Below are 144,179 nucleotides of genomic sequence, written 5' to 3'. Positions count from 1 at the left end.
TAATATATTGCCCACATGTTATATTTAAAAATGTTTAGAACAATCTCAGCTCTCTCATTAAGAGAGGCCCATGTGACCTAGAGAATTTTAAGAAGAGATATTCTGTCTCTAACCCTGAAAAACGTAAATCTGATTTTCTTTATATTTCTTATGGAAACATCCCTTTACTCGTGTGGATGAATTGTTTTGGTGATTGTAATAGTTTTATCGGAGTCTTAAAAACAAGCAAATCCACCAGTTAGACACGGCGACTGTCTCAAGCTTATTCATAGGCTCGTAACTCGGGATGTACAGTATCGCATACAGCCTTGCAATAACATGCATTCAAAAGAGCAGTTTCTGCACATTCAGAGAGTGTTTGAACTGTATTTCTGCACTGTGCTATCGCTAAGATATTAATAGAAACATCACGAATAGTCGTATTGATGCGCTGGCACGTTCTTCGACCCCAGAGGGTTAATGTTAATGTTAGTCAATTTGATTTGCTGAGATACATTCCAGGAATGCCAATAATACATGATGATGGCACTCTGACCGAAGCTCTTCAGGTATCACTCCGCAGAATACAAGTAACTTAGCAATGACGCCAGCGTTTACAAGACATCAATATGCCTGGACTTTTTCACCTAACGAGGAACTGGATAATTTTCCATTTGCGCACTTTATTTTGAATAGAGTAAAGGGTTATGCTACAGTGGACCGTTATCTGCTTTCTGATTAGTAAACAAAAAAAAAAAAGTTAAAATAAAATAAAATTTTAAAAATTGCTACGTCTATGTGGTTTCTGCGATTGTGTTTAACTCATGCATCTTTTTCTTCGCTGTTCTCATTCACCAGCTCAGCAGCAAGGCTCTGGAGTGATACTCCAAAATACTCACTTCTAACTTAAACAGAGGGAACTCGGCATTGTTTGTATGATATATAACATATCATCATATATACATCTTAGCATACTGTATTTCAGGACGTTTTTTTAGCGTTTGTTATGTACTATGAACCCACAAGTATGTAATTGTGTGGTGAAAAAATGCTACAGGTGATACTTTCACAAAGTTGATGAGTTGATGAATAAAAAAAAGCTCTTGTTGAACGTGAACTTTGAAGAAACCTTGCAACTGAATGTGATGTGACACGACAAAATAGACAGGCGTTTATCAAGTTAGCAAAAAATGTATTTATTTGTACTTATGTTTCGTTATTTACTGAATAAATAGTGTTTCTTACTGAAATACTAGTCTTAAGTTAATACTTGAATACTTTGTACTGTGTTTACGAAATTCAGTTCTTCTGTTATTTATGAGTCATTGCACAGATCTTTTTTTAATAATGGTGGTGGTATATATTTATTATTAAATTATTTATTATTTATTATATATTCACCTCAACTCACCACCAATGTGCAGCAACTGTGTAGAAGTTGCAACACTAGCCAATCAGTGGCATTACTCTGACCACACATCAGCTGCTTTGTTTAGATAATAGGAGATGGAATGTTTAAGCCAATTGTTCTCTATCCTGGACCTTGGTTGAATTGGATGAGATGGATTGAGGAGACAACTACAACAATCAGGGCAGTGGCTCACCAGGACCAGGACTGAGACCTGCCTGATAAAAACGGTTTATTTATTAAACAAGTACATTTATAACTCCTGAACCCATATTAAAAGCTAATAGCCTTTAATATTTTTGTCTACTTATTCTGAAAATTAATAGACCAATAATCCAAATCATCTAATTTAATTATGTATTAGAAATATTATGCAGCCAGAACATTTAAAATTGCTAAATTGCTTTCATCATATCAATGATGTGTTCATTTGCTATGAAAAGTTGCTTTGATGTGGCTACAAGATTATGGGCTTTTAAATTAAAACTAAATTGGTGAAATCACCCTGCTTTTGACTTGAAAGTAAAAAAAAAAGTTTACTTTTGGCAGATAATAGATCAGTAAAGCCTGTGCTTTCACTGTGACCCAGACTAGGCAAGATCCATGGCTATTTAAAGAGCAAGAGTGTCTTTAATGGGAGGTAAGCTTTTAAGCCCTGGATCAGTGGCTTTGTCTGTTGCCAAGGTGACCTCACATAGACAGAAAGGTTGCAAATGCACAGAAAGATAACTGAGTTGCCCTTTTTTTTTAATCTTTATGTTCTATTATTTGTGGAGTCCATCCTCATGCTTCTGCACTAAAGAGTACTTTTCTGAGGCAGAGAAGTACCCCAAAACTATTTGCTTTATTTTTCCAAGAATGTGAAGTATTTAAATGAGTGATTTTTTTTCTCATACTGTCTGCTCTGATGTTCCCACATAAAGGTATGATGCATATCCTCCGTACGGGAGCCGCAGGAGGTTGATTTCACCCATGTACGATGAATATGGAGAGGCTATCATGGAGGATGATGGCTACTACTACAGTCCCTATGGCCCAGAGGTAATACTGCACATTTTTATTACTGCCAGATCAAAGAGGTAAGATAATGGGGCTCATGCGAAATGAGCTCTCAGTAAACATTAGTTTTATGAAATGATTTTTTATAATGTGTATTAGACAAAGTGTGGGTCTGGTGCTGAAGTTGCCAGAGGAGTATTAGGCTAGACCTTATTACATTACAGTTGTGTTGCTCTGTAAATGGCACAGTTATAGTTTTGACACCTAAAGGAAAGCTTTGCTGGTGCAGGAACAGAACTTAGTACAAATTGATATTCAAGTTTGCATATAATTTAAACATGAATCAATCTATTACACCCATACGGATATTGCCAAAGGTAAATAAATATTAAATAAACACAAATAAACATTAATGTGGACACATACATCAGGGGAAATTGGGCCACTGCATTTTCCAGCATGCAAGTAAATGTAGCTGTTAGTAGCTTTTTAAATAGAATTATCTCACTACAGGGTCGGGGCAGAGGGAGAGGTGGGCGAGGACGTGGGCGCGGTAAACGTGTGGGATTCAGAGACTTCCCTCCAGAGGATGAGATTGAAGCAGAAGAGCCAGAAGCTCCTGCTGAAATTGAGGCAGAGGCAGAACCAGAGGAGTCCAAGGCAGCAAGGAAACTGAAATCTGTCATGAAACTCAGTAAGCTGCTTGCTGCAGGGAAAAAAGCCGAGCCTCCTCACACCTCACCTTGGAAGAAGGCCAGGATCTTCCCGATGATGTTCAGGAAGGGCGGGAAGGACAAAGACTATGCCAAGCTGACATCTGCACGCCGCATTGGCAGCCAGGAGAGCCTGACAGGGGGAGTGAGCCCCACTGGCTCTGTTGATGGTACAGTGTCCTCAGCTAGGGCTCGACTAGGGAAAGTACTGAAACGGATCAACATAGGCAGGAAACTGCAAATCAGACGCAAGTCCCAGAGCAGCATCAGCCGAAGCTCTGCCAGCGAGAAGGATGAGTCTGCGGCTGAATCCGAAGAGGGAAAGTCCAAGGTGTCCATCAGTGTCAGTGAGCCTGAAGCTAGCGGGAGCGGATCCGAAGCCGAGAGCAGGGCCAAAGGTTCGGATGAAGACGAGTTGTCAGAAAGGAGTAGTGTTGCAGCCTCCACTGGAGATAAAGATTACCTAAAAGTAGATCTGGACAGAGATGATGCTAATGAAAGCACGGTCGACTCTGAGTCGGAGCCGGAAGAACCCGAAGAATCTGATGAGGAAAGCAAATCAAAGTCAGGAACAGAGAAATCTGGAACCGAGAAAGAATCTGATTCAGAGAAAGCTTCAGGGACTGAGAAAGAGTCGGGCTCAGAGGAGGAGTCAGGCTCAGAGGAGGAGTCAGAGTCAGAAAAGGCTTCTGGAACCGAAAAGGAATCTGGAACCGAAAAGTCAGGAACTGAGGAAGAGTCCAGTGCGGAGAAGAGCTCTGCAACTGAAAAAGACTCAGAGGAAGAATCTGAAGAAGACGAAGACAAAAGTACAGAATCTAAAGGGTCTGAAGCGTCCGAGTCCGGCTCGGGGAGGTCTTCTGCTCGCTCGTCCATGAAGTCCTCACGCACTGAAGCCAGTAAGGGATCTTCAGAGAGGTCGAGTGCACGGAGTAGTGTTAGTGGCAGTGCTTCTGGTTCTGTTCGATCCAGCGCCTCAGGGAGTGGCAGTGGCTCTGGTGGCAGTTCTAGGGGTTCCCAAGCATCATCAGCTCGGTCTTCAATGAGGTCCTCACAGAAGTCCATGTCTGGAAGCAGAGCCAGCAGTGAGATGGAATCAGGAGGATCTGAGGAAGTGTCCGGCTCGGAGGATGCCAGATCAGATGCCGTCTCAGTGAGCGGCAGTGAGAGAAGCTCCACCAGCTCCAGATCGGCAGGAGGAAGTCATCGCTCTCGCAAATCCATCATCACACGTTCCTCGCAAGATACAATAGATGAGGGGAGTGAGGAGGAGCAAGGTGAATCAGAGGAGGAAGAAGAAGACGATGAAGAAGAGGAGGCAACAGAAGAGAGCAAAGAGTCTTCAGGTGAGCTGAGTGATGGAGCAGTTTCACAAAGGACAAGTGCTTCAGCTTCTGGAAGTGGAGGAGCTCCAAGCCCATATGGGGGATCCCCTTACGGCATAGATGGCAGCATGACCGAGAGCTCAGATGAGGCATTTGGAGGTCTCTCCCCAATTACAGAGGTCGATGAGGATGCCTTAACATCTGGCAGTGGCTCAGCATCTGGGGCTGTGGCGAATTCAGATGCTGAATCAGAATCTGGAAGTTCAACTGCCTTCTAAACAAGGAGAGAACATGCAGGAAGTAAGACTGAAGTGAATCAGTTTCAGCTCTGGTGTGCAGTGCTTTCCTTTCTACTGTTACAGTTCCCCAGTTCCTCTTTTGAGTGGTCTTTTACAACAGCTGCATGGGTGTGAGGACAATGATGACACTTTCATCTCTGTCCACTTCTGCTGTGTATTTATGGCCTTTCTCTGTTTCAGAAGAGAAATCCTTTATCTCCACTTGCTTTTGTAAAAAAAAAGGACAACTGATACTACGACTTTTTTTCTCCTTGAACATGTCTTATATTTCTGCTCTTAAACTCAGTGTTAATTATGATAAAAACCAAGGTAACAGTTTACTGGAGAACACATACATGAGCTGGTCCTGACATCTGACATGAGCCTACAGCAGGGTGCCCCATGACACTTTCTGATGTAATGACATAGGAAATTAATTTATTCATTCATGGCCTGAAACCGCTTATCCAGTTCAGGGTCTCTGTGGGTCCGGAGCCTACCTGGAATCATTGGGCGCAAGGCGGGAACACCATTCCTTCACAGTGCAACACACACTCACACCTGTGAACACTTTTGAGTCGCCAATCCACCTACCAACATGCATTTTGGGCTGTCTGAGGAAACCGGAGCACCCAGAGAAAACCCACGCAGACACGGGGAGAACACACCAAACTCCTCACAGACAGTCACCCAGAGCGGGAATCGAACCCACAACCTCCAGGCCCCTGGAGCTATGTGACAGTGACACTACCTGCTGCGCCACGGTGCTGCCCACATATAAAATTACAACTGCTAATTAGATGATGTTATTAATCATAATATAAACCCCAGTTTGAGGGCAGCATGGTGATGCAACAGGTAGTTTTTCTGTCACACAGCTCCAGGGTCATGGGGCTGTGAGTTCGAGCCCAACCTTGAGTCTCTTGTTCTCCCTGTGTCTACGTGGGTCTCCCATTTCCTCCCACAGTCCAAAAATGCATGTTGATAGGTGGATTGGCCATGCAAATGTGTCCATATGTGTGAGTGAAGAACTGGCACCACATCCAGGGTGTGTTTCTGCCCTGTGCTTAGTGAATAAGTGGTTACAGACAATGAATGCATGAATGAATGAATTAATGAATGTTAACTGCCCTGACTTGATAAGCTGCTACATTAAAATATTTATATCAGAGACATACACTGAGCTTTAAAATTCATTCAAAATCTCCCCAGAAAGTGTCATGACTCAGTGTGTGATCATACACAGATGTTATATCATCTGACATTGGCAAACAAGTATTGGTAAATGTGGATGCAGATCTGTCAGTTGTTTTGAAGGCCAGATGTGATGTAACCTTGTAAGTGTAGCTTTCCAGTAAAGTGTTACTTACACATCACTGTCTGTGGTTTGAATTGTTTCTTTATAGTGTGTTTCTCCCTTCTCTCTCTGATTCTCAGGCTGGCAGGAAGAAACGAATCAAATTAGTCGTGGAGGGGGAGGGCGAGGGCGGGTCGTCAACTACGGGAGAAGACAGTGGTCCGGACATCCAGCGGACACGCCTACCTAACGTCAGCAGTCACAGCAACATCAATGGCTCAGTATATCTGGCGCAAAATGGAACGATCATAAGAACCCGCCGGCCACCTTATCTTAACAACTTAAAACTGGGCTCACCTGTCCGACTGGGCAAACAGTTTAAGAAACTGGAAAAGCTGGGAGTTACTCATGAGGAGCATTTACCTTTAAACAGCACCTCGGATAATGGGCCGGTAGGATCGACTGCCATGCTTTCATCTGTGGCTGACAGCAACCACAACACCAGGTCCTCCAGTGTGTCCTTGGGCTCCAGTATATCAGTCCCAGACAGAATAGGGCTAAAGTCAAACATTGTTAAGGCCCAGTTGGACCAAGACCAGGGCCGCTGTGGGCAGGAGCTGGAGTCATCTGTGGACAAAGAGGAGATCAAAGAGACTTTTGAGTCTCCGAGTGACCACACACTGTCAGACGAGGAGGAGCTGTGGATGGGCCCCTGGAACAACCTTCATATACCAATGACAAAGCTCTGATGTCTTATGTGATTTTAATCTTTGCTTGTGCTCCCACTGGGATTTTTCATTTTTAGGGTTTTTTTTGTTGTTGTTGTTGTTTATTTTAATTTTAATTTTGTTTCCGGTATCGTGCAAAAAATATATATATTATTATCATAATTTCCTGTTTCCTATTTATATGCACCAGTCACCAACCAAGGCTGACCAAGAATTGTGACCGTACTTCACATTTTTGAAATTTTTTTGGTTAATTTTTTAAATTTATTCGTTTGTTTTTCAAAGGACATGATTGTATTGAATTACACTTGACATTTTAGAGTCAGGCATATTGTTGTGGGTGACAGGGCTGTTACTTCTTTTGGAACCATTACCATTGCATTGGTTTAGAACATTGTTAGCAACAGAAGACGGCATGAATAATTTGCATTATGTTTTCAAGAGATTCCTTTTCTGTTGTTTCCTTTTTTTAAAGCGACAAACGCTGAGAACATGTAGCTCACAAAACAGTTTTTAAGCCGTGTTTTTTAACGCCTGTGTCTGAAGAGTTTGTATACAATTTGATTCCCTCCTGTTGGATAATTTTGGACCTTTTTAAAATTCTGTATATGAACAGCGCAACACTGGCATCCTCACAATATAATTGTTCCTGGTGTGCTTTGGATGGATGTGTTTTTTACGCCCAAAATATAAATGGCTGATATTTTCAACAACAACAAAAAAAGAACATAGATATATATATACAATATAAACTTGTATTTTCATAACTTCAATTGCATATGTTGCATACAGAGCATTTTTGATTCTTTATTGATCAAAGTAATTTATCTTGTATACTCATGTATCATGTTTTCTCTGAAGTGATCCAAGAATTTGGAGTCGATTTTATTAGTATTATTAGGACTGTACCTATGTAATGGATACATATTTGTTAATAAATTGGAAATATGCTCAGTTTTTGGTTAAGATTTATAATTGTGTGTATCCTGTCCTTGACAGGGTGCATTATAGAAAGTGTGTTTGTTGTGTGCGAGTTCGTATGTTGTGAGAGATGGGTTAAAGTGGACGGAGGCTGCTCTTTTTCTAGGAACTCCGCACTTGCAGATGACTCACTCCGGCAGCGTATGATTATCCTTCTGCACATTCTCCATCTGTCCATCAAAAGCTGATTGCTCTTTCAGATATGAATGTTTGTCCATCCCGAATGTGACGGCTGCCCTGGGAAAATGGAGATGCGTGCGGTGGGGGGTGGGGTGACGTTAAACTGTTCCTGATGAAGACGGAGAGAGATTTTCACAGGAACAACTCATCACCAGAATTGCTACATTGACTTCTCCATTACTATTTATGGCCTTCAAAAACACAGATGCTAACATTGCTCATTGATGCCACCTCCGCTCCTGACCCTGGGGGGGAGAAGCTGCTTGTGATGCACAGGGATCTTTTGTCATCTTCATTACAATCCTAGTCCAGACTGTACAGAATGTCTTACTATTCTGCTCTTTTAAGATCAGATTTTCCAGTCAGTTAAATATGGAATGGAGCGGTTATTTTAACTGACTATGTGGAATGTCACTTTGCATTTATTTGGTTTTTTTACAGTCAACCAAACATCTGCCACTAGGTGGCATTCTTTGCTTTAGGACGACCAGGAGGTCTCTCTTTTTCACTTGTGTGTGTGTGTGTGTGTGTGTGCAGTCTGCCATGATCATGTGCTCTTCCGTTTGTTTCTACACATTGACCGGCTGAAAGCCAACATATAGAACATGTCCAAATGTTTGTGGACACGCAACACTTTTTTTCCCTAAAATCAAAGCTGTTGATTGGTAATTTGTCTCCTGTAGTAACAGGGTCAGCCCTTTTGAGAACACTTTAGCCTAGATGTTGGAACATTTACTGTGAGAATTTAATGGCATTAAGCCACATGAGCATTAGTGAGAACAGTGACTGCTGTTGGATGATTAGTTATTTCTAAATAATTGGATGTAGCTTCATTAATTCAGAGAATACAGTTACACTGCTCAGCGTTTGAGCGGTTTTACAGCCCTCTAGCCCACGCTTGGCAGTGGGCATGATGAGAGTGCCCTATTTTATTTCATGCTTTTCTATGATAACTATGAAATATGCTACGGCTGTCTGCAGCGGGAGAACATTAAAGTAGCCAAATTCACTGGTTATAAGAAGATTCTATAAACCAAGTCATACACACTCAAGGTGTATTGGTTCAGTTTGTGAATTGTGTAGAGTAGCAGTGCAAAGCTTTGCAAATGACCCAAAATCTGATAGAAAGAAGAGAAACAAAGCTAGCCAGAGAATCCGACACTGCTTTGCTATAATTTAAACAGATAACCACAAACCATAAAAGAGTTACATCAGATTATTAGCCCAAAATAAGTTAATTTGATTAATGTTATTAGTGGCTGGACCTTGGGCATGTGTATTTCATGTACTTTATGACATACCTAATAATGGGAGAGGGCGGCACAGTGGTGCAGCAGGTAGTGTCGCAGTCACACAGCTCCAGGGGCCTGGAGGTTGTGGGTTCGATTCCCGCTCCGTGTGACTGTCTGTGAGGAGTTCTGTGAGGTGTGTTCTCCCTGTGTCCGTGTGGGTTTCCTCCGGGTGCTCCGGTTTCCTCCCACAGTCCAAAAACACACGTTGGTAGGTAGATTGGTGACTCAAAAGTGTCCGTAGGTGTGTGTGTGTGTCTGTGTTGCCCTTTGAAAGACTGGCGCCCCCTCCAGGGTATATTCCCGCCTTGCGCCCAATGATTCCTGGTAGGTTCTGAACCCACCGCAACCCTGAACTGGATAAGCGCTTACAGATAATGAATGAATGAATAATAATGGGAGAATGGCATTTTCCAGGATAGTGAGTGTCATTATCTTGTGGCCTTAAAATTGGTTATAAACTGTTTATAAATAGTTTACTATCAGAACAGCAGTTAAATAATTGCATTTACAAATAATGTTATTTTGTAAGTCATGGAAATGAAATTGCCAGGCCATTGCCTGCTGGACACCAGGCCTGTTTAGCACCAGCACTTTTGATCTGATAACTCGAATGTCATTACATTTGGCCCTTACTTGTCAACATGTTCCTCACTGGCAGTGTTCTTCTGAGCTGTTCGGTGTCAGTTCTATACGAACTAGTGCTGGTCGTGAATGATCCCCCTTAGCTGTTGCTCAACATTTTGTCTCAGCTCTTGTTAACTGTTTGTGTGTAAACAGGTAGATTGTGTATGTGTGTGTGAGTGAATACCTGGGTGTGTTTTCATGCGTGTTTACATTTGTGTTGATGACTGTGTCTCGAGTGGTTGCAACATCACATTCCAGGAGGCTCAGTGGTTCCAACTCCTCTTCCTCCTTCTCGCTCTCTGTACAGTGTGCAGGACTGTATGGTGTCCCATTTATTGTCCCCCTCCTGTGAGCACTTAATGAGCCCTAATGAGTGTGCATCAGACCATACTTTGGTGAACGCTATTACCCACAATCCATTGCAGTCCTGTGTTGTTACACACATAAACCAAAGAGAAAAACAGTTAAGAATCCAAACTGTGAAATTGGAATCTTATTTTATCTTGTTCAAGATTGCAGAGAAGGGGCTGCATGGTGGCGCAACAGATAGTGTCACTGTCACACAGCACCTGGGTCCTGGGCTCACTGTGAGAAGTTTGTGTGTTCTCCCTGTGCCTGTGTGGGTTTCCTCTGGGTGCTTTTCTCCCACAGTACCAAAAAAATTGGCTATTCAAAAAGTGTCCATAGATGTGAATATGTGATGGACTGGCACCTCATCCAGGGTGTGTTCCTGTCTTGTAGGCTCTGGACCCACTGTGACCCTGAACTGGATAAGCGGATACAGACAATGAACAGATGAATGAAGATTGTGCAGGAGTGTGGACACTATACATTCAACCGTAATGATCTTAGCTGATGCAGTTAAAGCTAGCATGGACTGAATGTGCCCCTTTTATGTTTCCAAGCTTTTGACGCCTTGGATGCTTATGCCCCTGTGGTTCACCCAAAGTGTGCACTTCACAGAGGGCCTTAGGGCTTATTGGAACAGGTTCTCCCTCCTGCTCATGCAGAGAAGATATGGGGCAAAGTGTCAATTAAGAGGTGTGTCTCCCTTTAAGGGAACATTTCCCCAGGTACCATTAAGGTATGAATGCGCACACATGCCAGCAAAGTAATGAAAGTTGCTGGGAGAAGGTGATCATGACTAATTTATTTTCAGACTGGTACTGAGCATCACTCACAGGCCTCCATCAGAGGGGCTGATGATAAAGTGTATGGCGGAAGCGCCTGTTTTACATGCTCAGACTGTGTGTGGTTTTGCGCTTTGCTGTAATGCACTCCTGGAGCGATGAGGTTCATAGCTGAAGCCTTTTGATCAGGCCTAGATGAGCCTTGACTGAGTGGTCTCAAGTGTAGACAATGTCTTAAACAGCAGCTTGCAGAACTACCATTACTGCTGAATGAGATGACTTATTATTATAATTACCCAAGATTATATGATTAGCCTCCAAGTGTCAAAGTGTTGGCTCTAAGGACACACTCAGGTGTGTGTGCGTGTGAGCATTTTTTTTTTTTTTTTTTGGGGTGGGGGGTGGCAGAAGTGTGAACGTGTTTATGCCGTGTGTGTGCTCTTGTGTGTTGGTGGTGCGTGGATGGGTGTGGAGGTATCGTCGTGTCTAAATGATATCCTTTGCTAAGGCCCCATGACAGACAGACAGACATAAATGCAGCTTGTGAGGTGGTGAGGGATAATTGTGTGGTTAAAATGTTGAAAACTAATTTTCTCACTGTGGGACAACGAAGCTGAGAGGAGAAAAAAGGCAGGTTTAGTTTCAGACACACGTTCTCTCTCGCCTCAGGAAAGACAGGAGCTGTCAGCCGCTTTCTCACATGTCCTATTTGTTTTCATCTGTCAGGCAGCCTTCCCCCACCAGCCAGCCAGGGATATGTGTGCTGCACAGAGTTTGAGAGAGAGAGAGAGAGAGAGAGAGAGAGAGAGAGAGAGAGAGAGAGAGAGATCAGTCTGCTGCAGATGTGTAGGGATGTAAACTCAAAAACTTTTTTGAGCATTAGTTTACAGTTTGCATGTATTAAGCAGCAGATTACAGCTGCACTTTAACCAAGACAAAGCAAAGATTAAGTGTTCCATAAGCAAATAAGTTCCTTTCAGCAAATAAGTGTTTGCAATAGTTTAAAAACTTTAAAATTCATTGTCTCACTCCTGTTTATGTGGATTCTTTACAAAAAGCTGCAAAACGTTCCACATTTAATTAATTGGATTTGTCAAAAAAACAATTGCTTTATATACATTCACCCCTCTCCCTGCAGCAGTTTAGCAGCATGTCCACGTTGAAGTTATAAGGATGGTTTCAGCCCAAAGTATCTTTGATTTTGCCACAATTCAGGTCACTCATACATTACATTCCAAAATGTATTTAAAGGGAAACTATGTCATATTTATACCTTAAAATCCCAGCTTAAAAATCCTTGGGATGCTTTGCTGAGCTGTAACAGGGAGAATAGAGCCTCTGTCATTGCTACTCTGGGACGAGCAATGCAGAAACTGCACTATGTACCTTCTGGAGGAGGGTAGGAAACTACCCCCCTGCCTTTCGCTCCCCACTGATTTCAATACAGTGCTGAAAAATTCTTTAAAGTTCATGTAATGTTCCTTTAAGTTCTAAATATGCAAAGTGAACACAGCTGATCCAACCAATCAGTGGCTTACCAAATGCTTACTGATCTGAAATCAGCAGGAATAAAAAATGTGCAGAACTAGTGGTACTCCAGGACTTTGCGGACCCATGCATTACAGGAGTTTTGTGAATCCCTGGTGTGATTTTCTTCTTCTCAGCTGATGCTTCTCATGGTCTGTTGTTTACTGTTTCTCAGAGTCCTAAAGTTGATTATATTCCAGTGGAGAAGGGTTGTTTCTGCTCTAAGAAGGGTTTAGGTGAGGCTTTGGCCTTGGCCCTGGGTACAGAGCAGGTCATTTAACAAAAAAAACTTCAGGTAAAGCCAGGCTTATAAACCAGGCTTAAGGGTGAGATTACATCTGTAGAGTGTGTTAACACTCATCTACTGCCCTCTACTGCCCCCTAGACACATCTCCCGTAAATGTACAAACATTTTCCTTGTGACTTTATATCAGAGGCTGATATTACAAAGCATTTAGACCTCTTTTCACGTCAAGCTCCTTGTTCCTTTTGTGTGGCTTGTTTTGAGTTTTTTGCCTTGTTTTGATTAATGGCACTTCTGAATGGCTGTCGGTCTGTGGTTTGAGGCACTAGATGCCTGTAATGGTCATTGCCTCTTAGCGAGGGCACCAGGTCAGGTTAGCAATTTGAGAAAGATGTTTTTGTTTTGACGTTTGTGCACCTCCACCATCCACTGTGATTATTTTTAGTGCTTCATTTGATGTTTTTTTTATTTTTCGAGGCAATTTTAAAAACCCATTTCTGGCTGCGTAAAATATACATTGTTGGTTTTGAGCACTTATAATTTCTGACCTGCACATGGTTATTTTTGAAATGTACTTGTGCCCAAATTACGTTTTAACTGACAGGCAGACAAGCACGCACGCTCACACACACACACACACACACACACACACACACACACACACACACAATAATCCAGAGTAGCTATTCAGAGAGTCATCCCACCCGAAGGGTTTTATTATTTCTGAACTGCTGGGTGTGTTGAAAAATAGATAGTTCACAGTCTGGCCTGTTTAATGAGTGGGTGTTCAGTTTCATGGTTTTGTATTTTCATATGTATTTATGTACAAACATCATACTGCTCTAGTTCTGTACTACATATGAATAAGAAAAGTGTAGTGATGTGATTTTCTGTGCTGTAAAGGATAAGTTCAAAGCTCAGCTCTATTTCTCTGTAGGTTTTAAGTGGAGATGAGTCACGATGTTGAGTCATTCTACAAATCTCAATTCCAAAACAACTGGGACAGTATGTGAAATGCTCATGAAAACAGAAAACACTGATTCATAACTTCTCTTGACTTGAATTACAATGGAAGAAGAAACACAGGTACCACTGGTTTTATACTTTCTTTAGTTTAAATGACACATAATAGTTTGTGGACACAAGACAAAATTGTTCTAGGTTAGTTATTGTATTCTGTGCTTATAAAGTGCTCCCTGTAAACATGGATATTTCTGAGAAATATAGGGGCACAGTGGTGCAACAAGTAGTGTCACTGCTGCACAGATCTAAAGCCGCAGGGACCTGGGTTCCAATCTCATCTGAGCTCACCGTCTAGTAGAGTTTGGAGAGCCCGCCCACATCCACTACCCAGCCAGTTGGGGATGTGCTCCTGTTGCAGGCCCCTAGCCCAGGTGAATTCTGAGGGTTGCATCAGGTGGGATGTATTCTGGGTTTTTTTTTTTTAATGCAGTGCCATCTGAGGGTTCAAACTTTAGGCATTCAGTTCCTCTCTTAATTTCATGAATCTTTTTTTATGATTCGCAACTTACAGAAAGAATATTGTTCTTAAAATTCACGTTTTGAACGAGTGGCAAGCTTTGACACATGTTTGCTCATGAAGGACTAGGCTTTTTCTGGAGGCTCCTTTTATACCCAAAAATTATTTCATTACCATCCATTCATTATCTGTAACCGCTTATCCAATTCAGGGTCACGCTGGGTCCAGAGCCTACCTGGAATCATTGGGAATACACCCTGGAGGGGGTGCCAGTCCTTCACAGTGTAACACACACACTCACACACACCTACAGTCACTTTTGAGTCGCCAATCAACCTACCAACATGTGTTTTTGGACTGTGGGAGGAAACCCACGTGGACACGGGGAGAACACACCAACTCCTGACAGTCACCCGGAGCGGGAATTGAACCCACAACCTCCAGGTCCCTGGAGCTGTGTGAATGCGACACTACCTGCTGCACCACTGTGCCGCCCTATTTCATTACCACTTTAAGGTATTTTTTAACCATTTACAATATTTAAAGTATATTGCAATAGGACCATTTCATTTTGTATTAGTTATAGTTTTATAATTTACAGATCACATCTTCTTGGGCTTTGTATTTTACTTACATTCCATATGCCAAAATGTAGAGATCAGTGCACAAACATCTCAGTAACTTCAGCAAAGTCTCTCAGTCTATGCCAAGAATCTATGTCTGCACTATAAGGCAACTCTATATGTGTGTTACATGTGTGGGTGGGTGCAGTCCGGCAGAGGCTGGCGTCTGTGGCCAGGTCCAGGATGATGTGTGTGAGTGCTATTCCAGGCCTTCTGTGTCTGGCTGCCATAAAGCCTCAATGCTCCGAGCTCTCTCTCACACACACACACACGCACACACACACACACACACACAAACACACGCACACACAGGATCCTCTCTGCACTTTACACACTGAGTGTGAATGAACACTTCACCACCACACTGCTCTGATGTGGTCCAGTGCCTGTGTGGTCCCAGGAGGAGAAAAGAAGAGGGAGGGAAAAAGAGAGAGGGAGAGGGAGAGGGAGGTTCAGGCTTAGTGCTTCTGTTTAAATTATTAAAAAATTGGTGTGAGGAATGAAAGATTTTAAAAGGAAAATTGACTGACATTATGCTACTGTTCCATGAACTTATTGTTAGAGCTTTTTTCAGTGCTCCTATACTGCAGAGAGACAGAGGGGAGGGGGGTAAGTCTGCAGCCTCTGAGTCAGATGAGAGGTTTCATCTTTTTTCCAGCTTAATAGGCGTAGAGACTTCTCCCAGGGACCACCAGGCCCCACCAGCTATCAACGAATAGTTTCATTTATTCTTCTCCAAGAGCTAAGAAGCCCCAGAAACCTATTATTATGGAATCAAACGTGATGTGCAGTTTATCAGTAAATATGCATATTCTGTGTAACGGTTTCTTCCAATATGTGTCATAAACAGCACCAGTGCAGTGCCTTAGTTTTGTTTAACCATACATGTATCTATATATCCATGATTTAAATCAGTCTATTTAAGGTCACCCTACAGAACTGCTAGAGCAGAATCAATATCACTCTAAGACCAGTGATGTGTTTGCTGACAGAGAGCATGGCAAACGGTGTAACTGTTTTCCTGGGAACATTACGAAAGCTCTAGGTCTGGGTATTCAAATGTAGCTGAAGGTCCAGAGAGGTCAAACAAGTGAGACAAATTAATGCATATTTTTCAGTCCATTTGTCCTTAAATATGTGGTTTTCTTTTTATTTTACCAAGCAATTCTAGCCATGCCAGTGTAGTTATTTTTAACATGGCATATGCATATTTTTCTCTCTTTTTAATTTGCTAATTTATGACAACTGACTAACTGCCTGCTGAGTGGTTTTCTTTGTATTCATGCAAATTTTCATGGAAGTTGTCAACTATGATTGGACAGCAAGAAAAAAGAAGATTGTCCAAAAAGTAGACAGACTGCAAAGAGAGTTCATTTTTTCTGTGTTTTGACGTATTCTTGATGATTTTTAATTAACTGCATTGTGGTCAGGATCTAGACGGGAGTTTGCCTATTGAGTACCATTGTTTTAGATCAAAAGCCTCTACTGAGTCCTTGCTACTTACAAACATGTTTATTTGTTTGTTTGTTTTGTAAACATAGAGCAAAATGTCTTGCTCATTGATTGCTCTGTTATGGCTCATGAGACATAATGGAGATTCTCCTAAAATTCCTTAGGAGAAAAAAAAAGAGACAAAAAGGAGATATGAGACAGGAGAGAGAGAAAGAGGTATATAATAAACAAAATAGAGAGTAGGGTTTAGTTCATCTGGTAATTCTGAGCTCAGTTTGTGAGATCTCCTGAGATATCCACTAAAACTCAAGAGGTCTTTATCTCAAGAGACACATTGGAGCAGCAGGAGACGTGTTAAATTCGCCCTTATTTTTCCATCTTATCTCACTTTTGTCTCGGATTAACTTTGGAGACTTTAAGAAGCTCTTGTTTTTTATTTTTATCTACTCTGGGAATGCCTCTTAAGTATAAATGATGGTGGAATATTAAAAGAACTATTTAAAATAAAGTTGTGACTCAAGTGTTTCTTCTATAAGCTATATTTTTCAATTTAAATATATGCTCACACTGAAAAACTGGTGATCTCCACGGCTAAGACAGGTCAAGCAAGCAGGACGAGAGTGCCAAGAAAAAGACCCTCAGAATAAAAGGAAGAACCCTTGACAGATAGTTGAATGCAATCAATTATATCAATAAAAACTGTCATAATATCATTGTTACTAAAATGAGAAGGAATAATGGAGTTGGTTTCTTTATTGCTACCAGTTAGTTTAGACAAAGTGATAAAAAGCACTCTTGTTGTTTTCTATTAGGGATGAAACCTACAATGATTTTGCTTTAAAAAAGGCATGTTTATAGTCAGCTAGGTTGTGCAATTCAGAAATATTTTAAATGTGTGTGTTGCCATTTAGATTCATGGTTACGACTAATTTTCAGGATGGAGCTAGCTGTCTCTCTCTAAATCGTTTCCTCTAGAATGGCAGCCAACAGTTTTGAAGAGAGCACAGTTTGGAGATTGTTTGCTATGTACACAAGATCTTTCAGGTGAGCTGGAAAAGAGATGGTGTTGAGGTCTGGAAGCTTGTCAGTAAAAGCATTAGTTGTTCAGGCAGTTATAGTACACTTTCTAATATAGTGGGGCAGCTGATGGATGTCAATGTTCACCACCACTTCATACATTATGCAGCAAGAGGTTGGACAGATTCTCTATCACAATACCCAGCTATGATTCTAGGTTCAGGTTGGTTGCATCTGTGTGTGTGTCCTATAACCCCAATGCATTCAAAATTAAACTGCTGAAAAGCCCTTTTAAGGGCATCAACAGACATTTTCAACATTATCAACATAATCTTTGAATTTCCTCACTGTGGGATCAATAAAGAATGATCTTATGTTATCTTTAACAATTATTATTATTATTATTATTATTATATTAAACTTTAGAGACTACACCTGAAAAAGTCAGCAAATTTTCTAAGAAATAGTACTGCCTTTTTGAAGAAGAAGCTTTAAAACAGAGCAAAATAAAGGCTTTAGCTCCGGTTTTCTCCCACGGTCCAAAAACACACGTTGGTAGGTGGGTACCCAGATAACAAGCATATATCCGTCCACTAGCATAAAAAAGGCTAGTAGACCACTGCTGGTCCACCATCGGACCACTCAGAATACTGTCCTGTACAGGATATAACTAATTTTTTACATTTTGATGGTATGGTGTGATATATGGCGTGCAAATATAATGGGGCCATTCTTCATCAATGGAAACATCAAGGCCACTGGATATGCAAAATTGCTGCATGATGATGTGTTTTCCTCTTTATGCACTGAAGCTTGCACGTTCCCTGAGTTTTTCCAGCAAGATGGTGCACCACCACATTATGGGTGTCAGGTCTGAGCATTCCTAGATGAACAGTTTCCTGGAATGTAGATTGGTCGTCGTGGGCCAGTTGAATGGCCCCCAAGGTCTCCCGATCTGACCCCCTTAGACTTTTATCTTTGGGGTCATCTGAAGGCAATTGTCTATGCTGTGAAAATACGAGATGTGCAGCACCTGAAACTACGGATACTGGAAGCCTGTCCTAGCATTTCTCCTGCGGTGTTGCTATCAGTGTGTTAAGAGTGGGAGAAGAAGCTTGCACTGACAATCCAACACCATGGGCAGCACTTTGAGCACATTTTATAAGTGGTCAGAAACCAAGCACACTATTGTTTTTCTTGTGAAATTCCCAATAAGTTTGATGTGTCACATGACCCTCTTCTCATTGAAAAAACAAAAGTTGTATCCAAAATGACCGCCGTGGTCACCACCCATCTTGAAAAGTTTCCCCCCTCCCATATATTAATGTGCTACAAACAGGAAGTTAATATCACCAACCATTCCCATTTTATTAAGGTGTATCCCATTAAATGGTCCACCTTGTACTCATTCATTACACACAGAATGATATGTCAAGTGTTTATTTCTTTTAATTTGATTATAACTAACAACTAATGAAGGTGGCACTGTGGCGCAGCAGGTAGTGTCGCAGTCACACAGCTCCAGGGGCCTGGAGGTTGTGGGTTCGATTCCTGCTCCGGGTGACTTTCTGTGAGGAGTTTGGTGTGTTCCCCTCGTGTCTGCGTGGGTTTCCTCCAGGTGCTCCGGTTTCCTCCCACAGTCCAAAAACACACGTTGGTAGGTGGATTGGTGACTCAAAAGTGTCCATAGGTGTGAGTGAATGTGTGTGTGTCTGTGTTGCCCTGTGAAGGACTGGCGCCCCCTCCAGGGTGTATTCCTGCCTTGCGCCCAATGATTCCAGGTAGGCTCTGGACTCACCGCGACCCTGAATTGGATAAGCGGTTACAGAGAATGAATGAATGAATAACAACTAATGAAAAGCCCAAATACAGTATCTCAGAAAATCTAAATATTACTTAAGACCAATACAAAAAAAGGATTTTTAGAAATTCTGGCCAACTGAAAAGTATGAACATGTACAGCACTCAATACTTTGTTGAGGATCCTTTTGCCTGAATTACTGCAGCAATGCGGCGTGGCATGGAGTCGATCAGTCTGTGGCACTGCTCAGGTGTTATGAGAGCCCAGGCTTTGATAGTGGCCTTCAGCTCTTCTGCATTGTTGGGACCGGCGTATTGCATCTTCCTCTTCACAATACTCCATAGATTTTCTATGGGGTTAAGGTCAGGTGAGTTTGCTGGCCAATTAAGAACAGGGAGACCATGGTCCTTAAACCAGGTACTGGTAGCTTTGGCACTGTGTGCAGGTGCCATGTCCTGTTAGAAAATGAAATCTGCATCTCCATAAAGTTGGTCAGCAATAGGGAGCAGGATGTTCTCTAAAACTTCCTGGTAGATGGCTGCGTTGACCTTGGACCTCAGAAACACAGTGGACAAACACCAGCAGATGACATGGCACCCCAAGCCACCACTGACTGTGGAAACTTAACACTGGACCTCAAGCAATGTGGATTCTGTGCCTCTCCTTTCTTTCTCCAAATGCTGGGAACTTGATTTCCAAACGAAATGCAAAATTTGCTTTCATCAGAGAACATAACTTTGGACTACTCAGCAGCAGTCCAGTCCTTTTTGTCTTTAGCTCAGGCCAGCCTCTTTAGCAATGACCTTTTGTGTCGTGCCCTGCTTGTGTAAGGTGTCAGTGGTTGTCTTTTTGATAACTGTCAAGTCAGCAGTCTTCCCTATGATTGTGTAGCCTACAGAACTAGACTGAGAGACCATTTAAAGGCCTTTGCAGGTGTTTTGAGTTAATTGGCTGATTAAAGTGTGGCACCAGGTGTCTTCAACATTGAACCTTCTCATAATATTCAAATTTTCTGAAATACTGAATTTGGAGTTTTCATTAGTTGTCAGTTGTAATCATCAAATTAAAAGAAATAAACACTTGAAATATATCAGCCGGTGTGTAATGAATGAGTTTAATATACAATAGCACTGAGGTCAATGGCAGGGTTTTTTGGGGGTCCACACCCAGATGTGTCCGGCCTCTTTTATCAGCATGAGGGGAACCTATAAAATATTATGCAAGTGGTTTTAATGATATGGATGTTACTTCAAGAGCCTGTTCAAATACTTATTCTGGCACTCCCTGCCTAAAGACCTAAACCACATACTGTCCCACAAGATCAACAGATGATGCAATTTCACATGTTTTTTCAAAGTTTTTGCATTATTTGGAAAGGGTCCTAGGAAACTGTGTAAGGAATTTATTGATTTTTTATTATAGCCAGGGCATGTTGGTGCAGCAGGTAGTGTCACAGTCACACAGCTCCAGGGACCTGGAGGTTGTGGGTTCAAGTCCTGCTTTGGGTGACTGTCTGTGAGGAGTTGGTGTGTTCTCTCTGTGTCTGCATGGCTTTCCTCCGGGTGCTCCGGTTTCCTCCCACGGTCCAAAAACATACATCGGTAGGTGGACTGGCGACTCCATAGGGTGAGTGTGTGTCTCCCTGTGAAGTGCTGGCACCCCCTCCAGGGTGTGTTCTTGCATTCTGTGTAGGTTCCGGACCCACCACGACCCTGAACTTGATAAGCGTTTACAGACAATGAATGAATTAATCAATTATTATAGCGTGATTGGATTGGACAGACACCCCATTCAGAGTGTGTTCAATTTTTGAGCCGAATGATTGCATACAGGCCGCACCCACCTCTTTTCTCAAAAAGTCATTAAAATCTGCATATTTTCAACTCTGCATTCTACAAACTGTAGTAGTGAATTGCAAGCAATAATTATGATTATGAGAACAGAATTCTAATCAGAAGTGTTAGTGTGTGATGCTCTGTGATGGATCGTTCAGGGTGTGCTCCTGCCTTGTGCCCAATGATTCTGGGTAGGCTCTGGGCCCTCCATGACCCTGAACTGAATAAAGCCATTACAGAAAAAGAGAGAATGAATTAACTGAGTTAATAAAGTACAGGGGTGTGTCCACAGGTGGGCAGAGGAATCACCTTCCCAATCAGACTCTTTTGCCCCCATAATCCCTTCTAAATATTAAACTTGTGGCCCCATCTCCATGGTTCTTTACATTAAAGTACTCCCATGATTATATAACCTATTTTAGAAAAAGGAACATTGTTGTTGTTGCCCACCAAATAATCCAAATACTCACTCATAGAGGACATCCTAGTAATGCTTTTGATCAATAATCCTGCTGCTACTTTAACATAAGCTCACATGTTACTGGAGTTCTGATGAGTCAGTCTTTCTGCAGCCTAAGCTCACTCTTCCTCCAGGAAAAGCAGGGTAATGTGTAAAGTTTGTGTTCCACACGAGGTCTACTGCACTTGTTTAGTTATTAGGTTTCCACTGTCTTTTTGAGTTAGTGCCTGAGCACTTGCCTGAGAGTGGCTGGGTCATTTGTGCTGTATTTGCCATGTTGAGCAATAAAGCTGGTGTGAGGCTGTGAGGCCCACACAGAGAGGCATGCTCCTGCTAATGGTGTGTTTACCCAGACCTGTTCTTATCACCCAGTGCTTGATTGCTCTCATATTGCACATCATTTACTTAATGCCTTCTCACCTCTACTATTATGCAACCACAGGGATTCAAGAAGAAGAGTTAACTCATTGTATCCAAAAACTAAACAGAGACACTGTGCATGTCCGTGCACACGTCTTATATTTAACTAAATTTCTGCATTTGCTATAATTTTTGTTTAAAGTAACTTCAGATGTGTAATAATCAATAGCAAAATTCTACAAGTCTCTCTCTGTATCTATAAACAGCTTCATTATTAACCCTATTTACTCACTTTAAAGTGAAGGGGCCAAACAATGTTTGTTTAAAGCAATGTCATGAAAAATTTGCTAAAGACGTTTTCAGGATTGTTATTTAAAAAAAACATTTTTGTAAATGAGATGTGTGTGTCAAGATATATTTTCACTGCAAAATGTAAAGGCTCTAGCATTTAATGGATATTTTAAAACTGAATGCAAAGTAAAGAAACATTTTGTATACAGCATTTGACTGGGAATAAGAATGAACACACAAACAGAAGCAAACCCCTTGCCATGTTCAACTTTCTCATCTGATCTCCCTTTCGCCAACTTCTCTAGTGATGTAGTTTGATTCAGACACTTTAACAGCTTAGTGCTCTCAAGTCAAAGCAATGGCACTGAACTCTGCAACAAGGGCCTCCGTTTTTAAAAGTAGTTCTTACTTTCTTTATGCCCATTTCCAGTTGCCTGACTTTTTCAGACAATGAATGGCAGGTTTCCATGAACTAGAAAGAATTCTACTGGTTTTCAAAGTAGTCTCAAAGCACATCATTTTGTTTAGTTTATGAAAAATCATCTTTTTTTGAGAGACTGACCTCGACTTTAGAAGTGTGTCTTATCTTCAGATTGTTATTTATTTTTTTAATATCTCCCGATACATAGCCCAACTCATGTTTACTGCCTCACCAGTCTTCTTTGGTTTGACCTGATCAGAGTAAATAATTCCAACAGAATACTGATTCTTTTCAAGCAGAGGGAGGTTTCTGAGTGGGATGTAAAGGGGAATAATTGTGGTGCATTTCATTACTTATTCATTTTTGTAACTGTTGCCCCCACTGCTTTGAGATCTTCATGCAACTCGTTTTAGAATCTGCATGCTTCTTTATTCCATTCTTATCATTGATCTTATAACAAACTGTGAAATCTTGCATGGCGAATTTATCCTGGGATGATTAGTGGTTCTTACACGAACTGACCACTGGCATGTTGTTAAAGTAGATGTGCTCTTTAAGCTATTTACAATGGTTGTGTTGTTTTGGGGTTTTTCCTTCTGTCTATTCTAATTAAATTTAGGAAAGTCCTTCACCTGCATAATTTGCATGACAAAGTTTCTAATTTTATGGTGGCATCTGGTGCAATTATCATCAGACTAAACATTTTAATATCTTCAATCTATAATAATGGGAAAAAGTTGCTTCTATTCAGTGAGCTCTAGTTTGCACCCGGGATGCACCAAATATTTTGGGCCGATAACAAAACCAGGTTTGTTTTGGAGAGTGGCAGAAAGCGGCGCCAAGTGAGAGAAGGAAAGTGTATGTCTGATGTGTTTGTAATCATTTATCAGCGTGTTTGAGTAATACATTTAGATGTTGAATGATTCTATATCTATTTTCATGTGTTTTATATGAGAAGGGCTCCTGCGCTGTGGTGGTTTAAAGTATCTAACAGAAACTGTTCCCTGCTGAAAAAGTTGGCAAAATGGTTGTGTATTTACAGGTGTCAGTGAATATGTGCAAGCACACAGTTATCATTTGTAATATCGGATAAAATTTGAATATCGGACCGATAACAATACCTAAAAAATGTCCATGTATCGGCAAATAATATATCGGCCGCTGATATATCGTGCATCACTAGTGTGCACTCAACATTGATTGTGTATTCACATTTTGTCTATTTAATAGCTAAAATAATAATAATAATAATCCCAGTGTCATCTGCTCCTGCTCAAATGCATGGAAAGTGCATCCCCAGACTAACTGGGTGCATTAAAATTATTAATATAACTACAGTTTTACACTTGAAACCACCTACTTACAAAAGCTTGTCAAACTGGTCTCAAGGCGTATGTCTGTGTGCATATGTACTTGTTTGTGTGTATGGAAAAGTATTTTTTGTGCACTGAGTATTGCACTTGAATGAATAATGAAACTGCTTCTTCACCTAGCATTGTTTACAGACGCTTGAGTCACTTGTTAACATGTTTAATTAGTCTCAAGTGGATGATGATGACTGGGCAAACAGTAGCACGCCATGCTAAATATAATAAACAGGAGAGAACACTCATTAGCTCAATGAACAGAAGTAGCCAGCTGTTCACTGTTTTCTCGTTGCTCTTAAATTGCACAAAATGACGGCAGAATTCTGTTAGCCTTAATTACTTAAGACCATGCTTGTCCCTTGGTACTTTGGGGCTCCTAAAAGACAGTGAGTGTAGAAACAAGGAGCTGTTCAAAATTATGGAGGGCTTGTTAGCCATTGTGTGAATTGTTTTGATTGCACTGAAGGCTTTGAAAGCACTGTCAATTAACTTTGAACATGTCATTTTTAGTAGAGGAAAAAAAGTAGAAATATTTTAAAATGGATCTGTAGAACAACGCCTTACCATTTCTGTCACTTGTTGATGCCATTTCCAACCAGAAGAAACCTACTATTAATAAAACAATCACCAGCATGTTATGCTTTTTAATGTAGTTATTACATATATATATATATATATTCTTTTTATAGTGTGTCCTTTACAATAAATTAAATTCTAAAAACCCTTGGAGTTTCCTGTGAATAAATCTGAAACCTCAGATGTGACCTCAGGGGTACAGGTTAAGTAAGTGAATCAGCACAACTTTCCTTTTCCAATTACCCAAATATTGGGCTGAACAGCTCTCTTCAGTTTATTGACATTAAGTGCTTTGCTGAAAAAGAGTCATAAAGTATATAGCACTGGGCTGGATTCTGGACGGAGAGCACATTTTTTACATAAAATTGCCTTAAATTTGTTCAAATGGGAAATCTCACTTTATGTATATTTTGAAAGTGCTTACAGTTGGGAAAACATACGCTCTAAAGACTGCCCCCCTGAGCATCATGAGACTTTTTTGTACTTTTCTATTCGACCACTAGAGGGAGAAGGGGGTCTTCCAAGAGGGAAGTTTTGAAGGTTGTAGGTTTTGCGTGTGTGGGTATTTCTTTTTTTTTTTTTTTTTTTTTTTTTTTTTTTTTTTTTTCACTGGAATGGTAATGTAACAATCACTGGAGATGGGTTCATGTGGCATTAACAAAGTCTCATCCAAGACTGTTCTAAAACCACAGCAGGACTGTTAGGCTGATTTATAGAAATGTCAGATACACGCACAGCAATGTGTAATTATACACCACGCTACTGCTTTACATGTCTGAGTGAATTTCAAGGACAATACTTATGTAACAGACTTGGGGCAGGATAAATGAAAAAATTAAACTGGTTTGGAGTGCAGAGTTACTGTATCATGTGCGCTGCAGGGGAGAACCCCCATACTGCTTTTTTGATAAATAATATTGCAAGTATTTGGGAATGTTTCATTTTACCTAATATTTGAAGACTTCAGCAGAAAGAGATAGAAGTACAATCATTAAATCCAGTTATTTTAATTAAAAACAGGTGCTAAAAATTCAAATTAATGAAAGCACACTCCACCTTTGTTAAAACCAAAAATGTTTAACTTATTGCAGTGTCTGTCTGTTTTACATTTTAATGAACATATGGACTACAATTATGGGCATAATACTGACAATTCTTATTGTTTACTTTAGGAAACATGGTTATAACATTGCATTACATCTTACCTCACCAAGAGAAGGTGTGCTTCAGCCAGGCGTGCTCACTATGAGTTGATTATATGCTTCTACAAGGTGCTATATTATGGCCTCCAAGAGGGTGATTAAGCAATATGTGTGAACTCTTTGACTTCTACACCCAGCTCAGTAATCAAAATCACTCATAATGGACATGGCTATAATGACCCTAAAGAAATATCTCTACAATTGTTTGTTGTAGATATGGGAATACAAGGTGATCAAAGCATGCACAATAACGAAATATTATTTCTATGTCCCATTTTCCCTCATCTTGCTCTATGCCCTTCTCTCCCTTACATGGAGAGACAGATGTCAGCAGTGTGCATCTCCAGCTGTGGGCCTTGGCGGCCGTGCTTGTCTTTGCTGCAGTGATGTGACTCTTTAGGTAAATCTGTACACTTCAGCATGCTTCTGGACCGCTAACCACAGACATTATGTCTTCTCTTCTCAAACAATGAGGAGTACTTTTTTCTTGCTCGTGGCTTGTTTCACTCTTCTCCACACTTTTGGCCTTGTGTGCTATGTGTGGTTTGGAAACAGATATGATTGGCAGGGTATAAATCCTAAGTTTATTTATTTATTTTTTTAAATATAATCTGAATATTTTCTTGGTCAGTTTGCAGTTTAATGTATTAAAGACCCTCTGGGTTTGTGTGGAAAAAATAGTACATGTGTTTTGACTAAATATAAAACCGCACTACTTTAGGAATAAGACATTGCTCTATACATCTGGCGTCCTGTGAACTATGTCATATATTTTTAAAGTCAACTTGAAATCAAAAACTGTTTTTTGTTGATCTTTTGTCCCGGGTTAAACGGACAAAGTATGTTAAATGATAGCTGGAGACAAATAATATTAAGCAAATTCACCTCTACTTCCCACCTCCTCCTTTTTTGCGCTGGAGTTTTAAAACATTGTGTCCACTGTAATAAACACATTCCTTGTAGAGATAGAAGTTAGAGACAACAGCTCACCTTTGTGTTTGTCATCCTCTAACCCTCCAACAGTGGTCCCTGGGAACTGCCTTCAGGACACTGTCGGCTGAATATTGTTGGATGGTGGAGTACTCACGGTCCAGCAATAACACGGAGGGTTTTAAAACTCAAGCAGCACTGCTGTGTCTGATCCACTCATTCTAAAACAACACACACTAACAAAACCACCACCACCATATCACTGACTTTGGCGGTCCTGTGTGGGTCCTGACCATTGAAGAACAGGGTGAAAGGGGGAAAACAATGTATGCAGATAAACCTTTGTATGTGTGCTCCATTATTTGCTTTCATATATTGAAAATGTTCTTGACTTCAGATTAAAAAGCTCTATATGATGTATTTGCCCTGTGCTGATATCTGTGCATGTTAAACTCCGAACTGAATCAGGTGCCCCAGTCTCAGGCAGGTATTCCCATGCTGAATATTGCACTGCTGTGGCTCATCTTAAAGCTGCTCTGTAAGAAGTATGAGTTGTTGTTGACTATAATGTATATTTAATGAAGGAACTACTACAATCATCTGTAGGATGGGAATAAGCTGCAGCTGGGCTCCACATGACAAAAGACTCCTCTTTTTATGTCTGAACTGCCTTTCCTCAGCTCATCACAGTCACCTCCCACACGTTCTCCATTCACGCTCTTTCTAATAATAGTTCATGACACAGGGAATCTGTTCTGTATAGTGGCACTCAAGCCTGGATGGTGTGGCAATGATATCTGATATCAACAATGACTCATGTGTCTCAAAGACAATTTGCTGATTGAGATTGTAGGGTTTTTGTACAAAAAAGATTGTATCAGTCATTTACATGTTTTTTTCTTGTCACATTTTGTTAATTTTTTTAATCGGGTAGTTTGCTCTATATCATGCTGAGCTTTACGGCCTGCAGTGTGGTCAAATCGGACTTGTCACACAGCAAGAAATTTCATCAGATGTCATAATGTAAACATGGTGTAAAAAGTGAATAGGGGTACAAAGACTGCCCGAATAAAGACTGGGATAAAAGTAAAAAATCAGAGTGTTAAAATCCCGATACAGAAAAAAAAAACTTAATAAAATGGGAAAGTAATGAACAGAGCTGGAGGAAATGCAAATGTAAGAACTACTGTTGGATAAAATGCTAATAATGATAGCTAAAAATAAATACGTAATGACCACTAGATATAGATAATAAAATATTGCAATATTAAAAAAAAATCAGGAATAAATTTGGGGAAACTTGTGAGTAATAGCCTAAAAGAAAAGCTGAAATACAATGGACAAACAACATGAATAGCAAAAAAACTGCAGAGAAAAGAAATAAAAATAATAATACAAAATAAATAATCCATTAGGGTCTGTGAGGAGTTTGGTGTGTTCTCCCTGTGTCCAAGTGGGTTTCCTTCAGGTGTTCCGGTTTCCTCCCACAGTCCAAAATCACATGGTGGGTGGATTGGCTACTCAAATGTGTCCAGTAGGTGTGAGTGTGTCTCGCCCTGCAAAGGACCGGCGCCCCCTCCAGGGTGCCCAATGATTTCGAGTAGGCTACAGACCCACCACGACCCTGAGCTGGATAAGTGGTTGCAGATAATGAATGAATAATCCGTTAGGCTAACTGTGTTCAGATGTGGATAAAATATGGCTAAAAGTGAAAGGCAAAAAATGGAATAGTGTTTGGGGGAAAAACAACAAAATCATAAAGTGGGTGCGGGGTAAAAAAAAAAAAAAAAACACAGTGGATAAATCAGAAAAAAGTGGTGGGTTATTGTACAAAGGTGGGCAAAAACATGAATAATGCTTGGATTAACAAAAAAAGTAATAGTAGTGGTACTGTTGATTATGGTCTTTTATATTCATTTATACAATAAAGATTGTGATGTGATTTTGATATATCACCCAGCCCTAGTGGCGTCTGTCTCTAGCTGTCAGCCTGTCTGTCTCCCACCCCCGTGTGTGTGTGTGTGTGTGTGCGATGTCCTGTGTGTCGCTTAACTGAGTGTTGGGAAGAATGTGGAGAGAATATGGTGGTGATTGCTGGAGTAGATTGATGAACGTTTGTATGTGTTCACTTTGTGCCTGTGTGCTGACAGGCTAACAATCGCTGTAGACTCCATCTCTCTTTCTGAAATGGTGAAGTGGCTCCCTCAGAAAATCAATCACAGCTTTCTTTCAGCTAGTATCCTTCTGGAAGGAGTGTATGCAGTGTATCCACCATTTGAACTTTGAAACAGTTTCTTTTGGAAAAGCATTGTAGCCGTTTGGCTAAATTTAGGTACCTTGCTAGCATTGCATCAGCGTGGTACAAATAATTATGGCTCAGTGACAGCACAGTGGGAAAGTGGTCTAATAATTTGTGAGTCATTAAGCTCATTGTGAGACTAATTTGTTCGACAATCTGAGCTGTTCTACAATGTAAAAATGAAAAATGGAAAACCTGCGCATTAAATCTTAAACCACTAATTAACTGCCTCATCATTAAATTATTTCTTGTTTATAGCTTTGTGACCAAGGACATTTTCCACTGTCACAGTTTCCAGATTTTACTTTCTTTCACTCTATCTTTATCCCTCTCTACAAAGAGAGAGCGAGAGAGATCTGTTTTTGATTATTTTAACGGAGCCGCTAAATCATGACGCAGTGTGAGGCCAATTTGTGGTGGGTGAAAAGTGGAGCCTTTTTTATAGAGTCATAGACTCGACAGGTCCTATTATCACATAGAGTCATAGAGAGAGAAATAAAGCTTTACATTCACCCTTACTAGAACCTTCTGTTGTAATGTTGAAGGATTTAGATTCTTTAAAATCTTATTCACCTTTGCTTTTATTATAGGAGGGTAATTTCATGCCATTTTTATTTATTCACTATCAAAATTAATGGCATGTGTGTATTTTATCTTTGGTCTGGGCTGTTGTACATTTGATATATGATTATGAAATATCAGCTTTCCTTATCTTTCCAAGTCTATCCCGTCTATTATTCCTCTAAGCTGGAGAGCCAGTGTTTCAAATAGCCAGAGACTGTGAGAAACCTACACACACACACACACACACACACACACAAACACACACAAACACAAACTGTTCCCTGTGAGTCAACAACAGCAAACACATCAGCCTCTCAAGAGTAGTCTAGAGAAAGAAAGAAAAAAGTGAGAATGAGAGAATGAAAAAGAGCAGAGAGACAGTGAGGTATGAGTAGAGAGAGAATGATAAAAGAGAAAAAAAGGTGTGTGTGTGTGTGTGTGTACTGTTTAGTTTGCAACAACTTGAAATGTGGCGTAGACAACCAATTTGCAGAAGAGATTAATAAAAATTATGCATGATTCTCTTAGGTGGAATGTAAATCGTGTAACTACTCAACTGCATTTTTTCTGTACTTTATTATCTTGGCACCACCATGAGTGGTTAAACTGTTACTCAACCCAGTGCCCCCTGGTGAACCCCTGACCCCTGTATGACCCATGGCCAGACAGTAGACAACCCTTGACCTGTCAAGTGGAGTGTTTTCTTTGAGCTACACTTACAGCTCTAGGAACATGCCTAATTATGTGGAGATTATGAAATTAAGGCACAATCTAATAATACATGTTTATGTTCATGTAAATGAGTAAAATTAGATGACATTGACTAGAAGCTTATAAGTATATAGCAATATTTTAAGCATCCTTTTTACATATTTATATGTTCTTTTAAATGATACCAATGAGATGTTATTGTACAAGGTTACCTAATATATTGCTATACACACACATGCTTCTGGGCCATGATTTGAATTTTAGTGAAAATATGCACACATTCTTCACAGAGATCTGTTTGTTTTAATACATAAGTGCAGTGTGTTTTGTTCATTTAACATGCTGAAAAAAGTAATTACTTAATCATGCTATAGTTATGCCCATTTTATGTCTTGTTATTTCAATGTCATAAACTAACCAAATAAAATAGAGGCTGCACTAAAGGTAAACGGAAAATGCCATGTTTAATGATTAATTTACATTAGTTCCCTGTGAAGGCTGTGTAAAGTGACATTTTTCTTATATATTTAGAAGTTTAAGCTTGGCTTTTTGTGCCATGCAGCCCCTGTATCAGTGACAGAGCAGTGTGTTGTTCTGTAGCAGTGAGTTGGTGTGTGTTTTTGTGCTGGTAGGAGCTGTGTCTGAAGCTGTGGCCACACTGTGGCGTCACTCGCAATGAGGCTGTAATTTCAGAGGCTTTGAAGTTCTGTGTGTGGCGTTACCTGTAGACTTGTGTCTCTCTTTCGCTCTCTTTCTGTTTTAATTTGTCCGTCTCATCCCTTCTTCCTCTCATTCTTTCCATATCTTACTCTTTCTTTTTCTGACCCCCGAGGCTTTGAAGTGCTTTGTGGCCTGACCTACTGACTATAGTAACCTCTCAATCTATCAGTCTTTCTCTCTGTCTCTCTGAGTACCTGCTTTTAGCACAGCTTTGATGTTGTGTATGGCGTTACCTGCACTTGTCTCTCATTCTCTCATTCATGTCCATTTCTCTGTCTATCTCCCCCGCTCTTTGCTTAAAGCAGTTGATTGTGTGTAATTACTCTATTTTGCAGTAGGTTGTCGTGGTGCCTGTGAGGAGTGGTGGGAGAGAGAGCGGGGGGAGAGAGAGTGGGGCTGACGCCACAGTGGAGAGACAAGGAGACGAAAGAAAGAGAAAAACAGACAGACCTGCTCATTAACCCCCCTCGCGCGCACACATACACACACATACACTCGCAGCTAGGAAACCTCAGGAGAGCCACTTAGTTGCCCAATAATATACCACAATCCTCTGCTCCAAACTCCTCTTAACTGGTACCAAAGCCAACTCTGTCCCACTTGATTGCTCCCCATATCCACTACGTACCTGCCCCAACCACTTCTCCGCTCTAGTACAGGACTGTGTTTGTAATCACGGACCCCCACCACGCCTAATACACTCCACCCAAACAGACCCTCTTATTACTTCTAACCTGTTTCTTTCTCACACATGAACAAAGAGAGACCAAAAAAAAGAGACCTGAACATGAAAGAAGACTGTATGACTGCCACACAACCATACAGACACTTGCAAGTAATGTAATACATAAAATAGTAATGAATATTTAGGACTACAATATATATGATTCTTAATATAGTCATTGAACAGACTTGACTTTATTTTATGTTTATTAAATATTCATTTTCTGTAACAACAATCTTAGGGTGGCAGTGAGTCCAGAGCCTACACAGAATTATTGGGTGCAATGCAGGAGACACCATGAACAGGGAACTCATCAATCATAAGGCATTGTTGGTTTTCTTAAATCATTTTGAATCATTTAAATTTGAATCATGTAAAAATGGCTCTTTATGACTGAAACAACTTATTTCACCCATATATGGAAGCCCCCTTATGAACACACAGATATGCTCACCCACTGGCACTGGCGTGCGCTCACACAAACACACACGCTGTCATAGATCCTTCATTTCTGAGCCTGTAATTTCAGTGTGATGAATTAAGCTACTTCAGTGTGATTGAATGCTTCTCTGTACGGTTCAGCAGGAACACATGGGTCATCTTTTCCAAAAATGAGCCTCCACACTGGTCATACACTCACACACACACACACACCAATGAACCACAATGTTATTACCATGTCCTTTTCGTGTCCACCCACTCTCTGTCCTCTCAGCACCACTGACCATACAGGAGCACACTGTAGTGCTACACTTACAGACTGTAGTCCGTCTATTGCTCTGCACATTTTTCCCCCTTTCACCATGTTCTTCAAAGGTCAGGACCCCCACAGTGGCTCGTACTTTTTCGTGTATTAGTGTGTTTTGGGCTGGCACAAGTGGATCAGATACAGCTGTGCTGCCGGAGGTTATAAACCACTTGGTGTGTTTGCTGGACAGAGAAAAGTCCACCAACTCCAAAGGCAAGGCAGGAACACACACTGGAGGGGGCGCCAGTCCTTCACAGGGCAACACACACACACTCACACCTACGGACACTTTTGAGTCACCAATCCACCTACCAACGTGTGTTTTTGGACCGTGGGAGAGGAAACCGGAGCACCCGGAGGAAACCCACACGGACACAGAGAGAACACACCAAACTCCTCACAGCACTGTCCTTTCAGGTCATCCCAAATGTACTGGATGGTGCTCTATCACTTCATATGACATAGTTCCACTGCTCCACAGCCACAGCTTTATGCCCTGCTAGCAAATGCTTGCTGTTGACTGTGGGGAATCTTAGGCTCATATATAGCTTCTTTGGTGTCCCCTTTTGTTCCATGGAGATGAAAGAAGATGTGTGCACAACTGAATGTCCATGTCTTTATTCTGAATTCAGGAACTAAATCAAAAAAGGTTTCCAAGGTGTAGGGGTCAAAGTTCCCTCAGTCATATTCCTTCACTCTGTGCCTTCAGCAGATTACCAATCTTTCTGGTTGTCATTTTCCCAGATTTGTTTCTCTTCACCCCTCTTTTCCGCTCTGCTTCCTTCCCTTGGTGCTGATGGTGCCGGTGGGTCTGTGTGGGCTTCTTTTAACACCACACACACATACCCAATAGTGTCGAGTTTCGGCTCCTTCACTCCAGTCTCATCAGTCCCCCAGTGCTGAGTCTGCACTATAACTGCCACCAGCCCAACCATTTACTACCCTGCTGAGGATCCACTAAATCATTCCTCAGTCTGTAAAAATAGCTTTATGAAGACGTCTGGAGAAGGGCTTGGGCTCCCTGTTCGTGTGTTTGTGTACAAATGTGTAGGAGTTTTGCTTCCATTCTTGTCAATAATACACTGTCCTTACTACTTCTGTTCAGATAAAGAGCCATTAATCTTTTTTTTGTTTACATGCATGATTTAACCACAGTGAATTAAAAACAGTTCAGTGGATTAATGCCATATACAGAGTGCACAGACTGAGAAGTGAATTTAACAATATCATTTTACTGTATATTTGTTTGTTTGTAGTTTTTTATGTTTTGTAACATAAAATATTTCTGCCAGTTTCGATTTTATACCATTCTTATGTTTTGTTGATCATTATCCTCTCTCTACAAAACCCTGTATGTGTTGAGCAAATCCAGCAAATCCAGACTAGTGTGTTAAGTCTATCATTTGAGTAATTCCTTTTCTCCAAGGTAACAACGATATGAAGACTTAGTCGTAACTTATTCGTATTGCTATTAAATTGTATTTAGCTTAAACACTGCATTCTTTCCTTTCACAACAGCCAATCAGAACATTCAAACCTTCATTCCACCATCGATATGCATCACCTGGGTTTTCCTAGCCTTTAAACTCTTCCTTCCAATGTTTACACGTGTTGATTTTTGCTGGCCAGAAAGTTATTTGTAACATACCACAAAATAATGCTGGATTTGTGTTTTGTTCTTGGTATTGTTCGATATTCCAGTTTTATTTAAATACTGTATAGCGTGTCTAAAGCTGTGTGTTTATCTTTATGGGACCCGTGTGTGGCACAAGCAGACGGTTTTCGTCCATGAGGAGTGTTCTGAGAATGAGTGAGAGACTAAAAATAGCCGTGATGTACACATCAAATGTGCACCAGAGACAAACCATGGTCAGATCACACACATCGACAGCTCTGATTCCCATAAGCCCCTTCTCATGTGGTTACCAGGGAGACAACCCCCAACCTCCACACAGTTTCCATATAAAACCAATCAGCCCCAAAGATGAGCTAGCAGGGTGGAACCAAACTTCTCCTCGATGCACTCCATGCTCCCTCACCTCCTTTTTTTTTTACTCCTCTGTAGGCCGTGTTGGAGAAAAACCTGCACATGGCATTGAATTGCAGGATGATTTTTAAAAGTGATGGAGTAAAATTTAATGCATAGCTTGGCTGAAGTGTGCCATTTAAACAGTGAGAGAGAACTCAGTCACAGAAATTAAAGGTGGGTATTTATATTTACTCTGGTACATGTACTTAAGTAAATCATTAATGTGTTTAGAAAAAGCAGGTTTGGTCTATGATCTATGATTCTATCCCCTGGACCCACAGAAAAAAATAAAGGCAGGGGGATTGTAGGAAGAGAGCTCTAAGGAGGCACTAAGGAGGCTGCCCACTGCTCTGAGTATGTGTGTGTTTACTGTCCCTAGTGTGTGTGTGTGTATGCATGTATGAATGTATGCGCACACACACGCACACTGACTGGGTTATATGCGGTTTCAGTTCCCCTCAGGGGATTAATAAATGTATTTCTCCCTTTTGTAATAATTTTATTTCTACTCTAGTACATTAAAAGCCTACGTTTGGCTCTTTCATAATTTAGCTGTTTTAGATTTAGTTACAAAGCCTCTTTCTGTGGTTTTGAGTTTTTAGCATATTGTATTAGATCAAAAATATTCAAAGAGAACAGGGAAAGTATTGTGTAAAACACATATAGAGATTTTAGAAAAGTGCACAATTTGTACTCTGCAAATATGTTGCCTGTATTTATGGAGGTTGTGCTCCTGCCAGATTGGGCACTATTAGTAAAAAAAAAAAAAGTGTGGCACTGAGAGCCAATGTGTTCCCTCACTTTGCGGTATCACAACTATTCAGTGTTTTAGGGTATGTTTCTTTAAAGGAGAGTATGAGTGAGGGTTTTAAGGTTGGGAGCAATGGAGTGAGAGTGGTGGAATGCACCAGAGGCTATTTTGGAAGGTCTGCTCTGTGCTAATTGTAAATGATAGTGGCAGGCAGATTGCCAATAGTAGTGATGATTCTGGCTGATTAGACAGATGTTCTCAGGCTTCAGGCGGGTTCTGCTCTGTTCTGATAAGGGAACTACAACCAGGTCACAAACTCCATTACCCAGCATTCTCCTAGCTGCTGATAATTTATAACTAGTTTGTCTGTGGTCAAGCCTCTCTGTGGAAGAGAGAAAGAGAAAGGGAAAGAGACATGTGCTGTACATTATCATTAACTTTCTGTGGTTTGCCATGTGAAGAGACTGCTTGCACACTCTTCCATTATCAGTCAGCTGAAGTGTCTTTTAACTGTACCAGATTGCTCTCTCTCATTTTTTGTGAGGATTCACGTTTCCTTTTCCTCTTATTTTGCTGAACTGCAGAGTGTGCATTCTTGCAGGGGTTTACTCGCAATGCTATTGTCACTGCCTTGACAAAAGTTATGTTTTTTAAAGCAAATTCTCAAGAAAAGACTTTAAAGCCAAAGTGTGATCAAACAGTTTCATATATGTGTCTCCATCCTCAAAGAGTTCTGGCCAGGCAAAGATTCAGGCAATTTCAAACCATCTCCAAAAACCTCTGAGCGTCAAATTCCCCTGCCTCTGTACTCCACCACTTCTGTAAAACCTGTAGTAGCCCAGCGTGCACTGACTCAGATCATATGGAACCCATATACTGTTGTCAGCACAATAAAAGAGAGAGATGGTCTAAGTGGCTGTAATAGATTTTATTTTAAATGTCCAAAGCAGAAAGTCATCAGAGTTCATGCCAATTTGAGTTAGTTGGACAAGGAGCAGGTTTTATGGTTAGCAGTGGAACGGACCACCAGGGAGAGACTGTAAATGGCAAAAGCACTTTACACACACACACACACACACACACACACTCGCACACACACACACACAAAACAATGGAAAAAGTGTTAAATGTGTGAGAAAATGAAGACCAGCTCATTAGACTCTGAGAGAAGGAGTGTTAAGTAAGTGGATTATTAATGCTGAGTTGAGAAACCCTGCAGTTGCCACTGGGGACAGGTTTGGTACAATAAATTTTCCACTGAGATAATAAAATCTTGTCCTAAGGGAGCACTATCTATTTAAATTAAAACAAAGTCTAGTTAAGTTTCTCTGGCATAACAAACGTAAAGTGCAGGGAGATTTTCCCCGTGTGTAGTGGGGTAATAAATCACTGTTTTATAGTAAAATAATGCAGTTTATTGTTCATGCCACCTCAGCGTAATGAGGCATATTTAGACCCTCCTACAAGTGCTAATGTCGTTTTTAATTATGTGTTAATAAGTACATAAAACACAATAGTGTTGTTTGTGGTTGGGTGAACTTGATTAAAATGCAAACCACACTAATGATTATGTGGTAAGGAGCATTTAAAAGACAGATTCATAAAACATGAGCTTTTTCTGCACCTCACTAATTTTTCTGCCTTCTTAATTTTTAAAGAACCTTTATCATAGGAGAATTTGAAGAAGTTTGCAAACCCCTGTAATTGTTTAAGAAGACCAACTTGGAATCTATTGTATTTGTGAAGAAATGAATGTAGGAGCAGTGTCACACAGCTCCACAAACCTGGAGGTTGTGTTTGAGCCCCAATCCGGGTGACTGTCTGTGAGGGGTTTGGTGTGTTTTCCCCATGTCTGCATGGGTTTCCTCCGGGTTCTCCAGTTTCCTAAAATGTTCCAAAACACACATTGGTAGGTGGGTTGGCTACTCAATAGTGTCCATAGGTGTGAGTATGTGAATGAATATGTGAGAGTGTGTTGCACTGCGAAGGACTGGTGCCCCCTCCAGGGTGTGTTCCCACGTGTGATTCCAGGTAGGCTCTGGATCCACTACGACCCTGAACTGCATAATCAGTTATAGAAAACTAATCAATGAAAGATAATAAGGTTTTTTTTTTATCTTAAATTTACTCATGTATTCATCGCATCTTGTTTGAACAATTTAATCTCTCTCTGAGACTCACCAGTTCCACTCAGCAAACTGGGACTGTTCCACCTGAGGAGTTGGGCAGCTACTGTATTGAATTACAGCAAATATAGACTTGTTTGTAGCATTTATAGTGTGTTTGAGTCTGTTTTTAAATGTGTGGTGTAATATAGTATTAACATATTTATGACCCACCCAAAACAGTGCTAGACAAAGGAACCCCCCCCCCTCCCCCCAGAGTCCACTCTGTATTCATATGTTATGCAACTGCAGATTCATCTAACCACAGATGTATATATATATATATATATATATATATATATATATATATATATATATATATATATATATATATATAGAGAGAGAGAGAGAGAGAGAGAGAGAGAGAGAGAGAGAGAGAGAGAGAGAGAGATCATTTAAAGTATATGGGAAGATGTGCAAAGGTTTATGTGCAAAAGCTACACCATTTTACATAAGGGTGTACATAGCTGAAATAAGGAGTGTTTCAGCTCTGAAGGCTTTTTTGGTTTGTTAGGCAGCCAATCATGACAGAGCTCTTTTGCTTACATCTTTCATTTACTATAGTAAAGGAAAAAGAATAATAATATGAAAAAATCATGAATATAAATTATATAAATGTAAAATATTATTAAAAAGTGATGTTTTGCATTTATCTTTTAATCTCTACATTCTGGAGGCTTAATTGAGGCAGTTTTGGCTTTGAGGCTGTAATCTCTCACTCTAATGGAATCAGCCTTGTTAACTGATGAAGCAGGAAGTGGGGGCAGGACAGGAAGCTTAAGCCTGTGGCCTCACTCGGAGTGACCGTCTCCATGTCGCCATGCCGACATACTGCTCCACAGGACCGGGCACTGATTGGAGCATGTGTCACCTCGCTGGGTCAAAAGGGCAAGATCTAAATGAAAACTTTAAATAGCCTCTGTCATTACAGCGTATTTACTGGCCCTGTGCTAGCGGGGCCTGAGCCACTGTAATAACTACATCTCATATGAGGATGTGCTACTGCTGCACAGGAGACAGCACAGGCCTTTAATACACACACTTTAATTATACTGCATCAAGAGCCGGAGAGCATGCTAACAATCACATCCACCAAAGACTAGAGCAGCCATCACATCGTGTGTGTGCGGAGGGAGATGGAATTTAAAACTGGAGATTTTGCTCTTTACCTCCTCTTAAATTATGAAACTTTTCTCAGGATGTCTAACATGCTTACCAAAATGTGATAATACCTGTATTTATTATAACACCTGTTATTAAACTAATTTCTCTCTTTCCCTTTTTTCCTTTCTCTCATTCTCCCTCCCTCCTTATCTTTCTCCCTCTGCTCTCTCTCGTTTTTTCTTGCTGAAACTCTAACCAGTGTTTCTCTCTTTCTCCATCCCCTCCTCCCTTTATGGATTCATTGGTTTGTGTACATAGAGAGGTTTAATCGCACTGTGGTAGCTCATGGAGCGAACCATGCAAATTTTTAATCACTCCGCAGTAACTCGCAGAGCCCTGTGGCAGCTTTGACAACATATCCAACATGTTTTTTTTTTAATTGCCCTGTGGTAGCCTGCTGAGCTTTCTTTAATTGCACTGATGTAGAACTTGGAGAAGGCCAAGTATGTTGCTTGTGTATCGCTTCACAAGTCCACCCACTCTGATTTTGTCTGATTTTTTTTTATTTTTATAAATAGTATGATCAATAGAACATTTTGAAGCTGGCATTTTATAAACTGATCATTAATGTTTCTTTCATTAATACAATGGTTCCCAAACTTTTCCTGCAGAACCTATTCTACATTTTCAGGTCAATCAAATTTATTTCTATAGTGATGGTGTCATAAAGCCCTGCGAAGGACTGGCGCCCCCTCCAGTGTGTGTTCCTGCCTTGTGCCCAGTGATTCCAGGTAGGCTCTGGACCCCCCGCGACCCTAAATTGGATAAGCGGTTACAGATAATGGATGGATGAATGGATGGTTTCAGACAATGAATGAATGAATGAATGAATGGTGTCATAAAGCAATTTTACAGACATTCAGAGTTAAAACAACGAGCAAAACAAAGAAATATATATAAGCAGTTTTTGTTTTAAAGTAACACTGCCTGCATGTGCAGTCTTAGCATTGGAGATAAACTGTTTTTCCTTCAAGTTTTAATGGAAAAAAAAGCCTAATAACAGAAGAAAATGACTGCTTTATTTTATACGTTACGTTTGGACACACGCCTTTAGAGAGTGTTTCCTTTGTTTTAAGCCTTTTCCACATATTTTGAACATACAGTACCAGTCAAGATTCTCATCTTCTCATTCAATAGTTATCATTGTTTTTTTTTTATAATTTTCTACATTATTATATGAATATGGAAGACATTAAAACTATGAAGGAATTATGTAGTTAACAAGAAGGTGTTAAATAAACCAGAATGTGTTTTATACTTCAGATTCTTCAAAGCAGCCACCTTTTGCTTTAATGACAGCTTTGCACACTCTTGGTTTCTCTCAATCAGCTTCATGAGGTCGTCACCTGGATTGGCTTTTCAGTGAACATCTGTGGCCTTGTTAATTGTAGAACTGCTCAGTGCTTTAATTTGTTTGAGACCATAACTTGGGTTGGGCAGTTCTATACAGTGAATAGCCCTATTCCACCAATGACTAATGAGAAGATGTGTCCAAACGTTTGACTGGCACTGTATACAGGACATTAAACACGGTCAGTGTACAAAAATTATAAACTATTCACATAGATGGTTCTTTTTTGCATAGGCTTATTTCCCACAGCTGTGTCAGGGTTCAGTGACTATGTAGTGTGAGAGCTGGATGAAGTTTTCCCGTTGGAATGCAGCAGAAAAACTGAAACTGAACATCTGTCTCATCCACAGTGATATTCATCACCACTCAAAGCAAACTGCCTGCCACTATCTTTCACAATTAGTACAGTGCTTTCTAAAACAGCCTCCAGAACATTCTTCACCCCATCCCAACTCTCTCTCACTCACATTTAAACTGGAATGAACTGAGCCATTCAAACACCCAGTGACCACTTACCTATATTTTCATTCATCTCTCTCTCTCTCTCTCTCTCTCTCTCTCTCTCTCTCTCTCTCTCTCAATGGACAGTGGTGTGGTTTGTTGATAGGGCAACCACAGGTCACATTCAGTGCCCGTTGAAGGAAACTATTTGGCTAAATAGCTGCCATTCAGCATTGCTTCATATCCTCTGTGATAAGGAAGAGCACAAAAGCTTCTTTTTCCCTGACTGGAGGCTTCAAACAGCTACCATCCAGCTTCCAGCATCCTCTCCATGATAAAAGAGACTGTAATGCCAGGAAGTGAACACATTCCTCAGGCCCAATTCACAGAGCAAGAGGCAAAAGTGTGTGTGCGGAGCAGGTTTAACACACAGAGCAGGGACCAAAATCTGTTTACACTTGTGTTACTCAAGCTAGTCTCCACAGCGTAAATCATAACATTAAGATGAAAGCAAGTTTTAAGGTTAGTAATGGCACCTCATTCCATTATGACAAAGTGCAAGAGAGTGCAAGAGTGAGACTTATAGGAAACCCTGAGGAGAAATGTTTAACATATAATGTTTGGACTAATAAATAGACCTGAAGTCCAGGTCTGAGCTGAAATGTAATTTTGTCTTTGGAAAAAGTCAATGGTGCTCTAGAATATTGCGGTCATTCCCTGTGATAACTTAGAATAATTATATTTCAGCTGATGTAGACTTTGTTACAGACTAGGTACTCAAATATTATTGCATCTATTCATATGAATGTTATATCAGGTTTCTTTATTTATTTATTTATTTTTGTTGTGTTATGTCACCCACTGTTGCCACCACACTGGATGAATCTTGATTGTTTGGTTTGGAAATTTACTAAACATATAAGTCCACATCTCAACATTGCAACAAAAAAAAATGTGAAAGGACAAAATAGATCAGAGAGAGTGAGAGAAATATAAAAGGAGACATTCTGAAGGGCAAACCGATGAAGGAAATGCTAAAACAGAATTACTTTACATGCTTAGAGAGAATTCAATAACACATGCACATTCCCTTCATTCCCTTCATCCTTCCACAGCACTAAGCTGGGGAGGCAACCTTAATTTGATTTTTGGCCAAACATCAATGAAATCCCTGATGATCCAAAACAACAACATTAGACTCAGTGCTTTATGTTAGAATATGGATGAGAAGCAGATTTTTTTTTTAATCTAATACAGTAATGTTTAGCAGTAAGCATGTTTACGTAAATGCACAGATATCGTTTACTGAAAAGGACAAAAGAGACTAGTATATTAGCATCTTAAAGCTGTGTATGGCACTTAGACATAACTCTTCATTCATTAACATTTCATTCATCTTTTGTAAGTGCTTCATCCTGGGCACAAGGCAGGAGCACACCTTGGACAGTGTGCAAGTGTTATTGCACTTCATGTCGCATTTAATATTTACATAAATATGACATAAATTTCATCACTGGTATTTACAACACAATATCTTCATTAATATGGCATTTAATCTTCTTCTTTTATAGTTCCAGTCGGTCACAGCGAGACATGTTCCTGTGGAGCTGTAAATGAGCCCCAGAACAAGGTTCTGAGAAAAGATGCGAGTCAGCCCTGTGTCAGCATGCTCTAAACGACCTACACACTTACTAATTGGTGTGTGAAAGTGAATGAGTAGAGAGAGAGTGAAAGAGAGAGAGAAGGTCATATTTTGAATTTTTTTTTCCAAAAAAGCTGATTCTCAGCCCAGACCAAAACATTGACTTAGCAGTTCTTAAAACGCGAGTTTTCACAACACACATTGTGGGAGAGCTGAGCAGCGAATTTTACGTGCTGTAACTAGATCGTAAATCACATGCAGACTGAGACAAAGCTGAAGTGTTCGTCTTAGTGACTGTTTCAGAAACCACTTTGTGGCTTTCTTGGATAACTAACAACTAAGTGCTCAATAAAAAAAATAAATTCTGCTGTGCTATTCAAGCCCAGACGACCAAGTGAGGCAGCTGGAGCGTGCCGGAGAGAACCCAGTCAGGAGAACGGCAAGAATGCTCTCGCTTTTCTGTGTAAACATGTTTGTGTAGATGGCTAACACCTGTAGTCCAACCGGCAGCTAGAGATGCTATCACGAATTACCAATGAACGTAGTGTCTCACTCAGATTTCTGTGTGCTACGTGTGTTTATGTGGAGTTACAGTAATCCCTTTAATTGCTATTTTTGGATTACGCTGCTGGACTTCCTGGGCCTCAGTTACGAAATATATTTACATAGATTTGTCATTTACTTACTATGATATACAACACCAGCAATTATGTCTCTCTTTTCATAAATCCATTATTTCCAGTGATTACACTGAGGTCTGTTTGTGAGGGAAATTAAGATGTCTGCCTGACAATGCAGAAAGCTTTTGTCCATAAACTGAGGAAAATTGAGCATAACATGCTTTATATTTATGGTTCGCATTAAAATGGTAGGGATGCTTGTGGCCTACGAGTAAGTAGCAGAAAAACCACTTGGCTAAAAAAAAAATGTATACCCAGACATCCAGCCGAGGTACCAGCAGTGGCATAGTAGTAATTACCCTCTAACTAAATGGCCATTGTCGGCTGACCACACGTCAGCATTTCAGTGTTTCTGGCCCCGTAAGGTTAAAAGTAATTGTGTCTCAATAGTTTAAGTGTAATAGCTTGTTTTAGAGCTTGCTTATTGGTTTGCGTATTTAAGGCCTGATTTCAAATGAACCTAGTATTATACTCCCATCGCGGCTGGTATTCTGCTGGCACTCGAACAGCTTCACCTCACTCTCTTTATTCTGACCTTGCTCTTATTCGCTCACGAAGGGAGTGATGAGTGCTGATGCTCAAGGGAAGAGCAAAGAACAGAACCAATCTTTCTGACGAGTGTTTCCATATGGACACTAGGAGGGGGCACATTCCAGTGGAAATGAAGGCAGCTTCTTTCATCTCAGAGACATAATCGATAAATGATAAGGATGCCAGGACAAGTACAAAGCAAAAGCCTGGAGATGGAGCACAGAAAGATCCAAACAGAAGAACTACGAACATGTGAGCAGATGTACGGCACGAGAGAGAGATGGGTTCCAGAGATTTTTGGGCAAAGGACTGAGGGGGAAAAAAAAGCAGTGACGGAAGGGGAGGAGAGAATATAGTGGTGTAAAGAAGGGGACACATGTGAATTAAAACATTATGCCAGAAGCTTCTCTTTAATCAGAGGGTGCCATCAGCCCCTGAGGTCACTTCCTTTGAGGCTAGCCTCATGCTGTGTGCTGATCACTGCTTTATCAGGAAGGAATGCAAATTACAGCAAAGATCTCCACTTGCTCTCACAATGCATCTGCTGTGGCATGATAATCATGGACAGCAGAACGCTGTGAATACACTTCCTCAGGGGCACCACTTCAATGAGGAACAGCTGAATTAATGCTACTCTCTCCAACTCTGCTTAAAAGGAGGATAAATTTCCATTGATTTGTATAAAGCTCAGCACACTACAGTATCTGCTTAAACCTATAAGAACATTGAGGGCTTTGACACATTTGCATCCAGTCATATCATATATGACATTACCATTTGTAACTCCTTATGATCCTTTGGAAATAAACAGGTTGTTTTTGATGTCTGTAAATAGCGCTGTTCAAACTGGCTTTTCTGCATTGTGCCTAGTTCAAAACAACAGTCTTTCTATGAAGTGTGTGGACAAACGTTTTTTAGATTTTCCAACATGATTTGGTAGTTTACTTCCTTTAGTCTTCTGGAAAAGCTTTGCAGTAAATGTTACATTTCTGTGAGTTGCCATGAGAGCCTTAGTGAGGTCAGGTACTGATGTTGGGTGATTAGTTCAGGATCACAAAAGCCGCTCATTTCAGTGGAAGTGGAGGAAGCTGTGTCATCCCAGAAAAGCTGTTCTACTGCTTCATAAGCCAGTGCTGGGAGGCCTTGTACCCCTCTAATTGATGTTTGGTATTGGTAATGGTGATTAAGTGCAGCTGCTCCACAGCATCTCTTTTCATGCTTTTCTATGGGGAACATACAAGATGTACTTGAACTATTGACTGGCCGTATCTGCACTGGGTGCAACTTAAAGTAGCTGAATTCACAGGGTGTTCACAAACATATACTTATATAGTCTAACATGAGCATGAATGGGCAAGACTAACTGCTGTGAAGGAGAGTATGACAGGGATTTCCTGACGTCTGAAAAAACAATGGTTTACTTTCATTCATTCATTGTCTGTAACCACTTAGGAAACCGGGAGTGGGAGGAAACCAGGAGTGGGAGGAAACCCACGTGGACACAGGGAGAACACACCAACTCCTCACAGACAGTCACCCGGAGCGGGACTTGAACCCACAACCCCCAGGTCCCTGGAGCTGTGTGATAGCAACAGTTTTTTACAGCTTTTTTACTTATTTTACCACTTAGCTTAAATGTATGAATGGTGTTAGCTGAGAGGTAAAAGATTTTGATACATTAAAAGTAGGGTATAATCAGTTTTCCATGATGTGGGCCCTTTAAGAATCTTGAACTAATTAGAGCAGGATTCAGAAAATAATCTTAGGTGGAGAAATGTTTGTCATAGCCAGTAATTCATGAAGCAGTGGGCTGTGGGCTTGGCTGTGGTCACTGGTATATTAGGAGATCTTTTACCTGTCCCTGCAGAGCAGTACTCATACCATTCCTGGACTAATTTATGTATTGGAGCACATATCAAAAGTTCTACCTCCTTTAAGCTAGCATATATGTGATGTCCTTGAGAACATATACTGTTAAAAAAGCTACTCCTCCTGCTTTAGGTGAGCCTAAGGGAACCCAGCCAGAAACTGCATTGCATGCTAAATGTTAGCAAGCTCTGATTTGTGTCACTAACCCAATATGATATATGCCTTAAAATGTGACGATTTATCCCACCCACACAGATAGACCACACAGGCCACACACACGCCTAAAACCTCAACACGAGAGGACGTGCAGACCCCCAGCCTCAGACTAACAAGACCTCCTAGTGGTTTTAAATTCTCAGCCAATCATTTTGAAGTATGCGAATGGTTTTTGGTGGTTTTCAGATTTTAATTTGGTCTTGATGAGTTTGTGGGTCATCTACACTTTTAGACATAATGGTTCCTAACAGTCTTGGAATGGGTGTAAATTTGCAACAAAACACTTTCATCGTTACAGTATGAAACAAATTATATCTTGGCAAGTTTAAAAAAATAAATAAATGTAGTAAACCTAATTCAGCCCTATTTATAGACACTACTTACTTTTCCATCTAGTAAATTTAGATTCATCCACTGGCAGATCATTTGGTTTGATCTTGACACACGAATGTCTTGTTTATAGCTGTTTCAGATAAACATCCACTGAAAAGTCCTTTAACAAAATTTATTCTTCCAAGGCATCTATGTGCAAAGAACTTCTTTTGGTGCTTTTTTCTTTCTTTTGATGCTTATGATAAAGTAAGCTAGACATGAAGATAAGCCCCTCTTTCATTAGAAGAGCTGTGTTGGCATTTAATCCTGTTATTCATGTATTTTTGGGCCTACAACACCCTTTAACCTATTTCATGTTTTATGTCCATGTATATAGAGACTTGCTGGAGAGTACTCCTTTTCCTTTGATTGATTGCCTGAGCCTCGTGCTCTTTATCTGTCCCAAACCTAATCACTTCAAGCTGAGAAATGACATCTGTTGACAGAAGGGCAAGTCTACAGTGGATTGTTTTCTTTTTGTTAATTGCTTTCTTAGGAACTCAGTGAGAGTGTTTTTTGGGAAGGTTTTATCAGTTCCACTTTGTCTTTGGACTTGAAGGTAAGACTTTGTTGGGCTTAATTGCCTGTGACAGTAGCTGCTAGCACTTTAGCTGTGCCCTGTAGGAGCAGGTGAGTATGAGCAAATGTTGTATCAGTTTGATTGGGTCTGTGATGGCCTCTCTGTAGATTAACGGCTTTGATTTAACCCCACACCTTAACCCAGCAGGGGAGAGTGAAAGAAAGAGAGACAAATGCCATCAGCTCCTTGCTGAGATCAAAGCCTCCCCTTCTTTGATTTCTCCCTGCTGCTGCTGTTGCTGCTTGAATCAGACAGTGTATCACTCATCTTCCTCTGGATGACCTGAGAATGCTGGTCAAGCAAGCCAGGCTGAAAGGCTGTCATAAATGAATGAGCTATTAAAGAGATAAAAAGATAAAACGTCAGGAAGTCAAGTCTTATTAAACCTCAAGTGATTACATATTTGAGTAGCCAAAGGTCTTTAGAAAAGAAAAGAACACATTGAATATGGCTATGTCACATAATTACTGTTTAAATGCAATGAAAAATGCACAAAAAAAAAAACGGAATAGCCAAATCCAAAACTTCTAGAGGTTAAACTTAAAAGGACATCATAAGGCCATTTCAGGGGACTCCTCTGTACAAAGTGGTCATCACTTAAACTACTTTAAGCGATTATCAAATACAGTTTGCTGGACAAATTAGTAAAATTCATTCATTCCCTTTATGCAACCACTCAATTCAGGAAAACACGGAGAAGATACCAAACTCCTAACAGACAGTGACCCAAGGTGGGTCTTGAACCCACAACTCCAGGACCTTGGAGCTGTGTGATTGTGACACTCCCTGTTGTGCCAGCATGCCACTCCTGAGTAAAATTCAGCTAAAAGGTTTGTGGATCTAGCATGGCAGAGAACTAACACTCAGACTCGTCCATGGTTTCTTACACCTAATATACAGCAAAGGCCATGAAACTCTGGCCTCTACACCCAAACAGTGCACTAAAGATTAGATATGGATTAATACACAGTGCACAGTGGTTTGATAGAAATTAGCTTCAAACTTGAAATTATTGATTGTTTTAGCCACGTTTTGCACGCTACATAATTACTACATAATTCCTTATGTGGTCCTTCATAGTTTTATTGTCTTGAATATTCATTTACAATGTAGAAAATAATTTTTTAAAAAGAAAAAACATTGAATGAGAAGATGTGTCCAAACTTTTAACTGGTACATTCACAGCATGTGGAAAAAGGCCCAAAACAAAGGGAACCCTCCCTGAGTGGGCGTGTCCAAAACTTTGACGGGTACTGTATACACTTTTAACCGTATAATCCAATAAAGATTAGGTAGACAGCATTTAAGCACAGCTCTAACATTTTGGAAAGAAGGAATACACACTAAACTTCCATAGCTCTTAATTGTCTAGCCAAGCTGTTTTAAGCACTTACTATAACAGTTTCCTCTATTTTTCCATTCCTGATAACAGTTGTGGTTCCTTCGGCAATAAATGATGGCAAGTAGAGGAAGATAAAATAAGCTCAACAGATAGGGGCTGAACATCTCCCTGACAGGATGGCAGATACAAGCGCTGCTGAATTTGAATTAGTGTTGGGTGTCATTGACTGAACTTTGGAGCAGTAAAATGTGAGTAGTGCAGTGCAGAGTTTAGGACAGCCTCATACATAATACAAAACAGTGCTTTTGTATTCACATGTACAATAGCAGAGTGATGCTGTTATTTAATTTTTTAAATTCTTTTTGAGATATTCTCCAGTCAACATTTACTCACTAAAAGAGACAAATAGAAATCTGGTTTGACCATCACCAAGTCATATTGTATATTCATATATATTGATATGTCAACACATCATTTGATGAATCACCTGCATAAGTCTGTGTAGTGTCAATATTTCAGTACCAGTAGATTAGTAAGTAATCAATTCTATTTATATGTATTTAGTTGGGCCTATATCTATTAATCTATTTATCAAACATTAATATGCAATAGCTCAATGAATCCAGATATTAATATTTCAGAATAAATCATTTTTCAGTAGGGGACTTTTGGCATCTGCCTTTGCCCATAAATGCCCTAGAGCTTATGTAAACATAACAGAAAGAGGAAAGCATCAATCCCTGACTGTAAGAAATATGTGTCTCCTGTAAAGAGCACTGACATGCCTGCCATAATCTGCTGTCTGGCTTTCTTTAATACAGAAAATGAAAAGGAAAGGTCTTATGAAATCTGGTGAATGAACTAGAATCTCCCCTCAACTCAGTCAGGCTTTTTTTTTGTTTTCTGTCTTGTGCCTCCTGCCTGCTAAACATGCATTGCTGGATTTATTTCTAAAATTCACCCACCTTTATTCACTAATTCAGGTTTAAGACTGCTGTTCACTTGACTTCAAATAATCCTCAACATGCTCCATGTCATTGCTCCAAAGATTGAACATTTTTGACACTTATTTTTAAGACTGTACACTTCTATGTAATCTACAGGACATATGTGAAAGTGTAGAGAATAAGAATGACTCTCCTAATACAGTCCATTACAGTGCACTTGCCTGTGACGTTTTGTCGGTTGTATAGGATGAGTGAAAAGTATATGATGCCTGTCTTACTGCAGTCACCTCTGGGACACACCAGGCATCTTTATTTTTAAGACTGTACATGTAAAGCATTGTTATAGCTCCCAGTATCCTTTAGGTCAGGGGTACCTGGCCTTTATACAACCACAGAATGGACCGAGAACCTCTAATAATTTGATAGATGGTGGTGAGGTGGGGGGAGTGCATATGTGGAGTGTAATTATTTTTTTCTCTTGCAACAGTAAACAATATGGTGCATTTCAGCTACAGCATACAAGATGTTAACTCACTATTAATTCTGTGTCTATATTAATAGCTGGGTCACACAGCTCCATGGACCTGGGACTGTGAATTCAAGACCAAGTCCAGGTGACTGTCTGTGAGGAGTGTAGTGTGTTCTCCCAGTGTCCCAGGTGTAAATGTGCGAGTGTGTGTCACCCTGCAAAGGACTGGCGACAGCTGAAAGCTGAAACCCCAGCCTCACACAAATGTGTACTGAAAAGGCAACAGTCTTTATGACCATTGTGGCAGGTTCAGAGTATTCTCAGACAGACTGTGGTATAAATAAGTTTGTCTTGTTCCATTGGGTGAACAAGAAATTATTATAAAAAAAAAATGTTGCTGTCCAATTAAAAATCTCCAATTTATTTGACTTAATGATGAATGAACCAATAGAAATGTTCCACAATGACTTGGAAATAAATATTTTATGTATTGACTTCCACTGAAATTTAAGATTTTTTTTTTCCCTTCAACTGTAAAGTAAACTATTCTGGGCGATAGAAGATACATATTCTTCACTGAAAAGTGACAAAAGGTGCCATGTATCAATTCACACTCAAAGATTGTTGTACGGTGATGTCACACAGTTGATTAATATATTAGTAATCACATAAACATGCTTTGACATGTTTAATTTCAGTAATGTGGGCTGCACTGTGGCACTGATTCCGAGTAGTCTCCGGACCCACCGTGACCCAGAACTGGATAAGCGGTTACAGACAATGAATGGATGAATGAATTAAATATCTATTAAACAGTGAATTTGAATCAATAAATGTCAAATCAATGAACGTTAAATAAATAAATAAATACATACATAAATGCACTACCTGGTTGTTGGGCAATTCTGCTCTAGGTGTATGATCTGGATCAAGTTTTCTGCATTTTTCAGCTGTTGCCATTACACATTAAGAAAGCATGTGAACATTGCAGTAATTGCCCTATTCCTGTAAACAATCTGGACACAGATGAGGTTGAACTATAACTGGAATATTGTGGTCATCGAGAATTAAGGTTTTTTATATATAATAGCAAACCCTTTATTAATCATATACACTCACACTTACTCCCATATGTGTTTATTCCAACACACACACACACACACACACACACACACACACACACACACACACACACGAAGAACGTGATACGTGTTTAAAATTGTACTGCATTCTGTGGCTTCTTAAGTGGCAGGGAGCTGTTTAACACTAACTGCTGTTGCGGTTCTTAGCTCAGCCAAAACAAATGAGAACCTAGGCTAATGCAGAGCAGGCCCTCTCTTTCTCTTTCTGGCTTGCCAGGACCCCCTGCCCCCCAGGGCTGTTTATTTGTTCTGTTTAGTCTGGCAGCAGATCCAGACACAGCATATTGTGTTGTTATTTGGGTAAACAATGGGCAGATTGTTGAAGGGATTGAAAGTGCCCAGCTGTGCATTAGGTAGTGAAGCAAACACAGTCCGAAAGCCAGGCAGCATGGAGTCACCTGAGGAGAGCAGGTGGGAAAGCACTGGACACAGATATTCAGGCAGGGGCACACTGTGCCAGTGGGCTAGGCTGTTAAACCATAAATTAAAGGGTAAAACCACTCTAGGTTGGGACTACTTATGGTGTTTAATGCGCTCTTCATAGGTCAAAACAGACAACTCAGAAGTCACATAAGAGTTTGTATGTAGTGTGATTAGCCATAACATTATAAATACCTCCTTGTTTTCTACATTCACTCTCAATTTTCCACTGACCATACTGGAGCATTTTTTAGTTCTACAATTAAAGATTTTTTTTGTCCAGCTGCTGCTCTGCATACCTTCTTCGCCCTATTGTTTGACCCTATTGTTCAATGGTCAGGACCCCTACAGAGCAGGTATGGTTTAGGTGGTGGATTATTCTCAGCGCTGCAGTGACACTGACGTGTTGAGGGTGTGTTAGTGTGTGTTGGGCTGGTCTGAGTGGATCAGACACAGTAGTGCTGCTGGAGTTTTAAAACTCCTCAGTGTCACTGCTGGACTGTGGGTAATGTCCTGTGACCACCACTGGAGGACTAGTGGATAAGCTACGAGAAGAGACAGTGAATGTATTAAAAAAGGGGGTGGTCATGATGTTACGGCTGAACTGTGTACAGTATATACCCCAGTGGAACTGTTATATTACAGAAGTCTTGAGAGGTTGGGCACACTTTATAGAATGCAGAAATATTGGAGTGATTAAGGTCACATTTTGTCCAGAATCTACCCAGAATCCCTGGGTGCAAGGCAGGAACACATCTTAGACAGGGATCCAGTTCATCATAAGGCAACCCAGGCAGTTTGTATATTTCAGGTAGTATGTTTTGTGAAAGACTGAAATTTTAAATACTTTTGATAGAAATATCTGATATATATTTGATAGCAACTCTGATAAGTTGCTTTATTTATAGTCATCTACAGTGTAAAAATAAATTGAAATGAATTAATAATGCACCCTGAAAACTCAGTATTTGTTATTTGACAGAAACAGTCTAGACCAGCTTTGCAACAGTAGCTACTAAGGAATGTATTTGTAGGTGAAGCATGTTTAAATCCACTTTGAGGAATCTCATGTCACCAACTGAAAACGACCAAGTCATTACATGACCAAGAATGGTTTTGTTGTTTCTCAGGGCCACATTCCTTCAGTGATGGTGTATAAGGCTAAGAATGCTGGCCTCCGTATGCAAGCGTCAGACAGTGGGAAACCCAAATGAATACGTCAGACTGTCAGGACACCAGCAGGGATCAAAAGCGGTGGTCCCTGGGGAAAGGCCTGAGCAGCAGCTCATGGTGCTAGGACAGAAGGAGCCAGCGAGCATCCTGCTCGTCTGATGGATGACTGACTGCCTCCTGGCTGCCACATGAGACGCCCAACATCACAGAGGCCCTCAGACACCCACATACCACCATGACGACAGCCCAGCGTTGTGGGGCGGCAGGGATGGGAAGGGGTGGGTTGGTGGTTAATAACCACTTACGATAACCAGGCACTTCAAAGCCATCCCTTCCAGTTCACTCATAAAGATGTGGCTTTCTATTGGCCTGAAGGTCCTGGGTTCAGGAGATGTTTACAGTGAAGTGCTGAACACAGCCTTTGAGCCGGTTGTTTTGAACGTTAAGGAGCAGCGCGGTGTGGTATTAAAGCCTGAATTATTTAATTACGGATTCTTCTCACCTGTTTGCGCAACTATCTGTTTTACTTGCCTACCTCTGATTGTCATGGAGATAGCGATACAAAGATGAATGGAGCACATTGTGTTAAGTAAGCCATGCCAGGGCTGCCTGAGTGACACCCTTCCTGGGTGCTGTATTTGGATAAGCAGCATAGGGCTGATAGGACACTGGGTGCCAAATGAGATCTCTTTGAAGTGAAGAATACTTAACTCCCACTGAGAACAAGATCTCATTTCTTCTCTGAAAATAGGGAGTGTGCTTTTGGTTTGTTTGTGTGTTAAGACCAATCAGAACTGCAGGGTTATGCAGCCAGACAAGCTGAACAACTAATGCATTGTTTAAAGGTCTAATAACTTTTTTGTTGTTATGTTATTTTGCAGCGTGGATAATTAATGTATGTATTGTACAGCTTCGACATGGATATATCAGAAACAAAACAGCTGAAAATAAAGCATTCTTTGGAGTGATGCCATGTAAAGAGCAGTTTGCCACTTTTTTTTGCAACACTTCTGCCGTGAGCAGAGAGACGGAAGAAAGCCTAGTATACCGGACCAGTTTATTTACTCATTTACTGACACCGGGCCTTCATAAACACATTAGACATATTAATAATAATAATAATAATATTGTCCATGGTGATTATTTGCACGTTATAAACATATTATTTTAAAGAACCATTCTTAAAGCAACCTAATAAAAATTGTGGACCTTTATTTTGAAAAGTAAAATCCAATTGTGACTTTGGTGGAAGCATCATAAAAATAAATTTAGTTTGTCAAAATATTCTGTATAATTCAAATAATCAAGACGTACCACTCCGATGTCTGTACAGTGGTGGTGATAGGACCTAGGTGTAACAAGGTCTATAAATAATTGTAGCCATTTAACTAACTATATAAATTCACCATTAAACCTACATGTGTGATATGAATTCGCATTTATAAGATTGATACTATTTTTGTATGTATGTCTCGGTTATGAATAGATGTCAAAAATTCAAAAACTATGATAAAACCATGCCTGGCATATCAGGCAGCATCCATTTAACATTTTCATGAAGCATTCAGTGGTGTTCTGCCTTTTAGGCTCCTGGTTCTGGACACACAACTGTGAACAGTGTTTTACAACACTGTGAGCAATAAAAATTTTCCTTGAACCGAGCATTAAACATCAAACCATGCTCAATGACTTTATCATCTTAACGTTTTAATTCTGTAAAACATTTGAAAAAATGGTGTAATTCCCCTTTAATGAGAATTTGCCTGTGGTTCTCCATGTTCACATCAGATTTTCAGAGCAGTTTTGAGTCAAGCTGTTGTATTCGAGAACAAATCCCAAAACCAAACCCCCTCCTCGCTGTCACCACAAACACACTTACACACATACACACATGCCTGTGGCCAGCAGAGGTCTGTGGTCAGGCCAGTAACGAGCAGTTCAGCGTAAACACAGTTTCCAGACTGTCCCAAACCCCAAAGCCCTCTGCCACTAGCCTCTCACTGCTGCCGCTGTTACATCAGTCACAATATTCTGTTTGTCACTATGTGTGTGTGTGTGTGTGTGTGTGTGTGTGAGCAGTACCACACGGTATTATGGGCTTAAAGTTTTACTCGAATGGAAATTTTAATATGATAATAATATATGCAATTTTGACAAAAACAGATTACAGGAGAGTGCCAGCTCTGCTAACATACAGCATTAAAATACATTATGTTAATATATGTGGATCGTAAAGCAGAATGAAAGGCTTTAGTGTTCTCTAAGACAGCCTGACGGGTCTCATTGGTGATCTGGTGTGTGTCTCCATTCATTTGGCTCATCACTTCTGCCATGTGTGTTTACTTAGCTGCTTCTCTGAGCACCTACTCTCTGCCCACACGTTCAATGCAAATGCATCATGCACAGCTGTTTGCTGCGTGTTACCCTCTCAGTTTCGGGCAGCTTAGTGTCCACATCTGTCCAAACTAATTAACGTCTGCCATTTATACCTGTGCAGCAGCCAAGCAAGTTAAAAGGGCACACACCGCATCTAGTGCTGCATTTCTGTGCCATAATGTGCCTTACTGTGCCAGGGGGTCTGTAACATATATATGGATTATACATGCACACACACACACACACACACAAAACTTCATATTGTTTGAAACATCTGTATCAGGAATCATGTGTATTTCCCATATCTCTTTTCAATATGTAGCTATCAACATTTCAATATTATGTAATTACACTATAACTATGTATATGTTGTACACCAGTTACTGAGCACTTTTTTTCAGTGTAGGGGGTGGTACATTTTTGGTTTATTTTTTTATTTTTATTTTTTTTTAATTGGCTTACACTTATTGATTGCTACAAAATCACCTATTCCACAGGAAAACAAATTGCACTATTTTACTTAAGATGTAGTCAGTAAGCCCAAAGAGAAGAGACTGATAGTATGGAGATGAGGCTAGAGGTTAGAACTGGAGCTATGAGGCTAACACCATCCAAGGCCGGGAGTTAGTGTTTCAATGCACCAGAATGGCACAGACCTATTAGCATTGGCCCTCTTACCTGGAGATCACAGGTTCTAATCCCAGAGATACATCTGCCATCCAAGATCAGAAGTTTTGTGGTGAGGTAGGAAGGACCACTCTCCACAGTGCTAGTGATGTTACAGCTCTGGACAGTTTATATTTGCTCTGATGCTCAAAACTGTTCTTTGCATCAAACAGTTTTAAAAACAAGCTTATCTTTATGAGCTGGCCTCACATCCCAAATGACTAACAATAAACATATATATATATGTTTATTGTTAGTCATATATATACTACATTATATAAACTAATATATATATTAGTTTGGAGGCTGGGAGTCCATCTGGCTTTGCTCTCTGGTTGGGTGGGTGGGATGGGAATATATCTGCCCTCACCAAATAAGCACAGTACTTTCCAGTGCAGTCATCTGTCACGTGTCATGTGCAGACTGTCTGATGTAGTTTAGAACACAGTAAAACTTACTGTCAACATTAAAAATTAATAAAACATCACAGTGTATCTGAACTTAGGGGGCAGCCATTTTAGACAACAGGGTGCACATTCACAAACCAAAGATAAACAATGCTGATCTACGCCACATGTTTTTGACCGTGACAGTCATACCGTGACAGGACTCTATCCAAGGTCAGTCCTCAAACACCAGCGATGATGTCGCCCTGAATGGATGCACATACAATGAAATTTACAGTAATACCGTGTCCTACAATTTAACTTGTTTGTGCAGTCGTAATGAAGATCTACTATTGGTTTGAGTTGGCTGAGAGATATTTTGGAGATGTATTTTCCACAAAGCATTTGGGTGACATCTGAGGTCTAGGGTTCAAGGGTAGCTGCAGTTATAAACAAGAGAAAAGCAGTTTGAACATCAAAGATGAATTTGTTGAATAATTATGTCTAGGGAAAGTGGATAATCTTACACTTGAAAAAAAAAACATTGAAAAAAAGTAAAATGAGTCAAATTGCACTTTCCAAAGTTACATTATTACATAAGACATGATTTCTGTCCTGTTTGCTAAGTTCCATCTAAGTCTTATCTTCCCAGTTCTTTTCTGATATTTTTGTCTTGAAAATATATGAAAACAAGCACATGCACTCACACCGAGTTGGCCAGCTCTGGTGAAATGAAAGAGAATGCTTTTCATTGGTTTTGTTTGGACACGTCTCTGAGTACTTTGCTGGTTTGGCTGTGATCTGAGGTGTGTAGTTGTGCTTCATGAGAAAGTCTACGGGGAAATGTGCTCAGAAGCACAGGCCCCATACAAACACTGAAAGTGGACGTCTGATCATAATTTGCGCGCGCGTGTGTGTGTGTGTGTGTCGCTTAGACGCTTGTCTCCTCCACTAGTCTCTGCACACACAGTTAAAATAGTCAATTTCAGCGAGCCCTCGAATCTGTGACGCCCGACATCATTAAACACAGATCTGCGTGTCTGTAATTTTAAGCCACAGTCTGTCACCAGACATGTAGAGTGAGAGAGAGAGAGAGAGAGAGAGAGAGAGAGAGAGAGAGAGAGAGAGCTAGTATGAGTATATGGAAAACTTCATAGTGACTTTTTTTCAACCTCTTTTGTCCCTTGCCCAACAAAACATCTTGGCTTGGCATTTTACTGAGATGCAGTTGTGCAGTACAGTAATGATGAGCTTTTCAAAGTCCTCTTCTTTTGGATATGCGATTTGCAGACTGATATCCGTAGCGCCTTCAGAAGCATTTGGCAGCTGACTGCGACATGAGCATTCGCTGATAAGATTGATAGGCTACACAGAATCAGATGTGGTTGCTCATTGCACTGAATATTTACTACAAACTCAGTTCCTGTTCCAAGGCTAAAATAAGAACGCTTCCAATATCACGACAACAAGGAAATGCAGACATTTTGGTTCCTATGTTTCCCCTGCATTAAATTATATGTACTAAGGCAATAATTAGGTAATTATTCTTCTGATCCTAGCCCTGTTGCATACACTCATCGCTGGGACTGTTATTTGGCTTTCCGGCTCAAAACGTAACGTAAACTCCTTAAGCACCTCTCCTGAACATGCTACCTGCGTGTCAGCAACAAGGTATGATAAAGTAATTAGAGGATAAGATATCTCTATGATTAACCTGCAATCCAGGCCTGGCTGCAGGACTAATTAGAAGTTAGCCGGATACACCAAAGGCTGAGGAAGAGAAGGCCTTTGCAGCTGAAACCCTGCCACTTCCTCTGGACTCTTTTTATTTGCTATCCTCCTGTTAGCTTTGTAGTTTCCTGCTGTTTTGTCCTGTTTGGGCTTTCATGTGGTTGTGTTTTCTTCATGGGGACAAGGCTGAATGGAGAATTACACATCCCCATCAGAACACTCAACCTGTTTATCTGCCATGATAACTTCCTGCATGGGTCAAAAGGCATGCGGCTCCCAGGGTAATAACTGCGTGGGAACAAGTGATTAGCAGTTTGAGGTATTTAGTGTATTTGAGTGCTGAAATCTGTGTATTTTGAGCCAATTACACACCGGCCCACGCAAACTCACTACTTGGTTTTGCAGTCTTGTATTTATAGTTACTTTATTCAATATGATAGGATCTAACAGGCAAAGTTCTTTATACCTACATAAGGAGCACCAGTTACAGTTGTTGAGGTATTGTATAGACACTAACCAGCTTTGATTTCTTACTCTATTAGTTATATAAAGATGCCTATGGTTACATTGTAAATATACTCATATTATTTGTTGTCCATCAGGACCGGTGAGAACACACTCCATGCATACAGGTTTGGACATGTTTGAAAACCAAATCAATAGCTTTTGGTGAGGAGGTTTTAGAGACATTAAATTCCTCAGATGTCTGGCTCCTGTCAGCACCAACATTCTTAGTCTTTCTCCGGAGCATCACATTTCACTTCAAACCACTCTGTATGACTTACATCTTAACCAGATGAGTGCATACAGAATATGAAGTGTGGAAAGCTGTGTATTAAGGTATTAAGGGCTATATGTTCATTAGTGGTGATCTATTGTTCTTAAAAGCTTGTCCTCCTCGCCTGCTCTAAACGAACGTTTGTGCTAGTTCAGGTGTAACGAGAGCTGAGGAAAGAACCACTATACATTTCAGTGAAAAGTGTACTTTGGAGGGATGCCATAGTAGAACTTTTCACTGGGTACTTCTTCAAAGAAATGTTGTGTAAGTCAGATCTAGAGGTGGCAAAAGTATAAAAAAAATCTTCTGCAGCATTTCATTTCAACTCTAGTTCCAAGCAAAATCCACTGATGTACGTTTATTTAGAAGTAAGTGATATGAGTGCTGAAACATGTTTGCCTAACTCCAACTAGTGAACTCAAAACACAAGTCTGGCATCTTACTTCAGTAGGTTTTAAAATTCTTCTGGCATTCAAGATGAAGGCTTTCATTTTTTCCTCATTATGAACTTATTTTGCCTTTCAGCCTCAGTGACAGTAAAATGAGCATATGTAGTAAACAGACATGGGAGTCCAGCCCAGTGTGGCTTCTCCCTGTGGAGTTTCTCATGGAGAAGATAGGTTTGTGAGAATAGATGGACAATGTCATCTTGGGTCAAACTATAATATTTTAATTAAAGAAATATTTTAACAATTTAGTTTGAAATAAAAATAGAATATTTGTGTCACGTTGTAAATAACAATATAAATCATATCATTTGCACATTTACAGTATTAGCATAGAGTCATGCAGCACCTGATCTTACAACACTACTTTTACAGAATCAATAAGCTCAGTTAAGTGCCACTTTCAAATAAGTATTTACAATACAGTAATTTACTGCAAGAAGAGTTTACAGTTCCCTTATAAAGGGAAACAACACTCTGCCTTGTTGATGACCCTGAAGAAGGAACAAAATTATATTCTGTCTTCAGTGGCAAAGTCTCCAATTTAAACTTCCACAAGGTGTGCCTTTTCTGCATCCGTCCGGGAAATATGATCAATCCTTTTAATGGAGCATCCTTCCGGGGAGTCCGATTTCCAATATCCCTTCAATGTGTGGGTGAGTCCATGCATGCACATGCGTAATGCATCGTATGTGTATGTGTGTGAGCGTTAGTGTGTGTGTAAGTGTAAAGTGAGTTGTCCTCAGCAGGTTATGCTGGCTCAGCGTGGTTGGCATGTGTGAAGGTTTCTCGCCACTCTGTTAGTGTTGCTGCGCTGCTGCTGTTGCTGTTGGCCTTGCTCTGCTCCTGCTGCTCTGTCTCTCTGCGCTCGGCACACCAAGCCCTGGCCACAGTCGCAGCGTTGGAAGATCTCCAGGCCGTGTGTGCCTTTGCGCCGGTGCCGGGTGCACACCTGACCCTCGGTCAGCACCGGCTTACAGATCCGAGACCAGAAGTGCCGAGCACAGCACAAGCCCTCCCCACAGTCTGATGACCTCAAGCACGACTCCCCTTCACCACCTGCGAGAGAGAGAGAGAACTGTAATGATAATCATGTCTGAGTGACAAACTGTGTCTGTTATAAAGGATTTTAGCACATTGTTTCCCACAGTCTGTGGCTCTTGTTGGTCAAAGAAAAGTGGTCTAGAAAAGAAGCACAAAGAAAATGAAGAACAAGAAATCTTTAGAGAAGAGGAGCTCTGGAAGATGAGACTGAAAAGTGATGCCAGAGAGGAAGACAAGTGAACTGTAATACATTCACCAAAAAAAAAAAGAATTATGTTTGCACTTGCACTAGAGGAATGGAGAAAGGGTGAGTGCTAGAAGAAAAGATTGAGGTTTGACCAAGAAGTAAGTGAAGCAGAAAGAGAAGAGGACAGTGGACAGCAAGAAGGGAAGAGTTCTAGAAGTGGAACAGAGAAAAAGATAAGAAAATAGTGGTGATATAGAGAGTGTTAAGTGTTAAAACCAGAAAATATCCAGAGGAGAAGTAGAAACCTAGAAGACTTTCAGAGAGAGAAAAATGAGGAAGATATAGATAAGAATTATTCATTAAAAGCAGTGTGGTGTATTATGTACATACCTTTCAGTATTTGTTGTGGTTTTGAGTTCATGATGTTTCTTCTGGGCTGTTCTGGCAGCAGTGTGAGGTCTTGATGTTGTGCTGTGGTCACAGGTACAGTCTGGACCTCAGTGTTACTGACCTGCGGTGGCAAATCAGCAGTACTGACCAGCACAGTGGAGTTCACTTCAGCTGCCTGACATACACCTGCAAGAGAACAAACACAGACTGTCAGAGAGCAGGTCCTTAATAAAAATAAAACACACAAACCGGACCCACTGTTTATTCATTGAAATTTTAGGTCAGCTGGGTCCAGTACAAGAGAATAGAGAAGAAGGAGAATCTGAAAGTGATATCCACAAAGGAGAGGATAGAGGAGGAGAGCTGAAGAAGGATCTGAATGAGATCCAGCATAAAGTAATTGGATCTAGACGAGGAGAGAGATATGAACGGATGTAGATGAGACAGAGGAGAACAGGAAATAAATGTTGCATATCAAACACTGAGGTGAAAAGGTGTGCAGAAAACAGAGTGAATAGCAGAAGGAAGAGGAGATAAGAGGCTGAATCAAAGAGAAGTGTTTGTGTGTGTATAGTTCTCACCGTTCACACACAAGCTGTTGCTGCAGCACATGGCGTGGCGTGCACAGCGCTTCCTCCGTTTGCGACAAGGCATACATACACTGCGTGCAGCATTACAGAACTCAGCTGAGCCACACTCAGTGTCCATGGTGCACATCAGCTGCTGGAGGAGACGAAACAACACAGACCATTAGCCCCACTATTCTCACATTCTGCAGAATTCAGGTGTTAGAACCAGGTCCTAAACAGTGCTCTGCATAGTTTAGTCATCTTCCTAAATACCTGATCTAAATAATCCAGGCCCACTTCCCCAAAGATATTTTAACTAGAGAGAGAGAGAGATAATGTGATGCTCTCTCTACCATTTAATGATGATCTTAATACTATGAATCCTTTGGGAGACGCAGCCCAGCTCAAATCCCTTACTTAGACAATATGGGTGTGTTAGAGTGAGGAGAGCACTAACTTGTCTGAACTTAGAGCCTCCATTGGGAAACACTGAACGTGAGACAATATTTCATTGACCATTTAATTCTAAGCCCAGCCTTTGCACTCAATGAACTTTGTCCGTTATTCTTAGAATTTTTATTAAGCAATTCCTTCATATTTAGCAAAAAGCAACAGTTGAATCAAACCAGCTTCCAAAAATGAGCAGAGACAACAATAACACCGGAAGTCAGTCAGCGGGAAAAGCCACAGAGCTCTGTTGTTTTGTTGTGGTCTGTTACCTGCGTGACGTCAGTGTCGCCCTCCCGCGCGCCGCCGCCGCTGGGTCTCGCGCTCACGGTGTGCGTGTGAGTGTGTGGGGGAGCGGAAGCGCCACTCGTCGGGTGTTTGATGGAATTTCGCGCCGCTGCTGCAACGGGAGCCGTTCTGCCAGGCGAGCCGCACACTGCCACACACAGAGCGGCCAACAGAGCCACGGAGAACCGCCACAGCATCATAACAAGCAGAGGAGAGCAGGGTCTTCAGAGGCAGGGGTCAGGGTCGATAGTCTCCCGAGTCAGAGTTCCCCTGAGGCGTCGTGGGTCAGCGCTGTTCAGGGTCAGGGTTGATATTCTCCCGAGGCAGTGTTAGGTGCTGTCTCTGAGGGACGCTGCTGGAGTCCTGAAGCGCGCGTTTGGCGAGAGGCAGAGAGCCTGAGAGTTTTATACATGTGGACCTGTACTCCCCCGCCCCTCGCAGTGGAGGGGGAGGAAAAAGTGTTTAAGGCCTTAACGATGGGACTCTCTCACTCTCTCTCTCTCTTTCTTTCCTTGTTCTTCCATGCTCTATTTCTCAATCTGTCCCCCTCCCTCTATCTCTATCATCTTCTGATTCTCCCTCTGCCTCCTCTGCCATTCTCAAATTTTCTTTCTACCCCTCTGTCGTTCTCCACCCCTCTCCTTGTCATTCTGGACTTCTATCTCTCCCTGTCATGCACTAGCTGACTTCTCTCCCTCTTCCATTTCCTCTCTTGCTCACTATAGGCTGCTCTCATTTTGTTGTGTTGTCTCTGGCTCATTTTATCTGTTTACTTTCCCTCACGCTCTTTTTTCTCTCTCATTGCGTCTTGTTCTCTCACTCCTCTCTGGCCGTGGTTCACACATCACTGTTACCTCCTCTTTGTCTTGTACACTCAACGTAGCTCTCTTCTAGCTCGTTCTTTCGTCCCGCTCGCCCTCTCGGAAGCAGAGTTTAAAGGATATCATTAAGGTCAGTGGTTAGAGTCTTCTCTGGAGAATGCTCTTTAAGGCATTAACCCCAGATTCTCTAGTATTCTAAAATGGCGGGATTTAAACCTGTGGCCAGTGACTAATCCAGAGGAAGGGTTCCCCGTTTGTGTCTAGTTCCTCAGTGTTCTCCTCACGCTCTTTTTGATTTTTGAGTTATATTTGAAGCTAGGCCCCCGGTTTCTGTGAAGCTGCTTTACAAATAGCCAGTTATATAAAGCTCTAAACTCTAAACACAGAGTATAAACTGACAGGGAGTACACGGCCTCAGTGTAGTCTGTCATAGACGAGCGTGAAAAAAGCATGGATGTAACCACTGATTATACAAGTTTTAATATTCACTGATGTGGATCCATAGCTTAGTAAATACCATCAGAAATGTTAATTTACCCATTTGCCCTAGATAGTTGGCTTAAATCGTCCAATTAAGAGCTGCCCGTGGATGAGAATCAGGTATCAATTTTTGCAAGGCGCGAGCTGTTTTCATTTCCGGTAACATCTGTGGGATGCAGAGAAAAGTTCACTTTCTGCAGCTAAGTCCTCTCTCAAGAGTGCGTAGCCTACAGCAACAATCTCTTACGTTGTCTCACTGCTAGTAAATAATGATCTGGCGCCCTCTGTTGGTCATTACAGAGACCCAACACGTAAAAGAAATGTCTTTATTTTTTTAGGTTTATAAAGTTATAACAGGCACCCTGCAAGATGTCTTGCAGTACAAGAAAATCATAATACAATCAGATAAAAATAAATATCTTGGCAAAAAAAAAAAAATCACACCACACGTTGACAAAAGAAAGCGATGCGAATACAGTGTAGCCTCAGATAATAAAGGCAGACTGAGTCTAAATCAAGGTTACCTCCACAACTATGGGAAGAAGTTCAAACATTTCTCCATAAAACCAATAAATTATAAATTTAACTAATTCATGTCCAACAACTATTTTTTTGTGAGTAAAATAGCATTTAACGTCTTAAGGTTGGTCTAAAATGATGACTTTTTAAAAATAGTTTGTTGAACATCTAACAGTGCCCATTTAATGTAATTTCAACATTCATAATCAATATTGGATTTACTGTTTTGTTAAAAAACAATAATCACATGACCAAAATAACCTGTATGTTCACATGATAATGACACCATTACCATAATCTACGTGATAACACACTTTTTGGTGGACTGATTAAAAAATGTGCTCAAGCAACCCCAGAGGATATTTCAAGTTTCAGATATGGACATTAATGGGTTAATGGTTTCAGTAACATCACTAATGTGTGGGGCTGAGTAACCTATATCAATTTTTACTATTGATATGAGCACTGTGTATTGCAACAAATCAGTTGGAGAGAATGGAGACTGTGTCGACTAGCAGCTGGGACGTGAAGTTTCTGGTCTGATCAGTAAAAGAAATGTAAAAGGAAAGGACTGTAAAGCAGGGCACCTCAGTGCACTTTATTAAGACAAATGCTACATAGACTATGGTGTTTAGTAGTGTGTACTGTAGAACAGTACATATTCAAGAAAAGTGCTAAACACAGACTTACAATGAAATGCATTCACTGCTTTGTACTGCCCTGCCGATCCAGCCGCATAAGCATACATGCCTTAAGGACACAGTTCTCTGTTAATCCTCAGTTTCACAGTGTATAGCTGTATAGATTTTACATAAAAAGAAAAAAAGCAGATATGGCATTTGTTATAAAATGTTGGAAATGGATGTAGGGCATCATTTTGAGGCTTGGACGTGCAGCATGTTAGTGGTCAATAGAGTGTTTTAGGATGCCATTGATTTAAGGCACTATTTTTTTTCATGGTCAGATAGTATTTCAGTTGAGGTTGAGAATATGCTGTTTAGATGTTTTTATAAATAAATAAGTTATACCTGAATTCAGCTGTAGATATTTAACCACATCATTAGACAGATTTGAATGTGAGGCTATTAAATGCACAAACAGCACTGGTTCCTCGAAGACCCACCTCACAGGACAAATAAAAAGAACTGACTGATCACTGCCCAGTCACAGCTGTTAAAATTAACTTTACTTTGAACCCGTTCAAACTGGGTTTAGTGAATGTAATATCAACATAAACAGCAAGCATACTTAATTACTGGGGTCATTGGGCTATTAATATTAATGTTGTTATGAATCTGAGGCACATTAGGATTTTCTGATAAACATTTGCACAAGCCCTGGACCGGCCACGACACCAGTCAAAATATCTACTTGCAGTCATATCACATACAGAAATGTAAGGAGAGAGGAAAAGGACACAGTTGAGCAGTGTCTGCACAGGGCACTTCTGTTGTCTAATCATTATTATAAATGCAACATTTTGTGCTTTTAAATGATAAATAGCTAATATTGCGCATGATTTTTGGGGGGTAATATATTACTATATACATGTTCTATAATGCCTCATTAGTTATATGAATAACATTCAGGTCTGTGTGGACCCCAAATCTCCATCGCATACTTAACTAAGTAGTCCGCACAGCTTTTGGAAGATAGAGTTTGCAGCCAATCTGTGAGAATAATGCAATCAAGTGAAGTCGCAACCTGCTGCAACACATCTTCATCAATAAGATAAGTGTGGCTTGAGGCAAGTACGTACAAACATACAACAGGGTGGCTGCACCCTTCATTCACTCACACACACACACACACACACATTATACTCCCCCATTATTGGGACTCATAGTAGAGCACTGAAAGCTCCAATTCCCTTGTATCTTAAGTCCATAGGAACTTTAATTTCTCTATTGCAACAGTCAACGCTAACCAAAGCAGTAATGTTTCGTATTCCACTCCTTCTGTCAGTCCTCTCTCTTCACATAGTCCTTAATGTGGCCTTTTTCAAAGAAGCATGTTCCAGGCAACAGTGGAGCAGGTCATTAGTTTGGTTTGTGATAAACATGAGCCAATATGTAAAGTATCTTTAAAAGTCTACGTCCCAGCCTGAGTTATCATCAGGAGGAGGTTCTTCATTGTCCTCAGGAAAGCTGTCAAAGTTACTTGTGTCTGTGGCTGATGTCACCTGCAGAATATACCAACAATGAATAGCATATAAAACATGTCCTGAAATCCAGTTTACTTTTTATTTGAATATTACCATTTCTACTTTAATGTAGTCTTGTTATTGTAGATAAACACTTTAATAAATCTGATTCACAATATGCCATTAAGTAAACAGCTAAGATTCTCTTGAGAATTACTGTCAACCTTGATAAAGAAAAGCAAAAATCATTGTTCAAATTTCTCAAACTACAATTTTGACAGACATACTATCCCTCCGTCTTAGTGTGTCCAAAGATACCTTCTCAAGCATGTTTTAGATTTCATTTCAAAACCTGTTTGCTTCTAGATACTTTCTCAAAAGTTGGCTCACTTGGCATGTTTTACAAAATCGCTGGTAAAAACAAATAAATCTGCAGTTTTATTTATCCATGTCAAATTATAGTGCACTTACATTTGGTACGATGGGAGGTGTCAGTGTTCCTTTCCGTAAGCCCTCCCAGTTAAAGCCTTCAAACCATCTGCACAGAGCACAGATATGAGAGCTGAAGCAGCCGTACCATTCTGAGTGTAGTACGTTTTAGAAGACGTTCCAGTAACTGGTAGTAGATGGTAACTGAATATTCAAAACACTTTTATTTTCTCTACTTTGTGCCCCATTTATTTAGTCACACTTACTTGTGCTTTTGAATATCCTTGACACCGTTTTTCAAGTTTCCCAGTCTTTCAGAAGGAGTGTCCCTTCAAAAGCCAAACAAATCTCGGTCAGAGAGAGCTGTTATAACAGCAAGAAATAGTGTTTGCTTAGGAATGTAAATGTACCTGCATAGCTTTTTAATGAGATTGGCAGCATTTTTGGTAATTTTTTTTGGAAATTCAATCATGTCAATTCCTCTTAGGATGATGTTGTAAGTCTTCATGGGGTCTGGTCCTGAAAAAGGAGGACTAAGAAATATCAGGAAATTAGTGAAGTTCTTTTTTAAATGCTTAAACATGTTGCTAGGGCAGCACAATAACAAAACAAATTAGTGTAATATGTACATACCTGCCGGTCAGCAGTTCATACATGAGGATGCCCAGGGACCAGTAGTCTGCTGAAATATCATGACCTTTGTTAAGAATGATCTCTGGAGCCACGTATTCTGGCGTGCCGCAGAATGTCCATGTCTTCTTTCCAAATCCAATCTTCTTCGCAAAGCCAAAGTCCACCTAAATACATTCAATCGGGATTTCATATGGTGAACTTCTTTTGTTGGTTTTGAATATGTGCAACATATGCATGGATGGGTAGCAGGGTGGATGAATAGATGGTTAGACAGATATCAGGAGAGATTAATGAATTAACAGAAGAATAATTTACCAGCTTAGCATAGCCTCTGTGGTCCAGTATCAGATTCTCTGGTTTGAGGTCTCTGTAAATGATGCCTTTAGAATGCAGGTAAGCAAAAGCCTCCACTACGCATGCTGTGTAAAATCGAGTAGTGGAATCATCAAAAGAACCTCTGCAATAGATTAGAAACAAAAGAGAAAGAGGAAAAAATCTGATGTTATCAAGAGTAGCTTTTTTGATAAATGCATGATGGAAACTAGTAAACAGTAATTTAGAATATAAAGTGTGCATGTGTAACCTGTCTCTGAGGATGGTCCACAGCTCTCCTCCTAAACATGCCTCCATCAGCATATACAGATATTTACTGTCCTTAAATGTCCTGTACAGTCTGAAACAATATTAAATAAACAGTTAACACAAAAACATGAAATACAGCAATCAAGAGTCAAATAGTCAACAGTCAAATAGCACAGACATAATAATAATAATAATAATAAATTGATGAATTACTTAAACCTGTACGTGTGGTGTATTCTGTAAATAGCACAACAAATCTTTCACTCGTAGTAAACGTTTGGAGTGCTGAGGTTTTAGAACTGAGATGGCAGATGTGCTCTACTGCTTTGAGAGTACCTCACAATGAAGTCCGAGTGAGCTTCCTGCATGATAAGTTTCTCTGAACGGATGTGCTCCTGTTGTCTGGTGTCCACGATGTGACGTTTCTTCAGTATCTTCATGGCAAATGTCTTACACTCATCACTCTTCAGCTGCACCTGGTGTTTAAAAAACCAACAATACAACAACCCATGTATACAATATCCTCCAACTTTATCCTCCAGCATTAGTTATGCACAGATTACTGATATAGAGAAAGATTATATTGTAATATACCAACTCAACACGTCCAAATCCTCCCACTCCGAGAGTGTCTATGATATTGAAGTCCGAAAGGTGTAGTTTAAAGAAGAAAGCATTCTCTGCCTCATACCTGTGTGGGAGAAAGTGGAGAAATGGAAAGCGTTTAGAGGAATGTAGACTGAAAGTGAGGATGACTGAAGAAACAGAGGGAACATTTTCCCTCATTTTATCCTGAAAGGACATAAACCAAACTCTCATTTCTTCTCTCCTTACAAAAACCTGCACCCTGTATGAGAGGTAATGTCTAATACTCTGCTTCTTAATTCCACTAAGTTGAAACTAGTGTTGCCTTCACTAATGTTACGTTCACTATGTTCCCTAAGTGTATTTTTAGGAAGAGTACAGGCGTGCAGCTCTTCCAGTTGATACTGCTTTTACACCTTGGTTTGAGAGCTATAAAAACGCATTCATACTACATATGCTTGGTGTTGAATTTCAGCTTCGACTTTCAATAGAGAAACTTCATATTAACATGGTGCTGTTGTTTATCAGGCATCAAAGGGTGCTGAACCGTTACCAGTGTTTGCCTTTTCATATGTAGATAATCAGGATTAAATACAGTAACTGATGGTAATTGCAAGGTCTTAGTCTGAGTCAGGGTCAAGTTATTTAATTATTGCCATAAGAAATCGCACCAATCTTTGCTTTGCTTTAACTACAATGTACTCACAAAAGCCCTGGTAAATTCTATTCCTTTCATATGGTTTCAGAAAAAAATGCAATGTTCATTCTGAATTAGAATCCTTCTTCACACTGTAAAATGTCTTAGGAGAAGTGGGCATGCCAACTCTTCAAATGGGTTTTTAAAACCCTAGTCACGTGAGTAACAACACATTTGTGACTCTGACTCTGTTTGGATTGGCACACTGCTGCCCAGTGTCAAACTGAGGCTATGATTTTCCATACACACTGCCAAGGGCTCTAACACATGGGTACACACACACAGACACACACACACTGTCCTCTGGATATTATTTAAGCCTACTACTCATAATCAGATCAATTATTAGCCTGACAGGATTAGTTTGGCTGATGAAGGAGGAAGGTTTTTCTGGGTCAGAGGAATCAGTATGAGTTTTGGCCTACTGGAGAATGGCCCAATCCCCAAAAATAGAACACAGCACAAACAACTCTGTCAACATATACAGGAAAGACACTTTAAAAATATAACAACTTTACTGCAATAAATATCGAATGGACTCCATCCTGTGGTCTCCAGACAGCAGATATCCCTCCCTGAACTATGGGAGGAACAGCTAGCTGAGAGAGTAGAAGAACGCATGATCTTTAAGGTATCTAACATTAACACACCACTCAAAATGTGCATACTCTATTTTTTTTTATATAAATATAATATAATTACTAAGAAATTTGATTAATTTGAAAAAAGTAAAAACATACACTGTTTAGCTCCACAGGTGAAACACCAGCTGGGAAACGAACCGTGAACTTGCTTTGCCTTGTTCATTATAGGTTGCATTAAAGTGAGACCGGCACAAAGCCCTTGAGGTCTGCTAACACGTTTTTCAAAAGGTGTCTGATCAGATGTTGGCCTTTGAAGTAGATCATAACGAGAACAAATGAAAGGCTCGCCTAATGTATGCGCAATAAAAGATGAATTATAATGCCTATACGACCACAAGAGGGAGACACTAAGTGTTAAAAAGTCACAATGGAGTTTGTTCTGAGAGACAGCTTCTCTCAGATGGAAAATGTCTTTACAGAAATTTGAAGACTATTACATACAAGAGAAAGCTCAAAAATAAAGTATAAAATACCCATAGCATTCCTACAGCATGAGGAAGCAGCAGACCAAAGCAAGAGCGTCACTCTGCAAAGAGCCCTGGGCTGGAAGAGCATTTTATCATATGCCTTTTTCCAAATGCCTTTCTAGTCCGTATCAGCACGGCACAGGGAGTAATGCTTGCATAGATTTAGAACCTACATTGTCGGCAAATGTCGTCACCACAGATCATCAGTAAATCTCAAAGTATATTTGTGTATATGCTTGTATATCCACAAACTATTTGGGACAGGTTAGCTCAGCTAATATAAGTTTAACAGTTATTCATTCATTTGTGAAATAATGCAAATAACAAAGCTTAGTTAAATAACTGATGGGAGTATGCTAAGCTATACGTATGAAAGGATCCATGAGCTCATGGTGTATGATGTAATCCCTCTGGGTATGTGTTGAGCTGATGTACCGTTAAGGAGTAGTTATCTCTTTCTCTGGAACCTATGCTGGTATTAATGGCTGCTATATCTGACTCCAGGGCTGAAAGTGGTCTCTTGTGTCCCAAGCCATGGGCTTTTTGCTGGATCACAGCTGTCTGAATGGAGCCTTGTGCCCACAGGAAACCAGAGCAGCAGCCCCTGGGACCTCACTTTCTATCCTTTTCTATCCTTCAGACAAGAACTGGAACTAGCAGTGCTCAGCTAATTGAATTGGAATATGTCTGTGTGGCTGAAAAGATAAACTAAATGTCATTTTGGCTTTTTAAAGGATGTTCTACTTGAAATATTTGATTCTAAGTAATTCAGTATGGGATGTTGCTGTTTTTTTTCCCTGTTTTCTTTAAATGCTGGAGCGTTTAAACAAAGAAGTGCCAAACTGTTCCATTCTTTGTTGTTATTAATTATTAGTCTTTGTTGATTAAGGCAACTTCATATTATCATACTGACCCAAGAGTTTAGTTTAGTTTGCACAAGTAGGACATGACACTGTTTGTGCGTCCCTCTGAGGCCAATTACAATAGGTTTGCTCTGTGTCATAGTTTGAGACTAATATCTCTGTGACATGTTCATCAAAACCAATGTTTCACCATGCCAGAACACAGGGGATTAGAAACTGTGACTGCTGAAGCAGGGTATTAATAACATAACAATCTGTGGGATGTAACGGCACACAGACCACAGAGATGATTTCATTATTTTATCAGCTAAGGGATTTACAATGCAGATGAGAGAGTGAGTGGGAAAGTTTCTATTTCTGCTTTCATGTCAAAGAAGTAACTTTTGAAGAGACGGAGGAGCTAAACCTCTTAGCTCTCTTTCTGCTCTGTTTTATTCATGGCGTCATTTCCAAGCCTAAGCTCAATATTTATTGTGGCAACAGTAATCTCTTTGTGAGTGTGTTTGATTGGGTGAGTGTGTGTTACTGTATGAATGTGCTCGGTGATAAGGTTTCTGAGGGTTCACATTACTCTCGCCTTTGCAGTCCTTCAGCTGAGCAAGGATCACTTTAACATCACCTCAAACTGCCAGAGAGGTCCGTCTGTCTCACACTCTCACCTCTCTCCTATTATTTCTCTACATTGAAAACAATGTGTTGCTGGCTCTAAAGATCCTGACCTTCTCTGTTTCTTTCAGCAAAAACATATGTTCTTATATAACACTTGCTATAAATGAAACAGACTTAGTGAATATATAATTAGCACAGCAAATTATACACAGTATAGACATAACTGTAACAAGTAACAGTAACTAGAAACACTCTCCCAGAAAGTTCTCTTAAATATACAACTATGTGCTAAAGTCTTGTAAATGCCATTGGAAACATAAGCACAACTTTATGTAAAAGTAACAGGGGAGACTTACTTTGCTTTGGCTTCTGCATCTTCAGATCCTTTACTAGAAACATCCTCCAAACCGCCAATGAGGTGCTTATACGATCTAAAATAAATAAAAATGAAAGGAATACTTTCAAATTTTTGTAAAAACAAAAACATTTGTAAATACAATTTTTACATTTGATAGATGTAAAAATAGCAGGTATTTCATATGTGTAGATAGTGTAGATGAGCAGATATTTGCTTCAACACCAACACATGTCAGATCAGTTCAAACTAATATTAGATTTTTTATTTACAGTTGTTCAAAATAATCAACTTGATTATGTTTTGTTTTTTTCCTGCTACTTTTATTGCAGTTTATTTAAAATGGGTCTTAACTTTTGCACAGGCTATAGTTTTGTTTTGTTTTTTTTCAGAAAATAAACTGTAATTGTCAATTAAAATCACTAAATAATTCATTTGACCCAGGGATATTACACAGCAGCAACCCCTCCCCCCAAAACCACTTATCTGGAGTCAAGCCATCAAGCTTTACCAATAGAACGTGAGGCAAGGTTCATATTGAATGACTTATACTTGGATCTGAAAACTATGTAGTTTAAATATTTTAAAATTACAGCTTCAAAAGAACCATGGAGCCCAGGAGACAAAAACATCCAATTCTTACATGGCATACCTTTAAACTACATGGCAAACTTTGAAATGCTACATTGTGGAATACCCCTCTAGGTGCCAAAATGTTTTGCATAGAAATGTAGGCCATTACCCTAAAAGAGCTGGATGTTTAGGCAATGCTGGACAACTGTGCTAAAATACCTGCATTCTAATATCTGCCTAAGCCTAACCAAATTACATTTACACTTCTCTGTAGTTTCAGTTTTTATATATTATAACTCTTTATGTACATACGAATTTCTGTATCAGCAATTGTAGATATTTCCATATCATCTTTAATAATCTAAATATATTTCATAACACTGTCTGAAGAGCAGATGTCCTATTTAAAATAAGGGAGTTTTGAATGGGCAGTCAACTTGTGAATTCATTCTTGAATAATAAGAACACTCATTCAACCGTTTTATCTGCTGCTGTGAATATTAGTGTAAATGATGAAATCCTCGCTACAAGAAAACAGGGAGGGGGTGAGGGGGAGAGAGAGAGTGAGAGCAAGAGCGAGCAAGAGAAAGTATGCACAGGAGAGATATCTATTTGATTAGTAGGATTAGGAGCAATGGTAGTAATGCTGGAGATGTACTTCAGGTGATGTGTTTATAACTAGAAAGGCACTTCTGGTACCACAGTGTAATCTACTTTGGTAAATATTTCTACTTTGGTAAATATTTAAATTCTCTCTCCCCCCCCCCCCCCCCCCCTCTCCCGCTCCCTCCCTCCGATTGTCCTGGGAACAGTAAATGGAATTTATTCTGAAATGCATCAAAAACTACACAAATAAACAATTACATATGTACTAGGATATAGCTTCAGTCTAAAATCCTAACATTTAAACAATGAAAGCACACATGCGGTGTAAATCTCTGCAGCAGAGTGTTGATGGCTGATGGCCTGCAAAACTGTAAGCAGCACATAAAGAATGGAATGAGAGTATTTCTCAGGAGGGAACCTGTGTGCAGAGCTTACTGACACACATGGCACTTTAGCTCAGCCTAAATAGCTTGATTCATTGAGCTGTGGAGGGGAGCAGAGAAGCACACCTTCAAATAGACACACAAAAGCACTACAAGCATGTACACACAGTCCAGACATACACACAAATAAATACATCTATTATAATCAGCAGACAAATAGTTTACAGTCTGACAAATAACAGTCGATTTGAGTTAATTATTTCTGTCCACAGTTCTGTACAAAGTTCAGAAAAAATGTAAAAGTGTTTTATCAGAACAATCATTATTAGCCAATACTAAGAAATAGACATAATATTAATAAGCAGTGTTTTTAATACCAGTGTGTTCACTGTTCAAGCCGGTCCTCATAGCATTATAGGAATTATTGTAATTATTATCCATTAATAAGTACTTCTTTATATTAAATCAAATGTGCGACTGAGGTCCTCAAATAAGCGTAGGCACTGTCCGGGCCACTGAGGAGGCATTTGTAATTATTGGTGCTTTTACTTGCAAAACTCATTTATTGCCAAATACGTCATTTAAGACTTGGCACAATATTCTATCAGTAAAATTATATTGTTGAGTTTGGTTTAAACAATATAAAAGCAATCTGTGTTCATCATAATATATAAAATAAGTGTTGTAAGTTAGCCTTGTGCATTTTAGTAGCTCCCTAATAATGTAATAATAAATGATATTAATAATATTATGAATTATTAATTATATTAATATATTCTATAGTAGTCTTTAATAAATACAGATAATGGTGCTGAAATAATAGGTAGTACTCACTCTCTGTCAATAACAAGGCAGGTAACCGTTTCAGCAGCAATGACATTGGCTGTCCTGATGTCCTCACTGTGCAAACACAAACAATGAAATTTGAGGGCAAACAGAAATGGATCACTGAAAAAAACAATAAATTAGTAAAAGTGTTCAAACTAACACATAATCATCAACTTAACTTTAAATAAAATCAATTAGCATATATTATTTAAATTATGTATAAATTATTTCAGGAATTACAGAACTGAAAAATATATTACTCAAGATGTTGCTTAGTTTAAATATTATTTCTATTTTAAAAAAAATGCAATAATCCAGACATTACTGAGATTCTCTCTGTGTGCCATCATTGCTGTCCTCTGCCTCACTGAATTCTGAGGAGGAATCCCCCCAGTCACACGAGTCAGAGTCTGAATCCCAATTCACAGAGTCCATCATCACGTTCACCTGGCACTCACTGCCTTTACTGTCCGACTTTATATAAACTATAAAACTTTACTCCCACATTTGTCCCTATTCTTCTGTATGTTCTAAGGCTGCTAACTACTAACAACCCAACAAGATCCATTCAAACCTATACTCTACACACACCTAAACAGAAAGAAGACTACACAATTGCACATGCACATACTGTCCATGGCCGATCAAAGTCTCTTATGCTTGGACAGAGGTGAGAATTCTTCACTACACAGCACTAAATCCCCCACAACACAAATACACAAACACCCCCCTGAGAGAAGGTCACAGCTGCTCCACACGATAACGGAGAGGCGAGGCAAGGCGAGGAGAGGAGATTTTGGCACTACTTTAAAATGTCATTATGGAGCCAAATAATGTGAGTGTGAGCTTGTTGTGATGAGGGTCATTACAGAGTGAGTGCTCTATAAGAGGCTTTATAAGAGGCATTAAGTGGACAGCATGCTCTCTTGAGAGACCTGCACTGTATCATCGTCTGAAACAGTAGCACCTGCTGTCTGAAAACTGTCCCTCAGTGCCAGATATGTGTCCCTGCTCCAATCTTTGTCACAAATAGACACACACACAGTCACACACATGACAATTAATCTGAGTATCAGGACCTAATTCTTTCTTAATTGGATCTTGGAAACAGGAGCCAGTATTTATGACAAAACTGAAAAATCATCTGAATGAAAAGGGATTTACTTATGAGAAAAGCAAACAAATCCTGCACTGTGGGCTAAAAAAAAGCAATCATGGAGTGATGATGATTGAATGAAACTATGTGATGAATCATCGATCAGCACTGGCCAAGGAGGTGATGCTGGAACTATTACCTATTACAGTTCTAACAAAAGATGACCAACTGAAGAGGACAACAACATTTCCACACATTTATAATATGGATTTGCGTTATCAGCTAAAGAGATAGGGGAAATGGCCATAACCTCAAAGGTCAATGCACAGGTGTAAACTGAAACATTGAACACTGCTCATTCCTTTGGCAATGATGAAGACATTTCTCAGGATAAAACTGCATCTTGCCACAGAGCAAACTGTTATGAATATGGTCTTTAGGAAAGGAATATCAACTCAGTGACATGGTCAGCAAACAGTCCAGACTTCAATCTGTTGGAAAATTGGTGGGGGTTTTAAAAAATGGCCAGAGGAAAAGCAGCAGTATATTAGTTGAGATTTTAGTTTTGTTAATAATCCCATAATTCTTTCCCCTAGATTCATTGATTCCACAGTCATTTTAACTATTTCTTGGAAAAAAAAGAATTATCAAAAATAACTGAATCTGTTGAAGTGTGGTTCACTACACCACAATTTTAAACTATTAAACAATAATGGTTGTGTGTCTTATCTGTGATTTATTTGCTACAAAGTTAAAAACCTGGATGAACACCCTCAAAATGTCATGATTCCATAATTATTTCTAGGGGTAGTATCACAACAGCACACTCAAAGATCAGACTACATCCTAGATATTCAGCTACAACACAAAAAAATGCCTTCACATTTTGGCTGCTTACTACAACCTACATTATCCGTTACCAAAATATGTTTAACAGTCTAGAGTGTACCAAAAAGACAAACATAAATAAGCACAATTGTTTGGTTGTTATTTCCTTATTTGACTCTAGAGCAGTGTGACTATTTTTTGGGGGTTAAATTTTGTGATGCCAAGATACCAAACATTCATTCATTCATTCATAATCTGTAAGCACTTGTCAAGTTCAGGGTCACGGCAGGTCCCTGGAATCATTGGGCGCAAGGCGGGAATACACCCTGGAGGGGGCGCCCACAGAGTTGTCACAGAGCAACACATTCACACACACACACACACTTTTGAGTCACCAATCCAACGTGTGTTTTTAGAGTGAGGGAGGAAACTGGAGCACCCGGAGGAAACCCACGTGGACACGGGGAGAACACAAAAACTCCTCACAGTCACCCAGAGCAGGAATCGAACCCACAACCTCCAGGTCCCTGGAGCTGTGTGACACTACCTGCTGCACCACCGTGCCGCCCCAGATGCCAAAGATTTACAGCAAATTAGCATATATCTGTCAACCTATGAACCATTCCTAAAATTTGGGTAGATGAGTAAAATTGTATGTGTAAGTTCAGTAAGAATGGTTCACACCGGAAACAAATCATTCTTAGTCTTACAGTGAAAATTAATAGACACAGATGTTTAAATATTACAGTATCAAAGGCACAGTAATGCAAGTAATACTTCATCTTTTTACAAAGCCTTGACTGACAGTCTTTTGACAACTAATAATATGAAAGAAAATTAGGAAATTTTGATCAGGAAAAACTGAAAATAATCTTATGTAACTTTATCATTAAACTCCAGAACAAGAAGCTTTTTCAAAAAATTTTGGTTTTAAAATATTAGCGAAAACACTGCTAAACAAATATAAATGAATACACATCAATAAAGTGAAATAATTTGTTACTGAATACAGCAAAACAAATAAATTTGGTTTAGCCACCACTAGATGGCACCAGAACATTTATGTCCATGTCGCTACAGACAAACTATATGACCACAGCTATGAGATGAATAAAAATAGAAGGTAATCTTACCCCTGCAAAGCTTTCTCACCAAACCAGTCACCCTTCCCCAGAGAGTGCAGGTACACAGTCTCCTGACTTGAAGAGTCCTCTCGGGTCACTGTCACCTGAGAGAACAGGTCCGTCAAAAACCCAGATCAAAGATCAAGTATAATGATTCTTAACATGAAAACAACTGTAAAATGGACCAAATACTATTTTACATTAAGCAACAAATGTCTGTGTTGTGTGTTTTTTATTAATGTTTAAATTCTGTATTTGATATATATTTGATGCCTCAGTGTAATAACTTGAACTTACCTTTCCTTTGCTAATTATGAAGAAGGTGTCTCCCCGAGCTCCCTGCCTGATGATATAATCCCCTTCTTCATAATGCGTCTTCATACCAGCAGAGGACAGGAGGAGAGCATACAGACATGGAACAGGGAAAAGGAAGGAAAAAGGAGCACTGGTCACTAAAATAATAATTAATCATAAGTAATCAAATGTGGGCCTGTTGTTGCTGATGTCTAGGTCTGTTTTGGTTCAGTGGGAGTGCAAAACTGAATGAGATTTTCAGGAGAAACAAATTACACTTGGTCTGAACCTCCATATGCAGCGTGACCAGTGTGGTTTATTTTGGTGATGCATTACAGAATGACCATGACCAACACAGGAGCAGAGACTGGGTGAAAATGAAAGTGGACACTGAAAGAAAGAGGTTCAAACACAAAGCCTTTTGAAACACTAAACCACAGCTGCCCCATGCCTTGTCACTGAGGTTCTAAGCATTGATCTCTTCCCATAGAGAGTGCAGTGTGTTTAGTTTTTTTTTTTTTTTTACTTTAAATATATATATATATATATGGTGGGGGCACAGTGCCCTCTTGTTTTGCTGCATGCCATCACTGCTCTCCAGACAGTTGAAAGGAGAGACATAGTTGCACACTGACAGCACAGATGAAACAGAACCCTTAGTCTGACCCCAGACAAACTTCTTACAACGTCACCCACAATCTGACCGCTACATCAGGACACATGAACAAATGTCCAGACATCTGAGGAGCAACAGAATTCTCTTTTTCCACATCTGTCCAGCTGTAATTGTGTTATTTCCGTTTAATAAGCTGCTAGTTTGTTGTTAAATTACACTTTGTCAGCGTAAAAACAAAAATATCTGCATTTATTAACCACACAGCAGCTAAAGCTGCAGTGTTTCAGCTGACATTGCCTTTCTGCACACATAACCTAACAGTTTTACCTATATAAAATTATGAAAGCTTTTACAGTTACTTGTAGATCTTCCATTTGTGACAAAACCTTATAAAAAACTCTGAGGTAAGCTATTACTTATCATTAGAAATTCTAAATTAGCAAAAAAGACAATCCACAAGCTGAAGAGGGTTTCAATTTCAAGTGGGTGTTAAGGCTGGTGTTCCAGCTCGATTTTCACATGGCTGCTTTTACCAAGTGAACCTTCTAATTCAAAGGGATTTTCACTGATTGGCTAAGATAGAATTCTGATCATAAATTTTTAAGATTCAGATATTCTATTAAGCAGACAGGCATTTTCTGAATGTTACTGACAGTCATGTTACACATGGGTAAGATAAAAAGGGCTAGAGATTGAGAGAGATGTCCAACAAGTATCACTATCCAAGCAGCTCCTAATAATTACACACACTAACACTAGAGGCCAAAATAATTCAAGGCTCTGAAATTAACATTTTGATTCCAGGTCTATTATCAGCTGTAGAACATTTAATTATTTAATAAAATGGTTACTTCATGACTGCTTATTTTTTTCCTTTTCCTTACATTTTATTTTTTTTACTAATTAAGTCATTTCATTACTCAAATGAGAATGAGGGTGAGTGGGACCTTTGCAACACAAGCAAATCCTAAGGCCTTGAAATGCCCAGTACAGAGCAATGCTTAAGGCCTACATGCTCCTTCCTCACATCATATTACCTTTTTCATTATGCAAAAAAGCAAATAATATCAGAGCAAATGCAGAGAACATCCGAAATCTGAGATAATATTAGCATGAGCATTTTAATGAGGATTAAATTAGCTGATAGGACAGCTTTGAGGTGACAGATGGAGTTGCTCAGATTGTTGTATTTTGTGCCTGATGCAATATTCCAGAAAAAATGGACAGTTCAGATGAAAAAATGCCTTATGTTATGATGGCAAAAATATTTATTTTAGCATAATTAGCTAATTCTTTTGCATTTTACGACCATTCTTTAGGCATAAGTTAATTATTTTAGCTGATTAATGTGGGGCGGCACGGTGGTGCAGCAGGTAGTGTCGCAGTCACACAGCTCCAGGGGCCTGGCGGTTGTGGGTTCGATTCCCGCTCTGGGTGACTGTCCCATGTCTGCATGGGTTTCCTCCGGGTGCTCCGGTTTCCTCCCACAGTCCAAAAACACGTTAATAGGTGGATTGGTGACTCAAAAGTGTCCGTGAGTGTGTCTGTGAAGGACTAGCGCCCCCTCCAGGGTGTATTCCTGCCTTGTGCCCAATGATTCCAGGTAGGCTCTGGACCCACCGCGACCCTGAATTGGATAAGCGGTTACAGATAATGAATGATTTATGTGGATTAAAAATTTACTTGAAAAAAAAGAAGCTCAAATGAATTCACTGTTTGTTACAGGCAGCACAACAGTCCTTCACTGCCTCACCTTATGAATAAATGTCTGAAAAAACTAATAAAACAATAGTTGAACAGAAATGTAAATGTGCAATTACATGTAATTGTACAAAGTACAATGAAATTTGTCTTCTGCATATAACCCATCTGTGGCAGTGAATACACACTAGAGCAGTAGGGGCAGTGAACACACACCCAGGAAGTGGGTGCCTTAATCAAGGGCACCTGAGCTGTGGATTGAGGGCAGAGGACAGCACTATTCCTTCTCTCCCACCTCTCCTATTTTTTCTGCCAGATTTGAGAATCCAACCAGCAACCATTCAGTCCCAAGCCTGCTTCTCTAAACATTAGGCCATGGCTGCCCTCATTCATTTTCAAAATGAGAAAACAATTATTCAAAATCTAAGAAAAGGATTCTTCCAACTTTCAAATCTACACAAAGTTTATAGAAAAACCTACATGAACACATTCAAAAATGTACACCAAAAGAATATTCTTTTGGAATGCATTGTGTGAGTACAAAGGACAAAAGCCACAAATGCCAACAGAAGCCTAATTTACTACTGGTTTTGTTTGCTGAAGGATTAGTTTAAATTATGAATGTTTACCTCCTCAAGAACATCTGCCAGCTTGCTTAGTATTTCTTCTGGAAGGCCATTGAATGTGGGAACACTGCAGAAAAGAGTATTTGCAAAATTAAATCTTACATTGACTTACTTAAGTATTCTTTTATATATTAGCTACAGATGAATGGCATGGTACCTGTCAAGGATATCACAGTCTTGTTAAATGTCTGTAGTTAATGAAAATACACCATTGAACCCCGTCCATTCAATCTACACCTGTGAAAGGCCCTTAATTAGGGAATATAACTGTAACACAGGCCTTTAAAACTGTATATTTTAAGTTGGATTAATTTCATATTGCCTCTATTAACCTCACATTTTTACTTTGTTGTTATATTATTGCTGTATTATTCTTTTTTGTTTATACAGCATCAGCTAAAAATGTGAATATAGCGTACATGTAATGATCTGTTTAAAAATGGACCTAAAGACAAACATTTACAAGGAATTTTTTATTGTATCTAGAATGACCTAGAATCTGATGTGTTAATTCCTTTAAATATTTATCTTACAAAAGAACAATTTAAATACTCCCATATTTTCACTGACCAGCGTATTGGTACTTTAACAATATAAACAAAATTTAGAATTTGATGCCTTCAACATGCTCAAAAATCTTAAGCAAAATATGAAATATTTAATGTAACATAATGGAAACAATTTTAAAATATTCCATAATAAGCAGGTAAACTGATGACAGGAGAAGGTATCATGATTGGGTACAAAAAGGAGCATCCAACAAAGGTTAAGTCTTTGCAGCAAAGGAGAGATGTAGCTCACCACTTTGTGCCATATTTTGTGAGAGAATTGGCAAATTCTGACAAAGATTTAATTTTGTTTCAAAGCCTGATGGCAAAGAATTGAGGTCATTTGCCACTTAACGTTCATAATATTATAAAAGATTTAGAGAATCTCTATTTATATGGGGGAAGGCTAAAAATTTATGCTGAATATGTGTGACTTTAATGCCCTCAGATGTCAGTGCCTGAGAATCTATGTCTTACTACTGTGATAAATAAACCCACTGGGCTCAGGAGAAATTAGTAAAAACACTGTCACTTAATACAGTCTGCTGCTGCAACAGGAAATGGGATCTGTAAGTCTATCATGAAAGGACATACATCAAAATAACACAATGTAAAACAGCGGTAAAAACCTTTGACCCAACTATTTTTATTGAATTTTACATTTAAAAAAATTAGAACGAAATTATGTGTAGTTATCAGCATCATTTTCGTTTAAGAGAAAAAAAATATTGCTTATTAATCTCATAACTCAAAATCTGCATAACATTTAACCCTTTCTTTCTTCACGTCATTCATTTTCTAAGCTCATTCCTAGAGGCAAATTAAATATTCAGCAGCTGAACCCAGGTTATTTCAACACTAGTAAAAATTAGGGGAAAAAAGGACAGATTATGTATTTTACTACGAAAAATCAAATTAGTCCTAATGGTCTAAACAGAACTTCCCATAGGTAAAATTCAACAGGGAAGTAAACATCTGTGCATGATTCATACGCTCCTCCAAATGCTGCACGTTTTCAAAGCCAAATAACCACAGAACCAGGACACCAGGTGGGTCGTCCAATTAGGACTTTAATTCACTATAATGCTAATAACTAATTTAAAGGACCCTGGAGCAGGAGCGGCCATCTGACCTTTATGTCCTTAAGAAAATAGGCTCTATCTCTGCAGGAGTATGCTTATCTAAGTATTACTAACACATTAGCAAACAGACAAAATATTAATGTTCAGCTGAACTTTCATTATAAGGTTCACGTATTACATCATGGCATATTCTTTTGAACTAATGGTAATATTTGTGCAGCTATAAAGAGAAAAAAATGTTAGTACAAATAGCTATACTGCACCACTACTTTAAACAGAAGAAGGAGAGATAAAGAGCTAGTGAGAGACAGAGACAGATGCAGAAAGAGGATGGATGCACAAAGGCTTTGTGCCAGTAGAGCAGCCATGCTTCCAAAGAACTGTTCTATTATGCAGCCATATTCTGATGAAGATTTCTTTCATGTAATGTTTCGCCTATGAGCCCAACCCTGCAGAATTCTGTCTTTAATATGTAAAATATGCCCCATGCTCTCTTTTCTGTGTGCTATTATGCAAATGGAGACGTCAGATGATGAAAAGAGAGAAAGAAAAAGAGGAAGAGGGAAGGATTTGCTTTCCGGTGGATGCAGAGAAGACTCCCTCATAGAAATACAGGACTGGCAAGACAGCTGCTGCACCGAAAGACAACCTATACCCTAACACACATATGTATAGAAATACACACAGTAACACTCAATACAGAATCCACAGAGCTGTACTTGCAGATCTGCTCATTAACACAGATTAAAAGATAAGGGGATAAGTTTCTAACCTTTTAAGAAACTCCATGTACTCTGCATGCTTGATCAGTCCAGTCCTCATCATGATGGTCTGAAAGCACTGCCTGTCGATGGCCCATAACTTCACATTGGCAAGAGCTGTAGAAGATTGAGACAAGCAGAAGCTCTGACCACAGTCATGGATTTACTCAGTATCCTTCACTATAAAATATTGTATCAATTAATATCAGGATAATTCTGTATTGAGGTCAGAATAAATCCTTCCTACAGTAGCTTAGAGTGCATTTATTATTGCGTGATTACAGAAAAGAGGATGCATCTGTTGATGAAAGTTAAAAATTAATGAAACTACTGGTTGATGAAAAGTTAAAAATAGCACACTGTTCAAACAACTACCTGAGAGATGATAGTGAGGCTTATCAGGGCTAGGGCTAGTGTGTTTATAAACAAAACCTCCAGACATGAGCAGATTGGTGGAAATGTCACTTCTGAAAGCAGGATCCTGTCATTGTTTTTATCTGAAGGGTAAAATGAGTAAAATGCCAGATTTAAATGTGATCTAAATTTGTAATGAGCTGAATTAAATAAATGGAAATTGTCTTATGATCTGAAGAACAAGGAAACTCAATGGAAATATTTTACAATGAGTGAAACAAACTATAGATTTTATGGCTTGTATCCACTAAATCAGCCTCATGAGTAATTACTGCATATACTCAGACAAGCCATCTGGACATCTACAAAAGTAATTAGACAATGAGAAATTTTTGCTTTGTACTTTGACATCACAGTCATTCTTTAATTTAAAATGAGACTAAAGACGCTGAAAATCAGTTTTAATTCAAGGGCATTTTCATCTGCACTGGGTGAATCACATCAGGGCCCATTTTATACATTTCAAGGGACGATGAGTAATAGCACAACTTAATATAACCAGGTGTTTACAGACTGCACTGTGTGTTCATTGTTACTGTGACAGAACTAGGCACTTCAATCGATAGTGTAATTCTGTCTCTACATAAAGAGAGGCACCTTGTGTCTCATCAAAGCCAGAATTCTGACCTAAACATTAAAGGCAAGGCAACATTTTGTGTGGCCTACGGCTAATTTTTATTTATTCCACTCAAGCAAGTTACCCTTGTGCTTATTTAACATAAGCTGACAACTCTTATGAGCACCGCAGACAGTGCTGTGCTTTATACTTGTATCTGTCACACATTAGAGATTTTTTGTATTAGTTTTATTAAGAGATTCTTTTAAAATATATTTACTCTATTAAGTCTCTTATTAAATGTTGATAATATCTGTAAAGTATCATTTATCAATATTTTTCAGCAAACAGCTAAATATACCACAACAAACCTTGTATTGTTGAGCGATCTGCATAAAAACGTCCCAGCACAAACATCGTGAAAATGTCATTTTTGGCAACAAGGGGTTCACTAAAATGAGATTTAAATGGAGCACAAGAAGAATCATTTATAAAAAAGAAAAATAAACAGGTCAGGCTACGAAAACCAACTGCACTCCTCTCAGACTCAGAGCACATTAGTTATAGATCAGGCTATTTGGGATATGATTATTTTGTATTCTCTTTCTTCTCACAAACACACACACACACACACACACACACACACACACATATTAAAAAACATCAACACTGCACATGTGAATCAAGGTGCAAAAGTACAGAGTTGCTCATGAATAAAAAAATGGCACCAGGGCAGTAGAGCAGTGGAAAGGCTAAGCATCAGACACAGAACCTTATGCTATCCAAATGATAACAAACCACAGTGAGGCATTCTTTAATTGCAAATCCAGTAACGATTGTGCAATTAGTACTGCATTTACTGTAAAAAACACTGCAGCATAACATCAGATATTACACATTCTAAAGGGAGTTAGAATGATTATTTGTGCATGGTTATTGGAGAGTAAAAAAACATGAATCTCATAACTGTGAAACCATGATGAAACCACCACTTAAGTGAGAGGACACATGAGCTTAAGTATATGAGCAGAAATTAAAATATATTTTAAAAGTTATTACAAGTGAGTATTCAGCTTTGACTATAATTTGACCCAAGAATGATTCATCTATATCCATGTTTACTAATGAACATATGATAATGAGTTGATGATTGCTGTTGTTTTAGTGTTCAAACAATTGTAATTGCATTTGAGACTGTAATTAATTATTTTCATTCTCCACAATAAACATTTTCACCAACTTACACTGTGCTATTACATTTTTATAAAGCATTATAGAAACTTAATAGAAAACATGTCTGAATTTCTGCAATGAAAGCAAAATAATCATTCATTCGTTTGTTGTCTATAACCGCTTATCCATTTCAGGGTCTCAGTGGGTCTGGACCCTACCTGGAATCACAGGGCACAAGGAATACACCCTGGGGCTGTCCATCACAGGGTTCCACACTCTAACACTCACAGCTATGAACAAGAACTTCGTCTATACAGTACAATTACTTCAGCTAACATTTTTGGGCATTCTGGGATCTATTGTAAGGCATGCAGGAATTCAAAGATGTTTGCACAGACAGACTACAGCCATATTGCCACCTCAGTAGTCAATAATATGTCATACAACCTGATCCAAAACCTCTCAGAAAACATGAAACAAACTACGCTAACCCTTTCCCCGCTGTGTGCCTCATTACTGGTGCTGTGAAGCAACCTGTGGTGAAGAAAATGAGCTGGCACTATTACTGAGTAAATACTGAGAAAACTGACCCAGACTAGTGAAATGATCCTGAAAATGACCGTCTTAATGTGCGCCAAAACATAAAAAAAAAGAATGAAAACCAAATGGAATTACTAAGTTATTACACTGCACACTACAAAAGTAATGGGATAAAATGCTAAATTTAACTCTCATTTCTGTAGCCATTTTTAATCAAATAATCCTTAAGGAATGTTGCACTATTGTCATGTAATTTTGGGCTGTAGATTTGCACATAAAGCTTTAAAGGTTCCAAACGCATGCCACAATACAGAGCAATCAGAACTATTTTGGTGCTGGAAAAAATAATTTATAATTCAATATCAACAAACCTGCAGGGTTAATGACTGTGGACTAACATTACTGTAACATACCCTGCGAAGGACTGGTACCCCATCCAGGGTGTATTCCCACCTTGCGCCCAGTGATTCCGGGCAGGCTCCAGACGCACCACGACCCTGAACTGGATAAGCGGTTTTAGACAATGAATGAATGAATGGATTACAGTAACATATCTGGACTGACATTTCATGCCCCCATTTCTTCTCTTTCTCTTGTGTTCACTCTACAGAGAATTAATCATGCATTTCAACCACCTGCACTTTATCCCTACCCTCCCTCCCAACTTCTTTCTCACAGACATCCCTTGCCTCGTTCTCTCGATAGCTGTTTTTGCACGATAGCTGTGATGGGACAGAGGTACAAAGCAGACTAATTACTCTGTGGTATGTAGAGTGAGAAATGTCTGGCAAAGGTTTAATCTTTTATCCCTAACCCATCAGGAGTTGCAGTTTAAATAATGCCTTGAAGAGACTAAGGCTGCAGCTTGTTGTCAATATATTAGACTTATATATATTAGAAACAAACAAGCAGCACCACTTTGTATTCATTATCAGCCTGATAATCAAACCTGGTCTTCAAAAGGTGGTTTGGATGCTATCTGGTGAAAGATTAGTTTAAGTATTATTTGTTGTTTATTTGTTGAGAGATTTGATCAAATTCTATCTAAGCATATTGATCTGTCTGCTGTCTGAGAGAGAGAGAGAGAGAGAGAGAGAGACAGACAGACAGAGACAGAGTTGGACAGACATAATTGTGTGTGTGTGAGAGGGAGAAAGAAATCCAGGGAAATTTGTGACAATAAAACAGCCAGTGAGGAGACACATAAGTGTTTACTCTCTCTCACGCATTGGCACTCTGCTGCACACCAAAGGACACAATAAACTCCAGTCCACAGATACATATTAACAGCCAGCCTCTCAGCACAGCTTCCACACGCCCACACTTTCAGTCTACATCTGATACAAGCTTGAAGATAAGATGCTAACCATTGTCCACAGTAATGGGCCAAGCACTTTGCCACCTTTTCCACAAGACATCCACCTACACTGCTCACACACAGCATATTGAAATGAACAGCTCTGAACAAGGACTGTTTTTTTAGTACTAGCTCTCTCCATATTGCAAATGTGGGACACTGAAACTAGCATAATTTTAAACGAGAATAACTGTTATGAAAATTACAATTTCGCAACCACTGGTGTTCAGTATACTTAGGTATTATAAGTCACTCCTGTGTATATTTAACATATATTTAGACCTCGTATAAGTGCAGCAGGAAGCTGTGCCTATGTTTAACTTGTTTATACTGGATTTGGTTTTACACAAGAATAATGATTTTAGTTTTGGCGGCACTGAGACTTTACAAAAACATATTTAAGTCAAAACTATAACATCTGCTGGGTGCTTCAGGATTTTTTGAAAGCACACTTAAAAATACATTCAAAATCAATGAGTTTACTCTCTTGTTAACATTTACAATACTTTCCCTTGATGTCATTTTTAAAGAACCATAAAAAACAATACAACACACTTTATGCCTGACTTGTAAGATATTATTTTGGTACAGAAAAAGAACCATTAATTTGTTAACTTATTAGAGTGAAGTCCATATTCACACTCACGCAATGACTCATACTCACACCTATGGACACTTTTGCACAGCCAATGCACATTGCAGCATATGTTTTGGGATTGTGGGAGGAAACCTGAGCACCCTGAGGAAACCCATGCAGGTATGAGGGAAAAACTTAACCCCTCAAAAGATGACTTGAAATGTGACTGAACCTACAATCCCAGGACCATGAAGCTCTATGAGAGTGACAATGTGGTGCCACCCTTAAGATGTATTGAAATTTGAATTTTTTTATTTATTTTGAACTGAATTCCTAACAAAGTGTTTCAAAATATATAGCTCAGGAATTGGAACAAAGGCCAGTCTACTGATACTAGGGAAGGCTCTATATGCAAACACTATAGGTAAAGTTGCATTATTGTTAGCCCTTACTGCTTATTACTGGATATATAACTTGAATCCCATTGCACAGTGCAGCACATTCGTATGGCACAGAGAATGGATTACACTTGCAGTGTATACGGTAAACCTCAGTAACTACAACACAGATTGAAGCTTCAGGCAAATGAGTTTTGTGACTGCATCAAAAATGTGAGAAACGTTACTCATTAGAATTCGTTCCAAAGCACTTAGTCTAACAGTCAAACATTCATTCCAACTGAGATATACAATGAATACTTATAAATAACATAGAGATGTCAGCAGTAAAATGAGTAAGGACTCAGGTCCCAGCATGATCTCTGATTGAGCTGCTGTTAATGTTATTCATGGAGTAGAGGAAACACATCACTCCAGAACCTGCCCTGGCACGATTCACTCTCTTCAATCTCATTAGCATAGTGAAAAGATATAACACAACGGATAACTACTACCTCCATCAGTGCAGTAGTGTTGCAAACTGCCAATCAGACACTTGGTAAAAAAAAAAAAACATTAGCTCCATTCCAACTCTAGCTTAATAAATCACATCAAAAAATCTCATAGTAAGTAATGGACTGGGAATAACTCTCCGTACTGTGATAAAATGAGCCAGATGAAAGATGATGGTCACGGAGTATTTAGGAATAATGGCTATGATAGCAGACACATTTCTTTCTCCAGTTACAGCTGGAGAAATCTATGCAGTTGTAATAGTGTCAAAAGCTACTTGCTTAATTGACAATGCAGCTTCTAGCAACTGTCACCAGTGTAGTTTATGTTCTTCACACTGTATTTCTGCTTTGTATCACAAATATTTCAAATGGCAGACTGAAAATGGAGGGCAGTGGTTAACTCTCAACAGTACCACTGTTTAATGTAGATATATATATATATTTTTTTTTTTTTTTTTTTTTTTTTTTTTTTAAAGCAATCCAGGACTCTACACAGGGACTTATCAGCTAAGATATTACACCTAGTCATAGTGGAGTACATAACAAGCTGAGAGTGAGAGTGAGAGAGAGAGAGAGTGACAGAGAGAGAGAGAGAGAGAGAGAGAGAGAGAGAGAGAGAGAGAGAGAGAATGGGTAGTGTAGAAGGGTGGAAGAATGGTGTCAAAGAATCCCTCTCAGTTCTGGGACAAGTGGCGACCCACATAGTCACAGATGGTCAGGACAGACAAACATGGAAAAACAAAACTAAGAAAGCCTAGTTTTTCTGGACCACCATTAGCCATATAGCCATTGTCACAGAGGTGTTTCTGGAATTTCAAAAACAGGAAAAGCCCAAAATACATACCCTTGTCATTGGGAGGTCTGGAGAAGCTTTGGTGCTTCATATCAATGTCTTTGTTTACATGTGGTTTGTATTATGTGATTGTGTTGTACAGAAAATATGGAGGGCTGGACTAATAAATGCAGAAAGGAAAAAAGGAGCGCAAATTTTTGTTCATAATATATAACAGTGTTTTTTATTCGTTTTATTTAAAAATAAATACTAAATGATGTACCACCAAGAAAATACCAAGAAAATTTTGTTGATTAAAGAATTATAATTACTTATTTATTCAATGTAACTGGTTAGAGTGGGCGGCACAGTGGTGCAGCACGTAGTGTCGCAGTCACACAGTTCCAGGGACGTGGATGTTGTGGGTTTGATTCTTGCTCCGGGTGACTGTCTGTGAGGAGTTCTCCCCGTGTCTGTGTGGGTTTCCTCCCACAGTCCAAAAACACACATTGGTAGGTGGATTGGCGACCCAACAGTGTTCGTAGGTGTGTGTGTTGCCCTGTGAAGGACTGGCGCCCCCTCCAGGGTGTATTCCCAATGGTTCCAGGTAGGCTCAGGACCCACCGTGACCCTGAACTGGATAAGCGCTTACAGATAATGAATGAATCAATGAATTAACTGGTTAGAGTAAAGCACATGAAGTTTAAGGAGGCTGTGTGCAGCTATATGGCATTTTATAAACACACTACAGCAACAAAATATCTCCCCACCACTTCCCTTTACAATATTTCAGGCAAATACACAAACTCACATGAAATAAGACAAATTCAGCAGTCCTACTCTCTGTGTGAGATATAATGTGTGTAAATGTTGCAGAGTTCCGATCTGTCCTGTTGAGCTTGGGAACAGCAGAGTTAATGTAACTAACACAGAGCCAAACACAAACAGAGCATGTTCCTTTTATTTCCTTTTACTTATTTAGCTGAGGGGCAGCACGGTGGCGCAGCAGGTAGTGTCGCAGTCACACAGCTCCAGGGACCTGGAGGTTGTGGGTTCGATTCCCGCTCCGGGTGACTGTGTCCACGTGTCCACGTGGGCTTCCTCCGGGTGCTCCAGTTTCCTCCCACAGTCCAAAAACACACGTTGGTAGGTGGTTTGGCGATTCAAAAGTGTCTGTAGGTGTGAGTGAATGTGTGTGTGTGTCTGTGTTCCCCTATGTATGTATTTAGATGAGACTTTGTAAATAACACCTTCCATCTCAACTGGGGCATAACGCTGTATTGGAGACTCTGAGCTCTCCCTTGAGTTAATGAAACTTGACCACAGTTAGCGCTGAAGAACCTACTCTACTTTGGTTTCAGTTGGGAAATAATTTTTCTGGTTTGGGAACCAGTTTATGTTGGTGGAAAAACATTGTATGGTTCCAAATTTAGCTTGAAAACTGGAACGCTACCTTGTGTCATATGGCTGAACTAACAGCAGAAAGTGAAATAACAAGTCAGTAAGTCAGTAAGTAAGCAAAAATGCCTCTACTAGGCTGGCTGGTAAGTGGTCCAGCAAAAAATGTTTTCATTTCTGTTCTTACTCCTAAAAAAATAAAAAAAATAAAAAAAGGAGTCACTCAACTTTTAGGTGTAATTTCTACTAATGGAGATGGGAAGGAGAAATAGACATCAATGCAGCTCTTCACACAGCAGAGGTGAGACAGCAGTCTGTGGCTTGCAGAAAGGGCAGGTGTCAAACACAGGGAATGAGATGTGTTCAAAAGGCACAACACATGAGCCTGATAGAGAGAGACACAAACTAAAAGAGTGAGTGAAAGAAGGTTAGCTTAGAGTAATGAATGTTTTGTGATAGACAGATGGGATTGTTCTCTCTCCAAGCTATTATCAGTGAAATGATCTCCCAATGAGCTAAACCTTTTGTGCATGGACTCACTCATCAAAGCGAGAGCCACTCTTTCCACTACATTATTTCTGTTTGTGACAACACTATTGACAATGAAACGGTGATTGAATCTCCTCACAAATATTTGCAAAAAGCAGGATGCACACAAAAACACCAATTACACATGCAACCTACAGCGGAAATAATCTAGTGTTGCTCATTGTTTGTGTGCAGTGCATTGTGTGAGGAGAGATGAGTGCAGGGATGTGGTATATAAGGACGACTGGAACCTAGGAGAAATACATTATGTTCTCATATTGGGATCAGTGCTTTACTGTATGGTGATCTGCATAAATAAACCAACAGAGCTCACAGTGGGGCTCAAAAGGGGGTCCGAAAAACAATATTTTACAAATTATAGACATTTAAAATGTGTAAAGGACTATATCTCTTCCATGTTCTATCAATGGAAGAACATCATTGTACACTAAAGAAATGGTTAACAATGGCTCTTGACACGTTTAGCTATCTTTAGGTGAACAAATCTTAACTCTCTATTAAATAAACTAAGTACAGAACACAGTCCATACATGTCTTCTCCTAACTTTAATAAGATGTTCCCGACTAGAATAGTGTGCTGAATAAAGACTGATGAATTAAAACTGTTTTGAAGAGTTTTGAGACCATATTAGCCTAAAATTTACTTACTATTAGACATTGTCTTAGGGATGTGGACACCTCCTAATATCTTTTTCTATCAATCCCTAAAAGAGTACAAATGTACTCAACATTTCCACAGAATAGGTAGAGTGATGATAAAAAGGAGCTAAGAGAGTCATTGAAAACAATTCTTGCTTTAGAGATTATCCCAAAAGCTCCACATGCATTCTTTATCTACGACTTGAAAAAGAACTAAATATGTTCTGATTTACACTGACTAAATAATCAGAGATCATAAAACATCAGTGAGGAAAATACAGCCATTACTGTAACTGAGAATGAGTTGGTCACCATGGGAAACCCATATTCTTTTTCACATCTCAAAAAGCAGTCCTAAACACATCATTAACCAAAAGCAGCATACACTGCAGGAGCGCAAAAACTTTTCATACAGACAAAAATAATAAAAAAAAAAAATAAAAATATATATATATATATATATATATATATATATATATATATATATATATATATATATATATATATATATATATATATATATATATACACACCAGCTTTCAGCCTCATTCTCCAGACCTCTGCATGAAAACACATTGGACTAACGTTTTTGACAGCGCCTACAGCTGTGCTGTGTGTTTCCATTTATGAATATGCATGAGCTCATCCTGACACATTTCTTCTCTGCTTTATGACTACAGGCCAGGCCATCTACAACATTATTTTCTGTTTTCTACTTTGCAACGTCCAGGACATGATCATATGCGCTGTGGCCCTAAAATAATATCACAGTATTTTAGGGTATTTTCATGATAACGATATCCTTGGAGATATGATGAAACAATGAAAGATACTGTTATAAATTTCAAGAACACACTATTGCAAAAAAATATAATGGTATATTGATATTAATTATATTAAATATATGTAATATACATATACATAGCTCCAGGGACCTGGAGGTTGTGGGTTCAAGTCCTGCTCCGGGTGACTGTCTGTGAGGAGTTTGGTGTGTTTTCTCTGGGTGACTGTCTGTGAGGAGTTTGGTGTGTTTTCTCTGTGTCTGCGTGGGTTTCCTCCGGGTGCTCTGATTTTCTCCCACGGTCCAAAAACACACGTTGGTAGGTGGATTGGCGACTCAAAAGTGTCCGTAGGTGTGAGTGTGTGAGTGAATGTGTGTGTGTGTGTTGCCCTATGAAAGACTGGCGCCCCCTACAGGGTGTATTCCTGCCTTGCACCCAATGATTCCAGGTAGGCTCTGGACCCACCGCGACCCTGAACTGGATAAGCGCTTACAGATAATGAATGAATGAATGAATATTAAAAGTATTAAATGATTTTATTCATTAAAAGTTTTAAAAAGTATTGTATATATGTAGTATTTATTTTCAAGCGGATATCATTATTCACAATGAGGAGAAATATATTATTCTTAGAATAGACCTCTACACACTGTCTATTATTTTGTTCATGCATTGTGTCTAATATGTACATGCATGTTTCTCTAGCAAAAAAAATGTTTCTGTGCAAAAGGAAATATTGATTAAAAACTAATAAGAAGCTTCCAGCTGGGATTACTTGCTGCTCCCCCTGCTGCACCCCTCCCAAGCTGGCCCTCCCTGATGTTATCTCATCTAGGTCATGTGTTTAGCTACTGCAGTGATCGTCTCCTGATGTGTATCCAGCTCATTTTACAGTATATTTTATTCCAAACCTTGTTTCATAGAGTGGCATTAGATCTCTTCTAGCAATTTAACAGCACACACAAGAGCAGGCATGTGGATCATGGTCAAAACATAATCAATGACCGACACATACAAGACATGGCCCATATATTATGGACAAATAAAACAGCTTTGAAGCATCATGGGAATTATAATGATGCAGAATATTTAAATGTTAATGCATGTATTATAAAATCCATATGTGGATAGCTTTCAGTTGGTCTTTATTCCATTATATGCCTAATATCCAGTGCAAACACACCAACACCAAACATAAACAAGCAGATACACTAACATACACAGACAGAAGTACACACATGCAAACACAAAATAAATAAAGGTCTGAGTGACTTCGACCCGGGAGGTAGAATGTGAGTCAGCTCTTTGCATCCAAGGAACAAAAAGATCTCTTTAAAATGACTCCCTATGAGAGCTAACAAACACACACACACACACACACACGTTACCATGGAAGCAGATAGAAGGATGATCATTTTTGTTTTCACTGTCTCACTAATAAACACCACCATCAGACCACCAAGCTCTTCTTCAGACCCCTCTCCTCATTCTGTTCATTCTCTATCATCTTCCCTCAGTCCTATACATGGCCTTTCTCCTCCGCTCACAGATCTCATATCCTCTTGTTTCACTTAAGTTTCAGTATATTACCCTTGGAAAATCCACACAGTACAAAACAAATCAATACGATTAACATGTGTAAATGAATACGCAGTCATACAAACTCAGACAAACCTCCATGCTTGCTTACTTAGTTAAAAATTATGAGATGTGTGGTCTCTGAACTGTGGGCTGTTATTCGACATGGTCAGTGATTTTCTTAATATATGTCTAATGAACAAAGAGAATGACATTTATTTCTCTAATATTCCTACTTTCACAGTCTAATCCGAGTAAGATTAGGATTTGTTGAATCATGTTGGGAGCTATATGTTCTCCTTATAGAACAGGAAACTGGCTGAGCATAGTATTTTAATCTGGCCATCTTAACTGAATTCCCTCAGTGACAAAGCAATTATGGCAGAGAGGAAGAAGAAAGTCCCCCTGGAGAAAAATACCATAAAGACTTCCACAACAGAAATTTCTAAAATTAGGAGAGATTTCTCCAAGCAAGAGACGAAACTGCAAATGTGCACATGAAATTTTAATTACAAAAATATACTTCAAAATATCTGCAGTAGTTCCTCAGAGCCTAAGAAGCCTAAGAGCTGGCCCCTGTCAGCAAGCTTCCCCTGTTTCTCAGAAACATTAAAAACTTTAACAACTTTAAACTACACTGTAATAGATCTGTTAATACTTAAAATCCAACAAATCACCAAATTTAAAGGGGACACACACAGGTTTATGGTTGCTGTCACTCACAATCAGGCCTGCCTGTTGCCTTCATTGAGTTCTTAATTAATTTCATTAACTTGCTTATTAAAAATCAGTCAGTTGTTTTTTTTTTTAAAGTGTGGATTGGCACCGGATGTTTATTGAGTATGCAAGAGGGGACATTCTAACACTCTATATAACATAAACAGTGATGTCTGGTGGCATCTGATTTAGGGGCTGACTGCTCAAATCATAACAGAATGCGACTGAATACAAAGTACTTAATCCAAACAGACTAGATAAACTTAGAGTAAAGTAAATCCATTTTTAAATCAGAATCAGGAAATTTTTAAAATATTAAAAAATATCATGGAGCCCTTCTCTTTTATTCTGTTATGAACTTCCCCAAAGAGGTCAATTTACTGCTTCTAATGACAAGCTTTGTGGCACATTTAGATTGCATTTTGATGGATATCCCTCCAAGCAGAAAATGGGGAAATTACATTTGGCCTGGTTAACCTTTGTCTTAACATCCAGTGACCTGTTGCAGATAGGAGGCTATGCCAGCAACAGAGCCATGCTGTCTGGGAAATCTAGATTCAAGAAGCTTCCCTCACAACCACACAAGTATATCTGAAGCACATCTATGATAATTAAACTACTACAAGAGAGAAAATCCAGTAGGCTCTAGTTACAAAGGTAATTCTAATTATTCATACTCATATACATAAGACAGAGGGCCCACCTCTCTAATCATTCATTTGTTATTATCTCAAATTTCCTGTGTCCTTTAGGCTGTCTTATAAACAAAAGTGTAGGCTGCAATTACACTCACTCATTGAGACTGCACAGCCATTTACTGAAGTGCTTGGTGTGTGAAAGTCACATACACTTCCTTTGATGCAGAAGAGCCCTGTGCCCAGAACTTCATGAGGCATTATGTTTACAGGAGAATGCCAAGTGTCACAGCCATAGAGTTTGTCTCTGCACTAATAAGAGTGTTTGTGCTTGTGGTCTTAAGTCTTACATTTTTTCACACATATTAAATTGACAGGTATATATACACAATGGAAACAATCACCTATAAAGGAAACATGGCGTTCCTTCTGTCTTAATGCCTCTAATCATATTTTCAGTTATCACATATATATATGGCCAGAGCAAAAATATATTTAACATTTTTCGTTTTCGGCAGCACGGTGGCGCAGCAGGTAGCGTCACAGTCACACAGCTCCAGGAACTTGGAGGTTGTGGGTTCGATTCCTGCTCCGGGTGTGTGTCCGTAGGTGTGAGTGAATGTGTGTGTGTGTGTGTTGCCCTGTGAAGGACTAGCGCCCCCTCCAGGGTGTATTCCCGCCTTGCGCCCAATGATTCCAGGTAGGCTCTGAATCCACCGTGACCCTGAACTGGATAAGCGCTTACAGATAATGAATGAATTTTGCGTTTTCTCAACACGCAAAACTCAGAACTAACATAAGTAAAAAAATAAAGAAATAAAAATAGAGACGTACAAGTCTGATAAGGCTGTTCACATTTTAACATATTTTCAACAACTAACTTTAATCCGAATAGAGGTGACCAAACACTTGCGTACAGCATTTTTTTTCCATCATGCTCCCACTTCTATTAGTCTCATACTCAAATCGTGAACCCCTTAGTCAAAAAACAAACACCTATTATCCCACAAACTCTCAAAAGCTTACTCGGCTTCATAATTCCATTTAAGAGCACTCAATATTGATTTACACCCACAGCTTAGCCCCAGTAATCAACCAAAATCCTTCATCATGTGGTTGCCAAACACGCCAACCCCCCAAGTACACTTCCTGCAGCCAGCTGAGATTTGAAACAGGGACTTGTGTGTGAATGTAAGCACATAGGGACCTGACTTTAATTTCATTACCAAACAGTGGAATTCCCCCAAAAGCTGTGGCAGCAGCTCTAGCTCTGGGGGTCCTGGCAGACTGGTGTTTATTGAGTGAGATGAAAGGGGCTGATAGGACGCACTGTTTAAAAGCGCTGACTGCTATGTTCTGGTGGCGTGCGGAGGTCATTTTTCACATTTGCCTGTGCGAGAGGAGAGATTAGATGCTCAAAGACAAAGCCATGTGTGCGCTGCTCAGACCCAACCCGACCCAGCCTAGCCCCACTTCCTGTCTCAGACACTAAGCAGAGCGCCAGAGCCAGCAAGCAAAGGAGTGCAGGAACCAGTGAACGATAAACAGAGCCCCAAGAGGAGAGCAAGTAGGGCCACAGCTGGGGCTCACACGTGGGAGGGAATGATGGAAGGAGGAAGAGAGAAAAAAAGGAGGGATAAACATAGCTGACAGAGAAAAGAGGTGGCTGGAAGAGAGAATGGTGATGGGGAAAAAGGGAAGGAGAATGAGAAAGAAATGAAAATAAATGGATGTAGAGAGATGTGCAAGTGAAAGGATGAGGACCAGTCAAAGAGCAAGGGAAGAGCCAAGAAGCAGAAAAGCATGGATGAAACAGACAGGGTGATTAATAGAGCACAGAGCACAGATATACTCCAGAAGGCCATGGCAGTAAGGCAATGGGGAATAGTTCAAATCACATAAACACTAAAGGGAAAAGCAAGCAACATCATGGTGGCTCGGTTTAAGGGGACTGACTGGTAATGCTTAGGCTCAATTATCATCAGGATGAAAAGATTAAACTCATTTAATGGATGAAGATAGAGAAGCATATTTACAGTAATAACAATCTTCTCTCTCCCTCTCTCTCTCAGAGGCAGATTGCAGGTCATGTTCTCTCAATAAATAGCAGGATGGATTGGTGGTTAAGTTGGCTGTGATAGCCCATTAGTTAGACCAGAGCAATGGGGCACAGACAGTGCTCCTTTACTTAAAAGGCCACATCTTTGTAGTTAGCCCATGATGGGGAAAATACAACCATAATTGTGATGTCATTTCAAAGGTGGCCTTACTGTTTCACCATTCCTCTCATTTTTCTTTTCTATTCCACAATTGCATGTGCCTTTTTGTTGTCTCTCATTGCCATCTTTTCTCTCCATCTGTTTGCTACAAGATAAACGTCTTTGTAATCAAACTGTGCACCAGAGATTTCTAGAGCAATCCCGATCAGCTTATTATCACTAACACAATGATAAACTCAGTTTATACCGCTTCAGGCCATAGACAGACACAAAGATAACCTATTGTACTAGAAGCTAATCTTTTGTTTCAGTGTATACTGTGGATATAATATACAGTGTGCATTGGGAATGTAATATGAACTTCTCGTCAATTCACTGTGGTCTGAAGGTATTTATTTTTAAACATCATTCACAAACACACACAAACTGACATGCCCACATTTGAACATTGTCACATAAGCCCTACAGGGTGCTTTTTTACAATCTCCAGATTCAGATCTATCCAGAGAGACTTATCTCTAAGGCAATATTTCTGCACAAGGAAGACTCTACAGAGTGACAGACAGAAAGGTTGAAGTTTCCCCACCTTGTTTTGACCCCTTTGTCCTTCAAATCACCATATTATCCAGCTCTCAGGGAAACCTGCCTTCATTAAGCAATCAACAAATCAACAATCAATTCATTAACAATTAGCACCACATGCCATTTGCACAGGCCCAGGAGACTCAGTCCAGTCTCGCATTGTGCTTTCACAAAGTGTCAACAGTCTAAGATTATCAAAGAGGCCAGGCTGAAATAAGAAAAGGGAATTTTACACAGACAAACCAGATATAACAAATATTGCAAACATTTTTAGATTTAATAGTTTCTGATATCTCAAGTAATTCCAAACAGAGGATTAATGTAATTAATGGAACAGATAAACAAGACATTGTAGAATCTATGATATACTTTCCACAACAGATGTAGTACAGAAAGTGACTAAAAATGAGGCATTATTTATGGGATGCAATTCAATATAAAATTTGTATAGTAATTATTACATTTTTATATTTATCAGCAAATAATGAATTATCAATAATACATGGAACAATCACTGGATTAGGAACATGTACCATGTATCTACACCTATTCTCCAGTTACAGTAACAGACTGTAGTCCACCTGTTTCTCTGCATACTTTTCTTATGCCCATTTCTCCCTGCTCTTCAACAGTCAGGTCTCCCACAGGACCACCACAGAGCAGGTATGATTCGGGTGGTGGATCATTCTCAGTGCTGAGTTTAGTGTGTGTTGCGATGGTAGGAGTGGATCAGACACAACAGGGTTCCTCAAGTTTTTAAAAAACAGTGTCCACTCACTGTCCACTCTGTTAGACACACCTACTTCATTGGTCAACCTAGTTCTCTAATCCTTCATTGGTGAACACCGGATGTAGCCCACAGGACACTGATGGCTGGATGTTTTGGTTGGTGGCTTTTAAAACTCTAGCAGCACTGCTATGTCTGATCCACTTGTACCAGTGCCACACACAATGACCCACCACCCAAAATCATGATCCTGACCATTGAAATAATTGGTGAAATTTGAGCTTAAGAAAGTATGCAGAGAAACAGCTGGACAAAAGTCTGTAATTGTAGAACTACAAAGTGCTCCTGTATGGTTGGTGGAGCTGATAAAATGGACAATGCGTGTAGATACAAGTTAGGTGTTCCTAATCCAGTGATCATTAAGTGTATATCATAAAGACTTTGAAATTGTCTACAAGAAGCTTCTAAAATTATTCTGAATGTTCATCGAAATAATAAAAAGGGTCGGTGTAAAAATTCAAGGTCTCTTATCAAGTGGGAATGGGTGTTTTCTTTGGAGTAATAGCCACCTTCTGAATTCTTGTGAATTATACTCTTTAAAAAAAACAGCACTATAAAAATCATATCTGATATTAAAAGAGTCACACAAACATAGCAACACAAACTTTTAACCAAATCACGTGTGTGTGTGTGTGTGTCCTCACTTTTCACTGTAGCTGTCCTGGTGCAGTTATAAAGGATGGCAAGCTCTCCAAAAACCTTTCCAGGCCCCATGGTGCACAGCTTCAAACCTTCTTTAGTCACCTCCACCTTTCCATCTGGGAAAAAAAAATCAATACACTGCTCATATGTCTTCCACAAGATTATTCATGCTTAGTCAATGATTCATTAGGTTCATGTTCTAAATCAAAACTCCCAAATTAATGCAAACAAAAAAGTCATGACCAACACAAATATATAAAATAAAGGGGTCGTAGTGGTAATATATTGCATTCTCTTCCAATTTCCACAGAAATTCTCCTCACAGAATTTTACATTTCTTTTCCGTGATCTATGTCATCAGTAATATATTTTACAAATCATGGCTAGTTCTTTGATGTCTTTTTGCCAGGCTTGACTTGAAGCGCACAGTGTCAAAATGATATCATAGATCTACAATGTGGCAGGAGTTATATACTCTGTAGGCCTGAGGCAGCTCACAATGGGCCAGTGATAATTTGAAGGTGAACCATGTTGTCTTTCAAGTAGCGACATCATTTATGATGCTTGGGTAATTGTAAAAAGGAGAAGAGTGAGATTTTAATCCATGTTCACTTTAGAAAGAGACTACAATGAATGACAATCTGGAAGTAGACAAAGACTATGGCTGTAAAATCACTGAAAATAAAGAAGTTCTGAAGGATGCCTCACTACTGAAAAAGAAATGACAAAAAAGGTAGACTAAGTATGAGAAGGTCAGAGAGGGAGGGAAAAGAGAGATGATTCTGTTCCTTTGAATCACCATTTAAAAGAATCATTAAATCTCTGAGAGAATGAGGTCATAATCCTTGCTTAAAAGAGCTGAGGTTTAACGAGAAGAAAATGGTTCATTTAGCTTAGGCCCAGCTCAGTCTCCATTTGTCTTGGAAAACCCAGAACTCATTACTAACCATCTACTGAAAATGTTATGGTATAATTTTACAATGAGATTTATTAGGTAAAATGAGTTACAAATGATTAATTAGTTCATAAACATTGTAAAAATATTTCAGTAACAGTAATAACCCAGATATTAACCAACCAGCAGCCAGCAAAATCTGATGTTCAGCCATATAGATGAATGTGGGCTAAATATGCTTTTATTGCTGTGGCTCCTACCATGACCCTGAACTGGATAAGCGGTTACAGACAATGAATTAATGAGTGCTGTGGCTCCTTACATGTGCTTAACAAAAAAAATTAATATAAAGATTGGTTTAAAAAAATCTAAACCAAATGTGTTCCTATATATGCATTACTATAAAGCAATAAGCATATTGCTGTATTTTCTGAAAATATCAACAGTGTTCAAAACTGGTTACCTGAGTGCATCCTATCCGGGTAAAGAGGTGGTAATGGATATATATATATATATATATATATATATATATATATATATATACACGTCTGATAGCAGTGTCATAACAAAAGCTGCTATGGTCATAATGTTGAACACAAACTGTGTCTTGTTTGCAACACTGAACAGCTGAGAGCAAATTTAATACCAGAGTGATATCTGATCAGTTTTCATGCAAATCATCATAATATATCCACATAAGTCTTCAATGTGACATTTGTTCTATTATACCCATATCTTCCTTTTGACAAAAAAAGTGCAGAGCAATGACTATTTTAAGTTATAGACTTATATTGTCTATAAGACTATATTGTTTTTAGACTTCTCCAAGCCATTGAGAATTGATTGATATTTCCTGACAATTTAAATGTTGGTATACATTCTAACAGCTGACAATAGCTAACAGCTGGTACTTACACCTATATTAAATCTCCCAGAAAATTATTGCAATTGCACATGTTTTGTTATACATATGTTTATTTCCTTTGTGTGTATTGGAACAACACAAAATAAAGAAAATAACAGCAAAGAGAAACTAGGCAAGCCTAGTTTAGTTGGACCGCCATTAGCCATATAGCCATTGTGACAGAGGTTTTTCTGGCATTTCAAAAACAGGAAAGCTCTAAATACTTACACTTGTCATTGGAAGGTCTGAAGAAGCTTTGGTGGTCCATATCAATGTCTTTGTTTACAATAATTACAAATAATAAACTATAAAAATAGTTTATCTTGTCAGTTGCTGACAGTTTGTGTATGATCATGGAAACCAGTTATTTTCTGTTCATACAAAGCTATACAAAGCTAAATTGAAGCACCGTTGAGATAACATTAAAGCTACTCATTTACCAGAAATCAACAAGATAACATTTAAGGTTTTGAACATTTCTAAAACCAAATACCTTAAAATTTTATCAACCAAGTAATCTATATTTGATAAAGAAACGGCATCGCAGGGAACTATATATTTATTACGGACTTAAATTTCTATAAGGGTCCGACTGATAAAACTGTGCTGTAACAGCCTTTTTTATTTTGTTCTGGCTTTAATAATCCGGAGATTCTGTCCATTTCTTGTAAAGTTAAACAAAAGCTGTGCAGATGTAATTTACTTGTCAGAAAGTCAGTGACGGTGAGATGTGTCCATGTATTCGTGTCGTTATAGGGACAGACAAGATGACTTTCTGTTTGTTAGATATATAGTAGAAAACAAAAGGCTGGGTCACAGAAACATTCTCCAAACATAAAGAAGCGACTATGATAAATATTACCTCAACAACGTTCAACACATTTCTGTTCGAGGCTTCAGTAAAACACTGAGCTGCTCACCGAAGTGGATGGTGGACCTACAGCACTGAAACGGCGCGAGTGTGTCCCAAATCTGCTCTCAACTCTCTGAACACTTGAACATGCATTTTTAGGTCTGAAAAAGAGTACTTGTCCAGGAAAAAGAGGACCTCTAGTCACTGCGGAATGGTTCCAAACTTATTTCACGAGCTGGAATGTGAAATATGTCTGAACTAACAACAGACGGTGTAGTAGTGCCACCTTAACTTCTCTCTGTGAAATAAGGCTGAATTAACAGTTCCTACATTAAGTGTCAGTCAGTCAGTCAGTAAGTAAGAGCATATGCCTCTTCTAGGCCAGCTCAGCAGGCGGTCTGCAAAAATGATGGCCGAAAGTGTGGGCACCTGGCCCATTTTTGGAATTTAGCGTGAAATTATATAAGTTTTGGGGCAAACACTTGCATAACACGTGTATTTGCAATAATTTTCTGGGAGAAATTTCAGGGTTGCCAACACTTTCTGCCATGACTGTATAATAGAATATATATCTTACAGCTCCAGCTGTTAAGAAGTCAAACCATTATGTACTAATTTTGTCTCCAAATAAGGCCTGCATACAATAGAGAAGGAAACATAGAGTCAGTCTTTAAATCAACAATGTGTTCTTTTCAATCTCATCATGTTGTCCCACAGCTCTAGTCCTCCACCAGAGCAGGAAGTCATAATGTATAAGCAGCATGACCCCTGCCCCCTCTTTCAGTCATACACAGGAAGTTATGACCCTTGAAGCCAGGGAACAAAACATTGTGCTCTCAAGAAATTGTTATATTCCCTATCATACATTGAAGGACTGCTTGAGAATAAGACTGTTGTTTTCTAAGAGTGACATTCATGACTTCTAGATGAGATGGATCTGTGCAACCAGCAACAGTATATGACAAACACTTTAATCAGCAGACTGCTCCACCCAAGGGAAAAGCAAGTGCAGGAATGCTAATGCATTCATAAAGGCAGAGGTCTTTCTAATTTTCCCAGTAAACTCACAATCAATAGCTGGTATAAATAAATTAATTAATTAATAAAAAGAAAAAAAAAAGAAAAAAAGGGAAAACAGCATTCTGAAATATAATGATGTAAAAATAAAGAATAAAAACAATTTTAAATTATTCTATTTCAGCCTTGTGAACATATTGTTCTCATTTCATCTGAGCTAATTACTTCTTATTCAGCTGAATGACTAGCCAAGAGAAGTAAGAAAACTGAGTATTAACTCCCGGACAGCATTGTCAATAATCAGCCGTGTTTGCCTTGCCATGGTCATTAAGCAGCGTTGTGTTTCAAAGTAATTCAAGCATTACTTCAACTCCTATTAAGGACAAACCACTAAAGGCACAATTGCTCATTAATGACTGGAGGAGTATGTACTAAATACCCTCAAAACAGCACAGCCTGAGTAGCTGAATTACAAAGTCATCACTGTTTTAATCACAAAAAAATACGCTCTGAGATGAAAGAAAACTGACAGAAGAAAGATCATCTTTGGGGTTTATTTTTGAACTTGAACTCCCCAATGAAAACATAAGCAGACTTCCAGATTGTAGTCCTGCTAAAATCTGCAGAAAACAACCCTTTGTTCAGCATGTGGGGAACAGTTTGCATTTCACAGCTGTACAGAGAGAAAACACTCTTCTTTCCATCTGCAGTCTTCCTGTCTAAATCTCTCCCACAGTAACTGGGCAGATGAGAATGGCAGAGGTTTAATGGCTCACAGGATCCACTGAAACCCTGCATTTGATTTACAGGCCACTATATCATACTGTAGCTGGCATTATCTGAAGTCATTAGCAGAGCCTTTATTTATTCAAATCGGACCTAATTAGAGTGGCAGCATTAGCACAGATTAATATGACATTTCAAGCACATTAATAGGGCACCATTTCCTGCTTGGGGTCTCCTATGGTAAAGCCATGCCAATTATCAGGGCTGAAATATATCTTCTTCCACAATTCTTGTCATGTCATTCTTTCTCTGCATTTGCTGCATTGGATTAACCTGAGACTGATTTAGAGAGAGAGATAACCAGGGGAAACAGCTCAGTGAAGTCCACACTTGATTCTGGCTGCACCCAGGCTGGGGACTACTGGGATTTCCACTAATTACCAAAGTAACTAAGAAAATAACTGGAAAAATAACAGCTCACTGTTTAGGTAGTGTACACACATACACACACACGCACGTGCTGGTCATAAAATTAAAATGTAATGAAAAATTTGATTTATTTCAGTAATTCCATTCAAAAAGTGAAACTTGTATATTATACTCATTCATTACACAGACTGATATATTTCAAATGTTTCTTGAAATTTCTTTTAATTTGATGATTATAACTGACATGTATTGAAAACCCCAAATTCAGTATCTCAGAAAATTAGAATATTACTTAAGACCAATACAAAAAACGATTTTTAGAAATTCTGGCCAACTGAAAAGTATGAACATGAAAAGTATGAACATGTACAGCACTCAATACTTAGTGGGGCTCCTTTTGCCTGAATTACTGCAGCAATGCGGTGTGGCATGGAGTCGATCAGTCTGTGGCACTGCTCAGGTGTTATGAGAGCCCAGGTTGCTCTGATTGTGGCCTTCAGCTCTTCTGCATTGTTGGGTCTGGCATATTGCATCTTCCTCTTCACAATACTCCATAGATTTTCTATGGGGTTAAGGTCAGCAGCAGGAAGCATGAAGTGCCCTAAAACTTCCTGGAAGACAAATGCTTTGACCTTGGACCTCATAAAACCTAGTGGACCAACACCAGTAGATGACATGGCACCCCAAACCATCACTGATTGTGGAAACTTTACACGGGACCTCAAGCAACGTGGATTCTGTGCCTCTCCTTTCTTCCTCCAGACTCTGGGACCTTGATTTCCAAAGGAAAATTTACTTCATCAGAGAACATAACTTTGGACCACTCAGCAGGCAAGACAATTCTGACGCAGTCTCTTGTTCAAGAGTGGCTTTACAAAAAGAATGCGACAGCTGAAACTGATGTCTTGCATACGTCTGTGCGTGGTGGTTCTTGAAGCACTGACTCCAGCTGCAGTCCAGTCGTTGTGAATCTCCTCCACATTTTCTCTCTATTAATGTGCTTGGACACAGAGCTCTATGAACAGTCAGCATCTTTAGCTATGACGTTTTGTGTCTTGCCCTGCTTGTGTAAGATGTCAATCGTCAAGTCAACAGTCTTCCCCATGATTGTGTAGCCTACAGAACTAGACTGAGAGATCATTTAAAGGCATTTCAGGTGTTTTGAGTTAATTAGCTGATTACAGTGTGGCACCATGTGTCTTCAATATTGAACCTTTTCATTATATTATCCTAATTTTCTGAGATACTGAATTTGGGGTTTTCATTAGTTGACAGTTGTAATCATCAAATTAAAAGAAATAAGCACTTGAAATATATCAGTCTGTGTGTATTGAATGAGTATAATATACAAGTTTCACTTTTTGAATGGAATTACTGTAATAAATCAACTTTTTCATGAAATTGTAATTTTATGAGCAGAAACTATATTTATCTCTCCATCTATCTATCTATCTATATACATATATATATATATATATATATATACATACATATATATATATATACATATACATATATATATATATATATATATATATATATATATATATATATATACAAATAAGAAATATAAGATCATTTTTATATAAAGTAGTAGATGTGAGTGAATTTGAAGAACAATGTTTTTTTCAGATTCTCCTTGATTGCATGAATTGGTTAAATCAACAGCACACATTACTTAAAATCATTATTTATTAACTGGTAAAACTAGGTATTGGTGGATAACCTCAAATAATACGCACTGCCACGGGGAGAGATTTGGAAAAAGTTAAACCAACACTTCACACATAGAGTATCACACTGGAATAATGTTATTTGGTTTTATTCTAATGTTGGGCGTTATTTGTTGTTTGTTCTTAGCAAATAAACACTTACTGCTCAGATTAATAGCTTTTTAAATCTCAGTCTCTGTAGCCTAAAACATTTACACAATACTGTATGTAAACAAAAGCTGTCAGGAGCTTGGGCATGCTTTGGTCATTGAATTAATTGTGCCTTTTCATTGTCGTTTTTCTGTTTTATTTAGTGGCGATCCCTAGAGATTCTGCAGCTTAATTCCATTAAATTAATCTAGGATTTACATTAAATTGTCTTTCCAGAGTTAAATGTTTTGTGTTTAAATGCATATTAACACCTGAGCTGTCTGTAATTGGCTTGATACAAAGATGTAAACAATTAGGGAAGTGTCCAATTCATATCAAACAGGCAGCACAAATCCCTGAAGCACAGCAAAGCAAATCCTTTAAATCCAAGCAAGTGTGCCTACCTTCCCACTCGACCACAAAGAGGAGGAACATAGAGTGCTCTCACCCTAAGAATAAACAAAGTGTTCTCCTTGATAAAATTCACCCTCAATCTCTCAACCCATAACAATATTAGCAATGTGAAAATATATATAAAAAAAAAAGAAAAATCATCAGTCACACATACAGATATTTCAAACTTGAAATTAGCATACATTGAAGTATCCATCTAAAATTACATATTGGAAAATTTGGAAAGCTGAAGATGGAACATTATTGATCTATGAGAAAACAGTTTGTATATTTTTCCAATTTCTCGGGTCTGCAGAAAAGTCACACACTCTGACTGGATCCATTAAAAACCCATGTTCTCATTGCAATCTTACCCATGAGGATCGATGTCCTGGAGCCACACAAACAGCTTCAAACACAGGTGTCTGGTTCAAGCAGGTGACTGCCCACAATAATGAATCTTAATGCCACTGATGTTATAAATTGCACAAGACTGCATCTCAAGCCATCAGTCAAACATCCTTTCAGGCTTACAATCACACACAAATTCTTACACCAATACATTTGTAAACATTTATAGGAATATCAGTCTCTCCTTATAGCTCTCTTTTCCTGTCACTCACCTTCCATTACGTAGACAAGAGAGCCTACATCACCCTCTTTAATGATGCAGCTGTCCTTGCCATACTCCACAGGGTACATGCAGTCCACAATCTCCTGAATTTGAGACAGCTCCAGGTTCTTCATAAAGTCATTGTCCAAGATGGCTTCCTTGATCAATTCCTTGGACCTGTATGGAAAAATATTGAAATGAGGCTCTACAAACCAATTAATTCAGTCAAGCATCACAAATCAAGTCTGTCACTCAACTCTTCTCTGAACATATGTGCCCTTCGCATAAACCTAGCAGACAATAATCTGTGTCCAAGAGGCACTCATGCTGAAAAGAAATGACACATGAATCAAATTACAACAAGAAATGTCAGTACATATTAAAAACTTGATTACCAAATCTGAAATCTGTACATTTTTACAAAAGGGGAGCTGGTAAAGAGTGAAAGTGAGAAGATGCACACTCTTACACAGCCCTTTTTTCACAGTACAGTCATTCACCCAAGCCTACACTACATGTAAAAACAACACCTCAGATAATGAATATGCAATGTAACCTTTCACTTCAGGAAAATGCAAGACATCACCTTCCTTTAAATTGTGATCATCAGAAATGTGATTTTACTTGTGAATGTGAATCTCACAAAAATAGCTGCCCTTGAAATAAACAACACCCTTCCAAAAGACTTTCACAGTACACTCAGATTCTCAGACTCGTTGGAGTGGTTCGTAAACGGTAAGGGATAAAACAAGACAATACAATAAAGATATAAGTAAATAAAGAATTGTTTATAAAGTATTAACAATATAACATCCACAAACTGCAAGCACACACAAACAAAACTGGTGTTTGCTGAAGCTAAGATGATAGATGTTTCAGATTCCTGCCCCCAGCCACACAGCATGCCACCATACACATGCAGAAATCTAAAAATGATCTCAAACTGATGTTTTTGATATTTGAAAACTGATATTTTTACACCTCTATTTCTAACTGGTAGTAAAACTAAAATTACAATAAAATACCAGCAGAAATCTAGTGAGCAGCATGACACATAAAGGAAGAATGAATTAAACACATCATCCACAATATGTTAACACATTACTGAATGCAGCTCGGACATGTACACTATTCTCCCTCAAGAAATAGACAGAAATTGACTGCAGTCAGCATCTGACTGATTTTTGTTTGTGTGACATAATTTCACACAAAGTTATTCATTCATTCATTCATTATCTGTAACCGCTTATCCAGTTCAGGGTCGCGGTGGGTCCAGAGTCTACCTGGAATCATTGGGCGCAAGGCGGGAATACACCCTGGAGGGGGCGCCAGTCCTTCACAGGGCAACACAGACACATTCACTCACACCTACGGACACTTTTGAGTCGCCAGTCCACCTACCAACGTGTGTTTTTGGACTGTGGGAGGAAACCGGAGCACCCGGAGGAAACACAAAGTTATGACTTACTAAAATTAGGTAATTGTCTTATTTAATTAATGTAGCTTACTTTTGCAAAAATAGAAACATAGTCTGATGTTCTGTTTTTTTCAAACAAAGCCAAGCTACTCATCAAGAAGTCGGAGTAATTCTGCTGCATTAATACCATTCGTGCTGTGAACCTGAAGTCACATTTTGTGAGAACTACTGTAGCTAACTTGGAGAAGGTGGCTAGAATTCTCCTCTCTCCAACGCCAACTGAACCTGATACAAAAGATGAAGAGCTCTCAGTAAGCTTCTCCAATGAAGACTTAAATGACCCATTTCCTCTACTTCCATGTACTCTGTTTAAGAGCCCCGTGTCTAAGAGAGGCAGTGACTTTTGAAACAGATCTTAGTTCAGTGTTATCAGACATTCTGTCTCTCTCCGCTAAATGGAAAATTATTTTTGAAAATGTGGCTTCGATGGAAATTACGGTCAAAAACTCTGACCATGCTCTTACTTTTTTTAACTGCAGAGACTGCAGAAAAGCTTCTTCAAGACAGCGAGAAACACATGGAGAATTATACAGATCTTCCACAATACTTTAGCACATTGCTGAATGCAGAAAAGACATATACACTTCTCTCCCCCAAGAAAAAGTCAGAAGTAGACTGCACTCGTCATCTGAGTAAATTCCACTTACACTGTCACGTTTTTGTCTCTGTGACATAATTTCACACAAAGTCTCATTTATGACTTGCTAAAACAAGGTCAGAGAGTTCTGGACATTGGCCAGACAACAGATTTAGCTGTTAAAACACATCCAAACTCTCCCATTCACCACATACTGTTTACATTCCACAGACATGCTTCACCATGAAGAAAAACAGTGCCTTTTCAAGCCCTTTGCATTATCCCTCTCGGTGGCTTCTTCCGCTCATGACAGTCATGTGTGGACAGTCATGTACTAATATGTACAGCTGTGGCCATATGTAACTCTTGTGTGGCCTATGTTATGTTTTAAATATAAATGCATTGAAGATAACGCACGTTGATGTATAAATATTCCGTTTTTCAGGGATGCACATTACACAATGTCGTATGTATTCCTATTAAGGACATTTATGTTTATGTAAGTGCAGTGTTTATGTAATCTTTATGTTGACTAGTATTTCTGATTATTATTTTGAATTATGGGGCGGCATGGTGCTGCAGGAGGTAGTGTCACAGTAACATAGCTCCAGAGTCCTGGGGTTGTGTGCTCAAGCTCCCCTGCTCTGGGTGGCTGACTGTGAGGAGTTCTGTGTGCTCTCCCTGTGTCTGCGTGGGTTTCCTCCAGGTGCTCCGGTTTCCTCCTATGGTACAAATGCACACGTTGGTAGGTGGATTGACGACTCAAAGAAGTGTCCCTAGGTGTGAACGCCCCCTCCAGGGTGTGTTCCAGCTTTGCGCCCAGTGATTCTGTGTGGGCTCCGGACCCACCGCGACCCTGAACTGGATAAATGGTTACACATAATGAATGAATTTCGAAGTATGAATAACTATTTAGCTTTTTTGATGCACATTAAAAAAACACATAAACATGCATTTCCAAACATAATATTTTACACTGTATTGCGATTTCTGATTTTCATTTGTGATATCCATATTTGAAACAAAAATAGCACAAAGAACAAACATTTGAGATGCTGCAACGAGCATGCTTTTAACTACGCTATTCATCAGCCTCTGCTACTAAAACTAAAGTGTACATATAAATGCAGCCTTTCAGATGTTTTCAATTTAGGTCTGAGACATGTCGGCTAGCATGCAGTCATTGTCTTAAGCTTCTGACTCTTTGAGGTTTGGGGTTTATCTCAGTACATGGTCTTATTTTACAAGGAACACCATAGCTGTGGGTACTTGTAGCACAAATATATTTTAACTGTTACTTCAGAGGCTTTGAAGCTGAAGTGCTAGTGTTATAGCTTTAGGAGCTGGCTGTTCACAAAGTGTAGTCATGGAGGCTGGTAGATTTATACCCAGAGGAGGAGCACAATACTGGCCTCATTTACAACAAATGAGCCCTGGAGCTTCCAGTGCTCTGCCCTCCTTAACATGCTCTATGCTTCTCTCTTTGTTTGACTTGTGGTTTTACTTCTTTCCTTGAGTAAGAAGAGATTCATATCCAGCAGGTCTACAGGACCAAACACAGACCTCTTCCCTTAAAAGGACATAAAATGAGAGTCAAAGAAGTAGGGAATTTGAGACTGTGACAGGATGATGTCTATGGCACAGAAAAGAAAATGCTGAAAGTTTTAAAGAAAGCAAAACATTACAATACAAACAAGCCAATACCCTCTTTTCACAGGAGCCATAAAATGCCATTTCTGCCTATACATGTGGTCCCTCCGCTACACTAGTTTTCACCTTCCTTTTCCTTCAGTAAGTTGATGGAATATATATTGATTAAAATGTGCATAATTTACAATACATTTTTCATCTTACAAATTGTCTTTGTAGCAAGCAAACATCTGTAAATGTTTTACTGTTTATTGTTATTAGAAGTATGTACTCTTCATTGTTCATTCTCAGCTCAACACAGATTTAGGGTACTAAACACACAAGTAACTAATAGCATCAAAGTCAATCTAATATACAGGGGAGAGTTTATTATTTGAATATGATTTAACCTAGAAACATAGTCCTCCAGTGGAAAGTTCAACTAGAAAACTTAGAAGTCTAACTTAGCAAACTTTAAAACCAGGACATGAGCAATGCAGGTTTAATCATAGTCTCATATGAAAACACTGAAAATTATTTAATAATGTGTGATGTGAGAAGAAAACAAGTTATGAGCTTCCAAGATGTAAAACGTTCTGAAAGATTACTTAAGTAGAAACCCTGTTTACTGAAGTTGGATTATTAAATATATATTTTCATATTCACAAAACACAATCAAGATAGTCAATGAAAACATTGGAAATATGTTCCCTGTACATTTGTCTGTTAAATAAAGATTCAAGAAAACTAACCAATCACAAATTTATATTTTAATTGCATTTTACACAATGCCCAACTCTAGAAATGGGATTTGTAAAACAAACTATGATGGCAAAAAGAGATGAACATACGCAGATCACAGTGATTCTCTAAAGGAGTAATCAGCCTTTTTCGCCAATGTTTCTTTTACAGATTATTAAACAGAAATTAAACTGAGAATTTGCCTGAATGCACCAGTGATTATTTAAACCATTTTAAATACAACTGCCTCTTTGTTGGGGTTGAATGTATGGAGTTAAAATGGTTTATTCAGGGTCTATATATATATATATATATATATATATATATTCCTTTTATTATTGTTTGCTATTTTATGGGGAAAAAAATTACACATTGCTCCTTTAAATTTTTTTTTTCATGAAACAATGAAACACATCATGGAGTAAATGTATCTCATCATGTTCCACCTCTGGCTTCCCCAGGAGAGCTAGTGTAAAACAACTTATCTGCTTTGGAAAAATATATGAGCTGAACACATTCTCTTTTAGCCTGACTAGGAACGAGAAGACTGTAGTTGAAAATGCTTTAAGGTTGGACTTTATAAAAGATTTTTATTGATTCTTCTATATTTCAGATGCATGCTCACCATGGTTTAGGTGGTCTCTTTCCAAAACCATCAGCAAGCTAATGTTTGCTTGTATAATTAGGGGCTGAGCAATCTGAATCATTCCATTTTTTTTAAATGACATTTTTATTTTCTGTGATGTTACTTCAGCAGAAGGCTCAAAGTATAGTGATGCTTTAAACAAGGTAAATGATGAGGATAATGATATTGAGAAACCATCTGCCACTTGCACATTTAAAGGTCTTAAATTACAAAGTTAAACATACTTCACAAAGCAGGAAATTAAATTTAACTTTACTCTGTAAGAACATACACTGTCTGTCTATTTCACTAGGTCAATTTTCAATATGACATCATCTTATATAATGAATGTAGTTTATCTTCTTAATTCTGTTTCTCCTTAAATAGATAACGTTTGCAAAAATAGTAAGGTACTCTGATGTTTTAATGTAAGGACATTGATTTGTGTGTGTTCTGACATCTTATTATTATTTTGCCATAGCCATTCTTAGATGCTATTCCACAATATATTGTAGTGATCCTCTTGCTCTCCTTTCAAAAATGTTAGTCAACAAAGCAGAAATGGTAAAACATGTAAGAGAAATGACATTGGGCCTAATACCGCTGTATCAACATTACTTATACTATTTACTACATTACTAAGAATTCAGTATGTTTGTTGTGTTTAAAAAAACTGTCTAGAAAGCAAAAAGTACCTAGAAACTACCTAGAAAGCAGTCATGACCACAGATTATGTGTGTAACCACAGGATTATAGCTGTACAATGACAACTTAGGTAGGCAAATCTCATAGTGCCAAATAGAAGTGTGTTTTTGTATTAAATTAGATCATGCCTGGATTATGTCTAATATATCAGGTAAAAACATGTGCACTGTAAGTAAAGTGATAACATTAAACAAAAAATGAAAAAGAGTGGTTAGCTGGAACTAGAGATGCATGTATACCAATATGGGTAATGGATATTTCCCTATTACCATGTTCATTCACTCGTACTAGTAATCACAAACAAGACTCTTATACCAACATCCGGTATCCTGTGCCAAGTGCATGTTGCTGCACCAGCAGACAACTAAAGATTTCAGCAATTATTTCACAAGTTCAATAAACCTTCATTTCTATTCTCAGTTAACACAGTCAGCTGGGCGCATAATCATGCTGATTTATTTATATTAAATAGGGATGCACTGACACCTTTTCCCTTCTGATACCGATATGTCATGTTCAAGTATCTGCAGATACAGAGTACCAATACCAATACTACTAGACAGATGCCTATAAATGCAGATATTTACATTGCTATACTTACAGATTTTATGTCGTTAAAGCAGTGTTCTTTATTGCTAATAAGATATAATAATCTTGAATGAACATTATTTACTTCTTTAATAACTGCACATTAAAAATGTAAAATTTCAGAACCATGAAAAAAAATCTATAATTCCACAATGCAGTAACAAGTACAAATAGGAAGACATAGTCTAGCCTGACTGAACAGCTTTTTACACTGTTACGAGGATATTTGTCACGACTGTGAAATGCACTTTCTAAGAACGGCTGCTGACCTGAGTTAGCATGCTTCTTCGTGGTTGCTTGAATGAAATCACTGTTTGTTGGCATGCCTTAAGCTGGGGTTACACTACACGACTTTTAGCCTGATTTTAAATATTTTGCTTCGAAATTGCATTTCAGTCCAGTCACAGCATATAAAATGTTTGATTTTTTTCTACCCAAATTTGGACGTAGTCACGTAGTGTAAACTCTACACCAACTCAAGGCTGAACAACTCCAAATAATGACTATTACCTGTAGGAGAACATAGTGCACCACACAACACACTGTTACAGTCTTTATTCCAACTGAATTCTAATTTTCCATCCCACATTAAATGACGAAACATGGGGTGCGCTACTGCTAGCGCTGTTTCTGAACCATTTAAGGTGGAATGCACTAAGTGCTATTCTACTAATCTCCAGCTTCCGCTGCAGTGTGTAGACTCCACTGACTATGTTTTCCCATCCACGACCTAAAGACATATATACATGTTTTTATTCCTTTGTTGATCTACACAAACAGGAGCACAAACACTAACCGCAGCAAGTTGTACGTACGTATTTAACTGTTTGGTTGGGGAGTTTGTGGTTGTGTAATGTGTTATCCCCAGTCGTGTAGTGTGTGTGATATATTTCCAGTCTCTGTAAATATTGACAAAAACTGCCATGTAGTGTGAAATACCCAGTCTGTTTATAATCTTCCCCAACTTTAAATTCGAGGTGCATCTAGCGGCGTGCATGCATGTCATTGTGTGTGTTCCGAAAAGTGCCCTGTGTATTACACGTAGGGAATAGTGAGTAGTGGGCCATTTCCAACACACCTATAGCATCGGTGCTCTGTAGAGCCATACCGATACGGTGTTTAAGTGCCAGTCTCGGTCAGTGCAACACTAATATTAAATATGCTGTAGTCTCCTGTTCACTGTGTTTTGGGGTGTATTTTGTCTGGTACAGCGACTCCGTTGTAAAACAAACACAGGAACTTTGCCCATACGTGTAGGGAGAGAGAGTTTGGTGCACTCTCTTGTCTGTCCTTTAACAATGTGGGGCTTTCTTCACTCAAAGTGTTTTTTCCTCCTGGGAAATGTTTTCCCGTTTGTGAGAGCACTGTTTGTAGAGTTTACAGTTTGGAATTTGAAGTATTTATTTATTTGTTTATTTATTATGTTATAAACTTAAAAATCTATCTTTGTACTCTTTCTTCTTCTTTAAACACTTGAGGTGGTAATGCCCCAAGAATATTTTCCTGACATTAGAAATAGATCATAATTTTTTTATGGTAAGAAAATTATGTTATTGTTCCAGTGAAATCTTTCCTTGTGAATTTGAGTTCATACTATGTGCACATAGTTCGCCTCCCAGCGCTGGGATCTTGGGTTCAAGTTCCATCTGGGTGGATGTGTGGAGTTTCCATGTTCTCCCTGTGTCTGCGTGGGTTTCCTCCGGGGGCTCCGGTTTCCTCCCACAGTCCAAAAACATGGAGGGTAGGTCCTTGTGTGTGAGTGAATGAGTGTGCATGTGAATGAATGTCTGTATGTGTGAGTGAATGTGTATGTGCCCAGATATGGATTGGCACTCTGTCTTGAGTTAAACCCTAGTGCCTGATGCAGTCCTCCAGGTGGACGGTCGTTCCTGGTCGAGAGTACGCTGTGCGCGTTTGGCTGACACTTCTAACCAGTGTGTGTGTGTGTGTGTGTGGATTGAGTGTTCTGAGCGTTCTGAGCAGTGTGGATTGTAAAGCGTCTTTGGGTGTCTAGAAAGGCGCTATATAAGTGTAAAGATACATTATGATAAATATAATAAAACTTATTGTGGTAACATTTTTGGCCATATCATCCAGCTTACCCAGTATATTGTTCTTAATGATCAACCATTTTTGGTCATCGACAACCAGGGGTTTCTGCACCTTCTTGATGAGTTAGAGCCCAAGTACGAAATTCCCAGTCATTATCGTATAACGGAAACATATTATCATCTTAACAAAGATGCACAACACTGTGCAAGTGTAAATCCAGAGCTTGTTGCTCATGTTACTATTTTATAGTAAAAATAGCAAATTTATTGTTCCCAAAGGGAAATTAAAATTATTGGTGGTGTAATGTGGGAAAATGCTAAACAAAAGTGGACAGTTCCAGAAATTAACAATACAATTTTTAATTAAACAAAAATGTTTTAATTAATAACTACACTATTACACAATTCTCCTGATTGCTTAGTTAAATAAGTATCTGCAAGTACAAAAATACACATACTTGTGCTTATACTCAGTTGGAAAATAAATTGTATTTATGCATCGCTAGCTGGAACACTGTCTAAGCCTGTCTTGATATTTTCCGTATCAATCTTGTGAAAGCCAAGCAGAGAGAGCTCATACTTTCCCAAACCCGAACAGAGCAAAAGCAGACCAGATTAATGCTTCTCTTAGTGACATATGTCTCTACAACAAATAAATACCACACACACACACACCTAAGAGAAACTAAGATAAATATTTGTATCATTTTTATCACAGACCTCATCTAGCAACCATGTGTAATCTGATACTAGGGCTATTTATCACCTCACTCTCCATTCTATGAATCTTTAGGAACACTTTTGTTTATTCCCAGGTTTTTCTTGAGCCTTCTTTCTAATAATTAGTTGTGTCCAATCCCACCCATCAGTAACTCTTCCCCAGGTCACACACAGTGCCACTCTCTATCTGAACACCACTGAACAGTTTTACCTGATCAAGATGAAAGCAAACTGCCCAGACCTGACACATCAGCTGACAGATGCCCATGCTAGCTAGTGCCATTAGCAGAGAAATGGGGTGAGGAGGGGCAATCCCACCAAAAAAGCAAAGCCAATTGTGCTCTCTAGGACAAGTGCCCTCAGATGGCAGAGGCATCACCAAGGATCGAACTAGTGATCTCCTGATGATTCCGCCACTGTGCCACTCACTCAGCTCTTAAACAATTCTATCTGTGTAAATTCCAATATAAAAAGACATGAAATTGAATACTGAATCATTCCACAACCTTTTGTGACTGTTCAGGGCTAATTCCTAATAAAGAGCAGGAAAGATTCATCAGGAAGGCAAATGTGGAAAGGCAAATTAACATGTAACAGATCAATAATCAGCACCATGCAAATATCTTCAACTGTTATCCATTCACTGGATGCAAATACTATAAGAGAGACCCATTCTGCGTGAGAATGTCTGTGTCAACAGGTGTGTGAGCCCAAAGCTCTCTGACAGCAACACAGAGGCACTATCATTTCTCCTTGTAAATGATGACAGGGTTAGTACATCGGCACGCCTAACCACTAACCCCAAACTGAGGTACCAACTCCTTATATGGTAATAATCAATTTGCATGTAATTTAGGAGAATATGGTGACCTGCATGTATCCCTGAAATTATGTAAAGCATCAGCTTCCATGCAGCTGCTTTGATAAGCAAAGTATCTGTCCGTTAAACAAAGCAGGCTTGGGTTAGTCAAGTTCTATCTATGGTGACCAGGAATATACAGGAAATATTACGTACATGTATGCATGTGTGTCCTTATCAATAAAAAACCAAAAACCTAGAAAAAGACAGTGATTGCAGGATCAGCGGCTGTGGGAGTGTGGAGGTGGGAGTGAGCTCTCTGTTATTCCCAGGATTTCAGAAGAAATGCTGAACAAACTTATAAACATATAAAGATCATGTGAATGTGTTTTTGCCTGTAAACATCTCATAACTAATTTTTAATATATATTTAAGCAAAGTGCCATAAACAGCAATGATCATTTTTGTGTTACAAAATGTCTTAACCAGTTAGTAGTTTGGTTAATTATTAGTTGTTTATTTTGCTGAAAGCTCTACACGGTCCTCCAGGAGGAGCCCAGTCTTTTTATGTATTTGTAAAATTCCATCAGCAGCACACGTGATTTAACATAATGAAGTATTGATCAGCCAAACATGGTACTGGATGATACTTACAAATAACATCAGGCTGCTAGGAAGAGGAATTTCAGGAATGGTTCATGGAGAACCGGTGCACTGTACACTCATGTCATGGAACGTATTTTAATATTAATGTTTTATAAACAAATAAACAGTTTCTGTTTGCATCTTATTTAATTCTAAATTTCTCAGTGGTGTAAAACTTGAACAGCAGTGAACAGGACTGTATTGTCAGTCTATGGCCACCTGTGTGAATCGCCCTCCCAGGACTAGCTTCTGTCGTCGTGGCAGTGGCTTTTATGGGTTTGGTGGAGAATACTGGTGCAAGAAAACGAGCTTAAACGTTCAGCCTTTACTGAGATTATAGCAGAATTAATGGCATCATTGGACTGTGGCTGCTTTTAATGAGCCTCAGCTCGCTGCCTGAGCTCTACTCACTCCCCGAGAAGAGAGGATGAATTAAATCGTGAAAACTGCTCCGTGATGTTAGCTGTTACTTGTTTGCTAGATTACTAAAACTGCGCACAGACGAAGAAAAGCTGTTTGCCGGTGTGTTGACCTACTGTGCGCTCTTGGGGTAGAAGGGCAGGGTAACGTGGCTGAGCTGCTGGATGTCGAAGGCGGTGGGCTCGGCGGAGATCGCCTGTCTCTTGGTGCGCTGTTGCTCCTGCAGCTCGCTGTGTTTGTTGTGAACGTGCTGCGTGGCCGGTCGGATCACCGAGCGGTACTTGTCCAGTTCGTTCTGCAGTTTCTGGATGAGCTCATCCTTCTGGTCCAGTTCGAGCTCCAGTTCGTCGATGAGCGCGTCCCTCTGCCTCAGCTCCTCGATCTTCTCCTGCAGCGCGTACTGCAGGTCCCTCAGAGTGCCCATCGCTCTCAGCACACTTCCACAACTTTCCCACGGAGAAAGAGTCCGAACTTCTCCCGGAATAGAGACACCGCGTCTGTCTCGAGAAATTCCAGAGGCTTCTTCACTGGGGGCGCACGGCGCGGGCTCTTCTCTGGAAAAGCTGCTGTTGCTGGTGACGTGACGGACGCCGCGCGAGGACTCCGCGTGTAGGACAATGCAGAGATTCCCGCTCTTTCTCGCGTGCGTCACATCGCGCAGGATTCCCGCTGAACAGACACGCGCCGAGGGGAATGACTAACTTTCCTTAAACATAAGCTAACAGGCGGTTTTCAACCGTTTCCCTTTTTTAACATTAAACCCTACATTATTCGAGGAAAGTTCAGTATAAAGAGCTCGATAACATCTTCCAAAATGTTTCAGCGTGTGGTTTCCTCAGAATGCTTGTTTTTGAAAGTTGTGCATTATTTTCTTAGGTATTCGGGCCGACAGATTAATCTGATCAACAGGTTGAAGCGTAAACTTTGTCTTTGAAGTGACTCAAATCTGCAATACATTTTATAGACGGAACCGAAATTCCGTACAATATAAACACACCGAACACAAACAATAGGTTTCAGTGTGTCCGGGAGATCCTGCTTAGTTATTTAGAAATAGTGAACTAAAGGAATTGAGACGTGTCTAACACAGAATTTTACAAAGCCCAAAGGCGCCCTCTGGTGTTGAAAACTGGTTTACATTACATTTGCCCATATTTGGTCAAACTGCACACCCCACTATTAAAAATAAAGAAAATCATACGCCATTTCCCCCCTTTTTAATTAGTATACATAAGAATTAAAATACAGACTAATTATATTAAATAGGCTACATTTCTGAAGACTGTGTTTGAAACCTACACAATTCTAAATATATTGTTTGGTGTTTCTGCAGTTGACTCCCAAAACAAGTCTACATTTTCCTTGGTTATAAAATCACCTTAGTCATTTGCCCTGCCTCTTTTGACTTCACTGATGTGTGTAATGAACCTGCCTCGCTGCAGGTTTGACAAAATCATGTGTGTTAAAAGAAAGCAGAAAAACATAAATCTCCTGAATTAAAAGTTTGGAACTGCTGTGCTTTTTATTCAACATCAACTGTCTGAGAACTAGCTCTCATCCATGTAGTCTGATGTAATAATATAACATTCCCTTTTTCATCATGCACTGTAAGAGGTAGAGAGCAGCCTACTAAAATGGCTTCAGGAGAATAATAAAGCATAATTTTTCTCTCGTAAACACATAAAACTACATCTGCAGTTCTATTCAGTATTGGCTGGTTTCCCAGACCCAGATTAAACCTAAGTTTTTTACTGATGAAAGACCACTTTCATTGCAGTGTTCCAAGGCAATATTTAATCCATTTTAAAGAAACTATTGGACTATTGAATATTCTGTCTGATGGTCTGTGTTACCTTTTATCTAACTGTGCTCTGTAGTTATAACTTACAACTAGGCCCAGTGTTTCAAGTAGTGTCAGCAGTAAAACCAGTATGTGCTTAAAAATGTCAGCTCTTATCTTTGGCTTCATGTTGAAAGCTCTAAGAGGAAAAAAAATCCACTGCAAATGGGAACACCCAGACGCAAGCACTGTTTCTCAGACTGTTTTCATACCTGTCCCTGATACCCATGTTCGGGGGGGAGGGATCAGACCTATAAAAACTACTAAAAATAAATGTAACTGGTTTCATCTGGACTCATTTAGTATAATCCTAAAATCCTTGAAGTGTTTTAGAAGACTTGTTCTCTTCTATTGTCTTTTTCTCCTCTTCTCCCATCTCTCTCTCTCTCTCTCTCTCTCTCTCTCTCTCTCTCTCTCTCTCTCTCTCTCTCTCTCTCTCTCTCCCTGTCCCTGCCCTTCACAGGACCTCTCTCAGACACAGGCTTTAAATTTCACCTCTATAAACTCTTCCTGCATGGCTCTTCCTCTATGGATCGATGGTAAGGGGATCCGCTGTAACACGATGAGTGCTGCTGTTCTCTGGTGCCATGGGCCCATAACAGCCGGCATTCTGTCTCTGACCCCTGAATCACTGTCAAGTGGACAAACATCAACATCTCCATTAGTAAGACCTTTGTAGGATGACACCTTGGGTTTTCTTAGTTCTCAGTGGGGAGGAAAGATGGTGGAGTTTCTCTTTTCCTTGTTGCTAAGCAACAATCAGCCAGTTGTTTCATCTTCTTGGTCATGTGGAACTGTTAAGCACTTAACGTTCTCCTCATAGTGTGTTGAAGTGGTGAGCAATCCTGTGTGGCCTGTAGTTTGAAAAGATGAGGTGAAACACCTAAAATAGATCAACGGCGCCCTTTACAGTTGCCACAGTCCTGCTGTAGACACTGCTGCATATTTTGTAGTTTCCAAATATTAGCTCAGAATCAGTGCAGAAATATTAGCTCGAATATTAGTGCAGAAAATCATAAATTTGCAAAGTGTTCCTAGCACTGGAATTAAGAACTACACGGCTATGACTGGATTAGAAGGAAAAATAATGTAAAAGGCATTTTCATTATACAGTTGAAGGCCACTGTAACTATCCCTGGCTATGTAGGGATGTCACATAAATGCATATTGACTCGGAACAAACTGACACATTTGTGCAAGCACACACACATAATATCAGACTGACTACATCTACACACATTTTTTTTAAACCTTTCCAAATCAATGTCTGTTCATGTCTCATGCTTGATATGTTTTGCAATTTTGCATTCTAAATATATATTGCTAGAATACTGTATTTACCAACTATACTGACCCTTCACTAGACCTCACCCAGTGACTGCTGTTTACATATACGATGTCTTTGCATAATTTTCCATATAGCTACTATTAGCTTTAATATAAGATCAGTGAATTATCTTTTACACTACCTCTGTACTGCATACCGTGCTACACAGTCTGTTTTGTCCTGTGCTTTGTGCTGTATGTCTTTCATATTTATTGTACTGTATTATTTGCCCTTGCTTTGTATCGTGTCATGGTCCTGGAGAAGTGGACAATAAATCCTCTCTTGAACTGACTGTTATTTCATGAGTCAAATTTGAACTTGTAACAAGAACTTATTAGTTACTTATACTGAATATTTCTAATATATTATATCATAGATCAAATATCAGATTAGGTCTGGGTTTCCTTTGTTTCCATCTCTTTTATTGCATCTGTTTTTATCACTGGAATGGTTTGGAAAAATATTATAATTTAACTTAAATATGTTTAGAAGTGTAGCAGGCCTGCAGCAAACAACTGTCTCAACATATAAGCAACTGGATGGTGTGCTAATGAAAACACTGCAGTGATGTCCTCTACAAAATGGATGTTTACCATACTTCACAATGTTCTAGCCCCTTCTTCCACTTTTTAACATGTTTACAGCTGTTTTCCGCACACGTCCTGTTCTCCTGACTTTTGGCTCTCAGACACCCCTTGGAGTTTAGACTAATGTGGCCAGGTCTTGTCAAGACTTGTTTTGTGAAAAAGCTGCAGGATAAAAACTCTTTTTGGGCCATTTTGGGAAGTAATTACATATCAGACCGAGGGCTAGTTAGCAGATTTCAATACAGGTCCATCCTAAAATGTCCTGAACTTTGACCTACGTCACTGAGCTGAAAACTTTCTCATTCAGTTATACGTTCCACGGTTTAACGCTGAAAATCAGCCGCTCAAAAACATAAATACCCAGGTTAGAGTTCACAGAGGCAGTAGCCTATTATGTGGGTTTGCTGCCCTCTTGTGGCAGGATATTATTAGTCCAGAATGTAATCTCGGCTCCCTCTCAGGGCGCTGCAGGGGCTCTGTGGGGCGTTAAATCACCGTTATGTCACAGTTGCTCAGAAGGAAAAGCCTGGTTCTGTGCACGAGTGTAATTCTGCATTGTAAGTGCCGTAGATCAAACCCATGAGAATTCCAACTCCAGTTATTATACCGAGCTCATCCACGTTTACAAACTGGGCCTTTAATTGAGAGTGGGTGTAGGATGCTGCTTATTAGCTGCAGAAATGGAGCGTGTAGTGTTCTAAGGGGCCCGCTGTGCCATAACTCTTAAAACATAGACTCCGTTTGGTTTAGTTGCAGCTGCGGGAAGCTGTGGTTTTAGTTGCTACGGAATCATCAAGAGAGCAGTCCTCCTCTTATGAATCTACACAGCTCATATTCGACAACAGCAGCGTCAGCTCAACACCCAGTGACACTGAAACACACACACACACACACACACACACACACACACACACACACACACACACACACACACACACACACACACACACACACACACCTTTCTGCCTTTTTTTCATTAAATGCTCGATCATAAAAAGTTCGATCTCACAGGCCAACCTCGAGGAGATTCAGGGGGCGGGGTGGGGTGTGTGTGTGTGTATGTGTGTGTGTGTGTGTGAGAGAGGGTGGGGGGGTGTTAGGATCGGCATATGGTCCACCGAAGCACTTTCTAATGGCGTATTAAATATCCTCAGACAGGCTCTAAACCCTAAAAGCCGATAATGTACGAAGCTTCCTGTGCTGGTCGCCCGCTGGGAGCGCGCTGATGGACCGGATCAATCCCAAACTCTCTCTCCATCCTCCACGCCCCCCCACCCTTTGCCACACTGCCAGGCGCTCCTCCTCCTCCTGCTCGCATCCCTGTCCCTCCCTACATCACGGGGCGCGAGCTGTCAGCACCACTAGCGTTACAAATCTTTAATGCTGATGATTTGCGAAACTGGCAAAAGTGATCTTATTTCAGTTGCTGTGGGACATCAGGTCACATGGGGGCAAAGAGGTTAGAAGACAAGACAGTGTCCTGAATGACAACATAGGACACACATCACTGGGCCTGGGTGATGAAGCTGCTCTTTTACTCAATATCCCTCTAAACAGTTATGTGTAATATGATACAACTAGATCTCCGCCTAGAATTTTGAGTTTCACCTGAAAGTAAACAAAAATGTTATTTTTATAATATAAAAAAAACAATAATGATGCTCTAATGGGTCCAGCGTATGCTGTATAGCGTTAGAAAAGTGCCAGAACATGCAGGACATCACATTACACACACTCAGACTTTTAACATTGATTGGCCCCTTATTATAAAGTGATACTGCACAATGGACCTCCAGTGATGATAAACTAACCCCATCACATGATGAACTAACCCACAGTGATGAAAAAGAAAGCAATAAAGATAAACCCCAACTGACGATTTATTAACCACCAATGACAATAAACCCCATGATGACAAACTAATCCCAAATGATGTCATAACTAACCCTCTGCCGATGATAAACTACCCACAATGAGACTACACTGACTAACTATGATGATAAACTAACACCGGTAGTGCTACACTGATCACCAATGACAACCACCAATGATGATAAACTAAACCCCAGTGAAGATAACCCTAGTGCTACACTGATCACCGCTGACAATAAACATAACTCCACTGCTGATAAACGAACATCAATAACCCCAATGTGATATGCCCGTTCCCAATCATACAAAGCTGAGTGTAAAGAGTTTGACACCTTATTATGAACAAACACCACAGTGATGTTAAACTCTTCGTCTTTCTAACAACAACATTAAGCTAAACTGACATGACGATAAAGAAATATGCTGATGCAATCTCCAACGACAAAAACTGGCGAATGTCAAACTGACCCCTGACCGACGGTCAGTGTCATTTGTTTGGAGACTTAATCTCAGCGACGATAAACTAATTTCCAAGGGAAAAAAACGGCGCCAAAGTACGATAAACTGACTGCCCTCCAATTACGATTTCCGAGTACGATTAGCGGACACTAATGCTGATAAACCGACCCCCAGTTATCACAAACTGCTCTCCAACGGCGCTAAACTAACCCCCGATTGTGATAAACAAACCTCTAATGCTGATAAACTGACCTCCTCTGACAAACATTCACTCAGTGAAAGTGGCCGTTGGTCGGGACTCACCTGTCAGATTTGCCGTGTTTGTAGAACGTTTGGCGGGCCACGTCCCGGGGCGTTGAGGGCTCGGCAGAGATGCCCTGCGCGCGCCGCGTCCGCGGGCCCAGCACCGGCGCGCTCGGCAGCACGGACTGGCACTTGTGCAGCTTGCGCCGGAGCTCGTGAATCTCGTCCTCGCGCTCCGCCAGGCGCCGCTCCAGGTCCCGAATCCGCTCCTCCTTCATCAGCAGCAGCTTCGCGAAGTCTTCCTCCAGCTCGCCCATGCTCGAGCCGCGCCGCGCGCCCTGCCAACAAACTTTGCCGCCCGGGATGAAGATCCTCGCGCGCCCGAACACAAACACAACAACGTCACGATGCAGGGGTCCGACAAAACAGTGTCGTCTTTCCGTAGTTCTTATGTCTTGTTTTGAATGAGGATCCTGAGCGCAGCCGCGGTGCGTTAATTGCACGTGTTTAGACTCGACCCAGCAGAAGAGAGAGAGAGAGAGAGAGAGAGGTGAGGGAGGTGAGGGAGGGGGGTGTGATTGTAGGAACCTCCCAGGAGCTGGAGAGATGAGCTCTGTCTCCCTCTCTCATCCACAGAGCACTTCCAGCTCTCTCCGCCCCGTCACCGTGGCTCCTGCTGCACGGACGGACACCAGGCGGGTCAGTGCTACTCCGCTGACCACGGGATTATCCTCGAAAAACATATCCGCGCGCGCTGTAGACCCCATTCCAGAGCCCCACTACTAACAAAATTCAGCCAGTCTTGTGTGCGTCACGTGACCAGCTGGATGACGTAGTTGAGTGCAGCTCGTTGTGACTCTTAAACTGTGGCTGATGTTTGGGTGCGGGGTTGGACTGCAGGAGTTTGGACATGTCCCGGTGTAAGAAACAGAAGAACTCGATAGCTGGCCTGATACAAACTGTTGTGGGTTTTTTTTCTGAGCTGACACCTTCTCAATGGACCTCGCTTTTTTCTCTCAGTTTAGACGAGCCCTAGAAAACTGCAGAGGATCAGTGGAGCTCTAGGAAACTGTTCAGTGAACCGAGCCACATCACATCCCTCATTGCCTCCGTTATTCACACACACAGAGAGAGAGAGAGAGAGAGAGAGAGAGAGAGAGAGAGAGAGAGAGAGAGAGAGAGAGAGAGAGAGAGAGAGAGAGAGAACATTTGTGACTGTATAACAGACTTATCTAGAGATGTTTATGGCCAACAACTTATCACTCAGCATCAGTGCCTGACCTCATTAATACTCATGTGTCTGAATGCAATTAAAACCCTCACAGCAATGTTCCTATATTTAAGGCGATGCCTTCCTAGAAGAGCTGTTACTGTAGTAGCACAATCTTTTATTAATCTCTTTGATTTTAGACGAGCTGCTGGATATAGGTATGCGTCCATAAAGAAGTGGGGGGACAGTTTTCTATATTTCATGGAAGATTTTAAGGAATCCATACAAGGGATAAATAAACAGGCAACTAAATCATATTTTATTCTGCTTGAAAGGGTCTTGGTCATGTTTATACCACATAGGGACAAAAACTAAACCTGGAAGTCTGTTGCTTCTCTCTGTGTCTAAATGCTGACAGTACAGTAAACACCCTTGTGGTCCTGTGCAGAAATGCAGTAGTCTACTCTTTGCCTGAGGGACGTCTAGGATTACAGGTGTGTGAGGGGATCCTGGTGAATAAGAACTGCAGCAGACATTAGTCATCTCATTCTTGCTACACTACCCCCTCCATTCAGAGTCTCAGGACAAGAGGACACTAGCGTCACCCCTCAATCACTGCCGTCACTGAAAAGTGAGAGACAGAATTAATGATGAGGAGAGAGATTCAAGCCCTGGACCATGATGGACCTGAAAGCCTTCACATAGTATAAACCCAAGTCAGAAAAAATAGACAGTTGATAAAATGTAAATAAAAAAGGAAAGATATTATTGGTAAATCCAAAGGAAAATTAGTGCATTACAACAGTTTACATACGGATAACCACCATTCAGAGTAGGCTCCAGACGCACTGAGGCCCTGAACTGGATAAGCTATAGACAATGAATGAATGAATGAATGAATGAATGAATGAATGATAACTTTCCCTTTTGATAACTTTTTTAATGATTACTTTCTTTTACTTTTACACTTCAACAACTTTATAAAATCTTCCATTGTTTCAGTGGACATCTCTATTGTTCTGTCAATATTGTCTTTCAATCAGCCAAGTCTGTAAGCACTCTTGTTTATCAGCAAACGAATTAGCATTTTTAGGCTCATGGACATACTTCTTTTAGAAATGCATATTCTAGTGATACATTTTAAACACTGACAAACATTGAGTGATTCCATAATTCTTTAATCAACTTCATTTGGAGAAAAAGATTATATTTATTCAAACAGTTTACTTTATTTTTTTGCTGGACCACCTACTGGGCCGACCTTGAAGAGGTATGTTCGCTTGCTGAAACGGGCATGCATGAGTAGGAACCTTTAGTTCAAAAATATTTCACATTCCAGTTCGTAAACAAAATTTTGAAATGTTCGGTGTGATTCCACCGGCATTTACTGGTTCACAAAGCAGAAAAATGAGGAGGAAATAAGACAGGATCACGCTAAGTTTGTGTGTGTTTCTGGGGCTGTGTTTGGCGCTACACCATCTGCTTTAGCCAGAGACTCGGCTCAGCCATGGTTAGTTCACAAGCTCAGGAGAACAGATCAGAACTCTGCATTCACACACGTATTATGTCTCACAGAGAGAGGAGGACTGCTGAATTTGTCTTATTTTACGTGAGTCTGTGTCTTTGTGGTGGGGAGACATTTTGTGGCATTAGTGTGTTTATAAAACTCCATACAGCTGCGCACAGACACATTAAACTTCATGTGTTTTACTCTAACCAGTTACATTAAATATGTTGTACCAAGAAAATATTAAAATCAAAAAATGTTCTTGGTCTTCTTTGATCTTTGGTGGTAGATCGTCTAGTATTCATTTTTTAATAAAATGAACAAAAAACACTGATTCAGGTGTTATATATTAGGATCAAAAGTCATTTATTTCCTTTCTGCATTTATTAGTCCTGCCCTCCATATTTTCTGTACAACACAATCACATAATAAAAACCACAGGTAAACAAAGACATTGATATGAAGCACCAAAGCTTTAAAGGTATATATTTTTGGTTTTCCTGTTTTTGAAATGCCACTTCTGTGACAATGGCTACATGGCTAATGCCGGTCCGGCAAAAGTAGTCTTGCCTAGTTTCTCTTTGTTTTTTCCTACGCATGTTTCAGGAAGCCAGAAAATTAAGCTATGAAGCAAATTTATTGTGTGTCATCTGTGATTGTTTATTTGCTATGAAATGATGGAAAAGGGTGATTCCAGTTTTTTCCCATGGTTTTTGCTTTGTTTTTAAATGAAACATATATAAAGAACAACCAAACACAGACAGATTTAAACTGCACTGCCTGGAGCAGCCTTTTCAAAGTCTACAGTCAGAGGAGAGTCCTTCTCTACTCTGCTATTTCATCCCCCATGTCTGTCCACTCACATTCTGTCACCACGGTGCTTATAGGCTCAGGTCTTCCTCCTCCCCTCTCTCTCTCTCTCTCTCTCTCTCTCTCTCTCTCTCTCTCTCTCTCTCTCTCTCTCTCTCTCTCACACACACACACACACACACACACACTCTCATCTCACTTATTCTTTTGCTTTCTCACTGTAATCCCCCCAGGCTTGACAGCAGGGTATATTTTTAGTTGAGTGTTTTCACACTTTGTTTTCAAAGCCTCGTGATGACTATTTCTTCTCTGCACTTCTCCAATTACTCAGGTATCAGTCAGAGGTGTCCTTCTCTTCACATATAACACAAAGTGTATGAGAAGCTCCACACTCAGCCGCTTGCTCTAATAGGCACTTCCAGCTTTCTGATCACCTCCCACTGGCTACTCTCACACTCTGACTCACTACCTCTGCCAATATTCTCAAGTGTTGTTTTCATTTTACACAAGGCAGAGATCAGGTAACTCACATATGACATGACATATTTTCCATATTACAAGCTACCTTCTTTGCTTTGCTTTCATTAGCCTTTCTTGAGCAGAACGTTTTTGCACCATGGATTATTCTTAAATCTTCGCGTAGCTTTCAAAGGGGCATAGCCTTAAACAATCCTACGTTTCTCTCACATACTGTTAATAAACACTCTGAACTGCCCAAGAAGGACATATCATAATCTTAAGACAAACAACAAAGATTTACATTATACTTTCTATGACTTTTTGAAAATACTGATATTCTCTGACACATTACTAGTCACAAACACCATCTACGAGTGAGTCTGATCTAATAATACAGTATGCCGTTTTATGTTTCCAAAATGTTTTTGTCTCCAATGAAACTTATTGTTTAGAAACAGACTTGGAATGGTTTAAAGTACCATGACAATGTCATAGGAACATCATAGGTATCTCAAATACTACAGTACATAACCACTGCCCACTGCCAAAGAACAATCTCAAAATCCCAAATCAAATCACAAAATTCTAAATGAAGTTTTACAGTGTATATACAATGATGCAGCATGGAGCGTTGTGTTTTAAACCCTTTCTTGTACACTAAAACCCTTAATTCACTTTAGAAACAGCATTCTTTGACTTATACTGCATGTGAACCTGGTGTCAAAATGCTTTCTTTCTGTGGTATGTGCGGCATTCTTTAAGATTAGCACCGTCTGCTACCTGCTATATGTGTGTCTATCTGTCTGAGAAGTGCCAGTGTTTTTCACCTGTCCACTCATATCCTCCTGAAGCACATGCTGATAAATAAAGCTAAATAGTCTGGGCTTTATCAGCCTTCAGCACTATTCTGTAGGCACCAGTCAAAACACAACTGACGGCACAAAGACCATAGGGAGATCTTCCCAGTGTGGAGTCATAGTTAGGCCAGAGAGTGGAGCACAACACAGGCCTTAAAAGGAGAGCCTCTCATGAGGTAAGCACTTGGAGATTTCTCTTTCTGTCACCGAGCTGAAGACAGCAAACAGAACTCTACAACTCAGTCACACAAAGATTTGGACTGCAGACACTGTGCAGCTTCTTCATAAACAGAACTCTACAACTCAGTCACACAAAGATTTGGACTGCAGACACTGTGCAGCTTCTTCATACCACACAATACAACAAGCCAACCAGCTACTGTTGCCCAGATTGACCATGTGTTCTACTATGTCATCACTGTCAGATCAATAACTCAAATCTACAGGTGAAAAATCTTTATCAACTTTTAGTTAAATTATGCAGGAAAAGATTCTAGTCCAAGGATATTTGTGCCAGTCAAATTGGTTTAAAAGGCAGCTGATATTTTCAAATTATGAAAACAAAAAAGAGAGATACAAGTTTTATTTCGGATCTATTGTGACAGATTGTGCTGTGTTCTAAATGAATTATGAAATTATTGTACGTTTGGGTGCATGCCCAGTGTGTATCTGTGTCATTATGAGAGAGAGGAAGAGAGAGAGAGAGAGTGAGAGAGAGAGAGAGTGAGAGAGAGAAGAGAGAGAGAGAGAGAGAGAGAGAGAAGAGAGAGAGAGAGAGAGAGAGAGAGAGAAGAGAGAGAGAGAGAGAGAGAGAGAGAGAGAGAATTTGAAAAGGTCACCATGCAGATTTTTTAGCTTTAGGCTTTAAAAGACCTGTCAGAGAGGATAAGTTGCCGTAAGGGCGAAAAACACATGTGGAAGGAAATAAGACCCATAACAGCCCTCAATGCTGAGTCTTTCCTAAGGACATGCTGCACTAGCACTAGAATTAAATAGATCCCCATCCAAAGGGATATTTTGTTTCCTGTTTACTTTAACTAAGGAAATTCACTCAGTACATTATTTTACAGCTATATTGCAGAGATATGGATATTCAGAGAAACACAATGATGCAGATTTCAATCAGTACTTATCACTGGATCTCTGAATTAATGTTGTTTTGCAATCAAGATACAGTGTAATACTAAATACATGCTACAAGAAAGTTAACACTGCTAAAGTAAACACTGCTACAAGAAAGTCAACACAGCAAGTCTCCTAATAAAGCTCAACATTGTTATAAACCAAATTAACTTAACAATCCACATATAACAAAAACATACTGATTTGTTGGAGGGTATTTTTGGTGCTAGTCCCGGGTTAGCTTACATGTAGCAATATTTGTATTTCAGAGCATCCAGCAATGTACTGAGAAAAGTCTTTACAGATTTAGCACTTTTTATTTGGCAATCTTAGACTCTGATAGCATTTTTCTGTAAATGAAAATTATCATTCCTACCACAGATATGACATCAACAACAGAAAGATTGTTTTTAAATGATCCAAAAATGCCCAGTCTGACTTTACATCACATAGCTAAACTAGTTATTTTAAGCTCTAATCACAGGCTGTCCACGCCATCCAGAATGACGAGTGCTCACTTGTAGTGTTTCATAGATGTTTTGACCTTCTGCTAGTACTCCAGCTGACAGTGATGAGAGAGAAAGAGGGCTGATGTGCTTAAAGCTTTGTTCGCTGGCTTACAAAAGGGGTATGTGTAACGTTAAATGATTATAAGGCTCCACTATTCAGCCTTTGCCTGGACTTGACTGCTGTACAGAAATATCCCAAATAAGAACAGAAGCAAGAGGGCAGCCACAATTATTGTCAGAGATTTCTCATTAATATTGTCCCTAAAAGCACAAATACCTTTGTATTGTTCATTTTTATCCAACGTTGTCATCAGACTCTTTGCCAGTGCTGCCTGTTAGCTAAGGCTCCCCCAATCACAACCTTTGCGACCTGCTTCTTCTGAGACATATTAAAACAGGAATGTCATGACCCCACCTTTCATACTGAAGCTAACACACCACTGGACACTCAAACATGCTTAGAGGAGTATGTTAACCCCTATAATGGTTTGCTACCATGCATCTTCTGAGACATATTAAGCCAGGAATGCTTCTATTTCAAACTGATACTAACACAGAGCCTCCTGATAGACAACTGGACACACTTAGATAAGAATATTAAATTCCCAGATCTGCTGTGCTAGCTAGCAGAGCCCCTCTTTAGCTAGCATGACACTGAATAGTGTGGGGGCCAATTGTACTTTCTTGGACACACAATGCATAGACCACTGTGCCACTCAGGAGTCAAGCTGTATAATCCTTAAAGTAATATTGCACATCATCTATAAGACTATTGTATGAGTGAATCTTTTTTAAAATGGTATTTCTATACATTCACTAAATCAGTCCACCTTAAAGCAGAGGTCAAAATGGTCACTAAAGGTATTTTAACCAAGTTCAGCAGTCCAAGAAGAATGTGAACCAGACTGGCCTGTGGCAGCTTGTGGACAAAACTTTCCATTGATTGATTCACCCCAGGAAGCAAATAATTAAAGTTTCTATGTGTAATATTATATATTAATAGTACTAATTTGTTTGCTAATCTTGGCTGATTAAGCCTTTTATTCATGGTCCAACAAACATCAGAATTATTCATAATTGACAGCAAAATAACAGTAGCGCCATCAGTAAAAGCATTATATACACACTGTCCATGTCCATGTACGTGCTCCTTGCTGCAAACTGTAATCTTTGTTATTATCTATGCACTGTATATTCAAAATCTGTCATCACCTCTTCTAATAAGGGATTTTATTTCTTAATTGTGTACCAATTTCTAATAATAAAAAAATGTGCACACACAGTTTGTACAGTCTACATAGAAAAACATTACCATTAGAACGGGATCAGGTGCACATGAGCTCAGTCATACTCAGTGCCAATTATGGGCTTGAGGGGTATAAATTCCCCCAACATAGAGCTGCTCAGCTTTGGAACAGTTCTCTTGAGTGACAGCGCTCCTTTCAATACGTTTGGGATGAGTTTATTATAATGTCTGATCTAGAAATAACCATCCAACATGACCTCCCTATATTTATGTGGCTGAATGCAATCAAAACATCACGACATATTTAAATATTTAGTGTAAAACATATCCAGAACTTTAGATGCATCAGAAGGGGACAGTCATCGGATACCCTAGATTTCAGAAGAGATAGTGGACAAGCAGATATCTATAATATAAGCAGATATCCAAAACATTTCTTGTGGCGTTTGGTTTTAACCTTTGAATTTGGAAAATTTTGGATCAGTAATTACCTTTAATATCTTACCAAAGTGATTCTGACAGTGGACACATTCCCAGAAAGGATCTTTTGGAAAAATAATTATTGAGGGAAAAACCTCTGTGCTTATTAGCTATATTTAAAAGTGTAACATATATGCTATTGTTTTGCTTTTCAAATGTCATATCTTTTCATTTAATTTGAAATGTTCATACAATGTTAGAGGCACGCAGCAATTTAAAATAATTAAAGGTTAAATGACAACAGGTCAGTGATACAACTGGTTTAAAAAAAAAGGATCTCAGAGAGAGTCTTTCAGAAGTAACGACGGGGAAGAGTTCACCAGTCTGTGAAAGACAAATAATGAAATAATTCAAGAATAATTTTTCTTAAAGTAAAATATTAAAGAACCAGGGATTTTTCCATCTTCAGTACATAATGTCTTTAAAAGATTCAGAAAGATTCAGAAACTCTGAAGAAATTTCTGTGTGCAAGGGACAAGGCCCAAAACAAATACTGGATGACTGTGATCTTCAGCCCCCTCAGGTGGCACTGCATTAAAAACAAACAGAGTTTTGATTCCAGCATTCGTGATGGTACGGGGGTGGGTTGGGGAGTGGGGTTATTAGTGCATATGGCATGGGTGATTTGCACATCTGTAAAGACATGTGATGATGAGGTTTTGGAAAAACATGCTACCGTTCAGAACAGGCCTGGCTTATTTTACAAAAATTATGCAAATCCTCATTCTGCCTGAATTACCACAACATTGTCCTTTAATATATGGGAGGTGCTAAATTAATTCAGACCTCGTGAAAACAACTGGTAAATGATTAAATAAAAACAACACTAATATAGACCAAGCCCTGTGAAGGACTGGAGCCCCCTCCAGGGTGTGTTCTGGGTAGGCTCTGGACCCACCACAACCCTGAACTGGATAAGCGGTTACAGATAATGAATGAATGAATGAATAATACAAACCTAAACATACACTGTAATCCTGTATTAAGAAAGAATGGGAAACGTTTCAGTTTCCAAAATACAGGAATTGGTCTCCTCAGTTCCCAAATATTCCCAGAGTGTTCTTAAAAGGAGAGGTAATGCAACATAGTGGTAAACATGCCCCATCCCAACTTTCTGGGGAAAGGTTGCTGGCGTTGAAAATGGGCAAATGTTTTTTCAAAATATGTTTGTGAAATGTTGTCTTTTTATTATTTTCTATTAAATACATACTTTACACACATTTCAGTTTTTATTTAAATTTCTCACAGCATCCCAACTTTCTGGAAATGGGATTTGTACCTCACACACATTGCAAGTCAGGACATGAAGTGCATGAATTCAGTCAAAGGACAGATTAGACAGCTGAGGGTCTGACTGTGTTAAAGCATTTACAGCAAGTGACTCTTGTCGGAATAAACCTGTTGTAACAGGTTGTGATGCATTTTTATGTCATGTTTATGTCAATTACCATAATATCACAAATAACTAATGTATGACTCTATTGAGCAAAGATAAAAACGGCTCTAACAATGTCTTTTTTCCACTGACGTATTCATTTGTTCATTTTGAATTCACATTTCCAGTTTTTGTAATTGAGGTTAACATTAGGTGTATATTTCTACACTGACTTGATTGCATTTTGTAAAATATAAACAAATTTGGAATCTGATGGCTGGAACACACTATAAATTGGGACAATGTTAAAATGTACACAATAATCATTTGTGTGTGTGTGTGTGTGTGTAAAATGTAGACTGGTATGCTGGGTATGTGCATGAATTGGGCAGCAGGTCAGTCACACTCAGCTGCTCTACCACTGCCACTAAGTTACTGAAACAGACTCATAAAATCCACAGTGCCACTAAAGATAGGCACAGGAGTCGCTGTAAATCACAGCCCTGAGGACCCCATTAAAACTGGCCCCAAACATTCTGGAGCCCCTGCTGACATCACTTCTGTACTTAAACCGCTGCCCATGTGGTTTGAGCTCCCTTCGTGACAACACTAATCACAACAAGATCAAACACTCAGGCTGAGTCTAACACCAAGTGTCTGTTTCTCTCTCTCTCACACACACACACACACACACACCCCTCTGGATTAAACAGTTACTTGTTTGACCAGTTCGAAGCCCCTGTGTTGTACTGTTCTGTTGTCAGTAGCAGTGCAGTACTGACCTCTGTGTTAACATGCAGCAGGCTGTCTCCACTCTGTGAACTGCACCCCAGGCGGTTTAGTGTCCTAAACACCACCTCTGACCTGCATAGAGCACAGTCTACCCCTTACAATCACACATTCCACAGCCCACCACCTGCAGAATGCACTAAACAGTTAAAGGGGAGCTTGGGGTGAAAAGAAATAAACAAGTCCACAAAATAGACAGATGGAAGTGGCGTGACTTGTTAAGTAGGAATGTGTATTGGTGCAAAGGCAGACAAGCGGTGAAGGAGAAAATTACTTGTCCAAGCTCCACCCACAAATACATTCAGTTGTATCAGCTGTTGGAGACTTGTACACTACAATGAATTAATTTGTCAGAATAATATATTTGTACCTGATTTTTTAGCTATAATATGTATGCATGTGGAATACTGTACAGCAGAGTTTTTGTTTGGAAAAAAAATATTAAAGAAGGAAAAAACTCTTCAGTTTTACAGTTTTTAATTTAATATTTGTATTGCTGGGTTGTTTCTTTTTTTTCTTTTTTATTTGATTTGTTGTTCATTTTAGTTTTTTGCTCATATTCTACAAACTTGTCCTTCTTAGCAACAACAGCAATTTGTGGGAGGATCCTAGAGCAGTCAACAAATATTGTAAAAAAAAAAATTCCTAATGAGAAATATGTGTCCTGTGACAGTAAAGGAATTACGATGAAAACAGTTTTTTTTTTACTGTTTGCCATCTCCTCTGTCATGACCCTTTCATGTTTCTGCTGATGTAATCATTTCATAAAGGTTTTCTAAACACCATCTCTATGTGTCTGTTTGAGTGCAATAGAACAGAGAAACAGAAATCTAATGTCTCCAGATCTACCTGTGTGTCTGATTCCAGAAACATGTCAGTTTCCATGAACGTTTCCAATAAAATGATCTTCATAACATCTTGTGTTAGTGTGTGTGTGTGTTTGTGTGTGTGTGTGTGTGTGTTATGGTGTAATGATCCCAAGAGAGACAGTCAATGGACGAATGATCTCACCAGGCCTCTCAAATCCTGTATTTCCCCAGTGATCTCAGCATGAAACCAGAAACTGACTGACAGCAGCAGTCATTAACACGGAGGCAACATCACACATGTCCACACTGACTTACAGCTACTACATGCCCTTTAAACATTCACGCCAAGTACAACACATTCATTTTATGAAGGAAAGGTGAAAATATGTAAGTGATCATAATATAATTCTAAAATGCCTGTGGTTAATTGTGGCATATGTAATTAATAACATTGAAAAAACAAAGGAATGTTCGTAGTAAAATTATTTTTCCCTGACTAATTCTACCAATGGGCGGCATGGTGGCGCAGAAGGTAGTGTCGCAGTCACACAGCTCCAGGGACCTGGAGGTTGTGAGTTCGATTCCCGCTCCGGGTGACTGTCTGTGAGGAGTGTGGTGTGTTCTCCCCGTGTCCGCGTGGGTTTCCTCCTGGTGCTTCGATTTCCTCCCACAATCCCAAAACACACGTTGGTAGGTGGATTGTTGACTCAAACGTGTGAATGTGCGAGTATGTGTGAGTTGCCCTGTGAATGATAATGAATGAGTGAATAATTCTACAAATTTGTGACATTAAAGTTACCTCATGAATGACATTTCTGCTGAGTGTATTATACACCTTCTGACTAAAGTAATGAGTTCTAACTACTTGAATCAAGTGTGTACATCCTTAACATTCACATTAAATCATTACATAACTGAATCTTTATAAAAGTCCTGCAAAGCCAATCCTGCAAATGATAACTTTATTGAAGTGAACTCTATACATAGTTTGTATTTTTAAGTTAAATGAACAATAAGCTATTTATTCCACAAAAAATAGAAAATCATTTTTTTATTAATTAAATATTTTATAAAGTGCAAATTAAACGATTGTTTTCTATGTTGAATGAAACTGTTTATGTTTATGTTCTTCAGAGTGCGTTTCCATTATGAGGACAGCTATGCTTGCATCAAGTTAAATACAAAATCTGATACATGCCACTAGGTGTCAGTGGGCCTAAATTAGCTATTGATAATGATTGATTACTACTTTAATGTAACATCATGTTATTCCAAGTCATTTTCACAAGTCCCTATGCCATGAAACATTCACACTCTGTAAAGGACAACTGTTCTTTGTGTGATATCTTACACAATTTTGAAAATCAATTTTGGCTGTAATTGAGTTGATATAAGTATCATTTGAAATTCACTGCATTGCTGAATGTAGCAAGGCTCCAGAATATTTTGGACCAGTTTTAATGGGGTCCTTTGAGGCTAAACAACTGAATGAAGCAAATTCAGTGCCTGTGGGTGTAGAACAAAGAAAAATATGATAACATTATAAGCGCTCATGCCCAGTGTTTCCAAAGAGGAGTGCTGAGGATAATAAGGCAATAATATTGTTGTCCCACCAAAGCCTAATAAATGTAGATAATTAGACTTCTACTGAAACCAACTGACCCAGAGCTCTACACTAATCAGGGAGTCATTTCCGCAACATGGAGCTGAGTTCAGGTCTTTGACGGATGATGAGTGAAGGAGGCAGACACACTGTCTTTGATTTCGGCTTTGTACATTTCCACTGATGTTGTTTGGGCTGCGGTTGCCAGGGAGTCTGTGCTGCCCTCTTCATCTTCTCTCGACATCACAGTGGCAGCAGGCACTAAATCCCCAGAGACGCAACGGACAGATATGTTTGGAACACATGTGGAGAGTGCTGTGACACCAATACAGCCTGTTTGTGTGAGAGGAATTCAGTACATGATATATCTACACTCTTAAAAATGAAGGTGACAAAACAAAACAAGGGTTTTTAGAGAGAAGCCATAGAAGGTGAGGGAGCCAGACTGGCATAAATCAAGCAAAAGTAATGTTACTTGGGTAAAATAATGACTAATAGGTGATGTCCCCTTAATTTCACAGATGTTCTATTTTGGTTTGCCGCTCAATGTTATATACAAGATGTTAAGAGAATGTCTGCTGCAGAAAAGTAATTCAGGGAACACTAAATAATAGACATATGTGGTCCTGTGCTGGTTATAACATGACACTGTAAATAAAAGATTTCCCATTAACTGTCTCCTTAAAATAAAAACTTTTAAGGATGTTCCAAAGAAGTCATTTAGTTTAACTGGGTGAACATTCCTTCCCACAAAATAACATGGGCTGAATTACAAAAGTGGTGTAAATCCACTTTTTAAATCGTTTATTCATTTATTTTCTGTAAACACTGTATCCTGGTCTCTATTGTATAGCCAATCCACACACCAGCATGTGTTTTTGGACTGTGGGATGAAACCCACACAGACACAGGGAGAACACACCAATGTCCTCACAGGTGGGGTTCAAATCCACAACCCCAGAACCCTAGAAGCTGTGTGACAGTGGCATTACTTATCCCAAAGTTAAAGCTGTCACAGGCGAGTCAAAACATACACTCAGACTGAATCTGTGAGAACTTTCTCAAGACTCTAGGGTTTCCTATGTGCATAATATATGGACGGATGCATGGCTAATTGTGGGAGTCCCTGGCTTTGGTCTGCAGATAGAGCTTGGCGGTCAAGTCTGAGGGCTGTGCCATTTATCTGTCAAACCAGATAAAGAACAAAGTACTTTCATAGACTTCACTTTTTCTGATTTCTTCCTTATCCTAAACCCCTGAAGTCATTGCTTCTAATTATGATAATATGATGTGCAACATCAAATATTCCATACAGATCCAGGGAATATACTGCTATACTGACACGCATAGCTTTGAATTAGAAATCCAGGCACACAGTAATGATGTTATGACGATTCTGAAGCACTACCCTGTGTAGGCCTGGTGAGAATGTGATCAATCAGCTCCTTCAGTAAGCAAGGTGCATTAAGGCACAATCAAGCACTCTAATGCTCAACTTTTTGACCTCCAGTTTAAAGAAAAGCTCTGAGCTACTCAATCACCTTCCAGGGTGAGTACATTAAAGATTATATTACAGCCATGAACAAATGTAGCAGAGACATAATGTGGAGGCTGCTTACCCTTTGTACAGTATTTACATAGTACTGATGAAATGAGAAATGCTAAATAGACAGTAGCATTTCTAAAATATGGTTTGATATGGTGCGCTGTATGTTAAAATGTTGTAAACACCACTTTTAATAAGTAATTTTCACTATTTGTGCATACATTGCTGTCACACGCATTAAGCTGTCAACATTTGTTGGCCAAAGGGTTATTGGAGTCTAGCTACATTCTATGGTGTGATAGAGCAGTCCAGGACTACTCTATCTATTTGGTCCAGGACTGACCAAACTAATCTACTCTTACCCAAGAGTAGAGCTGTCACTCCAGTAAAAGGGGACAAATTATATATCATCTTCCTGATTTCTGAAGAAGCAATCAGCCATATAGTGTATGTACAATGTTATTGTAAATATTCTGTGTACAGTAAAAATATTCTGTCTATTTGTGTTAACATCTAATTACAATACATTTTGACGTATACAAAAAACATTGAATGTAGTTAGATCAATGTAACTCTGGTCTTATTGTTCTATTGCAAAACCAAGAGGTTTAGAAGACATTCCTAGTAGGGTCTCTTATTGTGTTTTACAATAAACAAAATAAAGAAAGGTTCTGACAGTGATGGGGGCAGAAAAGGGACACACGGCAGTGGACAAAAAAAGAAGAAATAAAATCTAATATCTTGCTCCTGTGTCTATTGGCAGAAAGAACAAACTAGTTCTCAAAGAGGAATAAGGTCATACTGGACAGGCTAGACATGTGAACATGTAAACATACACCAAGACCCATTCTACTCATACACACATACTTACTATGAGTCTGGCATGACTTAAGCGTCCTCCAGAGACATAAGACCAAAATAAAATTATGATGATTTAAGGCTATAAGTCTTAGGGCTCTAAAATAAAATCATAAAAATAACCCGTTTCCCTAGTGGTTATCCCTACATGCAATGTGGAATTCCTGGGAATATGCGAAGCATGCCTTGTAAAGTGTTTCATATAAAGAATGAACAAAATAGCCCAAGGGGAAATTAAAGACGTTTGGAGACATGCTTTTACCCCTTAAAACCCTCACTTTAAGGGTTTTACATTAGAGCATAAGACTGAAGACACTGAAGTGTAAACCTTCACATGTGAGTTGAGGAAGATGCCACTTCATCTTTTCAGTCCACAAGAGAGAGCAGAGTTCTATAACACTCAGCATCACCCCACTGTCAAAAAATAGATACAGTATTGATCAGTCAATGTGAATCCTTTTAGTGTAGCCCCATACCACCAATCCATCAAAATATGAGAAGGAGAGCTGGGTGAGACTGGTGGGACCATCTGGCCCAAAGCCAATGATGAAATTCTCCTCACCCATAATGATTTGCTCATTTTTTTCTGCTCCCAGTTGCCTCACTATAGAGCTTACAGTATCCTCCCAGGCTATTTATTTCTCTGTCCACACACACACACACAGAGAGAGAGAGAGAGAGAGAGAGAGAGAGAGAGAGAGAGAGCTGACACAATATCCTCTCAAACTAAGGCTATGTTCCACTACTGGCCTCTCCATGCTCCCATTTTGTAGCAGCTGATGCTAGCTTGGACAGGTTTTACTAGGGTGATTAGAAGTCCTCTTTTACCCGGACATGTCCTCTTATTTAGACTTAAAAAAATGTCCGGGCGGAATTTCACAAACATCCGGCATTTTGTTTTTCTAGAGCTTACGTAGAATTTCGAGAAGCGTTTCATTCACAAACTAGTCCCGCCCTCCTCTTCTCCGATTGGTTCACTTGAGTGAGAAGGGGGCGTGGTAAAAAAAATCTTCTGATTGGACCGTCTGACTGTAGAGCTACCGTTATTGGTCCATAACCTTCTCCGTAAACATTTAATTGGTCAGTCTGCACGTCAGTAGTCCTTGTTTACGTCAGGCAAAGCTCATGTACCTACCCTCATCTCGAGCAGCTATGCCAAAACGTAAATGTAAGTTCTCGCGAGAGCTCATCCGATCATCTCAGATCTGGTCATCCTAGTTTTACAGAACATTCAGAACAAAAAACAGAATCATAATATTCAGCCCATATCAGTGTCGTTTGTAGTTTATTAGCACTGAAACATTGTCCAGTTAACAGTGGGCTAACAAGCTGGACTATATTGTTGTAAATAATGGGAAGTAGGCAAATTTGCTGGTGGGCTAATGCTAGTTTAGTTACATGTCAAAGACTGATCACTGCTAATAATGTGACCTTTCAAGTGCTCGAGAAATAAATGCCATTTGTAACTGATAACACACCAATTTCTGTAAGACGTGGTACTAAAGTTGTTCCTTTTTAGGTTGAATGTAGGCCATGGTACATAAATTAATTTTGTATGGACATAAGTTTTTTTTTAATTGTCTGTAACTGTTTGTCTAGTTCAGGGTGGCAGTGGGTCTGGAGCCTTCCTGGAATCACTGGGTGCAAGGCAGGATCCATTACAGTCATTTAATTGTTCAAATAAGATAATGAAACAAGATTTCATCTTTCAAGAAATTTTGTATTTTTTTCTGTCAATATAGAGGACTGCTGGAATTTTCAAATTATGTGAAAGAAATGTGAAAGGAACAATGACAAAAATGAAAATATGGGGTTTTGTTATGCTAGTGAAGTTCACTTGAATGTCTTGTCTACCATGTTGGTCAGGCAGCTGTTGAATTAGCACTAATAGCAAACTAATTAACAAAAAAGTACTCAATACCCAAGTATAATACTTAATAATATAGTATTTTAAGGGAACACATCCCCTAAAAAGGCTTTCCGGGTTGTCCAAAACTTAATTAGTGTAGACTGTATCCTGTATATCAAAAGTTAGCGTTCTAACTTTGTTAATGTTCTTAAACAAATGCTGCACTAAATGTGCATAGCCACCCATGAGCACAAGTGCAACTCGATTATGTATGTATCTGCATAGCTGAATTGAGACGTGCAGTTCTTGATTTGACATAATCTGGAGAATTAACATCTGCTTTTATAGCACAGGTGGGATGTTTATCTTCAGTTCCCATTGGTTTCTATCAGCGTCAGGAACCAGATCAAAACTGTAAACATGATAAAAATCTGAGGATAAATCTCTCTTACTTTGCTGGAGCAAGCAGTGTGTTTACAGGCAGGATGAAACAGCTTGATGTGGGCTGGATAGAACGGGCCACAGACTGAGGAACAGACTGGATATAGCTAAAGCCAGAACAATAGAAACGGACTCCTAGTGAGAAATAAGTTCCACCCATCAGCTCTGGATACAAGTCTACATATATTGGCAAAAAGCTGATGAGCTTAAGAAAACAAATACATAATGTGGTTTATTATAAGTCTTGTGTGCGAGCTTCTTTTTCTTGTATCGTCTACACTTTGTTTGTTCACTGACCTGAAGCAAATACTGTTCTTTGACTTGCAAGAAGAATCAGTATTATCTGTGATATATAACTTTCAGCCGCATACTCAAAGGTTTAGCCTGCTGTTACAGTGCATTATTATTAGGATTTATTAATGATGGTATGCTTAAAGGAAATTTAGATGAATGTCTATTATATTTCTCCACATGCAGTTTAGCTTAGTGAACTCATGAAGGTAACTCGTGAGTTCAAAATTGTGGAATATGGATATATACAGGATATACAATATACAGAGAGAAAACATGGAAGTAAAAAATAAAAAATAAAAACCTGCTGGAGAAAAATACAAAAATAATACAGTGCTGCCCTCTAGTGCCTCAACTAGGTTAAATACCTTTTAAAATGTTAACCTTTATAATCCAGGCTGTGGATGTGAAACTAAAACAGTGATGTTTTGTGGTGTTTAGCTGGGATTACATTGCTTCCCAGACGACAACTGTATTGCTCAAATGTTGCCTTTTATGGCTCAGGAGACGTAATGTGTATTCTCCTGAAATTCTCCAAGACAAACAGCATTAGACAAGAGGAGAAACGAGACGTTTCTGACTACGTTAACTCAACAGTATCTTGTTTGTGAAAGCTATAAGATACGTGTCTTTTAAAATTGAAGATAAACATAAGCAAATCTAAGCACAGTGGGAGACTTTAACTTTTATCTCCACTGGAATTTAAGAGGAGATATGGGATTCCAGAAGAAATATCTGAGCAGCAGGAGACTCCAGTTAAAGTATCCTTTGTCCTTATTGGATGTCCATGGCTCCACAGGATACATTTCCACTGCCGCACAGTCCATAGCAGGGGGCTTTATATCCCCTAGCCAATGCTCGCTATTTGTTCTACATGTAATGCTTTTTTAAATGAGGGTTATAAAAACAGTTTATGTGCAATTAAACATTTGTATCTGCAATGACTGCACTCTACAGTGGCTAAGTTCAGTTGTCCGTGTAACAAGTAATGCCTTTAATGTGGAGAGATTGACATCTAGCGGTAGAATGGACACATTACAAAATAGGTCCTAACTTCACAAGCTCAGACAAGTGTTGCTGAATGGTTAATATCCGAATAAAACCATTACATGCAAATTATGTTCAACAAACGTACAAACACTAAATGTACTTTCAGATATACAGCAGTAGTTTTAGGGTTCAATGTCATACATTTAATATTCTTACATTCCCAGCAGAAGCAGCTATCGGTGTATGTTTTTATAATATAAAGTTTAAATTTAAATTTACAGAGAGTATTATTTACAAATGAATGCAACAGCATTAGTTTGGTTTAGCTCCAGGGTCTTGGGCGGGTGCTGGGATAGATTCCCTCTTAGGTAACTGTGAGCAGTTTGGTGCTTTCTTCCCATGTCTGTGTGGATTTCCTCAGGGTGCTCTGATGACCTTCCACAGTCCAAAAACACATACTGGCAATGTGAAAGTGCTGACAGGTGTGAGTGTGTAAGGGATTCTGTGAATGTGATGACTGGTAATGGACAGGCACCCCGTTCACAGAGTGCTCTTTCCTTGTGCCCAGTGATTCCTGGCAGGCTCCAGACCTGCTATAACTCTGATCATGATGATTCAGATACAGAAGGGGAGTGAGTGAGTGAGTGAATGAACAAACAAAAAAAAGACAGAGTGTGTAGAATCAATGTAACTGTTTTAAAACACATAACTGTAATGAAATTGGAATATTTTTACTATTCTTTGTCCTGAGGTTTAACATGTGGAATTTTTGCCCATTTTGGCTAGACACAGGCTAGACTTCCTGAGCAGCTCATGGTCAGCTCTCTTTGATTTTTCGCTTTATGATGTGCCACAGAAGACAGATCTGGACTGCTGGCACATGCAGTCACACACACCCTGTGTCTACGAAGCCACACTGCTATAGCACATGCAGAATGAGGCCTGGCCTTGACTTGCTGGAATACCTATGTACTTCCCAACAAAAGACATGACCTTAATGGCAGAATATGTCTCTCTAAAATCCCTGTGATATTTTTACATTTACAAATCACATACTCTTCTTTTTGTACATTATTTTACAAAAAATATTAAAACTTTTCTGAAATTAGGTTTGTAGTCTGTGGTACGGTGTTGCATCATGGGCAAGAAGAACCCCATTCTCATGCATTGTTTATCAGTTACATAGAGGAATGACAATAAAGACCACTTGAATTAATCTCCAAACAATATCTGTTAAAGAATGCAAGGTCTGTTGGCAAGTCCTATATCTGCTCATGACTGGCTGAAATCAAGAACTTAATGCCAATGAATTCAATTGTTTTTTATTATTATAATACATTTTCTGTCTTTTTTCCCATGAGATGGTCCATTATCCTTTTAAATAGCTGCATATTTGCCACATAAACTACAGAAATGAACAATCATGTATTCAGCTTTACAAATGTGTTCTTGGAACAACATATTTGCAGACAATTCTTGCTCTTACAGAGTCCAATGATATTTTCAGCGAGAATACCACAGCCTGATGTAGGCTCATAAATAATAATTTACTCATGACAATATTATTTTATGTCCTATAATTTTACATATTTAATACCTAAATTAGAAGTGTTTGTTTACTGTGTTGAAGACTCAAGGTGTACCAGATTGTGTGATGTGAGAAAACAGTTTGGGGTCCAGTTTGAAGTATAACAATTGATAATGCTTTATGACATCATCAGTCTGAAGTCATAATCCATTGTTATGTCACTTTTCCTTTGTTCTATGAGTTCATAAATGGGGAGGAAAGAGAGTTGGATGCAGGTAGCCTGGGGGCAGGAATGGATGCAGGATGCCACCAGTGGATGACAT

The 144,179-nt window shown here is 39.4% G+C and overlaps 4 protein-coding genes across 5 annotated transcripts in view; 1 reads left to right on the top strand and 3 right to left on the bottom strand.

Annotated features, from left to right (window-relative positions):
- Positions 1 to 7,539, top strand: part of pcdh15a (protocadherin-related 15a) — a 212,666-nt gene extending 205,127 nt beyond the window's left edge. Inside the window, exons 36-37 of the mRNA XM_066678199.1 lie at positions 2,311 to 2,428; positions 6,140 to 7,539. Of these exons, the coding sequence (XP_066534296.1) occupies positions 2,311 to 2,428; positions 6,140 to 6,748 (727 nt within the window). The 3' untranslated portion in view covers positions 6,749 to 7,539. The remainder of the gene's footprint in view (positions 1 to 2,310; positions 2,429 to 6,139) is intronic.
- Positions 7,540 to 58,230: 50,691 nt separating this feature from the next.
- Positions 58,231 to 61,369, bottom strand: dkk1a (dickkopf WNT signaling pathway inhibitor 1a). Of its 2 annotated transcripts, none has more exons than XM_066679758.1 (4): positions 60,863 to 61,369; positions 60,156 to 60,294; positions 59,575 to 59,760; positions 58,231 to 59,012 (listed from the first exon to the last, which is right to left on the bottom strand). In XM_066679758.1, the coding sequence occupies exons 1-4, from the start codon at positions 61,076 to 61,078 to the stop codon at positions 58,714 to 58,716; spliced, it is 840 nt and encodes a 279-aa protein (XP_066535855.1). In that variant the 5' UTR covers positions 61,079 to 61,369; the 3' UTR covers positions 58,231 to 58,713. The 2 variants fall into 2 exon arrangements, with proteins under 2 accessions (XP_066535855.1, XP_066535854.1); XM_066679757.1 differs by having other exon boundaries at positions 60,156 to 60,297; positions 60,863 to 61,367.
- A 1,169-nt stretch (positions 61,370 to 62,538) lies between these two features.
- prkg1a (protein kinase cGMP-dependent 1a) lies at positions 62,539 to 117,870 on the bottom strand. The gene is made up of 18 exons (XM_066678476.1): positions 117,366 to 117,870; positions 106,283 to 106,449; positions 98,583 to 98,696; positions 81,783 to 81,888; positions 79,384 to 79,447; positions 76,441 to 76,518; positions 76,153 to 76,247; positions 73,102 to 73,167; positions 70,707 to 70,781; positions 67,080 to 67,176; positions 66,822 to 66,961; positions 66,487 to 66,576; positions 66,219 to 66,360; positions 65,904 to 66,067; positions 65,681 to 65,803; positions 65,537 to 65,599; positions 65,313 to 65,379; positions 62,539 to 64,880 (listed from the first exon to the last, which is right to left on the bottom strand). Exons 1-18 carry the CDS (start codon positions 117,671 to 117,673, stop codon positions 64,782 to 64,784), a joined length of 2,058 nt encoding a protein of 685 aa, XP_066534573.1. The 5' UTR covers positions 117,674 to 117,870; the 3' UTR covers positions 62,539 to 64,781.
- A 26,228-nt stretch (positions 117,871 to 144,098) lies between these two features.
- Positions 144,099 to 144,179, bottom strand: part of nkx1.2la (NK1 transcription factor related 2-like,a) — a 2,164-nt gene continuing 2,083 nt past the window's right edge. The window contains exon 2 of the mRNA XM_066680112.1: positions 144,099 to 144,179. This exon is cut by the window's right edge and continues 536 nt beyond it. Coding sequence (XP_066536209.1) covers positions 144,099 to 144,179 — 81 coding nt within the window.

This window comes from Hoplias malabaricus, chromosome 8, assembly GCF_029633855.1.
Source record: "Hoplias malabaricus isolate fHopMal1 chromosome 8, fHopMal1.hap1, whole genome shotgun sequence".
Lineage (NCBI taxonomy): Eukaryota > Metazoa > Chordata > Actinopteri > Characiformes > Erythrinidae > Hoplias > Hoplias malabaricus.
The sequence above is the reverse complement of the archived record's forward strand: the minus strand, read 5'-3'. Positions and strand labels throughout refer to the sequence as shown.

Coding starts and splice junctions, on each gene's coding strand:
- prkg1a (XM_066678476.1), bottom strand. CDS start 117,673: ATGGGCACTCTGAGGGACCTGCAGTACGCGCTGCAGGAGAAGATCGAG. Junction 76,519..79,383: donor TGGCAGATGTTCTTGAGGAG/GTAAACATTCAT, acceptor GCTGGTATGAAG/ACGCATTATGAAGAAGGGGA. Junction 65,380..65,536: donor AAGGATATTCAAAAGCACAA/GTAAGTGTGACT, acceptor TGCTCTGTGCAG/ATGGTTTGAAGGCTTTAACT.
- dkk1a (XM_066679757.1), bottom strand. CDS start 61,078: ATGATGCTGTGGCGGTTCTCCGTGGCTCTGTTGGCCGCTCTGTGTGTG. Junction 60,298..60,862: donor GCGACACTGACGTCACGCAG/GTAACAGACCAC, acceptor CGTCTCCTCCAG/CAGCTGATGTGCACCATGGA. Junction 59,013..59,574: donor ACCACAACAAATACTGAAAG/GTATGTACATAA, acceptor TCTCTCTCGCAG/GTGGTGAAGGGGAGTCGTGC.